Source organism: Leptodactylus fuscus, chromosome 11 (assembly GCF_031893055.1).
Source record: "Leptodactylus fuscus isolate aLepFus1 chromosome 11, aLepFus1.hap2, whole genome shotgun sequence".
NCBI lineage: Eukaryota > Metazoa > Chordata > Amphibia > Anura > Leptodactylidae > Leptodactylus > Leptodactylus fuscus.
The window spans coordinates 41,106,044-41,232,790 of NC_134275.1; the positions used below are offsets into that span (position 1 = coordinate 41,106,044).

A 126,747-nucleotide genomic window follows, 5' to 3' on the forward strand; every position below is an offset into this window, starting at 1 on the left:
TTTGTGATTATTAATTTAGTGTCAGTATCTCCATATGCCTCACATTAATAGCAGTTAACCCCATCATGTCCCTTATTAACCCCTGTGTGCCCCATATAAGGGTTACTAATATGTCAGACATGGGGGTACTAATAAAGGACCTTAATTATGAAGATACCTAATCATTACCTCCCTATGTCCCACATATCAGTAACTCTTATGTGAGGCATACAGGGGGTTAATGTGAGGGACATGATGGGGTTAAATGCTATTACTATGAGGCACATGGAGTTACTAAGCTGTAATGCACGACCAGACTTTTTATCTGCAATGGTAGATAAAATTCTGGACTATTACAGTTCAATGGGCCCCGTACACATAGATGCCGTCGCTTTTGCGGCCGTGTGTCCGAGCCAAATTGAACAGCTGCAACTTATGACTAGGCTTATACTCAAGTCAATAAGTTTTCCCTGTTTTTTTGTGGTAAAATTAGGGGCCTCGGCTTATATTCGGGTCGGCTTATACTCGAGTATATACGGTATATGGACGGAGCCAAAGGAAGAAGGCTCCATCCACTGTATACTGGCCAGGCTTGTATATTACAACTCTGCTCCTATTCACATGAGCTACAGTACTTCATGTGAAACTAAATGGTTAATACTCAAAAATTATACTGTACATTCCAGCCAGACTTTATCATTGTACTGCCCCCTGGACAGTCAACACTCACAGAGGGGTCCCTGTATACAGAATATACCGTATATACTCGAGCCTATTTGTACAGTCTTTCATCTGCTTTAGCACTGTCTATGGTCATTCATGAGCTTAGTTACTATTCTTTCTAATGGCCATTGTTGTCCTGGACTTATCAAGTCTATGTGAATATTCCTGACATTTCCCCATTGTGTTTGGTAGCAGGCCATCCTTATTGCACACATTTGTGAGGCACTGTCCTTTGTATACATAAAGTACGCTGACACCTTCCTCCAGACATGCTATGCACACCTTTGTGTCTATGCATTGTTCTCCTCTCTGTCTCTATGTGAAAGCTATTTTCTAAATGATGATTGTGTCAACAAGACTCAACATATCAGCCCAACCCCGCAGAATAATAGGTTAGGGTCACCTGACTCAAAAAGTGTTTTCCCTTCGTGCCTCGATTGCAGAGATCTCACTATTTTTGTCAATAAGCAAATGACCTCTTTGGAGCAACAAGGGAGTTGCTTACCTATTTGAAGCAATGGCTGCCTCCTCCTTGTGCCAAAGATCTTTTGCATATTTACAAAACCAGTCATATATCATCGGAACAGAGGGGAATTGTTTTTTTTTTTTTTTTTATGGAAGACACCCAAAACTGTGCTAACTTTACACCCAGTGCACTTTAAAAAGTTGGAGAGTTACTAAAAAAACGTTTAAGGGACGCAACTAATTGCAAAACCATCTCAAAAGAGAATGGACTCCCAACTTTGCCAAGTCTCTGGACCCAGAGGCACCAAGAGACAACTGCCTCCTGCTGGAGCAAGACTGCTTGCTCTGGTTTCCTCATGGGCTCTAACCCCAACAATTACTCCCAGAGCCTCCCACAGAAGCAGAGGTGGATCGGGGGACAGGAAAGGAGGGAGCCTAAGGGCCATGCAACCCTAAACGTTGGGAGGGAAACAAAATGGTTCCCACACCCTTTCATCTATAACACACAAAATGGTGACTCACAAACAGCAATATACATAAAAAAAGATGTGACAAAAAGTGTCAGGGCCCAGTCTACCTGCCGAAACTATAAAAATTCCCCTGCCAGTAGGGATGAGGCATAAGGGTGAGTGCTCTGAAAGGTATAAAAAGTGCCATGCAACGTGCCGTACTCAGTGGGATCCCATCCTTAGTGAGTCATAGCACCTCGGAGTCACCGTATCCCCAGTGCAATTGCACTTTGAGGTCTTCAGAACGCCTTCGGCCTTCATGGCATTGATACCAGGGGCTCAGATCCAACCCCTGGTGTGGTTCTCTGCCTACATTCCTGGCATTCTGTTACCTCCCGCCATGAGGTGACCAAGCCCACCTGCAGAGGTAGCCAGTACTGATAAGAACAGATACTACACTTGATCTTAGCCAAAAGACAGTACAGTGCTGCGGAATATGTTGGCGCTATATAAATACAATTTATTATTATTATTATTATTATTATAAGACTGAGAAGTGAAACTGATTTTTTCACATCCCCCCACCAGAAAAAAAAAAAAAGATTACAAGTTAAACAAAACATTATACGTACCCGAAATGGAGCCATCTACAAATATGTACTTTTATGTGACAATGTTGGACTTCTGATGGAAACGTGGAAAAAGTCATCAGATCTTTGATGCCTTATCTAGGCTGGGTCCTTAAAGGAATTCTCCAGGCTAATCCATAGGATAAGTCATCAATTGAAGATAAGGTGGGGTTCTGAACCCCAGCCCCCAACCAATCAACTGTTTGAAGAGACCGCAGTGTTCCGGTGAGTGCCGTACATTGTAGTGGTATTACTTGGTATTGCAGCTTAGTCCATTCACTTGAATGGGACTGAGCAGCGAATGGCCATGTGACCAATGAACGTGACCTTACATGGCCTGTGAAGCGGAATTGATGCTATGAACTGTCTGTCATGAGAAATGGCACCATTGGCGGAAACACAAGTCACACAGCCAAAGATTGCAGTGAAGCGTTGCCTTCATTGCACGAGTACCACACAACAGCCACAAGAAAGGCGAGGGCTACCACAACCATCACCACTTTCATCACTTATGATGATGGCGACACTACACTGCAGTCTTTGCCCACGTAATGTGTTTCGTTGCCAAAGTTGCTATGTGACATTTTTGTGTGATGGCTGCAGCCAGTGCTAGTCTGTATGTTGCAATAGTGCAGGGTCAGGCAGCCTTCGGCACGCCAGATGTTGTAAAACTACAACTCCCAGCATGCATACTTACTCTGCAGTTCTTGGAACTCCCATAGAAGTCAATACAACATATTGGGAGTTGAAGGTTGCTGATCCCTGCATTAGTGCATGAGAGACCCTTGGGATGCCACAGTATGTGTCAGTTACTACTCCTTTAGGGGCACTGCCTGCTGGGACTTGTAGTTCCACAGCATTGACAGTCAGCTGGCCTCAGTTGGGCTTGTTTGAGGACACAGTGACATAAACACACGTATAATGCTGGGCACAGCAGAGTCATGAGAAGGACACAGTAACAACACACTCCTGCGTTGGACAGATTATTGGGCCCGCCCACACCCTCTGCTCCCCCCGCCTCTTGGGATGGTACAGCTGGCAATGACGTCACGGGGATCGCGCTTGGCTCGGGAGTGCGCTGCGCTGTGCATTGTGGGTACGCGGTGACGTGTTCCCCCGGCCGGACCCAGGATGGCTGACGATAGACAGCACAAGCTGGCAGCGGCCCGGAGGAAGGTAACGACCGTCACCTAGGCCCGGCTACTGCAGGTGGAGCTAGGGGTGGCCGGGGCATTGTTGTCATGGGTGGTCAGAGGCTGGGAGGGGGTCTGGAGGTCGGGGACGGGGGGCAGTGGGAGGTGTCATCAGCAGAGTATGGGGGGGGGGGGGGGGGTCAGGAGGTAATAGTCAACATGACAGGGCAGCAGGGTGAGTATTGTGTGCCAAGGTAGAGGGGGGGGATGAGCACCATGACTGTGTAAGGGTTGGCGATAAATTTGGGGTACGTGCTGGCCGCCATGTTGCACCGGTTGTGTCATGTGATGCAACTTAAATTTTTTTCATAATGTAAATATCATGTGACTGCGCCAGTTCCTGTAGACTCCTACAGACGCTGCTGAAGGTGATGTTGCCCCAAACTTTGCGTTGCGATTCTCAGATTATGTCTATAGGCCCCCCAAACCTGCTGGATTTCTAATGGCTGTAGTATAGACAGGTAGTGTAGTCATGGCGTGGTGCCTTTCATTTTTATTGTACAGTGAAAGTGTAATCTGTGGTCATGTGACTGGTGCTACAGCTAAAATCGCTACCTTAAAGGGATGTTCTAGGCAGGGTGAGATTGGCTTCAGTGATAACAGGACTCTTACCACGTCCAGACCGTCAGTAGAGGAAACTGGGGGTGACTTGCTGGAAAAGATGTGTGGCTTTAGTTAGAAAACCAGGTTAGGCTGAGGCCCCACGTTGCGGAAATGCAGATTTTTTTTGTTGTAGTTTTTTGAGCCAAAGCCAAGAATGTCTACGAAAGAAATGTGAAATATGTAGAAAGTTCTTATACTTCTCCCTTCTGCTCAATCCACTCCTGGCTTTGGCTAAAAAAAAAAAAGTTACAAAATCTGCTACAAAAAAAGCTGTGTTTCCGCAATGTGTAGCTTTAGCCTGAAGGTTAAAAGAAACAGCTGATTCTGCCAGAAGCTCTTGTCAGACAGTTAAATGGTCATTTCTTTATAGGGAACCCATCGGGCGATCTGGGACACTAATTGTGGGCCAGGGGTTTAGTGTCCCAGGAAAGCCTCTATTAATGCAATTTCTGCCTATATTAAAAATAAAGACCTTTATACTTACCCTGCATTTGTACCCCTGGTGCAGTTCAGCCAGAGGAGTGCCCCCCAGCCTCGGTACTCAAGCACCAAATCTTAGGTGCATACACGGTGAAGCCGGGGTGTACGTCCTTGGCTTCAAAAAAATAACTGCACATGCATTGGGAGCGCCAGAGATGAGTCCGAGGAGACTCATCTCTTAGAAAGGTTTTGTTTTTTTCTACTATGGACATGGATGGCATTATTAAAGTTCTATTTGGGACTCTAAAACTTCTATCCATAAGGACCTGCGGACGGTTTTAGTGCCCCACATCGACCTGACGGGTTCTCTTTAAAGCTGAGAGGCCCCACATTGCAGAAAAGTTGTGTTTTGTTGTTGCAGATTTTGCTGCGTTTTTTCAGCCACAGCCAGCAGTGGATTTTGCAGAAGAGATTAGTATAAGAGCTTTCTTCATATTTCCTATTGCTTTTGAAGTCACTCTTGGCTCAACCAAACGCAACAAAATCTGCAAGAAAAAAAACCTTCATTAGGCCGGGGCCCCACGGGCCGTAAACGCCGCGATGTGCTCGCAGCCAAGATGCTGCGGGAAAAATCGCGGAATTTTACAGTGCAAGCAAAGGGGATGGGATTCATGCAAATCCCATGCCAATTTTGCAGAAGAAATCGCAGCACGGACACGCTGCGATTTGCAAAGCTGTTGCAGTTTTGCAAATCGCAGCATGTCAATTATATCTACGGATATAATTGTAACAGAAAGTCCGCAGAGGAAAACTCCATGAACTTTCTGTTGAAAGCACTGCGGAAAGAACTGCAGTGTGTTCACGCCGTGGTTCTTTCTGCAGCGCTTTAGCGCTGCATTTACGGCCCGTGGGGCCTTAGCCTTAGACAAACTTTTCCTAGGCTGAGGCCCTACGTTGCGGCATTTTTTGTTTTACGTTTTTGCTTAAATATTTTTGATCCAAAAAGTGGATTGAGCAGAAGAGAGAAGTAGAAGACCCTTCCTATATATTTCTCATTCCTTCTGTACCTATTCTTGGCTTTGGCTCAAAAATATGCTGCAAAATCTTCAACATAAAAAGCCACATTTTTTGCAACATGGGGCCTCAATCTAATACTATATTACAATTTTGTTGTTAAACCGACCTCGTCCAATGTGCTCAGTGTTTGTAAAGTTCCCTATATTGAGGGCGATCTGTCAGACAGACCCTGTCATTTTTATGTATATGTCCATACTTTGTGAATCTCTGGTTGCAGATTATTAGGGCACTATGTTCAGACATGGGAGATTTCAGCTCTGAAGCCCACGGAATAGCGGATGCAGAGGGGTGACTGAGGATTAGTACGAGATGAGTAATGTTACTTGTAAAGGTCTGACGCTCTGGGGGTGGTAGCGGTAGGATGCAGACACCTGAACAGTACTTTGTGTTTGAGAGCTGCAGTTCGCTCAGATTATCGGCCTGCTTTTGCGAGTCTACTTCTTCACAATCGGCCTATTGTCCTGCAGAGAATACAACGTGTCTTTTCTGCAGAGTAAGATAGCCCGAGACTGTAGAAAATGTGCAGCTTAGTTACTAGGGTTGGCGGTGACAGCCATGTCCCTCCTACATCTACCTATTGTATCTGTGTCCAGCTAGGAACCTGTAGGCTGCTGCTCCAGACTTCTCCTCTCATGAAGGGGGGTTGCTGTCCGTTCCTTTGGACATTTAGCCATGACAGGGCTGTCACTCTATTAGTAGTGCATGAGCTCCCTATAAGATATGACCGATCTGTATTCTGCAGCTGTTGCAGTACTACAGCTCCCAGCCAGGATTATTTTACTAAAAGCACAAAATGATAAAATAAGATAACTCCTTCACCGATTTGTGACGCCACTCCTGTCCAGATACTGCCTGGATGCGGCACCCAGGAAGTGACTACCCAGCCAATCACTGGCTGAGATGGTTCAAGGGGTACCAGGGAGCAGAGACAGACCAGTGGGGTATCTAGGTGGCACCGGTACATTCTGATAATTCAACAAGAGGTGGCACTTTCATAGAGACAGACTGGGCACTTGGGCTCACACCTGTGTCATGGTGCCCTTTGTTCTGCTCCTCTGACATGGAGCCTGATGGACCCCGTTCATTATAATGGGTGTCCGTTGTTTTTTAACTGAAAGAGCTGAACAAAAGGCTTGCAGGACTTTTTCATCAGTGACGGATACTCCAATGCAGATGTGAGTGTAGACTTACTTGAGCTGTGACTGTAGGGAGGAGATTTTATCTGGGTACCCATGATGGTGCTGCACCTGAGATATCTGGGGATCGGGGCAGAGAGCAGGCCAGGACAGGTATGCATACAACTCACTATTCCCCTTTGGAGCTATGTTTTTCCAATCTATCACCACCCCATATGCTGCAGCAGGGCATCTGATATCGGTCACGCATCTGCCTGGAGGTTCTCAGAACCGGAGATGAATGAGATGTTGTAGTATTGAGGGTTGCAGATAATGTTCTCAAGTTCCTGTCAGCTACAGTCAGAATGTCCACATCCTGTGTTGGCTGATAACAGTGAACAATATCTGTAAACGTACAATATATAGCCTAGATTTCTAACGTTTGGATTGTCTTTTCTAGTTAAAAGAATTTCAGCAGAAGACGACTCCACCTGCTCCTGTGGGCGGCAAGAAGAAGAAGAAGGGAAAAGAGTCAAACAGCCATCCTGACACCCCCAATCGCCTCTCCCCAGACCCGGTAAGTCACCGGATCACATGACTTCATGCATTATATACAGCTTTTCACCTAATACCCTTGCAGGATAATCTTCTGTGAGTCGGGTAAAGCAGAATTTTGATTACTGCTCTGCAGTTATTGCCTCATTGCCTTTCCTGTCCATACAGGCTCGGGGTTTCAGTATACAGCTACTTAGCTGTTTCTTAGTCATCTTCCTGGGTGACTAGTAGTATAGCTTCGTTGCTTTTCCCATAAAGGTTGTCACCCAGCTTTTTCAGAATAGTAAATCTGCTTTCTTATACCGTATTATAGGAACAGGGTTATACCAACTCTTTAAGAAAAGCTGTTGGCAATCTCTATCTGCACTGTTATCAATGGGGGTCATTACCCAGGGTTCCTAGACATTGAGATAATTGCCAGACAGTTTAGAATAATACTTATGGCTTCATAATCTATTTCCCTCTGCTGGTCAGTGGTGAGGGCTATACCCCCTCCCTTAGCTCCTCAATGGCCCTATGGACTAGCATACATACAATTGGCCATGCTTGTATAGGAGTCCTATGCATGTTGATATCTACATTCTAACCAACTCTATTTGTAAATTCTTATCTAAAATCTGGACAAACTTGAAAATCCACATTGTCCTGCAGTGAAAAGGTTTCCCAGGCAGAGCTTTGGACTGCTTTACTGTGGGGTCTTTACACAAATGATCTGCCCCAGGGAAACCTCAGGATAATAGACACCATCATTCTGATGACCGATCCATTTCTGCTGGAATTTCCTAAAGCCATAGCCATAAAGACTCCCGAACACCCTGTACTATATATGTTGTGCAACAAGGTGTATTCAAGCAGGTTTCCTTTGAAGACTCCTAAGGGACTCCTGAACTTGACACTTAGTAGCCATGTGTGTTGCCTAAGGCTACAGCCACACTATGCAAACATGCTGCAGGATTTCCACAGCAATAATTGTCATGTTGACTTTGCAGTGCGTCCTTTATTGCAGCATGTGGAAGAGATGAAAATAAGCGCTGTTACTGTATAGTGATCCTTCGCTATATAGCCCTGGCCCTTTAAAGGGGTTGTCTAATGAGCTGCCCACAGGATAGGTCATCAGTATCCTATTGGTGTGGATCCAACACACAGGACCCCACACTCATTAACCGATCTTGCCACACCCCGTTGCCAGAAGCTAGTGCGCAGGAGGGTCTGGTAAGCCGCTCCTGTTCAAGTAATAGAGCTGCAGTACCCTTGTATCACCAGGTTTGGTGAAACCGAGAACTATGCATTAACCTTCAATACTCCCAAGTTGAACAGCCTTTTGTCAACCACTGTATGCCTCCTCACCTGCCAACACTGGAAGAGGCGCCAGGTCAGGGGATTTGAAGGGGAGACTGGTGGTGATTTTCGTGGGGGAACTGCCACCAGATGTCATATGTGAGCAAGGGTGGGAGCAAAACATGACTTTCCTTTAAATGTGTACCCTTTGATAAATGGTTGCTAGCAGTCCCTTGGTTTCAACCAGCCCCATATCCTCTATGTAATAGTCCTTCCCCCTGTTTCTCATTGGAGTCTCTGTGATCTGCCAAATACTGCCACCTATAGTAGGAAATGCCGAGCTGCTTTCCTGTGCCGCTGTACTGGTATTACATGCTGCCCAGTCTCTGGATTATACATGACAAGTGGGCATCCTGAGTGTTTCTGCACAGGCTCCTGCCTCACATACCCTATTAGGGGAGGTGGGTCTGACCGCTGAGAACCCTATTGATCATGAGAACATCCTGAGGTCCTAATTCCCTCCCCAAATGTGCGTTAAGCCTGAACGCAGCCTGGCTGAATGTAGGCGTTACTGGTGGTGGACAACACTCCATTCACTTCAGTGGCCAAAGTACATTCCTCTATCTCTGGCGCTTCCATAGACATGAGACAACGCGCCATCCACCACCAGTCAGACCTATGGTCAGGCTGAATGCGCAGTGTGGCACTCACTGCATTAGAAGCAATTCCCTAACACAATCTATCAAGGCCAGTGTCCATGCTTCTGTCTGTCACAATGGTCTAAGAAGCTGAGATATGAGGAGCTGTTTGTTGGCTTCATTAAGGACAGAGCCAAGAAAAGAAAATTACTGACGCCCATTTCTTCTCCCAAAGTACATGGGCATCGAAAGGAGCTGTGCAACAACAAACAGCTCCCTATATCCCAACTTCCTTAAAGGGGTTGACGCTTCTAAAGCTTGCTGTTAGTAACCTTATAGCAAACTGCAGTAAAAATAGGTAGAAATCCTGCCTTAGAGGAAAGCACCAAAGTGAATCCATGAAGCCAAGTGTCATTGAACTTGAAGGGGTTGTCCCATGAAGAACATATGAGGGTCCGACTGTCAGGTCCTCCATTGTTCAAGAGAACGGGGGACCAAAATCTCCCGTGCTTTCTCCTTGTGAATGGAGCACCAGTGTGCATACGTGACTGGTATGGGGCTGCGTGGACTGTGAGCACCGGTAACCCCACAGCAGTGAATGGAGTTACCAAGCGCTTTAGCTAAATATAATGTGAGTGCCAGTGAGGCTAGGTAGCGGCGGCTGTAGTCTCCAGGATGCTGTTCACATTCCCCCCCTGCCTGCTTATCTGCTTTCTCCCCTTCTTTCTCTGTTTCTCTCACTATCTTCAGATTGAGGCCATTTTGAAGGGGCTGGTATCAGATCTTCATAGATCCAATGGGGTGTCCATCCCTGGTTTAGTGGACATGAAGGTGAGCGATATGGGGAGGGGCTGCTGTTTTCCTCTGGTTGGCTTTGCCTGTGTTTCTGTGCCCCTGATGCTTGCTGCTTATTTATACATGGCCCCTTTTCATTTTGTCATCACCCACCTGGTCATAGTTCATTATTACCCATAAATTGGAGGCAGGGCGCACTAAAATTTTACCTTCATCACATAATGTGGATCCCTCTAATTGTTTTCCTTTATTAGGACTCCTGAACGTGACAGTCCTAAGCCGTGTGCTTACACAAGTACTAGTGGCTGCTGCTAGTGCTCTATGTCGGCTGGACTCGCTGCCATGTTTTGAGCCCACCTGCATTTTGCTGTAAACTGTGTTCTGGCACCGTATCATCACCATGACGGACTAGTACACAGTTTATACTAGTGTAAATTCCCTGGCTGGTGCCATGTGCCAGAATTTAGAGGACCCAGACTCCTGGCGCAACAAATACTGGCGCAACACAGGAGACCCACGTGCAGACAGGACCTGCTGTACATTTCAGCAACTTTATGACAGTTTTCTGACCTTTATGTCATAATAAATGTCCCCCCAATATATGTTTACTTAAATGGGTATTCCTATCTCATAAACTGATGGCGCAGTGCTAGGATAGGACATCAATTATATTAGTGAGGCCCCTATGGATCCTGAGAAGGAAGAGGGGACACAGGTGCTGAAATAGCCGCAGGAACAATGCTGTGCAGGGTTAATGTAGGAGGGGTACAGCGCTAAATCCACACTGTAGCCCCTCCCTTTATTCTCATGACCTGCGGATGTCCCAGAGGTCGTACCACTAATAATAAAGGGGGGTTGTTGTTGCTATGTATAATGCTGTTGTATATTGTATGTATTTTATCTATTTTTGTTACTATTCTAGCCATCACTTTATGCAATGTTATTAACCCTTTAAGTGTTATTCTGTATATAGCGTTACTCTGCATCGCTCCTGTATATATAGTAATAGCTGACATGACCACTTGAGGCATTTTAAGAATTGCTGGTGTGTGTTTTTTTTTTGGGGGGGGGGGGGGTTTGTGTGTTTTGTTTTTTTGTTTTAAGGAATTTCCTTTAGAAGTTGACATATTTCTGTGTGTATTGTACAGTACTTCAGTGCACCTTGCTGTATTGTAGCTCAGTAACCTTTGGCATCATGCTGAGCTGCTTGTATTAGTTCAATAGACGGGCACCTTTACTACATTCCAGTGCAGATTTATAGCCCTCCATTTATTAGACGCGATGTCACATGTTCATCCAGAACTGACAACCTCATGCACGTCTATTCCAGTGTGATGGTAAATGTCTATGAGCCGCAGAGGCCGCAGGCGGTCCCCTGTAAGATGATTTGTCACCAGCCCTGTCCTGTGTCCATTTGGTTGGCTCCTCTGCAGGCCACATATTATTATCCGGCCATTTGCTGCTTCTTGGCCTTGAGCTAATCCTGGCAGGATATGAAGTTTGCATGAAATGAAGCATATCGCTGTCTTGAGGCATTTGTCACAGCAGCTGGCTGGCATCCCTGGGCACACAGGATGTGTGGAGTGCCATGGAATCCGTCCCTCTTTATTAGGTGTCAGTGAATGGCTTGCACGCCGAGCAGCTGACTTCTGGCTCTCTTATCTTTTTTTGTATAGGATTACTGTACACCTACTTTTATACAGACAGCTGAGATGTCTAGGGCGATGTTTCTGTCAACAATAATACTTGGACGGGCCGAGTCTGCCAGGGCTGCTGCCACTCAGCAGTTGTCCCTCTGACTCTGGGACTCTCCTATATAACGTCCCTATACTCGTTATAGCACGGATAGGTTGCGTTTGTGAGGAGGAATCGCTATAACAAATAGACACCCACCCCCCCTCCCCCGGCCCACTTCAATCTGACGTGGGGATCTTTTAGTTAGTATGTCTTTTAGAGAGGACCCACCCACTCTGCGGCCATGTCTGTTTTAGAACCTGATTGTATTCTTCACGGAAAAACTATTTTGGAACATCTTTTCTTAGATCTCATTATACTAGTCCTCTGTGATTGCTCCTGACTATTTATGACTATATTGACTCCAGGGTATTACCAGTTGGTGGTCTGACCTTGCACACACACTTTGTGCTGCCAATATTAGATTAGGTAGCGACACCCTCCTCTAACAAGGGAAAATGGTACCACCCAGTTGTCAGTTCATTTATATTTTTCCAGGAGCCATAATAGAGGGACGTCCTGATGAATAGTTGGGAGAAAAGATGCTGTAGAATTGTTATATCATGGAGAATATGTATGTTTCTCAATACTAACAGACATGTCAAGGATGGCGGCGGCCCCTCTATAAAAAGCAATACCCTAAAATATTCTTCTGGACCTTAAAGTTATGGCCTTTTATTCTTTTTGCTATTTTCCAAAACCCTGGATTAAAAATCTCTGTGGGTAGAATTCCGTCTTTATGGTTATAGATCAGAAACCAGTCTTGGGTAGGCCGAGACGAACGAACATTTGCTTACTTTTCACCGTGTAAATATGCCTGGCAGTCATGGCGGATCATGTCCTTGCCCGAGTTACAATAATAATAATATTACAGGTTATTTATATGGTGCCAACATATATTGCAGAACTTTACAATTCCTAGGGTTCGTATACAGACAGTGAGACATGACTGTAATAAAGCAATTCACACAAGAGCTTACAATCTATGTGGCACAAGCTGTGTAGGCCGCTGCCATTATCAGCCATTCCTCTGCAGGACATGGAGTCAGGAAGGGGGAAGGAAGTGACAAGTCAGAGGTGTCTACTCCACAGGCGTTGCTTCCCTCCACCCCTGTGATCTTACATCCCAGCACCTCACTAACTAGCCAAACTGGAAGTGCTGGCAGGTAGGACCGTGAGTCACCCGGACATGTCACTGCCTCTATCTCCACTGTGTCAATGTCAGAGATGGCGCCTAAACAACTACAACCCCCAGTCTGCAGAATACATGGGATAATGAGAGTAGTCTTTATGTCCTTCCCATTGTAAGATCAAATTTTGTCAGGACGCAGCCAGTTGAGGAAAACCAAAGTGGTCATTCACACGTGTATAAAATGGCACAATCGCTGCTGAATAGACGCACCGCCTAGCGCAGGGGTCAGCAACCTTCAGCACTCTGGCTCTTGTGTAACTACAACTCCCAGCATGCTTACCTTATTCTGATTTTCTTGGAACTCCTATAGAAGTGAAGGGCACATGCTGGGAGGTGTAGTTTCACAACAGCTGGAGTGCTGAAGGTTGCTGACCCCCTGACCTCATGACTATGATCCAGACAAGAACACCTGATAATCCTGCATTGCTCAATTGATCTTCTGGTCCTGTTAAAGGGATATTTCAATTACCAATAGGAAATGTCGCCCTTCATGATCTGTGGCGGGTTGACTCCTGGGACCCCCACGATCCTGTGAATCAGGGGTACAGGGATGATGTAGCACAGCATCCCCCATGTTGATTTTGCTTGCACAGTAGCGCCCTGCCCTAGGCCGTGTAAGGAACTGCAGGCAGCAGGAGCATTGCTGTACATGGAGAACATAGCAGACTCCGAGCTATACCAGTGATGCGACCCCTTCATTCTCAGCACCAATGGCTGTTCCTCCGGTCTGCCACAATTTATCATAAATTGAAGGTATATCTGAGAAATTTATAAGATGTAAATAACCTTATAGGACTGAATGACTCCATAAAGGAACACTTCATACACAACTGATAACCCTCTGTATGCCTAGTGCAGGGTCTGAGGGGGCGGAGTCTGACACAAGAATTTAAAGAATGCCAATGAGAGAATTTTGTTATGCTCCGCCCCCTCAGGTACTGCATTACAACATGCATGGAGTGTACCTTTAACACCAGTATCAGAGGTATGTGTAGTGGTTAGTGACCAGATGCCGGTGTTATAGGATTCACTGAGCTGTAGCTTTGGGGTCTCCGGCAGTGCACCTGTGCCCATACATGATCCTGGAACTCACTGGAACTGCCCATGACATGAATAAACATGTGACGTTGTACATGATATTTTATCCATTTTGATCATCTTTAATTGTCTAATGTGTTGTCTGAAATTTTCATTGTTTGCGGGTTGTTGTTTTTTTTTGTTTTTTTTTAATGTTGTGTGTTTTTTTTTTTGTTTTTTTTTACTTTGAATATTCCAACATGGTATATCATGATCATTGGGTTCCCCCTCCGTACCTGGGACTGGAATATCACGACTGACGTGCTATACCAGCGCTGTGGCTTCTTCATTCTCATTGATCCCCCCACAAGTGATGGTGACATGCCACCCATTTATAAGATGAGAATATCCCTTTAATTTTAGGACAGTGGTTGCTACCCATAGCACTCCATTAGTTTTAAAAACCACAGTCCCCAGCATGAGTGCTTAAAGAGGACCTCTCGCCTTTCCTGGCATGTCTGTTTTAGTAAATCCATGCATTTTGCTATAATTCTGCCTTGTGCCATTCCTCTGTTATTTCTCCTAGAAAATGGAAGAAATAGGCAGCAGGGTGTTACCATTACACTAGTCAGAGGGGTGTGTCCATTGTGTCAGTGTGGGGTTACAGCCCCTAAATGGTAATACCCAGATGTTCGTTTATCCATAAATTTCTAGGAGGAATTACAGAGGAACAGGCCAACACAGAACTATATGAAAAGATGCTCCAGAATTGTTGTTATGTGGGGAATACAAATATTTGCTAAAAAAAAAAAATTAAATAAAGAGGATTCATCCGGTCCCCTGCCATGTCTGCTTTAGCTAATATTTGTCGGGGGGATGTGATGCTTTAAAGGGAATGCCCCCAGGGTGAAGCTTATTAAACCAGCAGCACACATGGATCAGGTGAACCTGACCTAACTTCATTTATTTCTCCAATGACGAGATATTAATTTATTTCACAATATGCAAATAAGCAGTGTGGAGCACTAAGAGCGGCTCTGTTGCACCAAACTACTACTCCTGCACTGTTCTATGGGGAGAACAAGGGGCTCAGTGAGATTTCAGCATGGCTCCTTTGTCCTTGTATTAGAGCAATAGATCCGCCCTTGGTGTTTCAGACTTGCCATTTGCATATTGTGAACTATATGAATAACTTTGCACGGATTTTCATGGAGTAAAAAGTAACATTTAGTAGGTCCTGACCTATCTGACTGTTGCTGGTGACGCCTGTATAGATGTAATACATGTAGGAAGGTGACTTGCTTCTTGTCTTATTACATGGTCGGCCTGGTGACAGACTATTCATGCTGATTTATAATGGGTCACTCCAACTGCTGTGAAACTACAACTCCCAGCATGCATACTTGCTCTGGTGTTCTTGGAACTCCTATAGAAGTGAGTGGAGCATGCTGGGAGTTGTAGTTTTACAACAGCTGGAGGGCCAGAGGTTGCCTACCCATGATCTCTACCTTTGTGTCCCTGTGTTGTGCTAACCCCCTATTGTGTGCCCTGACAGGTGCTTTTGGAGAGAGACGATCCTGACGCTGAAATCCTAACCGAGGATGTCTTGGATAACTCTATAACCCCAACAGAGACCCAGTTTAATAACCCCCTGTCGGAGGTGTGTGACTGCCATACCCTGCACTCTCCGCAGGCCTTTATATGGCTGCTCACTTCCGGTCTATCACTCCTCTTGGGGCAAATTCAATCTTTCCTTTTAATGCAAAGTACAGTTCATTGGCTGTATGATCAGAAAATGTAAAATTTGTGGTGTTTTTGTAATCTAGCAAAACTTTCTAAATGGAAGCCATCAACTCACTGATGTTGACTTATCTGATGTCCTAAAAAGTCTATATTTAGTGTTTTGAGGGTACAATGGTGTCCTGTCAATGAGCTCTAGGACTGACCAGGAGTCCTGTCCATTGGATTGCTCAGCAGCAGCTTGCTGGTGGTTTCCAGGGTAAAAAAATGTGTAACAATGCTGATTTTATGTTTTCTGACTATGGCTGGTTTCCAGTAACTAGGTGACGCTTCACTCTATAAGAGGTTCTAGTTTTCCACTTGCACACTCAGTAGACTAAGCTAGAAATATCATGTATTTCTTAGGCCCGTGTAAAATATCTAGATATTAAAGGGGTTGTCTCACCAGGATGACCCGCACATCAGCAGATCACTATGGGTCCAACTGCAGAAACCTCCTCACACTAATGACTGACCATCTATTACAAGGATGGACCTGGTCCGCCATATTGATTCTTAGGTATTCAGTGTGCGGTTTGCACACGACAGCTATTCCCAGTACGGTCTGTCTGTCGGGATGGTTTATATGAAATACATGATGTTTAACTGGTGCCCCCGCATCTCCCATCTTGGTGTTGGCCTTCCTGCTGTAGCTTGCATGCTGCTGTGTCTGAACTCTGCGTAGATCCTGATCTCTTCCCGTTTTTACCGCTCTGTCATTCTCTTCTCACTCCTTGTTTTGTTTTGTTCTGCAGCAAAATGACTTTGACAGTACGAAGACAGCTGCAGATGGCAAAAGGTGAGTGTGATCTATGTGCCACAGCATTGGCACCATTCTTGGCCAAGCTGAAGCTGAGGAGGACATGGAGAGATCTCAGCTGGGTCCTTCCTGTAGGACTTGTCTTACAACTGTTCCTATATCTTTAAAGAGCACATATGAGTAGGACAGGTTACCTTAAAGGAATTCTCTCCCATCCAAAAGGGGATAAGTGATCACTGGTGCCCCCAACAATCCAGAGAATAGGGAACAGTGAATGAAGTGTTAGCTGAGCATGCACTCCCACCGCTCCATTCACACGACCCTTTCTAGCAAGCCCCTATTCTTGTGATTTTTGGTTGTCCCAGCAATCTTGACACCTGGAGAGGTAAGTCTCACCTACACCCAGTCCACGCTGTGACATTGGGTCCCCTGTTCCATTCTGCGCAAGTACTGACCAGGCTTTGTGAATAGGTTCAGGTGACGGCTGTGATCAGTCTGTGGCATCAGCAGTGACTTCTTACATACCGGTGATGTCGCTGCTAATATGTCACCGGTGCCCAACCTGTTAATGCTGTGATTCACTTCTGTCCCTGACAATGCACAGGATGGACCTGGGGACGCAATGCTATATATATATATATATATATATATGTGTAGTGTATGTGCTGGAGGTATATAGACAATACCAGTGTGCTTTATGTGTGTGACCCTGTCTTACAGGTTTGTCTCCTCAACGGACAGTCTCCGGCAGCTGTCTGAACAACTGAACGGCCTGGTGTCGCAGGTAGGTGTCTCTGCCCAGACGTCTGGTGCAGCCTGGTTTCATGTAGTGATGTGTATAGTGACAACATTTATCTGCTGCTCTTCACTCTGTCCTAACAGAGCCTTAAGAGATGGGTCCTCTAAACCAGGCGCACCTTTAAGAGAGAAATTTGGAAGGAATTAAATCTGCTAAACAGTCTTCTTTAAGATTATATTCCCATTGCTGAATTTGAGGCGGATTACACAGTGTCAACATACGCTTAGTATTTTCTATATACTAAGTGATAGGAGTGTTACATGTGATGCTTTAATTCTAAGTAACTTTGGGTTTGTCATTTTGTAGGGGAACTCCTATGTAAATGGAGAAAATATCATCTCGTCCACAAGCCCAGAAGTGGAGGTGAGTGACAGTACCTGGAAAATGTAATCCATACGTGGATAGCTCTGGTACACTGTATACAAATTGGTATATAGTTACATATCCATGTGCCTCTAAGCCTTCAAGGAGAAAGGTATGGGGGAAGGGGCCACACGGTGGCTCAGTGGTTAGCACTGCAGCCTTGCAGCGCTGGAGTCCTGGTGTTCAAATCCCGCCAAGGGCATAAAACCATCTGCAAGGAGTTTGTATGTTCTCCCCGTGTTTGCATGGATTTCCATCCCATATTCCAAAGACAGACTGATAGGGAAAAAATGTACATTGTGAGCTCTATGTGGGGCTCACAATCTACATTTAAAAAAAAAAAAAAAAAAAAAGGTATGGGGGAAAGTGGAGCTTGGTCAACTCCTAACTAGGAATAGATGTAAAGTCAGTGACCTGCTTTAAAGGGGATCATCCTGCCTGCCAATTCTCTTGTCATAGAGTGGGGAGTACCTTCCCCAGGTTGCTGATAGCATTTAGCGCAAGGACTGTATTTGTGCCAAACATGTGGCCCAACCCCCATTCCGTTCCTCACTCACCACATTGTGCGAATGTGGCTGGGCTGTTCCAGAGCATGTAAACCTTAGCCCAACAAATCGGACGAGTGAGTATAGTAACGCGGTATTTCTTTTTCTTTTTTTTTGTTTGGGAAGGGGGGCACTTGAATTTTCTTTGCTTCTCTTAGCCACTGTCTTTTAAGTCCCTTAAAATAGATTTTATGGGAAATTGCTGCTCCGAAGCGCTGTTACGTTATCATATATCTCACATAGTAGGCAGTTGTCATTTTTCTAACCTCCGAATGTCTCTTCTTTTTTGCATGACTCTTTTCCGGCCTCTTCTCTCTTCCTTACACTGAATGCATGCTCCGCAGTCACGGTACCAGGATTTGGCGGCTGCCCTGGACTCCAGTAACTTAACAAACAAACAGCTCAGTGCAAAGATAGAGGAACTGGTAAGAGGCAGAATATGTCGCCATCTATAAAAGGGGAAAGGCACCCATAGACTTTTCTGTAACTGTCCTATTCACCTCAGTAGGTCTTGCACTGCAGGAACAATCCCATTCAGCTGAATGGAACTGAATTTTCAACTGCAGAAAGTTCTGCCACATGTGAATGTACCTTAATAACATGTATTGTATACTATACTGGGTATCCAGAAAGTAAGTACACAAAATGAAAGGGTGGACTTTAGCTGGTATTTGAAGCTTTTTTTTATTAATGAACATGTGACCGGAAATGCACCCTTGTGGCGCTGCAGGTAGACTGAGATGTCTGTTTCCTATCCCTCGCTGCGCCATGTGAAAGGAGAAACAAAGAATCTAAGAATCACTGTTACTTATTTACAAGAATTGCTGGAAGTGCTGGCCGCCTGCCTCGATGCAAGCAGTGCAACGCCGGGAGATTAATTGATGCACCTAATCACAAACTCCAGGCATGGCCCTCACCGCGACAAACGCAGCCTGAATGTGGTTCACAAGCTCTTCGCGGGTTGGCACAGGCATTGCATACACAATGGACTTGACATGTCATCACAAGAATTACTGTTACATTCACAATTGCATTTACATTCACGATTACAAGCTTACATTCACTGTGTCGGACTACCTGCATCTCCACCACGGTGCATTTCCGGTCACATGTTTATTAATAAAAAAAATGCTCCATATACCGGCTAAAGTCCACCCTTTCATTTTGTGTACTTACTTTCCGGACACCCTGTATGTCAGGGGCAGGCTGTATACGCTGTTTGGCTGTTGCTATTCTTCCTGCATGGAGCCCCTCTACTCCACTCTCTTGTATGACCTATTATTTAACCCTTTGCTATGTGGCACTAAGTCCAGTTCTAGACACACAATTCCTCTGAAATAAATTCTGTGGGAACACTGACCACACACATTAGGTAAACCCAAAGGGGCGATGGGTCCAAGGGCTTCATTTCTCCAATAGGTGGGACCAGTTGTTATTATGGTTGATTCTCTGGATATAAGTTTCTAAGATTGGAACCCTTTAAATGCCATAACTTTTGTGAGGCTTGGTATATCTGTCATTTCTATCAAGATCTAAAAACGGTGGCCCAGTACTCATTGAATTCTTGGATCTTGATCAGAAGAATCTGTTCTGGTTTTATTTAGTGATCTGTGTGTATTTCTCCCAATAGAAACAGCAGAATCAGGATGTCCTGGATCAGCTTGATAAGGTAAAGCTCTTCATCTAGTAGACGGGGTGCAAATGACCAATATGAGCTCCCCCTAGATACTTAACGGTATCTGTGGATTTTCCTCTTTCCCCAGGAGAGGAAAGACTTTGAACAGAAGTTTTCCAAGGAGCAGGGGTCTCTTCGAGAACAATTGCAGGTGAGACACTACAAGCCAAGGAGTCTTGCCTTGCTTGTCTGTTACATTCAGTCAGGTAGAGGGGAATCCACTGTTCAGCACCCCAGATCTTACATTGTTTATTAAGAGCTGTGAGGAACATTGCAAACTCCCTCCCCCAACAGTGCAAAGCTATGGCAGAGTACAGCGATGATGTCGCTGAGCTGTAAGGTCGGTCCCTCTGACAGTGTTCGGATATCGGTTCCAAAACTAAAAGGATCCCTGCAACTGGGGCACATAATGACAAAGCTGACAATGCACTGAATTCAGCTGTCTAGTAATACCACAAATGTCAGAGGATATGAAAGGTCCTCTATAAAGGGAATCTGTCCGGTCCATTTGGGACACTAAACCATCCAAAAGTCTTTATAGACCAGGAGTTTAGTGTCCAAAATTGTCCTGTTTTAAATCCACCCGTGCCTGCATGAGAAAAAAAAATCTTTTCTACTTACAGATGAATCTGAATTTATGAACAGACAAATGTTTTTGGTTTTTTTTTATTGTGGACACAGAAGGCCTTAATCCCTAGTCCATAAGGCTCTTTGGGTGGTTTAGTGTGTCCCAAATCTCCCTGACAGATTTCCTTTAACTTGGTCTGTGGTGGCGCTTTTATTCCAGGACCTAAAGGACCCAACAGCAAACACATCATATGACCATTACATGTACACCATTTGTCATATGATGAACTAGTCACGGTGTAATCTCCTGCACTACTAAATATAGTACTTCTCCTTTATATGTAGTTATATTTACTCAGATTATTGAATGTGTTTTATCACCCCAGGTTCACATCCAGACCATTGGGATTTTGGTATCGGAAAAATCAGAACTACAGACCGCCTTGTCCTTCACGCAGCAGGCAGCAAGACAGAAAGGAGGTATATACCATATCAGGTCATCTTATTGTATATGATATGGCCTAAAGTTTCACAAACCTATTGCACAGTCACTGTAGCTATCTATATGGGGCGAAGTGAGAAGTTGAAGGAAGCGATACCTAGATTTTGCTACTAAGAAAATTCACACAAAAAATGGGTCAATGAGTCTTACCTCAGACTAAGGCCATTTAAGCAGACATCTTGCAGTGAACCCACCCGCTCCAGAAGCCAGTCGAAAAAAAGCTGTGTCCTTTGGTCTTGAAGAGGTTTGCTGTGACAGTTGCACCCCCATAGAAAGCAAGAATGTGGTGTCCCTTTCTGAATTTAGTGGCAGTGGCCAGGCGCACTGCTTGTTCATTCCTTCAGAGGTATCTATCAGTGGTCCGACCCTCACCGGACTGCAGTTCATCCCATTGATCTCTTATTTTCTTTAATCCTGGCTCTCTCTCTGTCTCAGGGGTTCAACCATGTCCTCCCTCCTCTTCCTCACATTCCTGGTGTAAGACACTTGGCTGCAGCAGGAGCCTCCCCCTTGTTCCTGTATATTTTGTAGAACCCAAAGACTATTAAATCCAACCCTCTGGATGCCACCATTTTTATCACTAATTTTTAGGTTTAGTGTACTTTTATATACACACTAATACTATTTTTGGTGTGGATAGCGCTGATTTAGTTGACTTCGTTTTTCTGGATTCGATTGTACACTAGAGTCTCAATAAAAGGCTTTAAAACTTTGCCAATTCCTGTAGTCTGTAGTGTGCTGACATCTTGTTATGGATTTTCCTGCAGCGGAAGTAGAGGATCTTGTCATGCGATTACAGTCAACCCGGCAGAGAGTAACAGAGCTGGAGCGGACCCTTTCTTCTATTTCCACGCAGCAGAAGCAGCTAGAAAAGGTAAAGTCCATTCATCATGGCCAATATACTCTTATTCATCTTTACTGTCCCATAAATTGTGACTGTCATGGGTTAATTGGTTACAGTTCGGTAATTTTAGGCATTACTGTAATTTTGTTTTGTTTTTTTTTCACCATTTGTGACCACAATTGGGCACTGTGTTTTGTTTTGTTTTTGTTTTTAACTAGGTAGGTACAAAATTGTGGCCTGTTGCCACCACTAGGTGGAGCTTTCAGCCTTAAAGGGTTATTAGTAGACATGAGCAAGTATTATTCGATCGAGTAGGTATTCGATCGAATACTGTGGTATTCAAAATATTCATACTCGATCGATTACTACTAGCTATTCACAGTAAATATTTGATTCAGAACCAGCGTTGATTGGCCGAATGCTATACAGTGTATAGCATTCGGCAAATCAACGCTGGTTCTGCAGCAGACTCGTCCTTGCTAGTCGGGAGAGCTGGCAGCTTGCTGTGATGAAGGAGCGGACTTTTTCTCATAGGAATGAATTGACCAGTGTTGATTGGCCAGTGTACAGCATTTGGCCAATCAACGTTGGTTCTGCCGGAGGCTCGTCTGTGAGGAGGCGGAGTCTAAGATCGGACCACAGCAGTCTCCATTGTGGTCTGATTGCTGTGTCTGATACACTGGCCAATCAGCGCTGGTCAATGCATTCCTATGACAAAAAAGTAAGCTCCCTCGTAAAAGTAAGCTGCCAGCTCTCCTGATTAGCAAGGATGAGCCTGCTGTAGAACCAGCGTTGATTTGCCGCAGGCTCATCTTTGCTAGTCGGAAGAGCTGGCAGCTTGCGGTCATGAGGGAGCTTACTTTGTATCAGCGCTGAACAGTTAATAGACTATAATGGGGTCCGTGCGCTTTAACTGCAGAGCTCTCCTCCTAAACACTCTCCTACTGCTACTCGTGGACTTGGTGACTCTCCTTTAGTCGAATAGTGGTTTCCCCTGAAACGAGCATTTTTTCCCATAGACTACAATGGGATTCGATATTCGATCGAGTAGTCGAATATTGAGGCTCTACTCAAAACGAATATCGAATCTCGAATATTTCACTGTTCGCTCATCTCTAGTTATTAGGTTTCTACAATTGATTACCTATTATTTAGATAGTCCAACAATATTTGATCTGCAGAGGACTGATTCCCACAGCTCATCTGTACCAAGACCCATTATTGTTTACATCCCAGAATCCGGGCAGTGATCTGCGTGGGGGTTTGGGGGCTCTGTATTAGTGAGCTTCAACCTCTTTAAATGGATCTAAAAAAATTATTAGAACAGACAGATGACCCTAAAAAAATTGCTAAAGGAGTTACACATATGTATTCTTCTTAGGACAAGCCATCGGTATCCGATTGTTCCTTTTCTCTTAGTACTGGTGCCAGCTAATCAGTGGGGTATGGGATGTAGGAGCCCAATTACTTATTGGATCATGGGTGGAAAACTTACCAAACTGGTGCAAGATATGTTTGGGTTTTTTTTAGCTTTTGCCGCAGTCTCATAATGTTCATGAACACTTTACTTTCTTTTCCAGCTTAATAAAGAACTGGAGAAGGAGAGGGACAATCTACGTCTTGAAAGCTTGAAGAACAGGTGAGTCTCCACCTTCCGTTTACAGGTTTCTGGATCTTTCAGACCTCCAATAGGTCTCACTTCTTGTCTTCTGTTTGCAGTAAGAGCAGCGATGAGTTGAAGCAGCAGAACTCGGAAATGTCAGAGAAATTAAATGTGCTTCTGTCTGAGAACGCCGCCATGAGGTTGGAGCTTGGGGACCTCCATAAGAAATTGGAAATGGCTGAACTAATGATACAGCAGGTAGGACAGAGAGATCTCATATAAAATGGGGGTTCACATGCCATAGAGTTCATTAGGATTTGGTAGGATATGGCCCACAGTTTGTGAACTCCTGTTCCCTTTGTTCTTACCACATCAGTGGCCAACTATTATTTTGTATAGATTTAATCTTTGACTCCATTTTTATTTCCTTCTCTAGTTTTCCAATCAGACAGGAGCGCCTGATGTAAACCAGCAGTTGCGTATGGTCATTGAAGAGCGAGACCAACTCGGCACTCAACTAACACAGGTAATTTCTGTCCATTCACCTCTTTGCAGATGTCTTAGAGAAGCCAAACTTGATCCTTGGCAGTTCCATAGCCTACTGTTTCATTTATAAGGGAGCACATGGGACCCCTGTTTTCATGATTGTTTGGGTCCCACTGGTCAGATTCCCACTAAACAGTTTTCCCATGTTATGAATAGGGAATGGCTTATTTTACTTTATGCTTAAACGGGTTTTATTAAAGATTTTTCAATAAAATACAAAACGATTAACAAAAATGAAGTCGAGCGACAATGAAGAAGCATATAAGTCCGCGGGCTGGGAGGCCAAAAAGACCCCCCTCCGCACAAACCAAATATAGCCCAACAAGGGAAGGAAAAAGGGAAAAGGAATAGACAAGAAACAAACAAACACAAGACGAAGACTAAAAAAACCACAACGAAAGCAAAAGAAGGAAAGAAGAAAAGGAGAAGAAAACAGACGGCCATGTCACACTCAGGCGAAGGCAGCAGAGAAGGCAGACGATTCCTGGAACATAACCCAGGGACGCCAACGAAGTTCAAACTTGGAATAGTCAGGGGAATCTTCCGCCACCAAGGTCTCCATCCGCTGAATAAGAAGGAACTCCTGGAGGAACTCAATCAAGGAGGGAGGGGTAGGGTTGCGCCAGTGTCTTGGGATGACGGTCCTGACGGCCACAAGAAAGTGCCCCAGGAGGTCCTTCTTAATCTCCGACAGCTTACCAGGGATAACTGACAGAAGTGCCAGCTGAGGAGAGACAGCCACCGAGCGCCCACTGACCCTGGAATACAAAGAAAACACCGCGTCCCAAAAGGGGCGCAGAACGTCACAGTCCCACCATATGTGCAACATAGTACCCCTAGCGGAGCCACAGCGCCAACATAAGTCCGGAACAGCGGGAAAAATCCTATGGAGAAGCACTGGACACCTATACCACCGGGACAGAATCTTATAATTCCTCTCCTGAGCGCTACACGGGAGGGCCAGCTTGTGAGAAAGCAAAAAGGACCGGTCCCAATCCGCAGATGACAAACCCACAGGAAGGTCGGCGTTCCAAGCGGCGACGTAGGGAGGGAGTTCCGCAGTGACATCCGAAAGGAGAACATCATACAGTAGCGAAAGGGCGCGAGGGGGGGGTCTGACGCCCAATATAGGATTCTAGGGCTAATGGAGGAGAAGAGAGGCGAGGAGTGAGCGAAAACTGCTTCAGAAAGGACTGGAGTTGGGCGTACTCCAACCACGAGAGGCGCAGGTCAGGATGAGAACTACACAGCTGGGCGAAAGGAAGGAGCGGAGAATCACCCGACACCTCCTGGAGACAAGTACAATCCACTCGGTCCCAGCAGAGGAACCGGTCAACCGAGCAACCAGGAGGGAACATAGGGTTGTCGAAGAGGGGAGTTAAGGGGCCCGGAACACGGGCCAAGCGGCCAGAAGAACATACCAGATCCCATACTTTCAGAAAATGCGAAGGGAGAACGTAGAGGCCGGGGGATTTAGGACGAAAGTGCGGAGGGATCCATGGCCAAGAGGATAGCAAAGACGAAATCAGATCGTATTCGATGGAAACCCACTGCTTATCATGGCGACGGAACTGCCAATCGAACAGACGAAGCAAAACCGAGGCACGATAGTAAAGGCGCACATCCGGGAGACCAACGCCACCCCTATATTTACGCCGAACAAGAGTACTGAACCCAAGTCTGCTCCGAGAGGAACCCCACACAAACTTCCCAAACAATGACTGCACCCTGGCTAAGAAAACGCGTGGGAGAGGGATGCTTATTTTACTTTAATATTTTTTTTTTAATTTTTTTGTTATGCTGTCCTGGATCAGGACCAACACCCAGCTTGCAGGTCACTCAACCTCCTCTCCAGTTTTCACATGTGCTCCAGGGGTTGGCAGACTATATTATAAGCCCCCACAGCAAAGGTGTCTACATGTGAAAATGGAAAGGAGGTGAAGTATCAGGGGGCTGTGTCCTGCTCCCGATCATGTGATCCAGGGTAGAAAACCTGCCTGAAATCCTCAGGTATGCCATCAAATACAGAATCCCAGAGGAAGTAAGGTTTGAATCACTGGAAAATGTGTATTTGTATACTATATATTATACATTGACACTCTAGAGGTGACACTTGGATCTTTCCAATGTCCAAGCCTATCCATGGTGATGTGGATTCATTTTCTATGTTTCAGATGTCTGATTCCCTCCAGCAACTGAGAGCAGAACGGGACCAGTATGTAGAGAAATTGAAGGATGAAGGTGCAGTTTGGCAAGAAAGAGTCCGTCAGCTGTCTGAGCAAGTGAGTTTCCTCTTTAACGGATTACAGACCAGAATGCAAATAGATTCCTGTATTAGACCTTCAAGATTGTGGATGAGATTACAACAAACTATATTCTGCAAATAGACCTCTTACAGGAGATAGTACTATACTCTTTGGCACTTGACTAAGTAGATAAGTTTTTGTGTATAATCTTAGTCTTTTGCTTTATTTCTACACTATTTACAAGCTAATATGTATTACTATTATTTGTAGATTCAGACACTCGGCCAGGAAAAAGAGAGCGCTCGGGTACAGGTTGAGCAGTTGGAGACCAGAGTGACAGAGTTACTTCTGGCATCAGGTATATATATTTAATCTACATAAAACTTTGAGCACATTAATACATTACATCTCTTTTAAAGAGATGAGCGAGTAGTATTAGATCGAATACCTCACTCCCATAGGAATGCGTATAAGCGGCCGAACACCAAGGAGTTAAGCGCAGTGAATATTCGATGCACTTAACCCCTTGGTGTTCGGCCGCTTACACGCATTCCTATGGGAGTGAGGTATTCAATCGAATACTACTCTCTCATCGCTAGTCTTTTACTGATCCTGAGTTACATCCTGTATTGTACTCCAGAGCTGCACTCACTATTCTGCTGGTACAGTCACTGTGTACATACATTACATTACTTATCCTGTATTGTACTCCAGAGCTGCACTCGCTATTCTGCTTGTACAGTCACTGTGAACATACATTACATTACTTATCCTGTACTGATCCTGAGTTACATCCTGTATTATACTCCAGAGCTGCACTCACTATTCTGCTGGTGCAGTCACTGTGTACATACATTACATTACTTATCCTGTACTGATCCTGAGTTACATCCTGTATTATTCTCCAGAGGAATGCAGAGATTTCACCTCTGAAGCCCAGATCATTTTGACTGCAGCTTATGCTGATAATGTAGACAGGTTATTCTGTAAGTAAATTGTGTTCATAGTTTTAAGATCTCTGTAACCATTCTTTTATACAGCAGCAGAACCAGCTGACTCCGAGCCTTCTGCACCCCAGGGTCCTTCTGAAGTAGAGTTGGCACTTCAGCAAGAAGTTGAAAAACTACATCAGGAGTTCCTTGAGATACAATCCAGGTATCAGGCTCAAGTACAGGACAACAGCCAGTTGAGCCGCCTCAACCAGGAGCAGGAGGAGCGGATCCTTGAGTTAGAGAAGACTTTGCAGAGGCAGAGCGAGGAAAATGTAGATAAACAGCAGATCCTGGAAAACATGCAGAGCGACAAAGCCACAATCAGCCGGGCACTGACCCAGAACAGACAGCTGAAGGAACACCTAGCCGAGCTGCAGAACGGATTTGTTAAACTGGTATGTCACATATTGTGTCAGATTTTCACTAAGTATATCCAGACCTGTGGACCTGCAGCCTAAAGAGCGCTGAGGTTAAAGTTGTTTTCTAGGCTCTAGTATAAGCAGACCCAAATACAAGCAGAGACCCCTGATTTTACCCCCAAAAAACTTGGAAAACCTATTGACTCAAGTATAAGCCTAGTGAGGGAAATGCAGCAGCTACTGGAAGATTTCAAAAATTAAGAGAGATCCATAAAATTACATTAACTGATCACCGATCTTTACATTAAAAATGAATTGATAGGGCTGCAAATGCAGACACATATAGGACAGGTATAGGACACACATAGGACCTGCTCCATAAATTGCAGCTCTTCAATTTGGCCCAGACACATGGCTGCAAAAGCAACGGCATCTGTGTACGGGCCCATTGAAATATAATAGTCCAGAATTTTATCCACCATTGCAGATAAAAAGTCTGGTCATGTGCATTACAGTTTAGTAACTCCATGTGCCTCAGGTTAATAGCAGTTAACCCCATCATGTCCCTTACATTAACCCCCTGCGTTCCTCACATAAAGGATACTGATATGTGAGAGACATAGAGGTAATAATTATTATATTAAACATTATTAAGGCACTTAATTATTACCTCCATATGTCTCACATATCAGTAACCCTTATATGGGGCACACGGGTAATGTGAGGGACATGATGGGATTAACTGCTATTAATGTGAGGCACATGGAGTTGCTAAAATTAAATTAATAACCCCAAATGCCTGACATGAATAGGAATTGTAACCCCAGTATGCACCTGTGTGTTTTTTTTTCTTTCACTTCACTCTCCTCTTCCTCTCCTTGATGCAAACACTGGACAGGGACCTGCCACCTCCCGGGCTTTCATCTCTCTTGTTAGTGAATGGGGGAGTGTCCTATATCATTACTGTAGCAATCACTGAAGGACACTCCCCCTTCACTTAATTTATGCAGGTCCTTGCAGTCCTGTGCTCCATGACTCGAGTATAAGCCGAGGGGGGCTTTTTCAGCATAAAAACAGTGCTGAAAAAGTTGGCTTATACTAGAGTATATATGGTAATCTATTATCAAGATAGGTCATCAACTAAAGATGGGCAGGGGTTTGACACCCAGACACCGGCTGATCATATGTTTGAAGAGTGGCTTTGTATTGTAGCTTGGTATTGTACCTTAACCCTTTCACTTAAATAGGACTGAGCTTTAAATATGTCACATGGCCTGTGAAGCAAGAGCAATTCTCAGGGGCCACTGCTGCCTGTTTGAACAGCTAATCCTTGGGGGGCTCCAGGTGTGAGAATCCGTTCCCCCCCGTTCCCAACAAATCTTTAATTGGTGACCTATCCTTAAAATAAGGTGTCGATCAAAAAGTCCTGGGGAACCTGTTTTAATATTTGTTTACTTTTTTTCCTGTAGACAAACGAAAATTTGGAGCTCACAAATGGACTACAGAGTGAGCAGCATGTGAAAAAAGAACTGGCCAAGAAGTTGGGTCAACTACAGGAGAACATAGGGGATTTTAAGGAGCAGGTGAGCCTATGGTCAGGGGGGTTACTGGCAGGTCTCCCTTCCTCCCAGTATTGCATCACTGACCGTCAGTATATGGTTTTTGTCTTACAGCTTGCAGCAAAGGAACAGGATGTGCAGCTGCTGCAAACTCAGCGGGATGAGCTGTCTGCTCACCTCCAGCAGTACGTCGCAGCGTACCAACAAGTCTCCATCGAGCGGGAGGAATTCCAGAGGCAATACCTGCTACAGGCCCAGCTCATGGACAGACTGCAGCATGATGAGGTGCAGGGCAAAGTCAGCGCAGAAATGCACCTAAAGGAGCTGCAGCAAAGCAGGGTGAGCTGTGCAGCACAGAAGACTGTACCTAAACTCTTTCCATATACATGTTACACCAGATTAACCCATTATAGCTCAGTGCTCATCACTAATAAAAGATTGCGGTCATAGTTGACTTATATACCACACAAAATGTCACGTTGATGTGATATACACAGTATGACCCTCTGTTGTTCCTACTGGAAATGAATGTATAAATTGACCACATGGCATTACCACTCTTTGTCATTAGATTCTGCCCCAGGCTGTATATTTGTTTTCAGGAGTAATAATAAAAGGGCAATACCATTAGGTATTCCAAAATTGTTGAAAAAACTGTAAATAAGGCTATGTTCACATCTATATCAGATACTCTTGTCAGGAACCTCCATTACAGAGTCCATGTAAAATCTTGGATGAAAAGACGGAGAATATAAGTTACTTGACACGTGCCATTAGGGCTAGTTCACACGGGGTTTTGCATGTACACATTCCATCGCGGCTGCTGCGACGTGATGCCAATGAAGTGCACCAGCATTCTGCGATGGATTAGGCCAAAATGAATGGGCTAGAGCCTCACACCTTGGCTGATTCATCCCTGTAATCCGCGGCAAGATAGGGCTACTAGCAAGCGGAAAAAAGAAGCGAGCAGTTCCCATTGAAGTTAATGGTAGCAGCGGATTTTGAGGCGGATTCCGTGTCAAAATCCGCTGCCAACTTGCCCCATGTGAACTAGCCCTCATAGTTAACGGGGTCCCTCAGGATCGGTCTTTCCTGTTCAGTCTTATGGAACAAAGAACAGTTTAAACAATGCAGATGTGAACGTAGCCTGAAATAAGCCGTACCCTCTGATCTCCCACCGTGCCCCTTCTGATGTTTACCATGTCCTTTTAAGGTCCTATCTCGACACACAGGGAATGTCTGCTTAGCCAGTGACCCAGTGACTAGATGGAGCGATGACCCCTTAACCAGGGATCGGCTAAGTGGGCATGTCCTTATAGAGACTCAGTAAGCATCTGAATGGTTAAAGCAGGGGTCAGTGAGACAAGTACACAGTCTGGGCCAGATTTATTTGTCACTCATTCCTTTTGGAACTTTCCATGACCTACATCTCTACTTTTAAAGGAAAACCTGGAACTTCTTACCAAAGAGAACCAAGAGCTGAAAGCACAGATGATGCAGATTCGCAACGAGCCAGAAAGCAGAGCCCTGAGCCGCATGGAAGGTAATAAGAGTCAGGTGTTCTTATTTCATTTCTTGGTGGTGAGGGTCAAGATTTAACCATATATCTGTGATCCTCAGGGGACGGCGTGGAGAGTAAAGTCTATGAAGACGAAACCCCTAAAACATCACTGGTTATTCCTGAAGATTTTGAAAGCAAAGAAGAAATGGTTAGTCTTCCATTCAGATGGGTCTTGGTCTGTCTACCAAGGTGTCTCAGGCAGAGGCTGTTCTTCCATTAGTGATGTGAAGGTCCGACACTCATAGACTTCTCATCTTCAGTCTGCCATGCTTTGCTTTTTCTTCTGCAGATGACATTCCTGTCTTCCGCCCTCTCCAAGTTACATGGAGAGCGGGATGAGATGGAGCGGCAGCTCATGGACCAGAAGAGGAATTGTCAACAGCTCCTGCAGCAGATCTCTGAGCTCAGACAGCAGCAGATGTCCAGTGCTCCACATCACTCCGCAGGTAGAGGATGATCACATGGCCTTGTTACTCCCGATACACCAGACTGTCCTCCAGAAAGAAGAAAACTGTCATACTAATGTCCATCTTTCCAGGCTCTTTATTGGGTTGGAGGTTGACATAGAGAGTAATTACCTGTAGGTGACACTAGAGAGACAGTTTTACGTCCTTTGGGTAGGTTCACACAGTAATTAAGAGACGATATTTGAGGGGTTTCCTCTTAAAAATCAATGGCAGAATCTGACTTCCATTGGAAGGCAGTGGTGCAAGTGCCTTTTTTCCAACCCTCTGAGAAAGTATGTGCTGCTCAATCTTGCTGTGGTTTCCAAGGCTCACACTTGATTTTGCCCCGTGGTATATGACTAATCGGCATACAAAATGCTCTGGAAAGCCAAGGCTCAGCTTCAGCTTTCTGCTGCAGTTTCCTGGGGCCATGAGAGGAATTTGAAGCTGAAGATTGCCTCAAATTCTCCAAATTCCTCTGTGTGAACTTGTCCTTATTTAAGAGAACTTATTTACATGTTTCTATACCAGCTGCGGCTTCTGCAAGAAGACCTCAAGAGCAGACTTAGAAAATGGCTTGTTGGCCACGGCCACCATGTTTGTCATTGTCCCGCACCTTTTTGAGGGGAGAAAAACCTTGACTTCAGTTTCTGATGGGCACTGGGCTGTCTGGTAGGTAGAGAGAAATCTTGCTCCTGGCAGCTGAGTGTCAGTAAGGGCAGTCCATGAATGCCTAAAATATGCTAGCTCCAAGGTTTGTGAGGGCCCTTTACCTTCCAGAGAAAGCTTATGTATGATAGACTACGTCCTACATTTGATGTCATAGTAGTACTCAACCTAATATACAATGCTACTAGCTCCATTCTCATTGAGCTTCCCTATGTGTCTTCCTGACAGTTCCAGGTATGGAGAGTGTTCCTAGAGAGGTCTATGATGCTTTACAGAGTGCCATGGAGAAATTGCAGGTAGGTGTTATCCCAGTGTACAGAGATCTTGCTCTTGGTAACAATGTCATCATCATATTCACTTTTCTTATTTCTTCCAATTTTTGCTCTTAGTTCCGCTTCACTGACCTGATGCAGGAGAGAGTAGAACTGAAGGAGAGAGTGGAAGAGTTGGAACATCGGTGTATCCAGCTTTCCGGGGAGACTGATACTATAGGTCAGTGTTTTTCTATGTACACCTACATAATATGTTTGTCATCCAGCTGAAAGGGACCTTTGTGAAGCCTAGTGAGCTGTTGTCTGTAGTCCCCTGCTCTTGTCTCAGGGGAAGGACACATCTACTAAAATGATGCCATATTGCAAGGTTAGGCCACCACTTTCTGAGTAAAGGAAGGCTGTTGGGTCTATTTGAGACACTAAACCAACCACAGATCCTTATAGACCGGTGACATAGTGTCTCAAATACAGCTATTATAACTCTGCCCAAGGCTGCAGTTTATGAAAAAAAACTTTATACTTACTAAGGGATGAGTCTCATTGGTATTTTGTCAGGCAGCCCCAGCACCTGCACGGTTTTTTACTGGAAATATGCCTCGTCTTCACATCACATTAGTCTGAGGTCCGGCACACTGGAGCTGAGGTGTACCATTCCAGTTTAAAGGGTTTTTTGTGCAAAAAAATTATTTTATTTTTTTTAAGTCTGTTAGTGCTATTAATGGGTTAATAAATGCAGCCATATACCTTATAGCATGTTTTGAGTGATTTCTGGGTGTCACTGGGGACCCCTGGTGTCTTCTGCTTTTATTTACCTAATTCTGCTTCCTGCTATGCAACTTCCTAACCCCTCCTTCCTCACTCCCCCTCCGTCACAAACACCCCCTCCCAGGCTCTCTAGCTATCCCATCCTTCCCTACCTACTCAGCCCAACCCATAGTATATACTTACCCTTCACATGTCTTCCTGTGAGACAGCCCCGTCTCCTCCTGTACTGATTCAGTCTTCTTCAGCGATGATCAACATTTACTGAGCATGCGTGTGCAGTAGAGGTGAAGTACCCACAGCGGTGCGCGCCCACTGCTTGGAGAAGAGCGCACACCCTGTCGAATCAGTACAGAGGGAAGAGCTGTGTCACCGGAAGAAGCATGTGGAGGGTAAGTATAATGGAGTGCATAGGGGGAAAGTAGTAGTGACTAGAGATGAGTGAATACTATTTGAAACTCCCATTTCGAATAACACGCTCCCATAGGAATTAATGGATGCAGACGGCACACAAGGGATAAGCGGCCAGACGCCGGCAAAGTCTGCGTGCCGGATGCTTCCATTCATTCCTATGAGAGCGTGCTATTCGAAACGGGAGTTTTGAAGAGTACTCGCTCATCTCTAGTAGTGACTATATGTTTCTGGAAATGGATTTTCACTGAATAATCAGATAATGTCCCTGGGGTGGGATCACATGACTGCCCCAGGGATATGGGTAAATATGCATTTTTTATTACTAAAGTTTTTTAGAAAGTAGGAGGGGGGAGGGTGTTTAGACTCTGTAGAGATTTCAGATTATCCCGGACTACCCCTTTTAATGAAAAGAGCAAGTGCTTGGGAATACCAGGAGTCTCGTGCGTCCGTGGATGGAGTTAGGATAGGGCTATTTGGAGTGACTTATAACTCCTAACAAGGTTCCTTTAATGGGATCTAACCTCTCAGACCCTGCGAATGATTGGGATTCAGCACTGCACTTTCTGCATAGCATTGCTCACAGTCGCCAGGTAACTGCACTATGGCCTTACTTAAAGTGATTGTCCAAGGCCCAGATATTGATATTGATTAAGTCAGCCTTGTGTAGTAGCCATGCTGACTGGGTGTTAAGCTGCAGTAGTGCAGCCCACTAATACTCAGGGCATGTTCTGTTCGTAAAATGTGTAGATGTAGTTACTACTTGTGTTGACCTCACAGTCTTCTGACTTCTGTCTCTAGGGGAATACATTGCACTTTACCAGAGTCAGAGAGCAATCTTGAAACAACGACATAAAGAAAAGGAAGAGTACATCAGTCGACTGGCCCAAGACAAAGAAGAGATGAAGGTTGGTAAACCCAAATGTTGAGTGTTGAATGAGAAACCATGGTTGTCAGCAGACCCGTTCACTGTCTGTCCTCTTTCTGCCCAGGCCAAGTTGTTGGAACTGCAGGTCTTGGTCATGAGACTGGTGACAGAGAGGAATGAATGGTACAAAAAGTATGTGGAAATTACAAAAGGATCCAAGGAGTTGGGACACATTGCTCAGGGTGTAGATAGGCCAATGGAAGTGGATACGACTACTGCGGAAGGTAAGTGACACGGGTGGGTTAAACTGATTGTCAAGCTCTACAGTTTGTGTGCTGTGTTTACTCGGATGTACTAAGCTCCACTAGATCATTGTGGGCACCAGGCATGCTCAGGCTATAACAGATAAGGGTATAATCTGCCAGGTTAACCCCAAATCTTGCTCTAATGGAGTTTTTGGTGTTGTCACTCTTGATGATGATTAAGGGCTTTGATACCATCCTAGTAGGACTTCTTAGGAACAAGTTTTGGATGTTCAGCTGGTGGGGTCCATCCTCAGGAACCCTTACTGTTTGTCACAACATGAAGACTGTGGCAGCGCCAGCTCCTCCATGTTTACAGCAGCCCGTTCCTGCTGTCATAGTATACATTTGCTTATGTGTAGCCATCGTAGAGTCATCATTGCACTGGATGGCGGTGGTCATTAGACTCCCACTCAAGGTTGGACCATCAAGTCTTACTGAGGAGAGCAGAATTGATCACAGCCAGTTTCTGCCTCTGTATCTGCACCTGCATTCAACACTTTCAGCACCTGTGAAATAGGGAATGTGACTTCCATCTTGGGAAGCTCTGGACAACACAGCTTGCTGGCAGCAGGAGAGTGTCTCCATGTTGGCTAAGTTTAGCCCTGAGTAAACTATCTGTATCTTATGCCATTATTTGTTAATGTATGGCATTTCTAAAGTTTATGCAGAATTCTGGTAATCCCTTTAATTCCCTTTAATTAATATAGAGTATTGGTCCATTGGGCTTATAATTCTCATGCATGGGTATACTGCAGCTTCTAATGTCCATTCTCTCCTCACAGCACTTGAGGAAGTCAGCTTATTAGACGATGCAGAAGAGGTGAAAGCTCAGCGGGTTCCCATATTGTCTTCTGCTCAAGAAGGATCAAACACCGGCCCAAGTTCTGAAGACCCCACAGCCAAGCAGATCATGCAACTTCTACATGAGATCCAAAACCCCCAGGAACGTCCTGGCTCCTTATTACAGAATCCCTGCATCCCATTCTTCTACCGTGTGGATGAGAATGATGAGGTCCGGATTATGGTAGTCTGAGGTGGATCGTCCCTCTTATCCAAGCCACCACTTCCATTCTATCTCCTCTACGGACTGTGACATAGGGTCTCCACATGCACAGGAGACGCGGTCACTTGGGGATGGGATGGTTGGTTCTTCAGCTGCTGGGGATGGTAATAGGCTCGGACAATGTCTTCCCTCATCTGAGCTGTGGCTTTAAGGTGGGACAGGCTTGTATCTGCAGTGATGATGGAGGAGGGGAGGATGTCCTCTGCTCCAAATGGCATTGCCTCCAGGATATCAACCCAGAGGGCATTTATCCTGTATAGATGGGCTAGTAGATTACTACACACTGCTTTGTTTTCTTAAGCTCATTGGGGTTAGGTTACTTAATCTTTGCCAATGATATTCCGCTGCCTCCTGTTTTTTGTTTAAAAAAACCCCACCCTAACACTAATGTTTTATGTGAAGTAGACATGACATGATCACGTATGAAGGAGGGATCCTGACATTGTGGTGATATTACCGGCTCCCCTTGCGTGCAGATTGGTTCCCAAAAGGCATTGAAGGGAAGAGGGACCAATCGGAAGGTGAAAGATGACGGGTAGATATACAGTGTTGACTAAACTTTTCCAGCATTGCCTGGAAAGTCTCCAAGACTCACAACAAAGTGAGCTAAACCTTAGTGTTTTCCCTGCAGTGTGCGAAGTTCACTTTGTTTGGTGGCCATGCTGCAGATCAGGTATCTGGAGAAGGTTTTACATGAGAATTTTAACAGCAACCCCAGTTATTTAACCAAATTACAGTATAGCAAACACAGGACATGTTGTAGGTTTCCCTCTTGGGGTTTAATTTTAGATCTGATTTAATTGATCTCTTTTGGAGTTATTATACGGTTCAGTGTAGGCTCACACCAGTCACTTTTATTGCAATGTGTGTGTGCATACAACTTTTTATTGCATCTTCCACCAAAATTTAATAAAAAATCTGATTAATATGGCCAGATCTCTTTGCCTGTCCTGAGCCAGTTTGGCTTTGGGTTGAAGACTTGAGTTATCTGAGCCAGGTTGGTGTAATGATTCACTTTCTCCCACCACCGTGTAAGGTCACAGTAGTTGGTGTATTCCTGTCTTATTCTCCATTGTTAATCAGATTTTTCTGATCCTAGCAACAAGCCTGCCCCCATGACAAAGCTGAATGGCAAGTTGCTGACAGCAGATGAGGAGCAGTAGCCATTACCCACGAGTTAATTCCCATCTCAACCTGAACTCCTGTCCATCAGCTTGTCTCCCATGACAAAGGCGGATTCCCCCTAAGCTGACAAAAACAAGAGCAGCAGTAGCTTCACAGCATTATCCTCGTATTATTTCCCATCTCAGGCTGCATTATTAATCAGATTTTTTTCATCCTAGAAACCAGTCTGTCTCTGACATGGTTAAACAACCTTTCTTCATCTCCAACAAGTCCAGTTCTCCACATCATTAAAAGCTGCTGCTTCACAGATTCCCACACAGTTGGATTTTTTTCTCTAGTCTGCACCTTTCCTGACAAGAGTGCTGTTAGTTTTGATCCCTGATATGTTATTTAGTCACTGTACTGTCAGGAGGGCGGTGTCAGGCAGGAGAAGGCAAGGCGGGGGAGTGATTCTCAGCTCTGACACTGGCTGCCATTGTTTTATAGCTCTGAATCACGCCCCTTGTCTGACATCGCCCTTCTGACATTACAGAGCTTAAATATGACAGCAGGCACCAAAACTACCTGCACTTGTTGCCTGGGAACAGTGGGGGCTAGAGAGAAAATTCCAACTGTGCTGGAATTGGCAGAGCAGAGACTATTAACAGTGCAAAGAACTAGAATTGGTAAAGATGACGAAAGGTCCACTTTAAATAGGTATTGAGATGATAGCAGGCGAGGGGGAGCAGATTGACAGCACTCGCTCCTGCCATTCCTTTACCTGCAATTTTAATCAAATTTTTCTCACCATAGAAACCAGTCTGTCCCAATGGCACTGTGCTGATAGCAGAGGAGGACAGCGTTTATCCCCCATATTGTTCCCCATCTCTGGCTCTGATTTTTTTCATCCCAGCAACCAGGCTGTCTCTGCATGACAAATCTAGGCTGACAGCAGAGAAGGGGCAATACCTCCTGCCATGTTTAATCACATCCAGATTTTTCTAAATCAATTTTAAGAGTCTCTTAAAGGAGGCCCCCCTTATTACCAGTACATGCAGCCATGTTGTGGCAGGATCAAGTATACAGTTTATTGGCTTGTGGCAGATGAGCATCGCCCTCATGATGAGTAAACGGGTACTCTGTTACTGGTCCGCCGACATTTGGTTCCCCTGGATATAATGGCTTCTGTTTTCTTTAACATCTTATATCCTTCTATATAGACCATTCCCTTTGAGTACTTTTCGAGGCCGTGCTGTGAACACAATGATTAATCCCATTATTCTCTATAAGAGTGTGAATATGGTGGACTTTGGCCATGAAGTTTGAAGTATTTCTTCCTTACTATGTGCTGTAAGAGGCAGCCATGTCCTGTTAATACAGGAGAAGGAGCATTGGTGTGTCAATCTTCTCGCCCTGGTGGGTGTTTTGCACAAGTACCCTGGCTTGAGGGTGGGTGGGAGAGCGGACATGGTAGAAATTCCTACATCTCTTCCTGACTTGAATATGGAAGCGGTTCCTGTACATAATGTATGAGTGTAACATTTTGTATATTCCTGGATCAGACGCTGGACCTCCGCAGCCTTTTCGCTGCAGGTATCTTGTACTATAATATGATGGAGCTTCTATAGAAGCTGGTCTGTCCTCTTGATTGGAGATTTATTAATATGGGGGGTTATTATAATTTATTGGGTGATGCATCACAGGTCAGGGGGCTACACTTTCCATTCTGTTGCTGAAATGATTTCATCTTGTTGGAAATAAATTGTTTCTTTCTGAATAAATGTATTCAGCAGATTAAATGGTGTTGTGTCTCTTTAAGAACAGATCTGTAAGGCTATCAGAGAGCCAACGTGTCTCCGGCTACCATATAATAATGGGGGGACATATACAAAACTTGCTTCAGCTTTTTCTCTATACAAGGCCCAGATAGTACGCGACCTCTGCACTGCGACTACTGCCATTACACTGTCACTGTTACATTGTCACCTATTATTAATTAGGGTGCTGGGATTGACTTGCACGCACTTGAAGCTCGCATCTACTAAGACACAAAGTATGCTCAAGTAAACACTGTGGCAGATACCGACCACTATCCCAAAAGCTCAGTGGCAAAGGGATCAACCAGAGAACCACAGGACACCGGCTCAAATCCCCAGGCAAACCCCACCAAAAATCACGCAACCGTTTTATAAATAACTCAGATCCTGACAGTTGCAAACATTTCTGCTTCAGCAGAGCCCAAAATTTTTGGGATACCACCCATGAACTATTATTATGCTCTGGGAACTTTTCACACCCCAGAATATAATGATCAGAGGCCCAGGAGAGGTGACAAACATAAAAAAAAACCTAATCTTATATTTTTTTTAACTATATTTCGGCCCTCCAGTGGTTTGAGGGACGGTGAACTGGCCCCCTATTTGAAAAGTTTGAGGATCTGACAGTTCAGATATTCCCTGCAGCTGAAGAGTAGTAATAGTAGGGCTAGTTCACACGGGGGCAAAGAGGCTGATTTTGACAGTGGATTTTGCTTTAAAATCAGCCCCATTACAATGGAGCCCTATGTGAACAGCTAGCTGCTAGCAGAAAAAGAAGTGACATGACCTTTCTTCAGGCGTTTTGAGGGTCGTGGTGGCGATTTGGGGTGAGTGACCCACAATTAGAGTAGCCTATTACCCCTTCCTGGGCAATATGTGTGTGTGTTTGTGTGTGTGTGTGTGTGTGAAATTTCAACAAAATCCATTCAGCCGTTTGTGTATTTGGATGTTTGTTCCTCAATCACAGCCAAACATCCAAACTCACAAACTTTCTTTTATAATATTAATAGGATGTGTAAGTATATAAAGCATCTATCTATCTATCTATCTATCTATCTATCTATCTATCTATCTATCTATCTATCTATCTATCTATCTATCTATCTATGTTTCTGTACATGTGCAGCATTATACATACTAGAATTGTATTTTATAGTGTGATGCTCCGTATATTGAGATGGTCAAGGAGATGTCCAGGAATTACAGTTTTCTGCAAGGAGGTCGGGAAGGTGAAAAATAAGAAAAACGAAAACCCATACTCTCCTGTTCCCGATGTTCCTGTGTTTTCCACAGCTGTCCAATCCAGCGTACCTGGGGTTTGTTCTGATGGATGCAGTGGCGTAACTACTGGGGTAGCAGGGGTAGTGGCTGCCACAGGGCCCGGCGACAGCCGCTACCGCTGCGTTTTTAAAAAAAAAATTTTTTAATAGGGCGTTACCAGCTGGAGTTAATACTATGTGCAAGGGACACTATGGGGTACTATAGTGTGTGCAGAAATGCAGGCAGGGGGGGGGGGTTAGTGGTCAGTTGGTCAAGATCTTCAACATCGATCAGGGGGTGGTCCTGGTATAGCAGTCAGTGGGTGATGTGACAGTATTTAGTCCTGGTATAGCGGTCAGTGGCTGACGTGACAGTATTTAGTCCTGGTATAGCGGTCAGTGGCTGACGTGACAGTATTTAGTCCTGGTATAGCAGTCAGTGGGTGACGTGACAGTATTTAGTCCTGGTATAGCAGTCAGTGGATGACATGACAGTATTTAGTCCTGGTATAGTGGTCAGTGGGTGACATGACAGTATTTAGTCCTGGTATAGCAGTCAGTGGGTGACATGACAGTATTTAGTCCTGGTATAGCAGTCAGTGGGTGACGTGACAGTATTTAGTCCTGGTATAGCAGTCAGTGGATGACATGACAGTATTTAGTCCTGGTATAGCAGTCAATGGGTGACATAACAGTATTTAGTCCTGGTATAGCAGTCAGTGGGTGACATGACAGTATTTAGTCCTTATATAGCGATCATCGGGTGACGTGGCAGTATTTAGTCCTGATATAGCAGTCAGCGGGTGACATAGCAGTATTTAGTCCTGGTATAGTGGTCAGTGGGTGACATGGCAGTATTTAGCTCTGGTATAGCGGTCAGTGGGTGACGTAACAGTATTTAGTCCTAGTATTGCAGTCAGCAGGTGACATTACAGTATTTAGTCCTGGTATAGTAGTCAGCGGGTGATGTGACATTATTTGGTCCTGGTATAGCGGTCAGTGGGTGACATGACAGTATTTAGTCCTGGTATAGCAGTCAGCGGGTGATGTGGCATTATTTTGTCCTGGTATAGCGGTCAGTGGCTGACGTGACAGTATTTAGTCCTGGTATAGCGGTCAGTGGCTGACGTGACAGTATTTAGTCCTGGTATAGCGGTCAGTGGGTGACATGACAGTATTTAGTCCTGGTATAGCAGTCAGCGGGTGATGTGACATTATTTTGTCCTGGTATAGCGGTCAGTGGCTGACGTGACAGTATTTAGTCCTGGTATAGCGGTCAGTGGCTGACGTGACAGTATTTAGTCCTGGTATAGCGGTCAGTGGCTGACGTGACAGTATTTAGTCCTGGTATAGCAGTCAGTGGGTGACGTGACAGTATTTAGTCCTGGTATAGCGGTCAGTGGCTGACGTGACAGTATTTAACCATGGTATGGCAGTCAGTGGGTGACATGACAGTATTTAGTCCTGGTATAGCAGTCAGCGGCTGACTTGACAGTATTTTGTCCTGGTATAGCGGTCAGTGGCTGTCGTGACAGTATTGGTATAGCAGTCAGCGGGTGACGTGACAGTATTAAGTCCTAGTATAGCGGTCAGTGGGTGACATGACAGTATTTAGTCCTGGTATAGCAGTCAGCGGGTGATGTGACATTATTTTGTCCTGGTATAGCGGTCAGTGGCTGACGTGACAGTATTTTGTCCTGGTATAGCGGTCAGTGGCTGACGTGACAGTATTTAGTCCTGGTATAGCGGTCAGTGGCTGACGTGACAGTATTTAGTCCTGGTATAGCGGTCAGTGGCTGACGTGACAGTATTTAGTCCTGGTATAGCAGTCAGTGGGTGACGTGACAGTATTTAGTCCTGGTATAGCAGTCAGCGGCTGACTTGACAGTATTTTGTCCTGGTATAGCGGTCAGTGGCTGTCGTGACAGTATTGGTATAGCAGTCAGCGGGTGACGTGACAGTATTAAGTCCTGGTATAGCGGTCAGTGGGTGATATGACAGTATTTAGTCCTGGTATAGCGGTCAGTGAGTGACATGACAGTATTTAGTCCTGGTATAGCAGTCAGCGGGTGATGTGACATTATTTTGTCCTGGTATAGCGGTCAGTGGCTGACGTGACAGTATTTTGTCCTGGTATAGCGGTCAGTGGCTGACTTGACAGTATTTTGTCCTGGTATAGCGGTCAGTGGCTGACGTGACAGTATTTAGTCCTGGTATAGCGGTCAGTGGCTGACGTGACAGTATTTAGTCCTGGTATAGCGGTCAGTGGCTGACGTGACCGTATTTAGTCCTGGTATAGCGGTCAGTGGCTGACGTGACAGTATTTAGTCCTGGTATAGCAGTCAGTGGGTGACGTGACAGTATTTAGTCCTGGTATAGCAGTCAGCGGCTGACTTGACAGTATTTTGTCCTGGTATAGCGGTCAGTGGCTGTCGTGACAGTATTGGTATAGCAGTCAGCGGGTGACGTGACAGTATTAAGTCCTGGTATAGCGGTCAGTGGGTGATATGACAGTATTTAGTCCTGGTATAGTAGTCAGTGAGTGACATGACAGTATTTAGTCTTTATATAGCGGTCAGTGGGTGACGTTGTAAAATATTCTGTATTACGGTGAAACTTGTGACCACGTGTTGTGAGGCCTTATCATGATAGGTGGAGCCAGCTTGTTATGGAAACATGCAGAGTTTAATTAAGGTCTTGAAGGGAAACACAGGAACAGGGAAAATGTCCAAAATAACAGAAATATCAGTCAATGTCTCAATACCTTACAGCTTCAGAGAAGTTAGATTTCTTCATCTGTATATCTTGTAGTTACAGCTTGGTTCATGCGTGTCATCTGGTTGATGGACTTTGGCTGGTCACAACGTCCTCCATGAATGACCACCTGCCAGGACCACCCACCCTGGTCTTTCCAAAGAGACCCAGACGTGTGTATTTCTTACTCATTTATATTCATGAGAGAAGGTGTTACCTTCCATCTTGTTGCTATGTAAGGATATTTATAAAATGGTGAACTCTAACCGCACCCATGTTCCCAAAATATAGAAGTGTGATGTCAGTAGAGTTTAACCTTTTGTATGCTAAAGAATATTGTAATTATCATAATATTTAACAGACGTAACAGTATTTAGTCCTGGTATAGCAGTCAGCGGGTGACATGGCAGTAGTTAGTCCTGGGATAGCAGTCAGCAGGTGACGTGACAGTATTTAGTCCTGGTATAGCGGCATAGCTCCCAAACATCCCGCATTTAGCGGGAAAGTCATGCTTTTATTCTCCTGTCCCGCACAGCTCCCTGCATGTCCTGCTATGTCCCTTTAGTGTTTTACTTAACAAACTTTCCTCTGATCATCCCCCGCTCTTATAACAGCGATAAAAGCAGTGGGTGATCAGGGGAAAGCTTGTACTATTGTAAGCTGAAGGACCTGTGTGACGTCAGACGTCACGTGACTAGGGAGGTGTGTCTTAGTGTACTGGCCGGAAGATGGAGAGATGTGCCGTCTAAAGGTACTGAGAGGGGAGGGGAATGTGAGATGCAGGGTGGAGAGTGTGTGTCTGTGTGTGCGTGTGTCTGTCTGTGTTTCTGTGTGTGTGTGTGTGTGTCTCTCAGTAACCTAGGGGCAGAGATAGAAGGGGAACGTTATACTGGGGGCAGAGATGGAGGGGGGGGACATGAAACTAGGGCCACAGATAGAAGGGGAACATGAAACTGAGGGCAGAGATGTGGGGGGGGGGCATGGAAATGGGGGCAGAGATGTGGAGGGCATGAAAATGGGGGCAGATGGAGGGGGACCATGAAACTGGGTGCAGATGGAGGGGGACATAAAATGGGGCAAATAAGGGGGATATGAAACTGGGGGGTAGATGAAGGGGGGCAATTAAACTGGGACAACTGGAGGGGGCATTAAACCGTGGGAGTAGCTGGAGGGGGACCTGTCTGCCTCTAGTTGCCCCCAGTTTAATTTCCCATTTCAGCTGTCATTAATTTATTGCCCCCCTCCAACTACCCCCACTGTTAATGTCCCCCTCCAGCTGCTCCAGTTTCATGTCCCCTCTAGTATCCCCCAGTTTAAACTGGGGCACCAGGAGAGGGACTTAATACTGTGGGGCAGTTGGAAGGGAACATTATAATGTGGGGACATATAATGTATGGGCGACTGTAGGAGGATTATACTGTGTGGGAGCACATGAAAAATGAATGAGAATGGGTGGGGTCAACATAAAAGTGGGTGGAGCTAAATTTGCTGTTCTTCAAAAGTTGGGAGGTATGTTTCAAGGTGCCATCCTTTTAACATGTACCAGCAGACTTACCTAGTGTACAAAGGGCCCTGACCCCTATAGAGCAACAGAAGGCTAAAGGCAACTCTCCCACACCTAAGCAGGACCCTGCAGAGCCGCTCTTCATGGGACTGCAGGTAAGTATAATACTGTGTGGGGGGCACTGTGGAGTGTATTGTACTGTCTGGGGGCCACTGTGGAGCACATTGTACTGTGTGGGAAGCCACTGTGGATCATATAATACTGTGTGGGGGGCACTGAGAAGCACATTGTACAGCATGGGGACCACTGTGGAGCAGACTGTACAGCGTGGGGGGCACTATGGGGAAGAGTATACTTCATGTGGGCCCCTTCACTATTTGTTTCACACAGTATCCGTTTTAGAGCAGATGTGATATTAGTACAGACTGCAATGACATTGCACAGTCATTATAAAACAGATCCTGTGCGATGTAAATAGTGAACATTATTTGTTCAAAAGCATAAAAGTCTACCATATACAAGCTACTACCTTTCAGTACAAAGTTGTTTGTATTATTGAAAGCTCTGTAAAGCCTCATTTACATGACCATATTTTGCAGGTTTGTAACTGTCCGCAATTGTGGATCCGCCCAGTATTAAGGTTAAATTGCTGCGTACTGTACCATACTCTACTGTATGATAAATTGCTGGCACTGTACGATAATGTAGTTGGTTTTGGGTTGCAGTTTGGGCACTCACCCTCTAAAAAGTTTGCCATCAATTCTCTAGGGTGTACAGCGTTTTTTTTTTATTTTTAAATTAGCCTGCAAAACAAGCAATTGTGTGTTAAAGGGGTTGACCAACGTTAGAAAAACATGGATGCTATCTTTCAGAAAGTTCTATTGGGAGGCTTTTTTTGGAGGCTGATTTTGAGGCGGATTCAGCGTCAAAATCAGCGCCAAAAAACTCAGTGTGTATTGACCCTTAGGCTAAGGCCCTACTTTGCGGAAACACAGCTTTTTTTAGTTGTAGATTTTGAGCCAAAGTCAGGAGTGGATTGGGCAGAAGGGAGGCGTATAAGAACGTCCTATATATCTCCCATTTCTTGTATAGCCATTCTTGACTCAAAAACTGCACCAAAAACAGCTGCAAAATGCGGCCTCAGCCTTAACATAACATTCTCTCGTAATAATTTTCAGATTATTTTTCCCTGTCAAACAGCTCATTTAGCCAAGCCTGGCCTCTGCGGGTAGATATACTATAAGATGACTGCCTCATGGCAGGGTCCCCACCGCTAAGATGTCCAAGTGTCCTATATAGGGTTTCTGGGCAACCCTTTGATACATATTGGATATCATGTAAATGTCATGGTATATTTGAAGACCATGATACTTGATGAAACATTGATTTGACTCAAGTACAAGACCAGAAACTTAATTTTTTTTTTACAGAAACATATTTTATTCATTGCTCTGACGGTTATCACAGCTACACACCAGCACCGAGAACTTCTTCCCCAAATGGATGATCCTTTTGCATGCAGAGCAACAGATCCAGCTGCCAGGTGACTGACGTCCAATCATTTCCCCAGGATTTATGTCCTACTAAAGACCGAAATTCACATGGAAGCACACTGGCTTACATATCTTGTAGATCTCAGATATATATATATGTATATATATTTAGAATTATTTATAACATATTTATATCAGGATATGCCACTACCACAGACATGATAAGTTCAGTAATAGAACAGAAGATGAGCTCAGTATAGTAAGAATCACGTTTGATATGCGTGTAGCACAACCATTGTACAACAGGACAGACAGTGTGGTAAGTGTCACACACTTCAAGACAGAACAGCTAGGAAGCAGGCAACAGTCTAAGCCCGGAAAGGCTTACAGGTCATAGTGTGGCTTAGGACTCTCTGGCCTGGATGGGCTAACTCGGGTGGCTCTGATCACAGGAAGAAAGAAAAGAGGAGAAAAGGTGGGAAAGAAAAAGGTCAGTCACAAAACAAAGAGGGCAAGTGAAGTGTTGAATGTATTTATATACAGCAGCCAGGAGGTGGCGCTCTCTATAAGCCCTAGGATCAGGAGTTAGGTGGCAGCGCTCTCTATAAGCCCTAGGATCAGCTGCTCAGACAGGTCAGGAGGTGACACTGCAAGCGCTATGATCAGCAGTTGGGTTGTGACAGCCTCTATAGATCTCTAAAACCTTAACTAGAAGAGGGCATTCTCTACAAGTCTTAAGATCTGTCACAAGGTGGTACTCTCTGCAGGCCATAGGATCAGCAGTTAGGAGGTGATGCTCTCTACAGATCCCTAAAAGCATGACTAGGAAAAGGCACTCTCTCCCTAAGATTCAGCACAAGGTGGCATTCTCTGCAAGCTCTAGGAGGTGGCTCTCTCTAAAGTATGACTAGGAAAGGGCACCCTCTATAAGCCCTAATATTCTGTCAGGAGGTGGCGCTCTGTACAGGTGTCTCTCTCTATAAACCCTATGATCCACACAAGGTAGCACTTTCTACAAGCCCTAGATTCAGCAGCCAGATAGTGGCATTGTCTTTACACTCTATAATGTACAGTCAGGACATGGGGTTTTCTACAAGCTCTAAGATCAGCAGCCATGAGGTGACGCTCACTACAGGTAAGATCTGCAGCCATGAGGTGACGCTCTCTACAGGTAAGATCTGCAGTCAGGAGGTGGTGGGTAATATATATCCTAGGCCCAGCAGCAGGGAGGTCCCTATGCAGGTCCCCCATGCAGGTCCCTGCATGCTTTACAGTCCCTAGAACTAGCAGCCAGTTGTCTGCAGACATTGTAACCACCTGCCAAGAAGTACAGCCTTCTACCCACCCCAGAGGTGGCCCGCTCTAGTGCCATTTAATAATGGGCTGTTCCTTAGGGCATTCTGTGATAAGATACTTTTAATCGGCCCAGGTTAAGTAGCCCTTTACATACAACATAATTACAATTGTCCTGAAAACTTCTGCATGTCAATAATTAGAGGGGCACTGGCTGTAACTCTGTAAAGGGTACCCTGGGCAGTGCAGCCCATCATCATCTTGACTGGTACTCTACACCAAGCCACATTTTATCCCAAATGAGTTACCCATATATAATTGCACTGTCCCGTGTCTATGACTATCGTCTTCAAGTGCATCTCATTTATTTCCAGTTACTTTTGCAAAGATTAAAGCAATGACTGTCATGGCACTTCCTGTGTGATGCATATGAGTGGTGCATAGAGTCCCCTATTAAAGGAATAGTTCACCATTGACCCATTCCACCCGCACAGCTAACAGGACCTTTATAGTATGCACCTTAGAAAACCAAATACTATGCCCATTGGTACAGAATAGGCCCTTGGTAAACTACCCCTCTGACATTGCGTTTTGCATTTTCACCAAAAATCATTGTTTTAAAATCATACGCTGCAAAATAAAAAAAAACCCTGAATTAACATGAAAAAAATCCATACCCTGTAATGCATCATCTAATTGCATAATCTTTTAATTAACATAATCAGCAATGAAACCCCCCCCCCCATCCCCTACTCTTCTTGATATAATGGGCATGGAAATTTCACATTTGTGTTCTTTCAGATGGATCAAGCCGAGAAAGAGGATGCGAAACACAAGTGGACCACAAGAGGGCAGCAGAAACACACAGATCATGAACAAAAGGCTTCAATATGACAGGTGGGGAGCCAGAATAGGGGGTAGGGGAAGACTGCGGAGTGTTGTCTTTTACCAGCAATGGCTACTCATTATATCTCTCTAATTTCATTGACATCCTCTTAATACAAAAGAAACAAAAATCGTACATCGGTATAGTGTGAGAAACAATGAGATCATTTCTATAAGCTGGTGAAAAGATGTGCAGTGGCATTAGTAGCAGGGAGGGGGGGGGGAGGCAAGAAAAAATAAAATATATATATATCTATTTATCAACCAGACATTGCACAATATGGAGCTGCAAAGGGACGATACTACACATCTGTACAATACAATACATAGAGCACTGAGCCAGTGTTTACAACACAGTGGTAGAGGGGGAGAAACGTTTTCACCATGCCCGGAATAGGTGTGATGAGGGGTTGGGAGAAGGGATGGGGAGAAAGCTGTGTTTCGGCAGCCAGGCCTCCATTTTTTAATCTAAGAGGGACGGGTCGGCAGGTCGGATAATGGTGGGTCGTGTAGGTGATGCGGGAGCCTTCCTGCTGAATGGAAATAAAAAACAAGAACAGACAAGAGAACACAGAGCGTGAGTAGCATCATCCATGATATGAGACAGTCAGCCCAGAATCCCCTGCCAGCTGGAGTAAATCCTCATCCCTACACTAGCCAAGGTGAAACAGTAAGAGGTTACTTCAAGGAACACGCATACAGATGTGTTAGCTGGAATCAAAATGGCTGCCAGGGTGTATAGAGTCTTACGCAAATATATGTCCCTGTTGCCCATAGCAACTAATTTGTTTTAAGCTCTCTTTGTCAGCAAAATACAGCAAAATTAGCGCTATATGTAGTGTTATATTTCCTGTAAAATGAACGCCTCGGAATCGGAAAGATCCAACAGGCTTCCATTGTAAAGTGAAGTCACAACCGCACTTGCCAACTCTTCCGAAATATCTGGGAGGTGCTGAAAAAAAAAAAAGAGGCGACCTCCCAAAGTCCTGGGAATAAAATTATGTTCTTGCTCATTAGACTAGGTTCACACTGTACTTCCCATTTCATTCAATGGGAGGCAGATGCTTCATAATGAGCGTCCTGCTCCATCTTATCTTTAGTGATTCCATCTGAACCTCCCATTGTAGTGAATGGGGGTAAGAAATGTATTTGCCACTGGCGGCGAGTCAAACCTGGCCTCATATGCCAGTCATGTCACTATAATGGGCAGAAGATGTGTGGCATCACAAAAAGGGGCATGCCACATATTCCATAAGGGGAGTGGCCTGGTTGAAAGGGGCCTATACACCCTTAAAATTTTTCACAACGTACAATCACACCGTCCTCCCCAATTCACACCTAGAAATGTTGGCAAATATGGTCTATACTGCACCAGAGGACACAATTTGATGTCCGGCTTCTAAGGCCACCACATTTTTTGCTGATACGAGGCAAGTACAATGAAATGTTGCCTCGGCAGCCTCCACTTCTACCACAAGTGAACTTGGTTGTCCGTAGCAAGCTTTCATTTCTTAAACTGCTGCCCTTTGATTGGTTGCTATGAGCAACAAAGCCAATTTTACTATTCGACTGTGTTGAAGCTTACTTGTCTGTAGCAATATGGCTCCCCAACTCAGACCTTGGGGGGTCTCAGATATTGGCGTCACTATGAATAATACATAGATAGCTATGTTTCATGTCTATGACTGTATGTAAGAAAATAACACAGTCCTGGCACCCAAAAATCAGAACGGAGGGTCCATATTGCCAAACATGGATTACAAGAATAGGCCTAATTTATTAAGAAACGCCTAATAATAAGACTGTTGATGTTGACCATAGCAGCCAATCAGAGCTCTGCTTTCATTTTTCAAATCACTCTGGAACACCGAAAGCTGAGCTCTGATTGGTTGCTGTAGACAACAAAGCTAGTCTTATAATTAGACAGTTTAATCAACAAGGGCCAAAGTGTGTTCAGTAAACTTTATTGATACAATCTTGGAGAACACCATCCGAAACTAATATTTTGGGGTCTAATCTTCATTTTGTTACTTTCTATGGAAACCAAGTTGTAATTTAAGACCCATTTTAATTATATTTGACGTCATACACTCATTTCTGAAAGACAGCCATCTTGGCAAATCAGAGGCCTGTGTTGTGTGATGTACATGAGGCTCTCCAATGTCCTCCATGCTCTGTCCATGTCAGGTTTAGGAGGGCTGACTGTGCGTGTGAAACAAAGAGCAAACACAGCAAGATCACAATATTACAACTATGACTCTTATGGCAAGGACATGCGGTATGATCCGGGACAGATGAAGCTCAATGAATTGGGGTCATGAGTGAAAAATAGCGCGCAATATAGGAATACTGAAGTTATACACAGCAACCAATCAGATTGCAGGTGTCATTTTGAATGGGAATGCTACAAAATGTAAGCTAGCATCTGATTGGTTGTCAAAGACACGGCCTCTGCGCTAGTTTTCACACACGACCCTCTAAGGTGTAATGAAATGGTTAAAGTGATTAGCGTTTTCGGCAGTGGGATGTTGTTGGTTTGTAGGAATAATCACACTGCAGTGAGTATGTGAAGAATCGGGTTTGATGGGTGTGTGAGACAACATGAAGAGAGTGAGCGATTTCACAACGTGTGACAGGAAGGAGAGTGGAGTGACAAGCGGTCCGAGTTGCCAGGCACGGTTTAATTTTTGGACAACAAGCAGAGCACGGCAATACCAGAAAGCAATGGAAAAGAAAGATGGCGTGAGATACAGAGATGGAAATGAAGAGTGGACACTTGAAGGAGAGGAAGCAGAAGAGTCGTCAGGTGAAAGAGGAAGAGACATAAACAGGGGTGACCAGAGGACACATTCGTGGAGTAAGACGCTTATCTCACCGGTAGCTGGTGGAGAGGGTCTATTTACACAAAGCAGGACTCCAATCATCACTAGTGGTAGCCATGTAAATGTGTGAGAAGATCATGGAAATCCATTGCTCCAAGCCAGAGAACTTAATGGATGGACTCGCTGCTTGGTGTAATCGGGGGCATCAGAAAGAGCAGACATGGGATATTTTAGATCAGTGGAGTCCAAGTGGTGGCTGTGTACATGCACTAATGTGCCACATGCTGGAGACCACTGCATTCGACAGAAGGAGGACAGGTCACCAAGGGGAAGGACACTTGAAGCGTCTCTACTGGGGTCGTCTATGCAGCTCTGTCCAACTTCTCGGGAATCTGAACCAAAATCTAATAGGATGACTAGCAGTTACCATGACCAGTGGCCCAATCCTATGAAGTTCTTAAAAATTTTTGTCTACAGGTATTGGAATTGTCTGTGCCCACGGCAATATCCAACTATAATTAATGAGGTTTTCTAGTTCTATAACTTTCAATTATACCAACATTTTCTAGATATGTCTTTGCTGTCTGTGAATAGGGGCAGTACCTCTGTACATATAGTAGCTAATCCTGCTCTAACCTAAGAAACAGATACAATCATATCAGTCTAGTCAATGCTCTATGAGCTTAACAGCCTGGAGCCCAGACCAAAGCCTCATACACATGGACAAAGAGGGGAGTCATCCAAGAGCTCTCTGTCCTCCACTGATTTTAATGGGGGTTCTACAGAGCTAGGTAAGACATGTTGCACAGAACGTAGCATCATGTGCATGACGTCTTATACAATGTAATAAACCAGAAGTCAAATTTGTGCAGCTGCTGTACAAATTTGCAGTGTACATTTGGCATAGCCTCCTGCAAAAGCTACAGTCATATGCATCAAATGTATTCCCCATTTACCTGGCAGAGGCCAGCAGAGCATCTTTTTGGTCTCTGTACTATAAGGCAGAGACCAAAATCCATTCTGGAAATTGTGATGAAAATGAGGTATCTGCCTTCCCCTGAAATGAATGGGAGGTGGTTTCTGCCAAAAAAGATTCTGCAGTATGAAGTTACCTTTAGCTCACAGAGCATTGTTTAGATTAGATGTAATTTTATCAGCTAAGCAGGAGTAGCTGTGTACAGGTCTGCAGCATGTGAATGTGAACAAGTGTCCCCCTACTACAACTGGAAGATCCCTTTAATCCTTTAAGACTTACTGTAGACAATGGTCATAGCACCTTAATGGGGATGTACACGAAGGACCATGAAGATCCAAGTTAACTTGCATGGTAACCCATGTTTCAAGACTGACTCTCAGATTTGGTAGCGCATTATATCTGTTTTGGAAGTCCGTTCAATTTCCTTGTTTGACATTTGACTATTCCTTTAAGCCCGTTCCTTCCCTGTTCTAACCTGGAACATTGAACTCAGAGGTAACAAGAGTCATGATAACAGAAAAAACTGCCTGGCAACAGGGCAAGAGACAGCAGATGGGTGGAAACATGTGCGTAATGCACACACATGAAGATCACATGACTAGGAAAAGGAGGCACACAGGTCACATGACTTGAAATGCGTGACATACCGTGACGAGTGTTCCTCATGGGTCACTGATAGTTATTCTGAAAAATAACATGAAGTCAGAGGCTGAGAACAGCCACAGCCAGAAGCATGTAAGGGCCACGTATGCATACACAGAACCATGGCTGACCATGATACATATACATACAAGCATACATTAATATACAGCCACAGCTGGACTATTCTTGGCACCTAAACAAAATGGAGACCAATGTAGTCATATACATACATGCCAACATCTCATTCAGACACCATCTTAGGCCTAGTGTAAATATATTAGCACATAAACGATCTGTTTGGAGATGGGAGAGTTCGGTCATTGGAAAACTGAGGCTTGCTCCATATACATATAGGCACATCGTCATGAATAGTGTAAGTCCTGTGAATTCTGGTTCTTGATGGATGAAAAGTCGATATCACTTGGTTTCGCTTGCATTGATTATTTGATGAAGCTTACACATGCTAACTAGAGTCTGAAACGTATTTCAGACCTGAGTTACCTATGAGAAGAGACATTTGGTGTCCAAGCTGTTACTACACGACAGAGGATGTATCTGGTGAGATTTAGCGGAGGACCAGTGCTGCTACTTGGTAGTGGTGGTAGAATTGCGTATACGCCACTGCCACTGCCATTTCTATCAGACGGAAGGGGAAAGATAACTTTTTACCTTTTAACCGGTTTAAGGAGTAGGCCATAGCACATGGGTTGGTTGGTGAAGACTATTACCAAAAGGCATTTGTAGACCTGTGGACTTAGGACAAGAATCTGCTGGCTTTTTTTGGAAATCTCACTTGCTGATGGATCCTCCTGACAGGAGTAACTGCTGACATCAGGACCAAAGAAGGGCATAGAATTCATTGAGTCTCCCATAAAATTAGGGAATAAACACCCTACAGAAATGGTCTCCAGCTGTTGGGAAGCTACAACTCTCAATAATGCCACAGGCTGTCAGGGCTGGTTGGAGACTACTGCGGCCTATATGCCATGGATGCAAACGGCTATACTGTAGTAGGACCCAGTTGTCATGTGTATAAAGCTTTCATCAGCACAATTCACAGACACAGAATCCCGGTGGGACTTGTGCCCAGTGATCTCACCATGATGTCAGGGATGAATCTAGCTGTGGAAAATGAACCCTCATTCTATATACAAGAGCAGTGGGGAGAGGAAGGGGGTGTCAAAAAACAAACACATACATGAGAAAATTTCATATTAGTTACATATATGCACAAACCTAAAGCAGACTTGTCGCCAACATCTACTAGAGTCAGCCATTTTTACGGTACAAACTGGGGGTATCGAAACTAATGCCAAGGATAGGTGGAAGAATCGCCCATAGCAACCAATTGGGTCTTTGCTTTCATGCTATAAAGGGCCTAAAAAACTAGCGCTGGATTCTGACTGATATGTATAACCCTTCCACTTATCCTTCTACACTATTGGGTTTTTTATATTCTTAACTTGGAACTAGAAGGTCCATTTTGTGTTGACGTCACACACCCCAATGTCAGGAGGCTAAAAAAATGAGACATCCAAACTCAGCCTTGACTTTCTTAGGAGTCATGGCGAATAAGATGGTAGTCAAGGGACACTCTACTCTGCTAGGACAACTCGTGAATGGAACCCACTATTTTTAGGCCTGATGGGAAGTTTGGATATGTATTTGGGGGATGCAAATCTGCCGTCTATACTAGTGTAAGATGCCATAATGTATAGAGGCATTTTGTTCCTTTAAAGCAGTAAATCATCCCTTTATCCTGGACAGTATACTGGACAAGATGGAGGGGTCATGTGATCAGCTACATTCAGAAACAAATCTTGCTCAGGTATCCTATCCAGTTTCTTGTTGGTAGAAATAGGGAAGCATCATAATGATCTATAATGCTAGGAGTCTCTGCCTCTCTAAGGCTTTACTACCTCATATCATAGAACGCCATGTTTCTGTCTAGGTCTCTAAACTGAGTTAGGGGCTGGAAATCCAGATTTTTCCAATTTTAAGAGGCATGTCATGCTATATTCCTATAGAGAGTGCTCTAAAGGTGGCCATTCATCTTCAATAGTGTCCATGTGTTCTCAATTGGGAAAGGGGCATAAGCCAAATGCCAGGCACCTCTGGAAGCGGCTTATATCCCCTTGAGTTCATAGAGTCAGGCATGTAAAAGTTAAACATGCCTGATCATTCTTTCCCCCATTAGATAGTCAATTGGCTCTGCTCAAATTAGTGGGTTTAGCCAGTGTCTGAACAGGAATATGGAGGTAATACCTGAGCTCAGGCAGAAAGGCTTATCCAAACAAAGCTCAGTCCCACCAAAGTTAGGGGGCATTCACGCTTATGCCCCTGTGCGCCCTTTGTCAGTCTGCTGGGTTTCCGTCCTATTCCTCAGATAAACTGCATAGGGAACGACTTCCCGGCGGTCAGTTTTAAAACCCATTTATTTGAATGGGTTTTAAAAGCAAACTGCTGGTGTCCATATGGAGCCTCTCCGCAGGGAAATCGTTTTGTTTTGTTTTTTAACACAAAGTCCTGCATGTCCGACTTTGTGTCCAGTTAAAAAACCCAGTTTCCCCGCAGAGAGGCTGCATACGGACACCAGCGGTTTGCTTTAAAACCCATTCAAATGAATGGGTTTTAAAACTGACTGCCAGGAAGCCGTCCCCTATGGAGTTTCTCTGGAGAATAGGACTGAAATCCGTCGGACTGACACAGGGCGCACAGGAGCGCAAATGTACCCACTGCCAATTGCATGTATGTGTACCTATAGCAACCCAGAACTGCTCTTGGCAGTATTACAGTTGTAAGCAGTACTTGCGCAGTCCAAGCAGAGAAAGCTCTATAGGTTAATGCAGAACTATGCTTTATCGAAGACCTTTCACAATCTCCATCACATCCCACTCTTTGCATCCTTCAGTAGGCGCCATTCCTCTGATTCCAGTGCATTTGGAATTTTTTCTCTAGCCCCCCACTCTTCCCGAGCTAACATGTCTATTAGTTTCAGTACAATTTTGCTTTCTACTGTCAGGTGGGTGGCCCTAGGCGGTAGCAGAAAGAAAAGGACTGCCCACCTGAACATGTAGAGTATAATTGTGCTGAAACTAACAGACATGATTGCTCAGGAACAGTAAGGCCTAAAGAAAAAATTCCAACTGAATCAGAATCAGTGGAGCAGCGCCTATTGAAGGATATAAAGAGTTGGTGGAGGTGGTGAAAGGTCCTCTTCAGGTAGGTTAATACAGCCAAATAGATTAAAACATGTAGCCACTACTTGGTCTTGGGGAGCAGGAAGCAAGGGGGGAGGTATATAGAATAGAGAATTGCAGTATGAAATGGGTAGAAGGGAAAAGCTGTGTAAAATAAGGGAAGAGCATGGATGACATGGTAGTGGCAGTGTGATATGGTGCATTATGCAGCAGAATGTTGTTCACCATGAAGATGACTGGTGAATGTAGAGATCTAGGACTGTGCCAAGTGATCTATACAAAATACTCCCAGATTAGGCCCAGGCTATGCAGAGACATCAGCAGTCGCATCAAAATGCTCTCACATAGCCTTACATTGAGTCAGACCTACAAAAAAACAAGTCTGGTGCATCAATGGACCAAGATGTATCGTCTGGGGCAAGGCACTATAGCTTTACAGTCTAACCCGCTCCATTGCTGTCACTAGCAGATATTCTATAGCAGATGCACTACCGGCCATGTCTCTTGGGTCATCTCTACATGTCGTCAAGAGCTGACATTGGAGAAGCACTTTCCCTGGCACAATGGTGGGCTTCAGGCATGAAAGATCTACGTGTTTTCACAGGTGACATGTATAATAAGAATTGTGTGAAATTCAGGCCAGTATTCAAAGGTTACCAGTCACCCCAACTTTTTAGTATACCTCAAACAAACGTTGGCTCCACTGCTGATACTGGTTACCAGAGGCCATACTTCCCAACTCTTCCAGAATGTCCCCAATTAAGGGGAGTATTCCCAGACTGGAGGAGCTGACAAATCTCTCGGGCCTGGGTGGCTCTCTATTATTTTTCATGTGCCCTGGGCACAGTATGTGTCATTTACATTGGAAAAATGAGTTTGGCTTGCATCACAACAAGTGGGAATGGAAGCCCCCCCAAAATGGGTGTGATTTTGCCAGACCACCTTGACAGGCTGTCCCTCCCAATTGCCAGCAAATGTTGGCAAGTGCCACTTGAAGCTCCTGGTCACTAGTGTAAAATCTGAAATGGGTCCCCTACCTTCTTTGTGTCATTTAAAATAGTAGTATGTTTTATGTGGCAAAGGGAACTTTGAACGGTCCAGCGTCTGGTAGAAACTGCTACCTTTGTATCCCCTACAGCTACGCCCTTGCTAGTTACCTAAACATTTTCTATAGTCCATCCATTCATGGCTACTCTGTATCAAAGCTCAAGAATGACCCATCCAGTTGGCTGACATGAATGTGCCCATATATTATGGCATCCCTCCTGCCCTGTTATACATAAATAACCTTAATACTATAGATGATTTTATGATACTGTGTCCTTAAGTAACTCAATCCTTCTGCAACAGTTGTACCTGAGCCTACCCCTAAGCTATGATGACATCACATCGAGGACAAGTTATTAACGCTTGCTATATAGTATTCGAATAGGTCACTACGTCTCCATACAGTTCACTTCCTACATAATATTGCCCTAGTGCAAAGGGTTATTACTACATTAAATTCCAAACTAGATACTTAAATCCAGGGTAACTAGTGCACCATTGAATACTGGAATGAAGCCCGAATATTAAGATGTTATTAACTGTCATAGTCTCTACCTGAATATAAAGTGTTCTGTTTTTAAGAATAATATTCTTGGATTATACAAACTTACCTAGGGACACCAGGAGGGGCGCGGTTAGGCCTAGAGGGAATCTGGGGAGGTGGACCAAAAGGATCTGGGGATGCCCCAGGTCTGGATGGAACTGGTGGTGCATTCCCAAGTGTGCTGCCAGGTGGAGGTGGACCTGGTGCTGGTCCTCGTGAGCCGGGTCTGGCTGGAGGTACAGCAGGTGCTCTCCTTTGTGGAGTGGGGCTTGATGTAGGAGACCTGGATTACAATAAGCAGTTAATGATGACATCCTGACACAATGTAATGAAGTCTATTATATTACATTATCCCTATAGTACAGAGATAGCTTTCGTAAGGTTATCCCAAGCACTCCTTTCTACATACCTGCGCCCTGTGGGTATGTTTTGCACCTGTAGCCAAGAGTCATCTACGGGTGGAGGCATGGGGGTGCTTATAGTGGTCGTATTGATGTCACCGATAATATTTAAGGCTTCTTTCAGGGCATGATACATGCGCAACATCTCATCCCTGTGTTGTGCCTGTTCTGCTGACTCTTCCATCAGGGTATTCTGATCTCCACAGGAATACAAGTTGGCAAGGAGCTCCGAGTGGATGAATTCTTTAGTCTAAGCACAGAATACAAGCAGTATAAGCGCAATACTTGAATAATGTTATTTATGGGGCTCATTGTTTCTTTATGACCCTACTATGAAATGTAAATTAAGTTTAGCTACAATGCACAGTGTGTCCTATCGTAGTCACAAAACCACCTCCTGTCCCATTTGTGTCAAGGGCTCAGTATCTTGCCTCCTTGCTGTCTCCACCTATACACCAAAGCTCTGTTTATTCATATTGGCTCCTGTATAAAAGCCCACCGCCATTTCATGGTAGCCTAACTTTTAACCATGTTTGTGTCCCAGCAGCCTGACAGGTTTCCCTTAAGATCGTAATTTATTGAAGACGTTTTCTGGTAACGTAAAAGGATTGTCAAGGATTTGGAGCAATCTGTCCACTGTGCTCCGTTGTCCTGAGTAGCTCAAACGAAAAAATCAGAACAGCACCGAGCTGTATATAGTGTAATATTGTTGTGCACGATTAGAATGCAAAATGAACAGGTAGACTCTCACCTTGGTTGTTTGCGAACAGGTAACAACCACCTTACACACATTGGAGCTGACTGCAGAGGGTTCCTCTCTGGGTGTAATCAGCCACAGGATCCGTGGTCACCTTAGGGTGTCTGGAAATAAGCCAAAAGGACCAGGAGTAGACCCACAAATGGGTCAAACTGGAGGAACCGCGCTTTACTCAAGACAATTCAATCCAAATCTCCTTTATTAGTCAACAACAAACTATGCATTTCAGGGTATGTACCCCTTTATCAAGTGTACAAGTTGTGATATTTTAGTTCATGTACACTTGATAAAGGGGTACATACCCCGAAATGCGTAGTGTGTTGCTGACTAATAAAGAAGATTTGGATTGAATTTTCTTGGGTGAAGCACCATTCCTCCATTTTGACCCATTTGTGGGTCTACTTCTGGTCCTTTTGGCTTATATCCAGTCATCTTGAGTGTCATATGACCACTGAGAACAATCAGTGACCTCAGGAGGTCCATCAGCCCTGACAGAAGACGGAAAGGACCAGAGGCAGACAACAGAGAACCAAGGACTGGTGAGTTTGCTTCTTTTTTCATTACCCCCCATTGGTCTCATGGGTTTCTCTAAATCCCAAACATCCCCTTTAAGTCACCAGAAAATGTCATAAACTTGTCAGGCTGCTGGGTCCACTAAACCATCAGTATCCCATAAAACAAATGAGGCTTAGGGTGAGTTCACATGGAGTAAAGTGCCGCGTGATGTGGCACGTAGACGCCGCGTGACCTTTTGTGGGCCGTTCACGCTCCCATTGATTTCAATGGGAGCCGGGATCGTATACGCGGCGCTATTTTGCGGCCTTGATTTTGCGGCACTTTACTCCGTGTGAACTCACCCTTACAGTCCCAAACTTCTGTATCATACGGCTACTCACCACTGGTAACCTTAGGAAGATGCCCAGTATCTGCTAACATGTCTTTGGCCAATGCATGCACATTATGCGCAGTGAAACCAAGGGTCCATTCTCCTCGCTTCACTGTGCTTCAGTGAACTTATCTGATCCAACACCAGGCATCTCCAAGACTTGATGCCTATGGCTAGCGTCAGTTTGGGACCCTAAACCCCATCTGCTGGTGGTTTAGTGGTCTCAAAAGCCTGACAGGTTGATTTTAAACTTCCATATGTATACTGAGCCAGCAAGGAAGCCATTTAGATCCCTTTTTGATGTTGAGTAGTCACCAGAGACACTTACATTATTTATCATGAGATGCATAATAGTTTTGGGCATGAGGTCCCGAATGGTCTTGTTGACAATGCCCATGTAGGAATCCACCAGGTTACGTATGGTCTCCACCTGCCGTTCAAGTTGAGGATCCATAGAATGCATGAAGCTGTCGGAGCCATTCTCCTCGGATTCACTAGACTGCAGGACAACAGAAGCAAAAGAGTAGAAAGAAGATATGTGATGAAGGTGACGGACTCCTTCACAACTGCATCTTTGGCATAGTTTGTTACCAACACTGAACCGAAAGAGCCTGGAAACTAGTGGCAATTGTTGGATCTTCCACCAAAACTGTGCATTAAAAATGATTTAATGCTCTGGATCCCTACAATTTTCCATATAGAAACTTTTTGAAACTTCAAAATCTAAAATGGGGCGATATTTTGGTGGGTAATACAGAAGAACAACCCTCAAGGGCCACCTAGGCTGAACCGGTTCAATGTCTCATGTCAGGCATGCAAAATAAAAAGAATGTTAATGAAGAGATCAGGAAAATGTCAGAACCAGGAGAGAAAAAGAGGGAAAGACCCCAAATTAAATGTTCTGACCAGACGTGGAAACAGACGGAACTGAGGATAAAAAATGATGAGGACGGCCAGGGAAGAACTGTAGCCCCCCTGAAAACTCCGTCTTGAGCCGCGGGGGCCTTTCATGGGAGGAAAAGAAAGGAAAGTGAGGTTGTTAAAGAAGCAGGAGAGAAAGTATCATGACTCCCCGGAGCGGATAGCACAACTTACTTTATCCTTGTCCTTTGTAGTCAGATTGAGCCACAAGATAATAAAATAAAACACACAACAGGGGACAAAATAGAAAAACACCAGAGTTAGTGGTTAAGGAGGGATCCTGGGGCCTTAGATTTATAAAACAGGAAATGAGCAAATCGGGAGGGGACCGGCAAGAAAGAATAAAAAGCCCGTAAAATCGCCAGGACTGAGTGAACCATGAGGAAACCAGGGACAAATCCCTTGGCACCATGTGAAGAATGATGAAAAATGGGGTGCAACACAATGTTGTCAAACCAAGTAAAAAAAAGTAGAGCGGTACATTGATCAAAAAGGACATTTCATCGACTCCACCAACTCAAGTTCTTTTCATCCTTTAATTTTTTCTCTAGCCTCCACTGTTTCTGAGCAATTACTGCAGTTAATTCTGGTGTCTGACATACTAACTAGACTCCCTAATGTCAAGTGGGTGGTTTCCAGCAGGAACAGGCACTATCAGCCTCTGATTGGAGTTCTGCTCTTGCCCGACACCACCCACTTGACAGAGTGTCTAGTTAGCATATCAGACACCTAAACTAGCTGCACTCATTGCTCAGGAACGGTATGGATTAGAGAAAAAAATTCCAACTGCTCTGAATTTGGTGGAGGGAAACCTATCAAAGGATAACCAGATGGTAGAGATGGACAAGTGTCCTCTTTAATGATTTTAAGGCTGTCATACATATTAGATTAAAAATTGGTCAACCATCGATTGTATTAGATTTTCAGCCAAAGTAGGGTTATATAGGGTTATAAAAAGGATTGAGCATGCTGAAGTTAATCATGTCTCACACTTTGTTCTCAAGAGAGATAAGCCAAAACCAGAAGTGTCTGGCGGTGATTGTTTTCCTCTCCCCAAACACGTGTATAGGGAAACTGGAAGGAATACTTGCTGAGCTATTGAAGGTGTATGATCACCTGTAGAGAGGATATTTGGCCAGTGGTATAGGACCTGAATTTTATTATAGAGGACACATTCCATACGCCGTTTTGGATGATATATCTAGAGCCTTCACATACAACATCGTAGGTTCTGTGATCATACTTATGAACATACCCCAACTCTCTCTGGGTAAACACCCGCACGTAGGAATGAGGCCTTCCAGCTGTCAACCTCCTCTTGAGTCTCGCAGGCCAACTCCAGTTGACGGTAATCCTTGTAAACGTTCCTTGAAGGGTCAGAAGGAGGCATCAATTATAATAAAGGACTTTCCATATTTCCTAGGGTGCCTTTCAGGGCGGTAGAAACCAAAGGGCTAAATAAAACTACCCTGTATTATTCAGTGATATTATTATGTGGGAACTATATTGCAGTATTATATGGGCTCACAAACAAAGCATCATTAAATTCTGCATATTAGTAGTACACTATATTGTGCCGAAATATATATTGTGGTATTATTTTTGGTACATTAAGACAGTAAATGTATATTGTGGTATTATTTTGGCACATTCCAACAGTATCGTCTGCAATGGCATTATATGGCGGTATGAAGGCAATAAATGGGTTAAACTACTGACGATTATCAAACACCCATATGTTGCTGACAAAATCCCCCATACAGGAGATGGCTTTCCTAGTGGCATGAAGTAGTGTGTTTCCAATGTTAATTTTGGATTTTCTTTCTTTTTTTTTTAAGATACAGACCACAAAATGGCACCTACCTTTGCTCGGTGTTGAACAGGGCGAAGATATGTTTGCTGGACATGAATCCTTTTTCGATATCCCTCAGTTTCAGGTTATCCAGAGGGAGCATGTACTTCTTCTCTTTCTCCTGTAGTCAGGAAAAAAATGTTATTGTCAAGGACTACACAATAATACAATAATATGTAATGTGGTATATATATATATATATATATATATATAATTCTTGTTATATAATGTATAATATAGCACCATAGTTTGTATAGCTAGGCAACTACTTTTATCGCTCATAGGCATCTAAAATAAGAAAAAAGTAAAACATCTGTGCCAATAACCTTGATTAAAACAAATCAAATAAGAATACGAGGGGTGATCCAAAAGTAATGATAATCAATAATAAACACAATGAATATAGTAAAAATAATTTATTTTTCTACATAGTCTCCTAACAAGTCTATACATTTAGTCCATCTCTTTTCTAAACTTAGAATTCCCTTAGAAAAAATTTCTTGATCTTGACCCTCAAAAAAATTCCTAACAGCGGTTATCACGTCGCTATCGTCATCAAATTTCTTGCCCCGGAGGTGTTCCTTGAGCCGAGGAAAGAGAAGTCACTGGGGGCTAGATTTGGCGAATAGGGGGGGTGTTCCACCAGTTCAAAGCCCGCTTCTTGGACGGCAACTGCAGCTTTGTGAGCTGGCGCGTTGTCTTGGTGAAACAGCACTCCAGCCCGCAGTTTGCCGCGCCTTTTCTCCTTGATAGCCTCCCGCAATCTTCTTATTTGTCCTGCGTAGTATAAGCCCGTAATAGTGGCTCCCTTCTCCAAATAGTTCACCATAATAATTCCTTCAGCGTCCCAAAAAACGGATGCTGTAACCTTCCCTGCTGAGCTTGACACTTTGAATTTCTTCGGTGTCGGTTCGTTGGCTCCTTTCCATGTCTTCGATTGTTGTTTAGTTTTGGGATCAAAGTGGTGGATCCAAGTCTCGTCCATGGTCACAAAACGTGACAAAAAATTCTCCTGGTCTGCTTGGAACTTTTCGAGATTTGCTCTTGAAATGTCGACTCATTTCTTCTTTTGCTCGTCGGTTAACATTCTCGGCACCCAACGCGTGGAGACCTTTCTCATATGCAATTCGTTCGCAAGGATTCTTTGAATACTGCCATATGAGATCCCTGTGACCTCAGCTACATTCCTGATAGTCACTCTTCTATCTGCCAATACAACTTCAACTTTTTTCACGTTATCTTCAGTGAGGGGCGTGGATGGGCGTCCTTCACGATGTTCATCTTCCGTCGATGTTCTTCCCAGCTTAAACTCCTTGGCCCAGCGTGCAACTGTGGAAGAGTCCCCCAATGTTTCCACCAAGTCCCTGTGTATGTCTTTGGTAGACATTTTTTTTCAAGCAGAGGTATTTGATGACAGCTCTGATTTCATTTTTTTCCATTTTGATGTTCACTCTTCGGCAGTTCGTATTCAAATGAATGTAGCTCCCGAGAATCGTGCCCTTTTCAAGAGATTTTTTTTCCTGAACTAGTGGGTACCTAAGCGAGTAGAGGACATTTTATTCTTATGTGCACTAGAAATAACCGATTATCATTACTTTTGGATCACCCCTCATATATGTCACCATGGTAACAGACTACAACTAAACCCTGGGCTGTCTGATTATGCAGCTCTGTTACTTTGTTCTTATCAACCAACAGAAAATAGTAGGGGGTCTGAGGGAATGGAGTAAACTATTATGTATCCATAGTTATCTTTTTTCCTTAGTAGGATCAGTAAGCATTTAGGGAAAATGTTTTCTCCGTATTAGAATAATCCTGGCTATTCCGAGACGTGTGGGCTAAAAGTTCATTCTTAGGAACCGAGAAAGGGTTACTACACGAAAATGAAATATGACCCAAGTGCAGGAGACACATGGAAAACTCACTAGGCAAGCCTAGCCCTGCGCATGTTTCCAATTACTGTATATGGCTGACCTCCAGCAGATGTGGAACCACCCCTTTAAGTAGTGACTTGGTCGGGATATATTGCCCCTTGGCCTAATGTTAATTTACAATTGCTTTACTGTGGCAGCTCCTCACTACATACAGAAGGAGTAACCAATATTCATTGACTGATGACATCATCAATTCTTCGTATGAAACTACTAGATTTAAAGGAGCAGTAAATATAAAGTTAATCTTATTTCTATAATATTTGATTCATGTTATCATACAGATTACAATGTGCAGAGGCTGTATCTATGTACATAGATACATTTTCTGCCATGTTGTAACTTGGGTCTTTTAATGATAAGTAGTAATATTTAGGAGAGAGCCCCCACAGGTTAGAAAATGTAACTGCAGTCAAAATGACTTTTACTATCATAAGTACACTCCAAACAAAATGACTAGATAGTGTGATACTAGAGCAAGACCCGAAGGGGGGAAGCTGGACCATGACACAAGAATTCAGGGAATACCAAAGGTTGTCAGGTTCCACCCCCTGAGGCCCTTCACTAGGCATAACATAGTGTATTTGGCAATTCTACTTAGGTATTAGTCACTCTACCAAAAAATAATTAGTTGGAAAATATCCCTCCAAGAAGTAAGAAAGCCGCAGTGTCAGACACTTTTCTTGGATTGACTCCAATGTTTCCTCAGTTCTTGGCTCTGCTTCCACTAGCAGACACATCACTTACTTTGTCAAAAGTTTGCAAAATCGATAACAGAAATAAAATCAAATAAAAAGGGTTATTCTAGGTGACATACAGTATCTCCAACGAATAGGAATATGCTGGTCGTGAAATAAAAAAAGCTATTTATCCCGTCAAGGACTTAAGGAGGAAATTCCACAAAGGGGAAAAAAAGAACGGATACATCTGTAAGTAATTCTGGGCAAGGCAAAGACGAAGTAGTAGAAGTGTGGGGTCAGCGTTTTTTAGGCCCCTTCCCTGAGCTGGAATTGGTTATATAAAAATACTATATCACAAGAATAATAAATGCAGGAAAGTTACTATAAATAATAATACAGCTGTAATACTACAAGAGGGAAAGTAAAACACAGCAAAGCAGTGCTGCAAGCTCTTATACGGCATGTCCACAGTACCGTAGTTATATTACATTACATTACTTATCCTGTACTGATCCTGAGATACATCCTGTATTATACTCCAGAGCTGCACTCACTATTCTGCTGGTGCAGTCACTGTGTACATACATTACATTACTTATCCTGTACTGATCCTGGGTTACATCCTGTATTATACTCCAGAGCTGCACTCACTATTCTGCTGGTACAGTCACTGTGTACATACATTACTTATCCTGTACTGATCCTGGGTTATATCCTGTATTATACTCCAGAGCTGCACTCACTATTCTGCTGGTACAGTCACTGTGTACATACATTACATTACTAATCCTGTACTGAACCTGAGTTACATCCTGTATTATACTCCAGAGCTGCACTCACTATTCGGCTGGTGCAGTCACTGTGTGCATACATTACATTACTTATCCTGTACTGATCCTGAGTTACATCCTGTATTATACTCCAGAGCTGCACTCACTATTCTGCTGCTGCAGTCACTGTGCACATACATTACATTACTTATCCTGTACTGATCCTGGGTTACATCCTGTATTATACTCCAGAGCTGCACTCACTATTCGGCTGGTGCAGTCACTGTGTACATACATTACATTACTTATCCTGTACTGACCCTGAGTTACATCCTGTATTATACTCCAGAGCTGCGCTCACTATTCTGCTGGTATAGTCACTGTTTACATACATTACATTACTTATCCTGTACTGATCCTGGGTTATATCCTGTATTATACTCCAGAGCTGCACTCACTATTCTGCTGGTACAGTCACTGTGTACATACATTACATTACTTATCCTGTACTGATCCTGAGTTACATCCTGTATTATACTCCAGAGCTGCACTCACTATTCTGCTGGTACAGTCACTGTGTACATACATTACATTACTTATCCTGTACTGATCCTGTGTTACATCCTGTATTATGTTCCAGAGCTGCACTCATTATTCCTTGGTCTTCAAAGATGAAATGTGTTCAGGAAGCAGATGCTACAACTTTGTTACCTTGGTTTTTTGGGTCTATTTTGAGAAGACTTTTAGGAGAATTGAATGCTGTATGAAAAGCTAGGTTTTAGAGATTTTGGAAAGGCAAATGTTCACCCCTTCCTGATTTAATTAAGTGGCAGTTGTATATTTGGGATGACTTAGGAGAACATGTAAGATGGACTCTGGGCATGAAGAAACATTAGTCACCACCAGTGGACAACTACTTGTCTACCCTCCCTCTATGACTACAACTCATTGAATATACATCCTTTTTATTCTGTAGGTGTCAAAGTATGGCAGTAATGGAGAATCTACCATTTACATCAACATCTATGACTTGTCCAAAGTAGAAGCAATGGCCATCAATGACATCCAACAGAAGTTACAATTATTATTTGGATGTGGTCAAGGTCCTCTTGTGGATGAAACTCACCAAGCCATTGGTCCTTCTAGCTTTCATCCTTCTAGTCTACTTGCAGAATTTTTGTTGAGTGTTCCATTGGAGGTATATGTCACAAACACTTCATAATATACACCACTAATGAACGGCTCCAATGTCCTGCCATGGTATAGACATATGGTAGCTTAGGTTGACTATTGACTCCAATTTTTGAACATTTGTGGTGACCCACTATATAGGAGAGCTCAGTTTTGCTGTGCTTTCCAATACTGTAAAGATGTTGACATATCCCACCCTGATAGGGGCCACTAGGTGAATGGAGCCCTGTAGATAATCTGACATTTATGTTGGTAGATCAGAAGATCACAACCTGGTAGAAGAACCTTGAATTTGCTAATTTTGTCCTTCCTACCCTATGAAGTCAGCGGATACGTACCTCATCATCCTTGTACCAGGACAGGTTCTCTGCAGTTAGCACAAACCAATACTCCTTGGAACCTCCCTTCATTATTCCAATGTTATTGATGGTCAACCATCCCTTCCGTATGACCTGTTGGAGAAAACATGATGTCACTTCTAGTAAGGGGTAGGGTCAAATGGGGGTTTCCATTGACAAAGACCCTGTCAACTCCTTCATATTTGGCATTACCATGGTTTGTGGTTTCCAAGAGTCACTTTCAAGCTTACAAATCACTCTGCATGCAGTAAGTAAAGCAACACAGCAGAATATAGAAAACCACAAGGAAGAAAACAATTTACTTCTTTAACATGTTTTTTTTTTTACAGTGACTTTACATATTAGATATATTATGTGAGTGCTTGGGTATCTTGGCACTTGCCGTATCTGTAAAGATCAGAGGGCTATGAGAAACTAGTAAGTTCCAGTGAATTTTCTTATGAATATGGCCACCAAGATGGACTTCAAAGGAGTTGTGCAGATTTAGAAAAGTGATGCTGCTTTCTTTCTAAAACATCACCACACTGTGGCTCTACAGGCTGTGTTTGCGACAGCAACTCTACTCAATTTACTTTAAAGGGGTTTTCTGGACGTACATATTGATGACGTCTTCGTAGGAGGGATCATCAATAAGTGATCAGTCGGGGTCTGACATCTAGATCCTCACAGATCAGCTGGTTGAACAGACCACAGCATTTGAGTGAGTACTATGATTTATTCATTGAATACCAAGAACAGCGCCATACATATTTTAGGGGCTATACTAGGTATTGCAGCTCAGTCCAATTTACTTGTATGAGCTGAGCTGCTGCTGTACCATTTGTCCCATGAATGTCTTCGATGTCATTGGCATAGGGAAGAGGCCACAGTATTTTTAATCACAGCTGATCGGTAGGGGTTCTGGGTGTCAGACACTCCATGATCCTATATCCTAAGGATAGGTCATAAAGATGTAAGTCCTTTAAATGGAGCTATAACACAAGGACGGATATGACACCATGTTTTTCTAATCCAGAACAACCCCATTAAGAGTCACTAGCTATGGTAGACATGTAGAAATGACATAGCCATTGAATATCTTCAAGACATTTATCTCGTAACTGTATATTTACATTCAACCGTATGTTAGTAACATGGAGTGAAATTGGCCACTGGCAAGGGCGTAGGTGCCATAGAGGAAGCCCATTAGGCTGCATCTGGACCATTGAAGAGGAGTGGCCCACCTCAGGATGGTCCATCCCCTTCATCTTTGGACAGAGAGAACTAGTTTTAGGTTCGGATCTTTTAAAGTCTCTCCTAAAAGGGTAGGTGGACTAGAACCCAAGCTGCAGAAGCCCCTCCTCTCTATGTACGCCCCTGGCCACTGGAGTCATGGATGTCACATCACATTGATATGAGGCCACATTAGGAGAAGCTGAGCATGAGTGATGATGGGGGTTATCTTTATGTCATCGGAGCAGGAATGTCACGAGGCATGATAAGGAAAGGCATGCACATCCATCAAGCCAAAAAAAATGCAAATCCATATACCAGCAAAGGCACAAAACTGTGGCCATGTTGTTGAGCGCCAGGCCAAGCCAAGCAATGGAATACAAGCAAGCGCTCTTCTAGCAGAGGCTGCGAATGTTTGCTGCTGTACAGTACAGGTCTACTAGACCCCAGAGATCTCACATCTGTAAACTGAACACTGCTCAATTCCAGTAGATAGCATGGATGGAATTGCAGTATGTGAGATATTCAACCCCAGGCCTGTCCTCGGTTTCCAATGCCATCTAGATTTTCATGCCATAGCAGCAACTGTTAACCGTAAAGATACCTATTCAGTTGTTTGGCTGATAGCTATTCCTCTGTCACCCCCTAAGCATGCACACTTGGCTTGTCTGAATGTGCAAATGTTCTCAATATGGAAATAAACTGCTACCAGGCACTGCTGCATGGGCTTTTGTTCCTTCAGAACCAAGGGTTGGGCATAATGAAAATCCAACATGGCCAATCCTTCTTAACCACAAAATCTGCCATCAAGGGAAAGTCTACCCCCTATAACCCATTTGATGCCCAGCTTATCCTGTCAAAATCATAGCTCAACTGTATTCTTCAAAATACCTGCTAAATAAATGACATACTTGCCAACTCTCCTGGAGTGTAAGGGAAACTCTCAAAGACACGGGTAAGCTTGCGAAATAGCGAGAACATCTCCTGAACCTGAGAAAATGCTCCGGCATCCCCCAGGCTCATTGTCACTTTATATGCTATGTGGGCATGTTATTTGCCAGTCACTTCACAAAAAAAGGGGCATATTAACACGCCAAAAAGGGAAGTGATGTGCTCAAAAGGAGGCATTTGATGTCCCCAAATAGAATGTGGCGTTACCAATGCAGACTATGGATTGTGGCCATTATTCAGGACATCCACCCTGAAATGTTGGCAAATATGCTGAATGCAATCTCTGGGTACATCATATGGGATCGTAAGCAAAGACCGCAATAAATAACGACAAGTACATCTCAATAAAATCATCTGCTACTATAATGCCATACATTGTCACCTTGCATGAAGTCTATAGGGTAGTAAGCTATAGGCCATGTTCCTTGACCATACAGTGGGTGCTGACCCGCTTTCCCAAGATTAGGAGTCTGGTGACAGATCTTCATGGAATCATAGTTGTCACGAAGAGGACAACTCATTGGGCCTGATCTAGACCAAAGTTTCATGGTCCACTGGCTTGAGATGCCCCAGAATTATTAGACGGCCCAATCCCCTTAATAATTGCGGTCCATTTCGGAAGGTCTAATGCACCAAAGCTAACATCTATGTTAGGAACTGTCATACATTTTAGCTAGTTCCCTGCCCCTGGCCTGCCTTGATCTCCACCCAGTGTTTCAAAATATGGCAAAAAGTCACAAATTTTTGTGCAACAGTGGGGTGTGACAAAAAAAACCCATGTCTCGGCAGGCCTTGTAGGTTAGCCCAAATTTCAAGAGTAAAAAAGATCCAGCAAAAGCCAAGGTAGATGGTTCAATATAGAAAAATTTCTTCTTTATTATAAATCGCACATGCTCAATAAAAACCGCAACGGTACAAACATTACAAGCAAAAAATAGCGTCAGACTGACGCGTTTCGGATCCTATGTCCTTCCTCAAAGTCTGAACAGTTCAGACTTTGAGGAAGGACATAGGATCCGAAACGCGTCAGTCTGACGCTATTTTTTGCTTGTAATGTTTGTACCGTTGCGGTTTTTATTGAGCATGTGCGATTTATAATAAAGAAGAAATTTTTCTATATTGAACCATCTACCTTGGCTTTTGCTGGATCTTTTTTACTCTTGAAATTTGTGCCTACTGCTCCGAGTCGAGGGAGTCTAGTTTTCCGGGCATAGCCTTACCGAGGATATATCGGTGAAAAGGAGTTTTACACATGGAAACCGAGATTCGACGACGTTTGGGCTGAGTATCAAATCTTTTTCTTGCTCAATTTTTTCACTGACTGTATTGTAGGTTAGCCATCTGGCGTACAAGGCATATATAGATAGATATACAGTATCAGTCCCGCTGACTTACTGCTCAATATTAGGATTACTTGCTCTTTATTTCCATTCTAATATAATCCATATTCATTATATTCTGATTTATTACAATGTGGCAGCCATACAGCCCATCATTACGTGGGGGGAATCTAGAGCTGGATTTGCAACGTCTGGATGTTATGCTAATAGTAAGATGGCCCCCAGGTTAATAATGGAGCATCATGTCCTGGATCATGGTGCATGTGCTTAGATTTCTGATCTTACACCCAGTGTTTATAGAGGGAAAGCGACAGGAGGAAAGGAGATGAGGACACACAGGGGGTGGGGGACTGAGCACGAGGAGGCGGTGCATCTGGGCCTGCGCAGGGATGTCACCTCCTCAACAGGGTCCTGACAATATTGTATGCCTATAACAATCAATCACAACGCAGCTTTCATTTCGTATTCTGCCCTTGAAACATGTAAGCTGCGCTGTGATTGGTTGTAGTGGATCCTTCTAGATAGTTCTCCTAAATCTGCCCCTATATCCCGCACTTGCAATGCTATGAATATGTTTTACTCACACATATACATTGCCGTAAGAGTGCAGTCAGCAGCCATGTTACTGGTTTATATCTCCTTAACTTTTCCTGGGAAAGCTGGGTGACAACCCATATGACCACCGTTACAGCCACTGCAACAAGGGATGTCATCAAGTTTTTTAGAAAGCAATACATAAGGAGGATATATCAGTGAATTACTAGAAAGGTTCCCTTTAAGAAAGCTGTCATGGCAACCCTATTTGCAGAAGCTGATTTAATAGCTCGAGAACTTGGGCGCTGCATATAAATGAATACGGCAGTGATGGCGTGGTGGGTATACGGCTGCCCTGATGCACTTCCTCCATTTTGTGCCTTCAGCCGCTGCCTGACTACTCACCAGGATTTCATCCTGCACAGGGTAACCATAGCAACAGCAGCGGAGTGGACAGGAGAGATGGGAGCAGAAGAAGAGGGATATACATTACTAGCAGCGCGGGTGCAGAACCAAGAATTATGAGTCGCTGCAGATTCCACAGCCCGTGCATGACATGCCGCTCCCACTCACTCTCACCTCCCATGCACACACACAGACACGCTCGCCAAGCCTGCCGTCCAACATTTTGCTGCCCTGTAGATGGCCGCAGCTTAATGACATGGACAGCCTGACACTGCCAAGGGTGATATTACCCAAAATACCACAGATCTTTGCTTCATTTCAGAGATTTTATCTCGATTAGAAGAGGGCGCTGTTGCATTGGTGTCTATGGGAAATGTTTTACCATGTCAATGGTGAAAAGTGGTACTGCATACTACAACGGTAACAGGATTTACGCTAGGGCTACACCGCACCACATGTTGCCCAACTATGTGGCATGTCTGTGACTTACTGGAGTGAGACTTTTGGCTGTAATAATACAGTCATGTCACAGGCATGTTATACATGTGCCAGGGTCACGTGCAACTTTATTGAAGTCTGTGGTTAAAAAAAATGTTGCTTGTGACCTGTGACCAAAATCACATGATGTGACACCATATAGATAAATTGAATTGTTATATATTGAAACGTGAGTTCAGTGTTTATATATTGTGACACATGTCACCATGTAGCCGTAGCCTTAAACAAAGCATTTCCAGGTATAGTAGACAACACTTTTTTATCAATTACTATATACTACCCAATAATTCAGGATGCCTGGAGTTTGGATGATGCCCTTGCGCTTATTATGGCACCCATGTAGAAGGATGAACCCATATATATACCCCTATACCTCATCTTTGACCAAGGGTCAAGTAATACTTCTTCCCTAAAAGTAATGGAGCAAAATCATCTTCTAAAGGGGCTAGCGTGATGGTGCCGGGTGTTGCCGCTTACCTCTTTGAAGCAATGGCGGCCCCCTAGTTGCTAAAAGAGCTCATTTTCATATTGACAAAAACAACAATATTTGCGCAAAGGAGGGGAAAGCACCCTATCCTATCTATCTGCAGGGGCAGGTTAATATGTGGGTCCTGGTGATAGACTTCCCTTAATATGGGTAATTCTTTATGCTTACATGGATTTGTAAGGGGAGCAGTATTGTGTGGCCGGTTTACACAGTGCACACTTTGTAGGGTCTGCCAGGCTGTGCATCTGAAGTAAGAGTCAGGCATCCATACATAAAGATCTAGCTTGTTCTCACCTGGTTTCCAGACGCTTTTTTCTTATTCATTTGGCTGCTTCTCTGCTGTGCACTACAATGAAAAGCACATGATCCGGTTACCTGTCTCTACAGATCCTCCATGGACAGAGGGGCCGTCAACCAAATGGGAAGATTGTGGGATATGTATGACCGCTTGTTCTTACTGAAAACTTTAAGGAGCTGTCTATTGGCAAAATGTGATCATACGATTTAATTAGTTGTGGCTTAATAGACAACAGAAAAGCCTAATTCTCATCCTTATTACAGCTGGTAGGAAGGAAGGAAGGAAGGAAGGAAGGAAGGAAGGAAGGAAGGAAGGAAGACGCAGGAAAGCAAGAAATAAAGGTGATAGGAGGAAAGCAAGAAAGAAAGATGGAAGGAGGAAAGCAATAAAGAAAAATGGAAGGAGGAAAGCAATAAAGAAAAATGGAAGGAGGGAAACAAAGAAAGAAAGACAGAAGGAAGAAAGCAAGAAAGACTAAGGAGGGAAGAAAGAAAAGAAGGAACAAAGGAAGGAAAAAAGAAGGAGGAACAGAAGGAGGTATGGGAAGGAGAAAGGGGGGATGGAAGGAAGAAAAGTAGGGAAGGAGGAAGGATAGGAAACCCCCACTGATTAGGAGAACAGGAGACTTTTGTTCCCATTGTAAATGCACTGGTGGTTGGCCAGTGTTCATACTGCTGCGTTCACGTCAATGGGAGTGCTATACCCCCTTTTTCCTGATCAGTGGGAGAAAAGGGTTACAAAAAATTTTCAATGCACAAAAATTTGAGGGTGAAATATTGGCAAAAAGTAAGTCAACCGAGAGGTGGCAAAAGGAAGTATCTAAGAAGATGCACCAAACCTATCATACAGGGGGAGCCACTGTGATAAAAGTGGTGCAATGTCTGATTGCCGTATCTAAGTTTACGCTGTCTAATGTCTACAGAGCCTTAGTAATTCTGCCCTTTGTGTTCACGTGTTTAGTAATTTAGCACAGCTGCAGTCTTACTTGGCAAAGCCAATGAAATCTTCATGGTTTGTGTTCATGTAGGCGAGTTCAATATCAATCAGCAACATGACCTGTGTGGACAAAGAAGATCAGACTGAGATGGCTCCACCACAAGTCAAGCTAATCTATGACTATCCTTTCAGTGTTACAAGGACAAGGCTCCCTAGATTCTCACCTGGTCTTTTGTGCGCCCCTCTCTCTCCCGGATGTGCGTGGTGACAATTCTCTCCATCTCCTCCCGTAGATGGGGGTACTGACTTAGCTATGGAAAGAAACACAGATCTGTGTGGGAGAAAATTCTGATATGCTGAAAAGTCAATAAAGTATCAATGGAAACTAAAGACGCTTGTAGGAAATCCTACCTACATACATACATACTAAACAGATGTTTTTGGCTCCACTCTAGGGCAGCTTGAAGCTACAAAAGACTCTTTCCTATCTTTAGGTCCAGTAAAATAATGGAAAACTTCTTTGTTTCAGGTCTAAAGGCATGTAGCAAAAAGCGTTGGCCTGTCTATACTCAATGGTTGCATATGTTGCTCCAGCATCCCTAGAGGGGAACCAGTGTGATTTTTGCTCAGGCCGTCTTCTCTATGAATGCGCCTGGCTTATGCTTATGGTCCTACTTGACCTCAAGGAAATGTGTTCGATCTTGGTCGTTCCCTTCTTTCTTTTACCAATAGTTTATTCCTGCTTCAATCCAAAAAGTAACCTTTCATTTATTAAGGAACTTTCATTACCTTCACCAGCTCGATCTCCTTTCATTCTTTAATAGGCATCGCTCAACTGATTCTGGCACAGTTGGACTTTTTTCTCTAGCCTGCACCATTCCTGACCAATCAGTGCAGTTAGTTTTGGTGCTTGATATGCTAACTAGACTCTCTAATGTCTAGAATTAGAACTAGACTCTCTAATGTCAAGTAGGTGGTGTCAGGCAGCAGCAGATTACCTACACTCTTTAATGTGAAGTGAGTAGTGTCAGGCAGGAGCAGGCAGGGATGTGTGACTCAGAGTGGACAGTGTCAGACCTTAGAATCATGCCCTGCCTGACACCACCCATGTGACATTAGGGAGTCTAGATAGCATATCAGGCACCAAAACTAAAAGCACTGATTCCTCAGGAATCGTGGAGGCTAGAGAAAAAATTTCCAACTGCACCAGAATCAGTGGAGGTACAGCTATTAAAGGATTTGAAGAGCTCAAGTAGGTGGAGGTTGTGAAAGGTCCTCTTTAAAGCCCAGTGGGCCACAGTAACTATGCCTGGAAACAACATGTCTACTCATAGATTGTTTTATCCTATCTTTGGAATATCTTAAATATTTTAAGTTGTGGAAAGATTTCCTGCAGAAATTCCCATGTTCACATGGAAACATGGCTTCCTGTTTCCTAGAGGGGAAGCCAGGACACACAAAACTGGAATTTAGATTTTTAAGGAAATCCCGCAGATCTTCCCTTAAGGGACAGTGCATGTTTACAACATGCTTATAATTCCAGTGGCAATCCTCTGTTCCCAATTATCAAGTCTGATCTGTCAGCAACAATCAGACTGCAGTTCATCTCACTTATATAATGGAAACAAATTCTACACAAGTCCACAGCTCTGAAATATCAGGATTTGGAACAGAAAAATATTACCATCATATTGCAAATAATATAACATTACCACTTACCTTCCAAAGAAAGGAAATGCCATGTGACCCAGTCTAGATTTTTCGGAGAGGGTCCCATAACTGGACAAAATTAGGTGACAATTGGAAACATACAATGGAGGCCATCTAAGATCCATTTGGCCAGATACCCCTCACCAATAGATGATGGGAATTTCTACCTTTATAGGCTTTGAGAAGATCTGGTCCAATGGTCATTTCATCCTTCTCTCCTACAAGAGTAGGAGATGGGATAGCACTGGTGACATTTTTTCAGTAGGAACCATAATGAAGAATGGACCAAATCTAAAAGCCCCCATACACAATCAGCCAAATCCGCCAATTTCAGCAGAACCAGGTTAAAAGGAAGAAGGATCACACTTGTTGAATTTCAGTGCTTGATCCTTTAGGGGATATAAGCTGCCGTCAGAGTTGCCTCGCATTGACAACTGACGACTATCGAAAACGTACGGCCATCTATAGTAAAGGAGATCATGGTGTTTGTCCATTCTCCATATGGTTTCTATGAGGCCTTCATCAGAAGAATGGGACCTTCCATGAAATCTTCAGAACTTCATTCTCAAATGGCATTTCTTTTGAAAGTTAAGGGAGCAAAAGAGACAACACTGCATGCAAAAAGATCATAAAGACCAAGACCACAAACACAGAAAAAGAACAACCACCATGAACAGCATGCTAGACAGTAATACATACAATAGTTCCATTTCCAGTGGAATATGGAGATTCCTCAGGGGCAGGCGCAATCTCATCTATCATCTGTAGTTGTGATTGATGGGCTGTAATTTTTAGAACTGATCTACGTGGACTACTCATAGAGTCAATGACGGTAGATCTCTCAAGGCTCTATTCACATTAAGTTCTATCATACAATGTACAGCTGCCTTAAGGGACTCCACTGATTTATAATGGGGCTAGTTGGGTTTGCACTGTATGCACCATTACCTACCCCTATCTGTAATAAAGGTTCCTTATAAAGCCCTTAAAGAAATGTGAACAGAGTTTTAAACAGGCCAACAAGACCATCCGTGGTATGGGAAGGTCCTAATGGCAGATGTTGAGGGATTGGAGGATAAAACTGTTGGATATCAGCACATTCAATCCTTTATTGTCCTTGGGGAAATGAGCCACTAGAGGTTCTGGCAGCGGCTTACTCCTTTCCTTTTTCAGAACACATGCACTTAAGCCAAAGGATAGATGTCGACCCAATGCTTGTTTGTATGGCCAGCATAAGTTGACAAGAGGAAGCCCTCCAACATACTGTATGTTGTAGGTTACAAAATGATAGAGTTGTCTGAGCCTACCCCTACGAATCAGAATGAAGTGGTGCCACCTTGACCAGGAATCAGATCATCAGCATGCTTCAATCACCACGTGCACACAGTCTTTGTTCCCCCTACTATTTCCCTAAGACTTAGCAAGATGGTGACCTATCAAACAACCATAGCCCCAACCCACCACAAATCCTGGTTGGAGCCAGAGAGGTCTACAGCATACTGTGATAGTATCTATATGTATAATGGAACAGCCTGTGGCCCTATGAGTATACAGGGAGGGACTATGGGTGACCACTGTATAAAATGTCTGCAAATTCTGGCAAATAATTCCAAATTGTCCCATGTCTAACCGCTACCTATGCAAATAAGCTCCAATTTCTATATAAATAACTTATTAATTTGTAGTTATTCTGCTTCTCTGATACAGAGCTGCAAATACCTTGTACTGTCACAAAGTTAAAGGGATATTCTGAGACTAAGAAAATCTTCTTGTACTAACTTCCTACTTAGCCTGTGATAGATATGTGTTTATACACAAGGAAGGTGGTGGTGGTGGGGGGCTACAGGAGAAGGAGAAAGCAGCAGCATGAACCAGTAATAAGACTACATCAGACTACATCAGACTCCCTTTAGGCACTGTAGCTACAAGGTACTCAAAGCTAAAATACACCTATGGAGCAAGATCTGATAAAAATAAGTAGCAGCTAGGCAATACCAAAAGATTATTCTGGAGGCCATAAGTGGACGGTCAGTTTAAATGATAGCATTCTTTCTGCCAGCAGAAATCCTTAAAGGGAGCTTAAGAGCTCATGCCACGCTGTTTCCACATTAAAAGGGACTATCATTTACTTCCTGCTCTCAAGCTGAGACATTACGTCCATCAGTCCATGACCACACTGCAGATTTGTTAAATGATTGAGGCTGAGCTGCTGTACCAAGTACTGCCACTATATAATGTAAGGCGCTGTGCTTGCTAAGAAGTGAAGAGGCCGCAGCAATCAATATCACCGTCTTGAACAACTCCTTTAAACACAACAGTATACATTCAGCTCCCCCTAGTGTTAGCTAAGTGCAGACAGAATTGTGGGTCTGTTCAGGGTAAATGAAGTTTTGTTCAGACCTTCCTTCAGGGGAAATGAAGGTCTGCTCAGGAGCAAAACTAAGCTCTGTACCATATAAAGGTACTGTATATTAAGATGTTAATGAGAATATAATGTTGGACATAAAATTAGGTCTATTCAAATCACTTGGACATAACATTAGGTGGACATTCAATTCACTGTACTGCTATTCACGTTGCCACAAGGAGTTGGGAAAGGGCCACTAGGTTATGCCCCCTGTAGACAAAATATAGAACTGCTGCACATACAGTATGTAAATATTGCCCTATAAGTATGCCCCCTGTGGTTAAACTATAGGACTGCACATACAGTATGTATATATAGGTCATTGTCCTATAGCTATGTCCCCTGTGGCCAAAGTAAAGAACTGCACATGCAGTATGCACATATAGGTCATTGTGCTATACATATGCCCCCAGTAGACAAAGTATAGAACTGCACATACAGTATGTAAGTATTGGTCAGTGCCCTATAAATATGCCCTGTGGCCAAAGTACAGAACTGCACATGCAGTATGTATATATAGGTCATTGTCCTATATGTATGCCCCCAATGGACAAAGTATAGAAATGCACATGCAGTATTCTATAAAAGGGATCCTCTAAGATGGGAACATTCTCCATTAGTAAATGAATTCTGTGTCTAGGGATTATGAGACTCCATGCTTAAGCTTTTTTGTTATTATAGGCTTTCAGCCGGCTCTCATCCAGACTGTAGTCTTACCCTTCAGGAAGCCATTTTCCGCTATATTTTATATGACATGGATTTTTAGAACTGACAATATTGCCTTTCTACTTTTTATAAGAAATAAAGTTCATGTCGAGGCATTAATGGAAAATGCGTTCCCATTAATACAGTCGGCAGTGAGTGCAATCTTATTCTGTGTTTAGTACAAGGATCAATAATCTCGTCTTCATGGTCCATTAGCGATCAGATCACCGCAGGGTGTAGAGAACTGAGTCTATAGCTCTGCATTCCATAGCAGGCAACCTGAAAGCTAAAGTAAGGCTCACAAAAATATAACTTACTATAAATGGAACTTTTATCCAGCTGCATCTGAATTGGGATCAGCTATAATACCAGTCACGACCTACGGTATATATATAAATGGCACTGTTTCTAGTAAAAGAGGAGACAGACCCTTTTCCTAATCTGAGACAATCCATTTAAAGAGAATGCTTGGCCATTTTTTTTATTTTTTTTAATTAAAACCATAAAGTGACTTTTTTCTAATCTCTTTTAATTTTCTAACTGTAGATTTTTTTATCCTACGTTCTGTATATGATTTTGGAGGGTGGTCATTTTGCGTGAGTTTCTCCTCTGCCCAGTTAACAGCATTTAGTCATATACTTTACAGCATAGTCATGTCCATAAGCAGCAACAGACTCATTGAGGCCTATAGGAGAGTTTTCTAGACATGTTCTCTGCAAGGAGGAGGAGCAGAGAAAACGTGACATCATCTATTGTCAGTAATGAATGTAATAATGGGTCAGTGGTGTTATCTACAGAGGTTTTAATATCTGTTGTAATTCTGTCTCTGATGTAAATTAGATAACTGCTGCAAAGAAAACCCTTACAGAATTGGGGTCAGGCTATTATTAGGCTTTGTGGCCAGAGTGAAAATTGCATGGTTTGGTACTTTTAAAAAAATTTAAATGGTGACATGGAGAATTCTTTAAAATAATATCAAAGATTTTTAAAGAGGCTAATTCATGTCCTCATACGGTTTTATATAATGCTAGCAAGCCAACTGTTTACTGAATTTCCCATCATGTGCCCCCCGGCTGGAGATATCGGTGTCTTTATTTTCGGCACCGATATCTCCCCACTGTCAGAACGGCATCCTCACATCACAGTACTTGCCCATAGACTTGTACTGGGGAGGGGGCGCTCCTCACAGTTCAGCGTCATCATTGGGCTGTGAGGAATGCTTCCCCCCTGACAGTACTCGTCCATAGCCCTGTACTGTCAGAGTGGGCGTTCCTTACTGCTCAACATGTTAGGAGTGTATGTGTCAAGAATCCAAATATTCCCTCTCCTGCTTCTCCACTCAGCACTCGTTCTCTTCTGTGCTGGGGAAAGACATCTGCCACATGGCTGTTGCTTTAAGGTTGCTATGCCTATCAGTCAAGCTTTGGCTAGGTCTGTTCAGCCAATCAGAGGTTTGACATGCAGTGCCAATCAGGGCTCTAGTTAATCATCCAATGGAGGGCTGAGGCAGGTATCATAACCTGACAAATTCCTTGCTCCAATGCCTGTGATTATATAAGCTTTCTGGCTCTGTGTTCTCACAACTCACTCCCAGTACCTTACCCTGTTTACTGCAGATTCCCAGGTTTACGGATGTTACCTTCCTTTTCAGATTATTCCTTCCTTTGCTTATTTGACTTTATCTGTGACCTTATGGACTTGACCAACGTCTTGACTTCTAAAATTCCTCTGCTTTTGTTTTGGCTACTACTGTATTCTCCTGGTTTTTGACCGAGGCTTATAAATTACTCTCTTTGCCCACCATAAGATTTCTGGATTGGTCCTTACCCTATACGCGCACCTATTTTATGACTTCTTGTTAAGGGGATGCAAGATGGGTCCCAAGCAGCCAAGTCCATCGTGCCTTGCGGTGAGCTTGGATGAATTACTTGGGGTGACCTTAGACTTAGTGAACCAGAGCGGTGTAGGATCATAGGTAGCTTATTTGCTTCCTGTCTTTTTGGTCCGATCAGCTTGTTCAAGCGGCAATTCCATAACAGTATGGTTGTTAGATGGCTATAGGCTGGCAATAGATGGTTTCTCTTGCTGACCTCTCTGGTCAAATCAGGATTTCTGAAAGCCGCTGACCACATACTTTAGAACACATGTACATGGCGTATCTGACTGAACGACCCCTTTCCCAAGCTGATTTAGTTTTTTTTTACCTTTTCGCTACACTTTCGGATGGTGGAGGTCAGCTCACTTACTACCATATCCACACACTTCAGACTCGGCTCCTTCAACTTCTGCACCTGCTTTTTCACAATGGCTTCAAAAGCGAGGTCAGGCGTGAAGAGTCCAGTCCTGTGCAATCAAAGGTGAAGCCCAAAGGGGGCAGGACATACATCAAGACAAGAGGGAAGACGGGGAGAGAGGAGGCGAAGAGAGGCAAGAACAGTGCAATGAGGCGAGAGGTAGGCAGAGAAGAGACAGGAGGTAAACAGAGACACGGGAAGGTGAGAAAACACAGAGAAATACATGAGGCAAAATGAAAGGCGCTGCTTGGGAATGGCATAGGGAGCTGGAAGATCGATAGACCGGTGACCAACATCAGGGAAAACTTGGGGTGTGGATTTAAAGGGGTTTTCCTAATAGACTGCAATTGAGGTCAATGAGACATGTCACTATAGACAGAGTGGGAGGATTCTTGAAGCTGAGACCCTCTTTGGTCACCTCTACATTTCAGTTAGTTGGTGCTTCAGTGGTCAGCCATTAAAAGGTACTTATCATGGAGGCATGCTTCTGACCCTTTGTTTTAGTGATTGGTGGGGGTCTCTGCACTCAGACTCACCAGTTAGTAAAATAAAGGGGCAGAAGTCCTTAGCCAAGATCTATATCACTTCATTTCTGATCAGCTCCACTCGTAGTGCGATGTTGAGAAAGTCTACGAGCCTGGACACAGCTCGCTACACTCTACATTCACCAAGCAGAGGCAACCAGCAATGAAGGGGCACAGGGTTCAGCTGAGTACTTCTGCCCCTTCGTCTCAATGATCTGAGGGGGTTTCAACACCAGACACCCACTTTTGACACGCCACCACATCAAAAATGATAGGTGCCCCAACGTCTGTGAGGGCCTTAGCTACTAAAAACCCAACAGCATGACCATGATAACACTTCTCATTGACAGGTCATCAGAGTCTACCATGGTAAACCTGTAGCCTAACCCTTCATAGGGTCATACGCTGATGGAGGGGTAATAAGGCAGACGTGTTCCTCTTCTGTTGTACAGGACATAGAGACCATGGAAGAATGTCAGCTGTCAATGTCTTGTGTAGGTCATTACAAAAGTAAAAAAAAAAAATTCCGGCAGTGTGATCAACTCTCACATATGTCCATGTGGCCGAACCGCAGACAGTATGGGTGGTCCTACCCTGTGGACATTTATGGGCCATCGGATTAGTATTGGCATGTAAATTTTACTGTGAGTAACATCGGGAGAGGACAAAGAGAGAGAAAAGTGTAAAAGATAAGATAGAAAGGGATAGAGGAATGTATAAATTGCTTAGAAAGTAATGACGAGTAATGGAAGGAATAGGCAGGGACTATTGCCTTGGAAGACACTACTGGAAAAGGTAAGGAAGACTCTACCTTGGCTACATGTATCTTGTACCTACAGAGCTGTACCTCACTAACACTTGCATTTAAAGGGGGTGTCCATGATTAGAAAAAAGGGTCTGATTCTCTTCCAGAAATAGCGCACTTTTATCCACAGGTGGTATCTGTTATTGCAACAGGAGGAATGCCTCGGTTATTTGGTTATGTGCTCCAAATAATGCTAAGGCTTAACAGCGACACATGCACGACAAAAAAGTCCCCCTGAAGTTACATGACTAAAACAGTTGTCTAACTTACTGTTTTAGTTGTGATTTGGCCAAAAACAGTAATTTGTAGAAAATTTGCATGCGACAATGGTACAAAAAAAAAAAAAAAAAAGTCTCATTCACGCGACTTGTGACCAAAATCCAACAGGCTTGGATTTTCTGCAACTATCCCGCCGCAACTCGCGTGATGCAGAGCCACATACTTTGCAATTTTCATTTTGTGACGTCTGTGCAAAAGTCGCGACTTGTCTTGACTTACTGTCGATATGTCTTATTGCACTTATCTTATGCCCTACAACCATAATCTAACAAGTTTGCATTTTCTGTGACTACTGTGTTGCAATCACATATTGTGTTGCCTGATGCAACGCAACAACATAGAGATACATGGAAATTTTTGTCGATGTGACACATTGCCATGTAGCCCCAGCATTATGATTGGGCATTGCCTTCGATTCTTCTTGCATGTTGGTTGTTGCAATTTAGCCTCATGCACAAGTATGGGGATGAGCTGCAATACCAGCTACAGCCCACAGAAAAGAGTGGCACTACTTCTGGGGAAAAAAAAAAAGATTTTTTTTTTCTCAGTTATGGACAACCCATTTATAACTGGATAAAGCCTAAACCAGAATATACCAAGGCGTTTAACATACCCTGACTATAGAGAGCACCTCTCAATGCACACATATTCACACACACACTCACAATACTGGTGGCTTTAGGCCCTTTTTATGATACTTATTCCATGCACAAGGCCAATAAGAAGACTATCTGTAAGGAGCATGCTCACGTAGAAGTGACTCAGCCATTCAGAACGCTACGCTCTGCTTTCTGATTGGCTGTGTGCTCAGATCATGCTGAGATTGGGATATCACACATGATGGAACCGGAGAAAAGCCCGGCTCAGATCCAGAAGGGTTACCTTCTTGGTGCACTGTCTAACGGTACTGATAAGCTCGGATATGACCATGTCCACACATTTCAAGCACGGCTCTTTGATCTTCTTCACTTGCTTCTTGACGATGGTTTCAAAGGCCATGTCAGGTGTGAAGAGCCCAGTTCTAAACACCCGACAAAGTGAGGCAGGTAATAAGGAGAATATACAGCGTTACCTACCAGTGACTGCAATGTGATGAGCTTGAAGGGATAACAGTCTAGCTAATAAGGCTATGCCACTGGTAGCCACAAGGCAGCTTGACTACATGTAGGATCCTGACAGTAAAAATCCTGATTGTTGTAAATAAGGGTCCTGACACAAGATGTGAGCAAATCATACTTCCCTAAGCTGCTGCAGTACCTCATGTTGGAAAGTAAGATTCACATCCAACATTCAGTGATAGATTTGAAACTCTCTAACATTTTCTACAAAGAAGGTCTGCAGCAGCTGAGGTATTATGATGTTCTGCAGCAGCTGAGATGTGTATTATGATGTTCTGCAGCAGCGAGGGTTTGTTATTATGATGTTCTGCAGCATCTGATTTGTAAATTATGATGTTCTGTAGCCGATGAAGTGTATCTTGTGATGTTCTGCAGCAGCTGAAATGTGTATTATGATGTTCTGCAGCAGCGAGGGTTTGTTATTATGATGCTCTGCAGCATCTGATTTGTAAATTATGATGTTCTGTAGCAGATGAAGTGTATATTGTGATGTTCTGCAGCAGTTGAGCTGTGTATTATGATGTTTTGCAGCATCCAATGTGTGTATTATGATGTTCTGCAGAACCTACGATGTGCCTTATGATCTTATACAGCAGCTCTGCTGTGTAATACAATGTTCTGCAGAACCTGAGATGTGTATTATGATGTTCAGCAGCAGCTGTGTTGTGTAATATGATGTTCTGCAGCATCTGAGGTGTGTATATGATGATGTTTTGCAGCTGCTGATGTGTGTATTATTATGTTTGGCAGTTACTGAGTTGTGTATTATGAAGTTCTGCATCAGATGAGAGTGAGTACTACATATCACTCACTTAGTGGCTGGCACAGGAGAGAATCACGGTATCAGCAGTGCCAGTCACCTCTGTATAACTGTGTAGCCGTGACATAAGAATAAGATGTTTATACAGATATTAATCCATTTATATGTATAATGTGGGATGGCTAAGCTTTATGCATCTGCCTTATTCTCCCAGTGGCTGCGCCTACGATTCTAAGAAGGGTGAGGCATCACAAGCTAGAGGGATATTTACAGGTATCAGAAGGGTTGGTGGGTATGAGGTCCTATATGGGGAGTGGGCTACAGAGAGGGAAGCGAGGTAGTGCTAATACACATGCTACTTCAAGCCATTCAGCATGCTATACGTGCCTTATGCCGTGAATGTTCTTGATGGCGTAGCTGATCTCTCTTCTCAGATCCTTCTCATCAAACTCCATCTGCGTACAAGACAGGGTACTTTTAGCTTAGCATAAAGGCAGAATACCGAGGGGGGTGACACTAAACAACTACAGGCAGTACCTACCTTCACCAGCTCAAAGGGGAAGCGTTCATGGAAGATTCGATTGATCCTTGCACCTCCAGAAAGCTCATAAGTATCAATCTGGTCCCCGGAGCCTTCAATACGTTTCTCAAAGTCAACTGCAAACTGTTGCACCATCCTAAAGGGACAAAAATAGCGTTGAAGGACCTGAGCTGACCTTAAGGGCTCGGGATCCCTGGTATCAGACCCCCACTGATCTGATATTGATGACCTATCCTAAGGACAAGTTATCAGTATGTAACTCCCAGAAATCCCTGTTAAGGTTCATTTCTGCCCTGACTCTCCTTTCCTATCTTACTGTTCCTGTTTGACCAACCTTGACTTCAGCCTTGTTCCTGACTATTGCCTCTGCTCACCCCTTAAATACTTTACCTGGTTCTTGTTGTTCTATTCCTGACCCTGACCTTTGGCATATCTTGAGTCTTCTGACTATGCTCCAGTCTTGTCCAATGGCCAGCTGAATCCTAACCCCTTGCCCGGTGACAACCCTATACAACATTACTGACAACACTACTAATGCATCAGCACTACTGATGCCAATTTGTGACTCTTTTCGGAACCTTAGCATCTTCCTGCAGTTGAGGGCGCACCTCCTTAAAGGATTTAAGGTTGAAAAGCAGGAAATCTATTAGGCCGGTTTCACATGGCTGAGCTCAGGCCCTCAACCTTGGTTCATGCATTGGTTGTATGTAGTGATCCGAACGCAGCTCAGCTGAACCAAACTCAGTTTAGTTTAACTGAGCCTAGTTCAAATCAGTAAATCTGGCCGATACACAGATCAGGTTTCTTGATATGAACTTAGCCATGTGAAAATGCTACAGAATATCTACAGGAACACTGCACTCCAAAATCGTCGCAAAAAAAAATTTCTGTCTATATAGGCAACAGGTACCCAGTAGGAGATATTAGTGATAAACAGAACTCACTGGAGAAGAGCCTTGGTTTTACGGGCTGGGTCATCAGGACGAAAGTTCTTGTACTCATCCACTTCCTTCTCAATGGACAAAAGTTGGCTCTGCAGCTTATTTCGCAGCCCCGGTAGAGTGTCCCGAATGTGATTGGTCAGTTGCTAATGGGAAAGGAAAGTTAATTATTCATGCCTAGATAATGCCCTCTACCCCACCATCTGTTACAATGGCATTTCTGGCATTTCAATCTGTATTATAATTATAGGGAGCGCAGTTGTGACTGGGCCCAGAAGCCTACAGGTCACCCATTACACACTAAGGGCCCCTTCACACTACTGATATGCTGCCTGATTCTGAACGTTAAAACACGGTCAGAATCAGTGCATATAAAGCAGATCCCATTCATTTCAATGGGGAGCCGGCATACGAGCGCTCCCCATTGAAATAAATGGGCTGCTTTTTACTCTACGAGCACTCCCATTGAAGTGAATGGGAAGCGCTCATGTGTACGGCTCGGACTGAGCCGAGCGCCGGGCCCCTTCACACGGCGAGCCGTACACGTGAGCGCTTCCCATTCACTTCAATGGGAGCGCTCGTAGAGTAAAAAGCAGCCCATTCATTTCAATGGGGAGTGCTCATATGCCGGCTCCCCATTGAAATGAATGGGATCTGCTTTATACACGCTGATTCTGACCGTGTTTTAATGTTCAGAATCAGGCAGCGTATCAGTAGTGTGAAGGGGCCCTAAGGCTCAATAAACTTCTTTGATCTTCTTTCTGATCTCCTTTGATGATTTCAGTAGGACCGATGTACCATCTAATGTACATGCTAGTGTTCACAATGTCCCCCAATAATAGATGCTAGGGTAAAAAAGGTATAGAATTGGATTGAATGCCAACATGCCTGATCATTTGTTCTCCGGGGAGATAAGCATCCACTAGAGCAGCTCCCCATAAAGAACACATATATGCTTGAAGTCCAATCTTTGCAAAGCTCATTCCCTAGCTTGATATGGATTCCAGCTTCATAGATTTTTTTCCCCAGATCATATCCAAAAATGCATACATAAGAGATATTTCTTTGCATTCACCTGATTGAGAACCTTCTGTAAGTACGGGGTCCCCATGCGTTCAGCAAGATGGCGATAAGATGGGTGTGTAAGGAAGAATTTCCTTTCGGCAGCTAGAGCAGCTTGGATATCCTTCTTGCCATCGATGTCCTTCTGGCTTCTGTTTACCACGCCGATGTAACCTGTCATAGGCAATAGCAATGAATTGTGGCGGAAACCACATAAAGATTGACCAAATTAAGGGTTACTGTGACCATCACGTCTAGGAAAGGTTGTAGGCAACTTGCACCAATTGCAAGAGTTTTTACCATTGAGGTTGACCATTGACTGTACAACCACTGATGGCCTCAGTATCCTCCATTTTTCCTGTGACCAAAGTAAGTGATGGTTTCTCACCTCTTCGCAGGGGTAATAATTTATTTTCCAGAACATCTCTAGCATCAGTCCCTTCATCCATCAGATCCAGTTTGGTTATGACACCAATTGTACGTTGTCCTGCAAAGTAGATGAAACAAGTCTAATAATCTGAATCGACCAACGGCCAAGCGAATACAACACAAGTTTTTCTGGACTCACCTTGGGGATCCACTTCTTTGGCGATTTTCAAGGCATCAGAGTTTGCCAGATCAGAGTTAGCTGGAGATACGGCAAGAATGAGGCAGTTCTCCTTGGTAACAAACTGCATGAGCATGTCGCGGATCTGGGCCTCGATATCCACTGGCTGGTCACCTACTGGGACTTTGGTCATACCCGGGAGGTCAACTAGGGTCAGATTAAGCACTAAAGGGATAATATAAAAGAACAAGGGATATAAAATACTGTATATAGGACCAGTGACCAGAGGAGAGCTATGATAAGGAGGGAATCAAAAACAGAGAATTTGGAAGCATAGTCGTTGGCCAACCATGTCCGACTGACAACTACTATGCCCCCGTACCCCATTATCAACCTTGGGATGTCTATAGAAGGGTGACACTAGTTAGAAGGAAGGTTAATGGGACTGAGCTGTAATACCAAGCACAGCCACTACACAATGAACGGTGCTATGCTTTGTATTCAGTGAAGAGGCCATAATGCTAACAATGCTGGGGCCTCTTCAAACAGAAGATCAGTCGTGGCCCAGGGTGTCAAACTCCCAAGGATCATATATTGATGACCTGTCCTTAGTATAGATCATCAATATTACAATTCCAGATACCCCTTTAAGTCCCATCTCTGGACTGCCTATAAACTGGGGTGTGGATTGAGGGGACCACTAGTAGACTCACCATTTGGAGAATATACCCGAAGGTTTATTGGCACAGGAGAGATGCCCTTGTTAGTCCCGGTGACTCTGTCAGTTTCAGCCTCAATTTCCAACCGAATCTCTTCAAAGTCCGTAAATTTTTTTCCCTTACAATGCAAAAACTCTCCAAATTCTGCAATACAGAAACATGACATAGTATAAAAACCTTGAACAAACATCAAAAAGTAAGGTTGGTCCAAAATCTACTATCTACTACAGAATCAAAAAAAATCAGTGCCCAACCTGCGTCTGCTTAATTCTCAGGATCTATGAGGGTGGCAGAGGTCAGACAACGACCGATTTAAAAAGCTGGACCCCTTGAGGCCTAAGCAGAGACCGCTGGGGACAGGATGGCGGATATGAAAGTGAAATCCAGTTGATAGTGGCCTAAAGTACCTCCATGAGGGCCTGTATGGGGGGCACTTACTGTATAAGGGCCTGCAACTGGGGCACTTACTGTATGGGGGCCTGTAATGTTTATAGTATACTGTATGGGGACCTGTGACAGAGACAGTATACTGACTGGGGGCCAATGAAGGGGCAATATACTGTGTGGGGAAGCATTAAAGGGAGCATTATACTACATGGGGGGCCAGTAATGGGGCGTTATACTGTGTGGAGACCCCAGTCAAAAGCTAGCCATGGGGCCCTATATTTCCTAGTTACCTCCCTTGTATGATGTAAAGCCTTGGCTATGCCAGATTGTCTGTAGGACTAAATTTGAAGAATCAGACTGTTTTTGAGCACAGGAAGCTGTACTATCTAGGAAGACACTACAGATCACCGGCCACACCGCTGACGTTAGCATACCTTATCTGAAATGTACTAAAATAATATATCCTTTACATCGAGTTCCAGGTCAGGGGGCCATATTAACAAAGGAAGACTCTCCATATTGAGCAGGAGACAGGCAGAGATAAGACAAGGTGGTGAACCTTGTTTAACAAATTGTGCCCAAGTATGTGCGAAAATCTCTGAAAGCCATGGAGCCAATAATCATAAATGTACAAGGAGGATCCATATAATAGTACCAGCTGTAGGACCAGAGGTATAATATGAAGCCTCTGGGCCTCAATGCAAAATCTCTACCTGGACCCCCAACTATAATGCATTGTGTATAGTACAGACACCTTATGAGTCCTCACATCCTTTGCACTCCCTCAAGTTACGCCCCTTCACAGGACCCACATAACAGTGCCATGTGTGGGATACCCCTAACATTGCAAATGAAAGTGTGCTATACCAGAGACAGCCACAGTACCCCCATAACAGTGACAGTCAGTCACAGGAGCCCACAAAAGTGACAGCCACAGAAATCCATAATTGAGCCAGCCACAGAACCCCAATGACAGCGCCATGAGGTAAGTGCCCATGTGAGGTAAGTGCCCGTGTGAGGTAAATGCCCGTGTGAGGTAAGTGCACGTGTATGGTAAATGCCCTTGTGAGGTAAATGCCCGTGTGAAGTAAATGCCGTGTGAGGTAAGTGCACGTGTAAGGTAAATGCCCATGTGAAGTAAATGCCTGTGTGAGGTAAGTGCATGTGTGAGATAAATGCCCATGTACGGTAAATGCCTGTGTGAGGTAAATGCCTGTGTGAGGTAAGTGCCCGTGTGAGGTAAGTGCACGTGTGAGGTAAGTGCACGTGTGAGGTAAGTGCACGTGTGAGGTAAATGCCCGTGTGAAGTAAATGCCTGTGTGAGGTAAGTGCACATGTAAGGTAAATGCCCGTGTGAGGTAAATGCCCATGTGAGGTAAATGCCCTTGTGAAGTAAATGCCTGTGTGAGGTAAGTGCACATGTAAGGTAAATGCCTGTGTCAGGTAAGTGCCCGTGTGAGGTAAATGCCCATGTGAGGTAAGTGCACATTGTCTGCACAAAGTAGAGAATATCTGCCAAGTGCACAAACACTCTGTTATAATGAACTTCTGATATTACTGAACGGCCATGAAATATGTATAATCCGGTGAGCAGGATATTACTTAGGTTCCCATAACACTGAACAGTCAGTCGGTCTTTAGAGTGGAGCTTACCGTGGCCTTTAGCATCTCCTTATTCAAAAGGGTGGGGTTGTCATTTTGGGATCACCAAGCAAATTATTACTAGATCCTCTCTTGCTGCAAAATATATGGGCACTATACAAATAAAATGTATTTTTATTATTCACCCCTCCCCTGTTTGCAGGTCACTCTCTTCTCTTTTAGCCCACTCACAATATATTGTCTCCTTGTTTGGCCCATACATTTTACTGTCTTCTTATTTGTCCCCCACACAATACAAAGTCTCCTTATTTGGCCCCCACACAATACAAAGTCTCCTTATTTGGCCCCCACACAATATACTGTCCCCTTTTTTTATACTCCACACAATATATTGTCTCTTTATTTGACCCCCCTCACAATATACTGTCTATTTGGCCCCCACATAATATACTGTCTTCTTATTTGTCTCCCACACAGTACACAGTCTCCTTATTTGGCCCCCACACAATACACTGTCCCCTTATTTGGCCCCCACACAATACACTGTCCCCTTATTTGGCCCCCACATAATACACTATCCCCTTATTTGGCCCCCACACAATATACTTTCTCAATTTTTAGCCCCACACAATACAATGTCCCCTTATTTGGCCCCCACGTAATACACTTTCTCCTTTTTTTGGCCCCCACATAATATACTGTATCTCCTTTTTGGTCGCCAGATAGTATACCGCTCTCCACAGAATAGGTCATCAGTATAAAAAAAAAGCATTGGGTCTGGAAAACCCCTTTAATAAGTGTATGGGACTTCATCTCTTTGTAATCCATCATGTGGGTCACCTATAAAGTAAACCTATGATGGATTACCAGAAGATGTTCACATATTCACCTTCATACATAGAACCCTGTTGGCAGTCTCTAGCCTGGATTCAAAAAGAGAGACGCCAGGACATGGAGGTATACAGGTTCAGTATGGTATTCTGCAGCACATTTACCTACAGATGTTACAGCAAGGCCTATAGATCCTGCACACTCGTAGGTTGCTGAAGTTGCATTTGAGCTGATCCCATTAATGCTCAATTGGCGATAAATCTGGTGACCAGGCAGGGCGAGGATGTGTTGTAATCTGGTGGAGACATTGCTGGGGAACCCTTGTGTGTGGGGGTGAGCATTATTCTACTGAAAAATGCTACCTGGATGCCCGGCTATGAGAGGCAGGATGTCCTGTACATATCAATGAGCTGCTAGTGTCCCTCATAGCGGTGACTGATTGTCGTATGCGATGTTTCCCCAGGTCATCACACCAGCAGGGGGCAGTGTGTCGCTCCACAACAAAGGCAGGAGTGAATCCTTCACTACGAGCCCTCCATACTTGAACCAAAACACTATTAGATCCCAAACGGACCCTGGAATCATTATTAATGGCTACATGGTTCTAGTTCATAGCAGTCCAGGTTTCTCAAGGTTCACGACACCACTGCAGAACAAGGTAACCGTGGCTGTTTGTCAATAGGAGGACACCCTAACTGTGCCATGACTAGTGTATTTCATTCCTTCTGCACCAAGTCACATTATAATTGATGCCAGCACTGGGGGTTCGGGGCCCTTCTTATTCACAGTCAGGGTGCCCTCCAGACCTGTCTATTATGTAAGAAAATCCCCCAAGGGGCTAGAGCGTCTCCTGAGCAGTTTGTGAGTAATGATGGCTCCCAGTTCCAAAAGCTACTGAACATTGTCGTATAACCTCATACTGGCCACAACCCAATGGGGAAATTGTGGGGAAGTGGATGAGGAAAGGGAGATCAGTATACAAACTGCCAGCGCCATGGTCAGAATAGTGTCCTTACACAAGGAGATAGGGTGATGGACACCCCCAAAAAAAACATCACACTATTTTTTCTTTTCTTTGCTCATCTTGGTCATGCAAGTCTTACTAAAGCTGGATGATATAAACATGGCTGCTCTCTTCCAAAAAGTAGCACCACTCCTGTCTACAGGTTGTGTCTGAAATTGCAGCACAGCTCCACTAAAGTGTTCCGGGTTAAGCTGCAATACCCCACACAACCTGTGGACAGGTGTGGCGCTATGGAAGCAACCATGTTTCCTAGACAAACAACATTTGCAGTGCTGACCTTGGGGACCACAGCCACTGATCCGACTTAACCCTTTGTTCAATACCATTGACATGTTTTTCTTTTTCTCACCTGTAGTGCTGTTTACCAGCTGCAGAACCAGTGGCCTACGGGTGACAATTCCAGATCCACGAGGCAGAAAATCCCTGAAAGACCGAATAAGATAAAGTATGTTAAAGGGCTATGGCTGATCATACACACAAGATAGCTGCCACTGAGCATGCATGTGTTTTTGGGTTGGGATAGGGGAGTGACAGCGGATCTCCTCCTAGAACAAAAGGATCACACGTGTTTCTCTTTTTTTTTACTTTCATGTCCCTTTAAAGGTCCCTGAAAAGAAGACCATTATCTAATGGGAGGAGGAGAGTATCAGAAGTGTAAAGAACGGTGAGTACGCTGCAAAACTGACATATAGGAAACCTACAACTAAAATTATATATAGTACAGGTTCCTACAGAAATGGGGTTAGGGCCCCTTTAAGCAGAGGCTGCACTATTCACCCCCTGCATTCTGCAAGACCCTGTAATGTAACCTTATACAAAGTAGTGATATCCAGATAATGTGACGGTATAGATGTTATCTCACAATCGCCGCCGCTTACACCAGTCACAGAGATAAAATACATCACAAATTGATAGAAATGACTCAAGCCCATCCCAAATCACTCGATCTTCATCGCTCCCTCCACCATACTTTACACTTCACTACCTGTTCAGATTAATTCATGTAAGAGGATATTATAGACTGGGCTGGGGACGCTACACACTGACTTGTATGAGTATTGTACAGTATATAGTGTAGTGCTGGGACCCATTCACTTCTTTTGACTGCCCATTGGGGTTGTTTGCAGTTTCCCAGGGGTGCTGCAGTACACCACTAACTACACCAGCACTGCAGCCCCTTCATTCTCAGGATTGGTTGGGGGCTAAAATATTGAAAGCTTATCCTTAGGTTCAATGGGGGTCCAAAACCAGGACCCCTGCTGTTTGAAGCGACTGTGGCACTTGTGAATGCTTCACCCTTTTTCCTATGCTGATGACATCATCAGTCACATGATAGAGCCATGGCTCAGTCCCATTCAAGTGATCGGAGCGAAGCTATAATACCAGGCATAGAAACAATACAATGCTTGGCATTCAGTGAATGCTACGGTCTCTGATGAGTGGTGGGCCTCTATAGAGGATATATTGATCACATATTCTAAGGATAGGTCATCAGCATGTAAACCCTGGGAACGATGAAGTGATGGCATGCCCAAGCTATATACTCCTTTAATGCAGAGGAGCGATCCCATAAGTGTCTACGTCTATAGTATCTGCAACCTAATCAATACCCCCGGATCATGTGTGTTCCTGGCATTGTAGCGGAGCCCTGACTACTCACACACCCGCTCAATAATTCATGGCTTGCAGGTCAGCATTCAGGAGCTGAGCGATGCCTGTCATTTGCTTGTAGACAGAAAAACATCACTGGATAACACAGAACCGCAATCCTATTATTGCATTAATCCATGTCGTATAAGATGCAAACCTGCAATAGTGTTGATGGGAAGTAACCTACCGTATTGCGTACACAGCTCCTATGTTGTCCATGATTACCCTCTGTGTAGTTTGATCCTGCGGTCACTTCCTTCTATCTACCCCTTTTCCATTTTGCATAGACATCCCTTCTTGGTGTAAGGACCTGCCACCACTTGTACCCACTTTTTATTAATGTGGGTGCTATCTCCAGAGTCTTGGTAGAGGCTTGCACCTAATCTGGCAGTAGGTGCAAGTCATGAATGGGGCATCCAACTATGTAAAAGATTAGGGGTCCTGCTGTAAAAGCTAAAGTTTTACCCAAACCATCAGCCAAGTTCCATCTGTACATTTTAGCATCATTTACATATCCCTTTTGTTCTCTGTCTGGGCCCACATCGCCATGATGACTTGTTCACAACATGTCTGTACACACAAGCTCACCATTATTCCCATCCCCGGTCAGTGCCCCCATAGCTTCCAACACAGAATCCATCCTTGACTATATGCTGCTGACCAACTGCTATTTTTGCCATTGAAGGATTAATCTTCTCCTCTCTGACAGTGGAAGGCAAGTGTATCATAAATCTTCTCACTTCAGTGCACCAGAGGGCAGGGGGAATACATTTACAATGCACAGACTGCAAGCCATCAACCAAAAAGGAAATGAAAGAGGTTTATCCACTCCTAGTGTGGTGAGGGTGACCTGAGGTGTCCCAGGCTTATGAGCTTGGCTGCAGCTGCAAACACTGTGACCCCTATAGTTATACTAGTGTGTACCCCTCCCTTTATTAAAGGAGTTTAAAATGTGTTGCAGCTCTGGTCACCCTCACTGGTGTCTCTTTCCTTGACTTTCGTCTCATGTCGTAGTCCTTCCGAGGCCTGTGATTGGCTGTGACGGTTATGAGGGTAAACAACTATAACGCCACCGCAGCCAAGTACACGGAGATCAGCTTCTTTTATAATTTTATCACATTTTGCCCCCTGTTGGGCTCTTTTGTGTGCATCCTTAATCACTTTAACCATGAACTCCCATATAGTATATTATATTATTATGTTATGGCAGGAATTATTACATTACAGGTCTAATACAGAAACCGTAGTGAGCCGATGTCCCCTTTAACCTCTGAACTTCTAAAGATGAGCGGGGGCTGTGACTGTATAATCTGGTGAAGTAATCTTATTGTGCACAACATCAATCTCCACCTAAGGTAAAGCCGGATTAGAGTGCAGAAAAAGAGAGCGCAAGACTGGGGTAAGAGACTGTCAGAGACAGAATGAAATGCTCTGGATACTTTATTCGATATATATTTTATGTGACGGTAACCTTTGAGGCTCCCTTTAGGGTTCAGGGCTTTGTGGCAAGTACAACCCCTGCACCCCAGATAGGTACACTGCTATTACAGGAGTTTGGGTAGTCACCCCTTGATGCCAGAGACTCACAGATGTTCTGGGCAGGTTGGCATGTATCCATCACACTTACCAAGGTTCTTGGAGCTCTGTCCGAGAGGTCGGGATTGTGACGCAGCCTTGCCCCCCTTTTCTGCAGAATGCACCTCTTTTGGGGCTACATCCACTTTACTGCCTCCCAAAATGTAAGTTTGGGTGCTGAGACTGTATTAAATGTCATAACTTCCTGGTGCCACAAGTACAAAAGACAGTTGATACGCCAATTTCTTAAGATTTTACACCTGTTTCAGGAGTCTGGGAGGGACGCCCCTTTTTTCCAGGAGTCTCGCGGATATTCCAGGGGGGTTGGCAAGTATATGTATTATGTACATGAACATGTAGTGCACGTACTACAGACGCCTGGTCTTACTACGGGGCCTATGATACCTATACAGCATGGCCAGCTCTAGACAGCCATGGATGTGTCGAGGGAGCCTTCTCAGACCCTCTTTGTCCCTGGCCCCCTATAGTATGTATACACCTGCCTATGGCCAGGCTGTATATTATTATTACACACAGATGTCAGTATATTAGGTTATTACTCATTCTGTGGTTACCGCTCCGAGGATCAGCTGACTATGAAGTAACCAGGACGGAGAATTAACTCCATATGTCACTGATGGAAATAATAACATGGACGAATCTTGGCCTAGGCTCTGAGGCTTGTGACCACCAGAGGTAATATGGGGGGGCTTTTGTTCTAGGTAACAGAGACCAAAGTCTTTTATTTTATTACATTTTGCCCTCTCTAGGACACTTTTGTGCACAACTTTAACCATTTTAACTCTGAACTCCCTTAGATAGACAGATATGAGAAAGGTAGATAGATAGATAGATAGATAGATAGATAGATAGATAGATAGATAGATAGATATGGGATTGATAAATAATAGATAGATAGATACAGTGGCGTAACTACCGCCGTAGCAGCAGAGGCAGCTGCCACAGGGCCCGGGACATTAGGGGCCTGGTGACAGCCGCTACTGCTGCTATCATTATACTCGGGGGTCTTTTCGGCGGACCGGGAGAGGAAAGAAACATAAAAAACACTGTTACTTACCTCTCCACGATCCGGGCAGGCTTCAGCCTAGTCGTCTGACGTCTCATGACCCCGGCCTGCGTCCCGGGTCATGTGACTCTGATGTAATTGAAGATGGAGTACTAGATGGAGGCCGACAGCGTAGGGGCCAGGAGATAGGTGAGCAACAGAGTTTTATTTATGTTTTTCTCCCCCTGGGTCTCTGATTATTATACTCTGGGGTCTGAAAAGTTACGCCACTAGATAGATAGATAGATAGATAGATAGATAGATAGATAGATAGATAGATAGATATGGGATAGATAGATAGATAGATAGATAGATAGATAGATATGAGATTTGATAGATAATAGATAGATAGAATACATAGATAAATATTAGATATTAGATAGATAGGCAGATGGAGATAATAGACAGACAGACAGACAGATAGATAGATAGACAGACAGACAGACAGACAGACAGACAGACAGACAGACAGACAGACAGATAGATAGATAGATAGATAGATAGATAGATAGATAGATAGATAGATATCACACTATGTTTTGCATTATTGTATATGCCTTATCTGTAGCACTATTATATAGGCACTGTGTTTGATAATATTATGTATAGCAATATAATACATACACTATCTTTGGCACAATTATATGCACTATGTTTGGTACTATTATATGTACACTGTTTGGTACTTTATTTTACACTATAAATTACACAGTTCATCCGGTAAGATAATTTATGCACTAGTACATCCCCCTCTCCCCCCCTCCAGACTGTCAATGAAGGGCTCATCAGTAGAGATCTAAGTGGTGATCTGACGTGACACAATAAGTGGTATTATTGTAACCTCTGACATACACCCGCCTGCAGTAAATTGTCCTTCCATGTGACAAGGGCAGGTGGCTCTGTGGCGCAATGGATAGCGCATTGGACTTCTAGTGTGATGCAGACATTCAAAGGTTGTGGGTTTGAGTCCCACCAGAGTCGTGTTTTATATGTAGAAAAACTAAAATACCTAAAATCCTCTATAATAGGCAGATGAATCCCAATTTGTAATACAGTCAATCTGTATATTATAAAACAATTCTACAGATTGAATATAGTAATCATTTAATATGCTTCCCGAAAATTCCTAAAAGTTATATAAAGAATCTGCTTCTATTACAGATGAAATGTTTTACGTATAAAAAGGCAGCAACATGTAATTGAGGTCGCAAAAATATCATCTTTTACAAAACTTCATTCTGTGGGCCAAAATATTTGTGTTACAAAATTTACATTTTTTAACACAAAATAACTTTTTGTGACAAATACAATTTATTTTCATAATTTGTATCTTGACTTCAATTCATGTAACAAATAGGTCACAAATAACAAACAAATCTGTCTTACATAATTCCATTTTGTGACCTGCGATGTTATTTTACACAGAATATATGTTTTAACACAAAATGACGTTTCATGTCACAAAATATGCCCAGTAATATAAATTTCTGATGGGTTTGGTACTTGTGTGCATTACTTTTGTCAAACAGCCCCTCACAGTAATACTATCAGTGGCTCTGTGGCGCAATGGATAGCGCATTGGACTTCTAGTGTGATGTAGACATTCAAAGGTTGTGGGTTCGAGTCCCACCAGAGTCGCATTTTGCACCACATGAAATATCAATTTCTAAAATCCTGCAAAACACATAAATTTATCCCAATAGGTAATATAAGAAATCTTAATAAATAAATGTCACGGAAATATGGTGAAATATTGATTTAAAAAAAAAAAGCATTTAAAAGCATCCAAATTCAACCCATTAGGCTATGTAAAGCTGCGGGTATTTAAAAGAAAGAAAAAAAAATCACAAAAATTTGGCCAAACTAGGAGATTATATTTTCGGTTTGAATCCCACCAGTGTCGTATGTTGGATGTGGTGAAATATCTATTTCTAAAAATCTTTTAAAAACTAAAAAAAACTAAAATAATAGGCGTAACGCAAATGATATAAATTTTGTTAGAAAATTCCATTTTGTGACCCCCGACGCCCTTATATTACACAGAATGCACTTGTGTAACCCAAAACATTTCAGCAAAATAAGTCCTGGTGGGTTTAGTGCTTGTGTACATATGTGTGCGTGTGTAATGGCATAGAATTCTGTTACAAAATTTATTATGTTACATAGAATAGATATTTGTAACACAAAATCATGTTTTGCAGCACAAAACCCTATTTTTTGTTACGATGCTGCTTTGCGACTTATGCACATCACTTCTGACAAAATGTCTCCCACCTGATTCTCTCAGGTGGCTCTGTGGCGCAATGGATAGCGCATTGGACTTCTAGTGTGTAGCAGACATTCAAAGGTTGTGGGTTCGAGTCCCACCAGAGTCGCATTTTAAACTAAAATTTCTAAAAAAATTTAAAAATCAGCAAATTAATCCCAATGAGCCGTACAAACAATCTATTTGATAGTGCATTCCAAAAATAATGTAAAATCTGAATTATTTTCCCTTTTTTATATTTTGCCTGATAGATGACTACTTTGCGACACAGAATACCATTTTGTCATAAATTATATCAATTGCCGTTTTTCACTAAAAAAAAGTACACAGTACAGTACATTTTAAATCAATAAAATGAATTTTGTGCACACATAAATATATCCAACGTATAAAATATATTTATTATTGAATCAAATAATGACATAAAATATTACCCCATGTCCATCACAGTGTAGTCCATTACGGGACACAAAGTAGATCCGGGGGTGCTGGTTCTCATTGACGAGGCATATGAAATATTACAGGCAATGCAATATGGGAAACATATTCAAATTAGTTCTCCTCCACTCTCTCTCTCTACTGCCACCTACAGGTAGCTTTAATGTAATTCAAATATCGGAATTACAGATTTAAATTTTGTGACACAAAATACTAATAAATTACATGGAATTTAATTCAGTAAGACAAACCATCCCGGCTATCCTAAAGCTATCCATGGTGACAATTTTTATTCTACAGCCTATCAGTACTGGGCGTACTGTTACTTTAAGAAGGGTGAATTCACCTACACGTGATCGGGTGACTAAATGAAAAAAAAAAAAAAAAATTAAAACATCCACCTTTCCCCATTTAACAACTATAATTAATATAATAGAAAGATATTATAAAATAAAATAAAACATGTTAGGTTGCGTATAACCAAATTTCCTGATTTTTCTGATTTTACATTCTGAGCACCCAATACAATTATTAAGAGGCATATGCCAGCACAATCGATTATTAAGACTGGCGAACTACACATCAGTCTTACTAAATCAGCCCCAATATTATGGTTACTTAGAGTACAAGGCAATCTGTCCCATTAATTAGTCCAAATAGGTGGCTCTGTGGCGCAATGGATAGCGCATTGGACTTCTAGAAGGTTGCAGTCATTCAAAGGTTGTGGGTTCGAGTCCCACCAGAGTCGTGTTTTGCACCATGTGAAATATCAATTTCTAAAATCCTACAAAACACACAAATTAATCCCAATAGGTGACATGAGGGATATTAATAAATATATGTCACCAAAAATATTAAAAATAAAGATTTGTCACAGAAATACTGGTTTACTAGAAACTTGTGTCCCAGAATGAAAACTTTGGCAAAAGGGACATGGTGTGAATAACATACAAATCCCTGTTACAAAATTCCATTCTGTGACAGAATATATTTTTGTGACACAAAATCATATTTCATATTGCAAAATTAGCTTTATGACTTACTGGTGGGTTTATTGCTTGTGTATACCCCTTTAACTACGTATATTAGGTGGCTCTGTGGCGCAATGGATAGGGCATTGGACTTCTAGAAGGTTGTAGTCATTCAAAGGTTGTGGGTTCGAGTCCCACCAGAGTCATGTTTTGCACCATGTGAAATATCAATTTCTAAAATCAAACAAAACACACAAATTAATCCTAATAGGTAACATGAGGGATATTAACCACTTCAGTACTGAGCCAATTTGTGGTTTCAGGACCAGACACATTTTCGGGTTTTTTTGTATGGCAGGTTTTGAGGGCTGTAACATTTTTCCTGTATGTCTCAGTCAACTAATTTTTGCGTCTTTTTTTCGGGGACACATAGGGCTTTATTTTTATGTTGTTTTTATTTTCGAATGTGTTTTAATTTTTTTTATATCCGGGAAAATATAAACATAATAAGAGGGAAATTGTGTCTGGTTTTCAATTTATTAGTTTTTTTTTTATTTAATAAACGAAAAGTGTCACTGAAAAACTTTATAAAACAGTTTTTCCTCTCCGTTACGGTAATTTTTATTTTGTATGGTGTCGTCGGGGGTGGGGCTATAACCTTTAATATCGGCGTTTTATTAGCGTATTTTTTTATTATTATTATTATTATTATTATTTTATTTACTTTTTTTTTTAAACTTTTTTATTATAATATATATATATATATATATATATATATATATATATATATATATATATATATATATATATATACAGTCCTATGAAAAAGTTTGGGCACCCCTATTAATCTTAATCATTTTTAGTTCTAAATATTTTGGTGTTTGCAACAGCCATTTCAGTTTGATATATCTAATAACTAATGGACACAGTAATATTTCAGGATTGAAATGAGGTTTATTGTACTAACAGAAAATGTGCAATATGCATTAAACCAAAATTTGACCGGTGCAAAAGTATGGGCACCTCAACAGAAAAGTGACATTACTATTTAGTAGATCCTCCTTTTGCAAAGATAACAGCCTCTAGTCGCTTCCTGTAGCTTTTAATCAGTTCCTGGATCCTGGATGAAGGTATTTTGGACCATTCCTCTTTACAAAACAATTCAAGTTCAGTTAAGTTTGATGGTCGCCGAGAATGGACAGCAGGCTTCAAATCATCCCACAGATGTTCAATGATATTCAGGTCTGGGGACTTGGATGGCCATTCCAGAACATTGTAATTGTTCCTCTGCATGAATGCCTGAGTCGATTTGGAGCGGTGTTTTGAATCATTGTCTTGCTGAAATATCCATCCCCGGTGTAACTTCAACTTCGTCACTGATTCTTGAACATTATTCTCAAGAATCTGCTGATACTGAGTGGAATCCATGCGACCCTCAACTTTAACAAGATTCCCGGTGCCGGCATTGGCCACACAGCCCCAAAGCATGATGGAACCTCCACCAAATTTTACAGTGGGTAGCAAGTGTTTTTCTTGGAATGCTGTTTTTTTTTGGATGCCATGCATAACGCCTTTTTGTATGACCAAACAACTCAATCTTTGTTTCATCAGTCCATAGGACCTTCTTCCAAAATGAAGCTGGCTTGTCCAAATGTGCTTTTGCATACCTCAGGTGACTCTGTTTGTTGCGTACTTGCAGAAACGGCTTCTTTCTCATCACTCTTCCATACAGCTTCTCCTTGTGCAAAGTGCGCTGCATTGTTGACCGATGCACAGTGACACTATCTGCAGCAAGATGATGCTGCAGCTCTTTGGAGGTGGTCTGTGGATTGTCCTTGACTGTTCTCACCATTCTTCTTCTCTGCCTTTCTGATATTTTTCTTGGCCTGCCACTTCTGGGCTTAACAAGAACTGTCCCTGTGGTCTTCCATTTCCTTACTATGTTCCTCACAGTGGAAACTGACAGGTTAAATCTCTGAGACAACTTTTTGTATCCTTTCCCTGAACAACTATGTTGAACAATCTCTGTTTTCAGATCATTTGAGAGTGCGCTTTCCATGCTCGGCGACCATCAAACTTAACTGAACTTGTATTGTTTTGTAAAGAGGAATGGTCCAAAATCCCTTCATCCAGGATCCAGGAACTGATTAAAAGCTACAGGAAGCGACTAGAGGCTGTTATCTTTGCAAAAGGAGGATCTACTAAATATTAATGTCACTTTTCTGTTGAGGTGTCCATACTTTTGCACCGGTCAAATTTTGGTTTAATGCATATTGCGCATTTTCTGTTAGTACAATAAACCTCATTTCAATCCTGAAATATTACTGTGTCCATCAGTTATTAGATATATCAAACTGAAATGGCTGTTGCAAACACCAAAATATTTAGAACTAAAAATGATTAAGATTAATAGGGGTGCCCAAACTTTTTCATAGGACTGTATATATATATATATATATATATATATTTATTTATTTATTTTTTTAATTTTTTTTCAGATTGTGTCCCCATAAGGTCATAAGAGACCTTTGGGGACATCTGATCACTTTTTTTTTTTTTTGTTACAGAGGCTGATTTCCCCTGCAACTGAGACTGGTACATTTAGCCTCAGTTGCAAGAGGAATCCAGCCTTCTGCACGCTGTATACACAGTATACAGAGCTGATCTGGGTCCTGTAGGACCCAGCAGCTCTTGCAAGACGCTGCTCCCGGCGGATCATGTGACCGCCAGGTCAGAGGGCGGCCGCATCATGGCGGCGCCCATAGCCATGTATACAGCGCTCATTGAGCACTGTATACACAGCGATTGAGATGGCAGGGAAGGGAATAAACCTTCCCTGCCATCTCTCTGGGAGCTCCAGCTGAAGTTACAGCCGGCTCCCAGCTTCAGTAGCTGCACGATCTCCGTGCAGCTACTGTGTTCTGACTGGACGTACCGGTACGTCCTGTCAGAACTAGGCAACCACTCTCCAGACTTATAAAGTCTATGGGCGGTCCGGAAGTGGTTAATAACTATATGTCACCAAAAATATTAAAAATAGAGATTTGTCACAGAAATACCGGTTTACTAGAAACTTGTGTCCCAGAATGAAACCTTTGGCAAAAGGTACATGGTGTGAATAACATACAAATCCCTGTTACAAAAATTCCATTCTGTGACAGAATATATTTTTGTGACACAAAATCATATTTCATATTGCAAAATTAACTTCATGACCTACTATCACTGGTGGGTTTATTGCTTGTGTACACCCCTTTAACTAAGTATGTTAGGTGGCTCTGTGGCGCAATGGATAGCGCATTGGACTTCTAGAAGGTTGCTGTCATTCAAAGGTTGTGGGTTCGAGTCCCACCAGAGTCGTGTTTTGCACCATGTGAAATATCAATTTCTAAAATGCTACAATACACACAAATTAATCCCAATAGGTGACATGAGGGATATTAATAAATATATGTCACCAAAAATATTAAAAATAGAGATTTGTCACAGAAATACCGGTTTACTAGAAACGTGTGTCCCAGAATGAAACCTTTGGCAAAAGGTACATGGTGTGAATAATATACAAATCCCTGTTACAAAATTCCATTCTGTGACAGAACATATTTTTGTGACACAAAATCATATTTCATATTGCAAAATTAACTTATGGACCTACTATCACTGGTGGGTTTATTGCTTGTGTATACCCCTTTAACTACGTATGTTAGATGGCTCTGTGGCGCAATGGATAGCGCATTGGACTTCTAGAAGGTTGTAGTCATTCAAAGGTTGTGGGTTCGAGTCCCACCAGAGTCGTGTTTTGCACATGATCTTATTTATATGTCGTCTCATAGATTACTATCATGTGACCATTTTGTCGTAGATACTACTAATATGACTCAAATCACTATCTATACGATTTTTTCCTAAGCTATTATGCATTACATTTCAGGGTATCTTCACACATGGCAGATTTCAATACATGTAACTCTGTTCTGTACAAACAGATGAGGTTGTTATTGTGACATGTGCATGGATTTCTGCAAACCCCATAAAGAGGTATGGAACAGTCCATTTCTGCATCAAGGAGACAACTGTCAATCACTGATAAGGACCGCCCACTGGACTCCTAAGTAGACCAAACAGATTTAATTGAATGAATGAATGAATGACATTTCCACAAAACCATAAGTTCAGCTCCTCCGCCTGTATAACATGAACCAACAGACTGGACAGCATATCAATATAGCAGGGATTGCATAAAGTGGATACATTTAAAGGGACATTCCAGCCGTATTAATTGATGTCTAGTGAAGGTCATTGTGGTTCCATACCCCTGACATTCAGCTGGTTGAACAGATGACTTCTTCAAACTAGTCACAGCCCCATACATTGTATAGTGGTTGTGTTTGGTACTGCAGCTCTGCCCCATTTACTTGAAGGCTCGGGCCACACAGTGGCCCAAAGATAGCCATATCATCTGACTTCTTCACTTATGTTAGTGAATGGAGTCGCATTACAACCCCGAAGGTGCCATAAACATGACTTCTAGCAACAATAAGGTCGACATTGCTTGACTTTTTGTGGTAAAAGCAGCACCCCTGCTTCACAGTGCAACTCAATTCATTAACATGAGCAAAGGAGTCACAGAGCGACACGGAGATCTTTGGAGTTGTGGCCAAAAGCGCCATGTGGCCCTAGCCGAACAGACTGAGCTGCGCACAGGCCATGTAACATCACGATTATCAGTAGAAGCGGGGCTGAAGAAGTACCACTACCACTTCAACCAGGTGATAAGAACAAGCTGGTGTAGATTTGCACCTAGGCACAAAGCCGCCATCATGATGACACAAGAAACATCAAGATTGGCATACAATACACTGGTATTGATGAAAAAATCTATATATACATATAGATGAACAATTGACCAATTCTGGCCAACTTGAGACAGGGGTGAACCTACCCCTTTCGCCGCCCGAGGCGAACTACAGAAATCCGCCTGGAGGGGGCGTGTCCGAGAGGAGGGGGCGTATCCGAGCGGAAGGGCGGGGCTTAGCGCCGTTCGCAGGCAGAGAGCAGGCACGGAGAGGACCTGCTCTCTGCCTGAGCGTGAGGGGAGGCTGCTGGAGCAGCGCTGCTTCAGTGGCCTCCCCAAACCACCGCTCGGTGCTAAGCCAGTCCAGGACAGCTTGTCCTGGACTGGTTTAGGGAAGCAAAAATGCCGCCCTCCCTGGGGTCCTGGCATAGTGCCGCCTGAAGCGGTCGCTTCAGGTCGCCTCATGGGAGGTGCGGCGCTGACTTGAGACATGGTCAGTGACACTAATTCACAGGTCATGTTATATAGCCACTCTTCATCCCCTGCTTCCCTGGCCGCCCACCTGTTATCACCCTGACCTGCTGAATTCAGTAGCTTTATTAGTCTGTCAACGATAAGTCATTAGTTCAAGCCTATATAACCGGAACATACATGGAAACTGTAACTCATTGTTTGTAAAGCAGAAGGACGAGGAGTAAACGCCCTCTCAGGTGCACAAACTTTGCATGTGGGGGCTTATACATCCTGCGATGACACGTATGTTCCAGGTCATTATTGCTATAGGTTTCTGTAAAGAACAGCACAGCTGAGTGAAGGGCCAAAATATGGATCTGCAAACATCTTATCATTGCAACGTCTGCCCCCTGACTATGCAATGCATATGGAGGCCTCTGGCTCTCTCCTGCCAGAATAGTCCCTCTCTCGATTACATGCACACTCGGCCTGTGGAAAAGGAAGGAAAAACTGTCAAGCAAACAGGAATTTGTTGGACAGGATCGGACATTGATATTCCCATTTTTCTCCCAGTATCGTCAGGGAAGATTCAGAAGGTCCAATCCACCTTACATCTGGTCACTTTGGATAGCCTAAAATTGGAGATAATGGGAAAATCTACTCTATATGTCTTCCCCCATACATGCTGACGTGTGTTGCTTCCAAAATTCAAGGAATTGGAATTGTTCACATTGTATTTATCAATAAAGTTTAAAACATACAGTTTTGCCAAAGTCAACCAGGCTGTAGGCCCAATTTTTTTTGCCAGATATTTTTTTTACCAAAATCTGAGCAGCCATCCATCCCCTTCCCATGAATCAGAAATGAGCGGCCTCCCTGCCAATAACATGGCTGAACTGGGTCGCACGGAAAGATGCTCGTTTCCTTCCCAGAAGGATGGGGGAGTAAAAACCGTCAGTCTCCATGGAAACAAGTCAGCAAAGTAGAAAGAGGGCTGTGATAGTGTCATTACAGATAACTGTCACAGCGAGGGTGCTGAATGTGAAAGTGTGAGCAGCCGCCGCCATCAATGCGAGAGGAAGATGAGGGGAGTGTAAAGGAGGCAAGAAGAAAGGAGACGGGGAAGCAAAGGGATTAGGATGAAGCCTCCATTTTACAGTTCACTATGACATGAGCAGAAATAGTGCACATTGCATGCTTGTGTCAGAAATAAACTAGGATCTGAAAATCTCCCTATTGTTAGGGGTCCAGGCAGCTGAGATGTGTCTCCTTGTTTAGTGCCTATGACATAAAAAACATGGTGGTCATTTTCACGTACAGCTTGTGGATCAATGTTGACTCCCAGACCCTGCAGGTCTGAAGATGGGAGTTGTGATACTGACTGATGGTGAAAGAGGAATCCAGTTTGAGGCTAAGGCTAAGTTCACACTATATATTGGCAGCTGATTGGGAGGTAGATTCCAATCCAGAATCTGCCCTCCATTGTTTAAAAAATAAATAAATAAAAGCATCCAGCTTGATCCTTCATATTCACAGACTGATTAACCCCATTATCCCAGGGGCTAAGTCAGTGAGGAAAGCCATGGCCAAAAGGCAAAACCACAGTGTTCTGGCTAAATATCAAGCACAGCGCCATAAATTTTATAGTGGCTGCACTTGGTATTGCAGATCAGCCCAACTCACACAAATGGGGCTGCAATCAGGCCATGTGATGCATGTGATATCACTAGCCTGTGGAGTGGAAGAAGTGCTCCTCAGGTCCTGCTGCCATTTTGAGCAGTCTCTGGTGTCAGAAACTTCCCCTCTAGATCTAATACCATACCTCCCAACCGTCCCGGATTTTATGGGAAAGTCCCGGATTGTGGGTCCTGTCTCGGTTGGCGGGGGGTATGTCGCAGTTGAATACCAGTGTGCTCCCTGTGTGCTCCGGGCGCTGTAGGCGCAATGTGATGACATCACTCACATCGCGCCTGCAACTTCCAGAACATTCCATGACTGAGTCTGCAGTCAGAGAGGCAGGGGAGTGAGGAGAGGTAACTGTCAGTGTTTATTGTGTTAAAGTTTGAGGGCAATTTGAGGGGGGAACATGATGAAGAGGCAAATAAAACTAGGGGCAAATAGAGGAGGACATGAAATTAGGGACAGATGAAGGGGGGAAAATGAAAGAGGATATTAAACTGTTGGCAGATGATGGGGGGACACAAAACTGGGGAGAGAGATGGACAGGGGACATGAAACTGGGGGCAGAGATGAAGGGTGGACATGAAACCAGGGGCAGACAAAAGCGGGACATTAAACTGGAAGCAGACAAAGGAGGGACATTAAACTAGAGGAAGATGAAGGAGGGACATTAAACTGGGGGCATATGAAGGATGGCAATTAAACTGGTGGTAGATTAAGAGGGACATTAAACTGGGGACAACTAGAGGAGGAGATTAAATAATGGGGGTCACTAGATGTGGACATTAAACCATGGGAGTAGCTGGAGCTACAGTTTAATGTTTCCTTCCAGCTGCCCGAGTTCAATATCCCCCTCTAGTTACCCCCAGTTTAATGTCCTGCTCCAGCTGCTATTAATTTATTGCCCTCCCCTCCAACTACCCTCACTGTTTAATGTCCCCCTCCAGCTGTAAAAGTTTTGAGTCCCCCTCTAGTTTCTCCCAGTTTAAGCTGGTGCACCAGGAGTGGGACTTAATACTGCGGAGCAGTTGGAAGGGAACATTAATGTTCGGGTCACTGTAGGCGCATTATACTGTGTGTGGGCACATGGAAAAATGGATAAGAATGGGTGGAGTCAGCGTATAAGAGGGTGGGGCTAAATTTGCCACAGCTACTGATAACCTATCCCAACTCTCAGAAAACCCCTTTAATGAAGCAGCATCTCATCCACTCCATACTCTACCCGCTGGGGACATCATCCTGCCTGGAAATACGAGATGACATTTCGACACCAGTTCACACAACATGCCCAATAGCACCTACGATGTCAGGTTTTATTATCCATGTAGTCATTCATGTATAAACGGCTGCAACCCCTTTATGGCCTTGTTCACATAAGTAAGTTTCATGGTTTTAGCACAAACCATAATTGGATACACAAAAGAAGAGAATGACAAGGCTGACTGTACACATGAAAAAATGATGGCAGATCCTGGTGACAATCTAATGCCTCATCCTTTGTTCTTTAGGAGATAAGCATAGTCAGGCATCTGATAGCTGCTTATCTCTGGCCCCTATGCAGGCTCAGATGATACATGGATACATGTCCATAGGGCGAGATCGGTAGCAGATACTTTGGATAAAACAAAGAAAAGGGCATACAAAATCTGCACTAAACTGCACTGTACGAACAAGGCCTAAGAATGAGGACAAATGCAGCCTAGATAAACCCCAGAATCACACAAATATCTCCCATACTGACTATGCTTTTGTAATATGGGGTGGTGGGGACATCCACATCTGGTGACCCACCCCGACAAGTATTATGGGCAGGCATACATAGCAGCTTATAGACGTCAATGAAAAGCAGATGCAGACATTGCTAGACCCAGCTGCATATACAGTATATACAATGCTACACCCTGCTGAATAGGTTATATACACTGCTAGACCCTGCTGCGTATGTTATATACACTGCTAGACCCTGCTGTATAGGCTATATGTAATGCTAGACTATGATGTATAGGCTATATACACTACTAGACCCTGCTGCATAGGTTATATACATCGCTAGGTCTGATGTATAAGCTATATACACCACTAGACCATGCAGAATAGATTATATACGCTGCAAGACCCTGCTGTATCTGTTATCTACATGGCTATGCTTTGATGTATAAGCTATATACACCACTAGACCCTGCTGTATAGGCTATATACACTGCTAGACCCTGTTGTATAGGCTATCTATATTGCTAGACTATGATGTATAGGCTATATACAGTACCAGACCCTGTTGCATGGATTATATACAACACTAGACCCTGCAGCATGGACTATACATACTACTAGACTCTGTTGCATAGGTGATCTACTGTACATTGCTAGAACCTGCAGCATGGACTATATATACTACTAGACAATGCTGCATAGGCTATATACATGGCTAGACTCCGATGTATAGGTTATATACACTACTAGATCCTGTTGTATAGGCTACATACATCACTAGACCCTGGAGCATGTACTACATACACTGCTAGAACCTGCTGTATAGAATACATACATGGCTAGGCTCTGATGTACCTGTATATGCTATATACACTACTAGATCCTGCAGTACTAGACACTGCATCATGGACTATATACACTATTAGACACTGCTGCATAGGTTATATACATGGGTAGGCTCTGACGTGTAGGACCTAGTGATGCATAGTGATATATAAAGCCTATACAACAGTATCTAGTAGTGTATATAACCTATACTGTAGGTTATATACACTACTATATCCTGTTGTATAGGCTTTATACATCACTAGCATGGACTGTATATGCTGTGTAGGTTACATACATGGCTAGATTCGGATGCGGAGGCTATATACACTGCTATTCCTGTGACCTATCCGTTATTTACATGGCTAGGCTCTGATGTATAGACTATATATACTGCCAGACCTTGTGGTATAAGTTACATACATGGCTAGGCTCTAATGTGTAGGTTACACGCACTGCTAGATCCTGTTGTATAGCCTATATACATCACTACACCCTGCATCATGGACTACATACACTATTAGACACTGCTGCATACCGGTAGGTTACATACATGGCTAGGCTCTGATGTGTAGGTTATATACACTGCTATTACCCTGCTGTAACTGTTATCTACATGGCTAGGCTCTGATGTATAGACTATATATACTGCCAGACCTTGTGGTATAAGTTACATACATGGCTAGGCTCTGATGTGTAGGTTATATGCACTGCTAGATCCTATTGTATAGCCTATATACATCACTACACCCTGCATCATGGACTACATACACTATTAGACACTGCTGCATAGGTTACATACATGGCTAGGCTCTGATGTGTAGGTTATATACACTGCTATTACCCTGCTGTAACTGTTATCTACATGGCTAGGCTCTGATGTATAGGCTATATACAGTAACAGGAAGCAGGCAGAGGTCTGATAGATATGTTTCTTTGACACTTCCCATTATTAACCCCCCCCCAAAAAAAACAAACAAAAAAAAACACAAAGGGCGATCTGGGGCACATAGTACTGAAGTACAATACAGTATGGGGCATGTGCAGATCAATAGATCTCCTCACAATGCAAGTGCTCCACTAGAGAGTGTGTCTGTTCTGGATAGCTCTCCATATAGCAGGTCCTCTTGACAGAGCGTCATCCAACTATTAACCCCTGATAATTTCCACCAAAATAATACTGCCATATAATGACAATATATTAAATCTATTTACAGCCCTCATAATACCACCATATAGTGCCTAACAGTATCCAAATACTACTTATGATACTGCCACAGTTCTTTTATAATATTGCAGTTAAATAATACTGCCATATATTGCTAAATAATATTGAGTGGTTTAGCTTTCTTTTGGTTTCCATGTCAACAGTCTTAATTATTTGGGGTACCGTTGTGGCCCCTTTGAAGCCCTTGTTCTGGAGCCCTCCTGAGCTCTAGCTATGGACGCACACATGTATAGTAGTCATCCATCGTAGTCATCCTTCTGCTCAACTCAGATGTGAGTGGTGTAGAAAAATCAATAGGAAATAATGAGGCAACCCCAACACCGCAAGGTACTAGTGTGCCGCTGTGTCACACACAGATGTTGTACCTAGCACAGTCTGGTATACATAGAGTTAAACCAGTGCAGAACAACGTATGGGTTGTATATACTGGTTGCTATGGTTCCAGTATGGACTATGGGAAAATCGCAATCTGGCACAAAATACCTACGTCCTTTCAATCAACTACAAGCCATGCACTAGGCAAAGTGTCAGCTTTATCTGGAATGTCCCTTTAAGACAGCAGAGCCCAAGGAGAAGACCTGCATTACCAAAATGTACACCGATTTATAGTCCAGTTAGAGATTCAGCCCCTCAGCCAAGTCCATTGACCCCTGGGCAGTGCATCAGAGACATCAGCAAACAAACACGCGCTTCACACTGCACCGACGCAAAGTCATGACTGATGCAGCTGTATACATGGGTACCAATGACATCCCTGTATAAACACCCTACGGGTGGATCTGCTCTTTACACCCACAGCCTGTCTGTATGTATCATGGATGACTACACATGCCAGGGTGTATCTAAAGGCTCACCAGCCCTGATGCAAAAGCTCAGCTCGGGCCCCTCTGTGCAACCTCTTGCACCCATCAGCCATGACCCAGCAGTCCATTTAGGATTCATTAACATTTCTCTATCCTTCTCTGTCTGGGCCCAGACCGCCATGATGGCTTGTTCACACTATGTCTGTACACACACGCTCCTGATTATTACCATCCTCTGTCTGTGCCCCCCCCCCCCCCCCTCAGTCACCTCTGTTGTGTCACTACCTCCTCCACAGAATCCCTTATTGAATATCTCCGCCTGACCACCTGACATGAAGGGTTCATTTTCTCCTTTCTGACAGTGGAAGGCTGTATACCATAAATCTTCTCACTCCAGTGCACCAGAGGGCAGGGGCAATAGATGTACAATACACAGACTGTCCGCTAGGAAAGGGGAACAGAAGGGAGATCAAAGAAATGTATCCAGTCCTAGTGTGGTGAGCGTGACCTGTGGACCCCTTGGCTTATGGGCCTCAATACAACTCAGATAGATAGATAGATAGATAGATAGATAGATAGATAGATAGATAGATATGAGATAGATAGAGATAGATATGATATAGATAGATATGAGATAGATAGATAGAGATAGATATGAGATAGATAGATGATAGATAGATGATAGATAGATATGTAGATAGATAAATAAATATATAGATGATAGATAGATTAGATAGATATGAGATAGATATGAGATAGATATGTAGATAGATAGATAGATAGATAGATGTACATACATGTGAGCAGACTACACACACCTTGCACATATTCACACACACAGACTTGGTGACACAGGCGTGTACGCTGCCGGCACCATCTGTTATGAGCACCAGGCTGTCATCCCCAGAGTCTGCACCTTCCCACAGTATAATCCCACTTAACCCATCACTGCTCTGTTCAGGCCCTGACAGCCATGTTGGTGACCTGGGAGCAGTGACACACACACACATACACACACACACACAGGTGTACCCCAGACGTGTCCCTGCCTAGATGTGTGCACAGTGCTGTTTATTCTGTATGCCGTGCTTACTGCCTGTCTACAGATCCTATACAACATCCTGCTTCATGATGACAAAATGGTGGAATATATTGTCACCTCTACCGTCCTGACATCACCACACAGCTGCGTGTCACCTTGACAGCAGGGAACTTCCCTTGGTCCTTCGGACAATGTAAAGGACGCTATACTGACCGTTCATATCCACTGTAATGTCCTTTGTGGACATCTCGTCATATATAGAGGACATTATATGGTATATATATATATATTTATATATATATAAAATCATACACAGAGCAGAGTATCTGGAATATATGTATGATCATTATATATATATGGCATATACATGAAGGACATTATATGGTGTATATGTATGATCATCATACACAGAGTACACTATATGTTATATATGTAGGATCATCATATACAGACTATACTATATGACCATCATACATAAAAGATGTTATTCAGTATATACACAAAGGCGATTATATGGAGAACAATATATGATATATATGTATGATCATACACAAAGGAAATAATATGGTATATATGTATGACCAACAAATATGGCGACAGTATGATTCTCATACATGGTATAAATTATATGTAAAATATGTATGATTATTATACACAGGGGAGGTTATAAGGTATATATGTATGATTATCATACATGGAGGACATTATATAGTATCGATATATCATCATTGTCATAAACAGTGGACAGTATATAGTATATATGTATTATTATCATACACAGAGGAGGCTATGTAGTATATATGTATGATCATTATACACAGGACAATATATGGTATCATTGTCTTATTCGGAGAACTGTATATGTATATGATGATGGAGGACATTATATGATCCATATGTATCCTCGTCATACTTGGAGGATATTATACGGTATATATAAGTATGATCATCATACATCATATATGTATTGGAAGCAATGACTGTAAACAGATGACATTGGTTTTGTCAGCCCCCTCCCTTTTCCTCCATTGCGGTGACATACTGTACTGTATTCCTCAGCACCTCCTCCATTTTTCCTCTATCCCCCGCTGCACATTAACCCTTTACACCAATCCTCTTCCATCATGTCTCCAATCCCTGCTAGATGACTATACATATCCCACAGGAGGATGCCCCAGTAATAAAGCATGTATAGCATGCCACTATCTCTGGCTGTATAGGTGACCATGTCTATGGCTCAAGGTGACTGCACCCAGGGGTGGCACATTCTGCTGCTCTATGGAGCCATGATACATGGAGATCTGCTAATCCAGCCTGCAATGAATGGAGTAAACACATCTCTGCCCCCCCCCCCATACCTGCCCACGAAATTCTCCAGGACCGAGCTCTTCCCGGCGCTCTGACCCCCGACTACAGCGATCTGCGGAAGGTCCAGGTTCGCATTCTGCCCGATGGCTGAGAAGGCATCTTGTAGTCGGTTGACCAGCGGAATCAGCTCTTCCATCCCTCGGTTGCCCATCTTGGAGGCTTCTAGCCACTGGCTGGCTGTGTCACTGTGTATGCAGGTCGCTGTACAAGCCTCTCACACCTTGTCCCCTGTGACTATGGGAGGGGGGATGTGCAGGACCCCTCTGATCTACGCGGTCCTGCTTCTCCTCCTCTGCTCCTCCGCTTCTCCAGACTGCCAACTCAGGCGCATCTAGCAAGCAGATCCTGTGGGATTTAAACTGAGCTGACAGTCTTCCGCCGCTAGAGGGAGTGCGCCGCTAATGACAAGCTCTGCCAGCTCCGACGCATCCAGGAGACTTAAACTGCAATAACATCTTCAGCCACTAGAGGGTGCAGATGACTCATGGCAAGGCTTTGTACTGGCACATTGTATATTTTTTTATTTAATTAATTTTTTGTATATTATTTATATTTTATGTATTATATATTATTTATATATTATAATATCTTTTTTTTTAGATTGTATGTATTATACATTATTTAGGTTTTATATATTATTCATTTAGATGTTATATATATATTATTTATTTAGATTCTTATATTTAGACTTTATGTATTATATATCATTTATATTATATGTATTATATAGTTTTTTTTTATACTTTATGTATTATATATTATTAGATTTTATATATTATTTATTTAGATTCTTATATTTAGATTTTTTATATTTATTTTTTGCAGCATCATTTTATTTTACTTATGTGAACAATTTCAGCACATACTGCAGATATATACAATAATATAGGCTATATCTATTCATATGTATGTATAGCTCCTAAAGATACTATGTGGTCCTCAGATCGGCCGCTATCTCATGGGCCATGCAAACCTGTCCCTCTACTTTGGTATTACAATGCTCGAAGACAATGGCTGTCCCTGCCCTAATGCTAAGGTGGGGGTGGGATGCCATACACATGCACAAGCAGGATGGCCATGTTTAGATGGTCTGAATATTGTATAACTGGTACTAAATGTGGCCTTAATATCATGTATGACTACAGCACATTGGGAGATAAGCAGCACCACATACGTGTGCTACTGCCACGATATGCCCCCTAAGCAGCTGTTGGACCTCCAACCGATCTTCGTAACTGCCCAGTCACACAACTAGTGCCCCCTATATGATCAGACCTTGTACAATACATGACATCACAAAGAACAGAGAGGGTTGGCTGGGTGTTCACCTATCGCATATTAAGTCCTGATCCTGCTCCTATATCTGATCTTATTCATAAAGCCCTTTAAACACATAAGATAAAAGTCAGCCATCTAATAAAAGTTATAGGTGAAGGATATTAAGCAATAGCCATCGACAGATTACCATCTGCCATACTTGCCAAATGTCCTGAATTTCCCAGAAGGCCCACCATGGACTGCCAGGAGAGTTTGCCAATTTGTTGGGTGCCCAACCATCCTAGTGGCATGTCTCCATTTCAACATTGTGTGCTTTGGATAGTCTAACATGGAGATAAATTCTTAAGTACTGCTCTTGTCCATGGGCTGTGTCTGGTATCACATCCCCTTTAATTACAACCGCAATGAGCTGCAATAGCAGAGACAGTCTATGAACAAGAGTAGCGCTGTTTTCAGTGTAAAAGCAGAAGAATTACTGTGAAACTACTGAACTACTACTGTTTCCACCATCTAATAGATCTGTCCCTGATATATCCATTGTAGTCTCAGGCCTTACTATAAATCCTAGGCAGCAGGTCCGCTGCCTCGGGGTCATGTTTGACGCAGACCTTTCCTTCACCCCTCATGTTGAATCACTCGCACGTTCTTGTCACCTCCACCTCAAAAACATCTCCAGAATACGTCCTTTCCTCACCAGAGATACACTAAAGACACTTATTGTCTCTCTGATTCATTCTCGCCTTGACTACTGTAACTCCTTACTAATCGGTCTTCCCCTCACTAAACTCTCCCCTCTACAATCTATTCTGAATGCAGCGGCCAGGCTCATCTATCAGGCTAGATGCTACAGCGATGCCTCTGGTCTGTGCCAGTCGCTACATTGGCTGCCTATTCATTACAGAATAAAATATAAAGTTATCACTCTCATCCACAAGGCTCTCCATAATGCCGCACCTCCATACATTTCCTCCCTCATCTCTGTCTACCACCCAACCCGTGCTCTCCGCTCACTCAATGACCTAACACTTACATCCTCTATTATCAGAACCTCCCACGCTCGTATACAAGACTTCTCCCGAGCTGCACCACTTCTCTAGAATACTCTACCCCGGACAATCAGATTAACTCCCAATTTCTACAGTTTCAAACGCAAACTAAAGGCGCATCTTTTCAGACAGGCCTATCACAATTTCTAACGTAAACCCTTAACCCTCCTCTGTCCCTGCTCCCACATTTCCCCACATGATATGATGTCATCTCATGCTAACTTTATAGGTCCAAGCTCCATCCACATGTTGAAGGACACGACTGTTGACAGCTCATAAAGTCTTATGTTTATGTAATGACAGTCACCTCTATTACAAAAGTGTCTAACCTCTGCATAAGCAATACCGCCCCTGCTACCTCTTGTGTCACCCCCTCTACCTCATAGATTGTAAGCTCTTGCGAGCAGGGCCCTCAGTCCCATTGTGTGAAATTACTTTCTTTGTAATGTATCTTTCTGTCTGTATTTGAACCCTACAAATTGTACAGCGCTGCGGAATATGTTGGCGCTATATAAATAAAATTTATTATTATTAAACTACACAGATTGAGAAGACTGAATCCAGCCATGTGGTCTCTGCTCATCTGCCCAGTATCTAATTATCATCTGTAAATGATATATTACCAGTGTATTCTCAGCGCTGCACAGGGAATAGATCTCATCACATCAATCCCTGTTGTATAGAAGTTTACAATCTAGTAGTTATTTCTCACCCACCTGAACAAATCTTATTGGTCCAACTAGATCTGCACTTACTATCTTACATGCTGAATTGCTGAATGTAAAGTGGCAATGTCTTATTGAGGAGATGTGTGCCCCCCACACAGTAATCCTGCCCTCCTTTTGTGTCACAATCTCCCCTAAAGAATCCCTCCTTGACCATATACTGCTGACCAACTGCTATTTTTCTTTTTTTTTCTTTTTTTTCTTTTTTTATTATTAAATTGTTAATGTTCTCTTTTTGGCAGTGGAAGGCCATGTATCATAAATCTTCTCAGTCCAGTTTGCCAGAGTATAGGGGGAATACATTTACGATGCACAGACTGTTGGCCATCAAAGGAGATCAGGAAGGAGATTAAAGAATTTTAATGAACCTTAGTGTGATGGGGGTGACCTGTGGCCCCCCTGGCAGAAGCATAACCTGGAGCTCCTGAGCCCAAATTCAAAATCTGTGTAGGGGCCCTAGGCTCCAGGGCTTCCTCATTTGGATACGCTCTTGGTCACTGTGATTCCTATAGTTACCCCAGTGGGCCATTTATAATACTGGTATTTTTCAATGTGATAAGGGAGCTTTTAGGCCTATTAGAATAGGACTTACTTGGCAACATTTGGTTAAGTGACTGTGATTGGTAGATGGAGGAAGACAACATTCCCTTTTTGTGCATGTCATAACCCATATGTCAATATGCAGGCCATGATTCATTAATGACATGTGACCAGTACATAGCATGCCCAGGTCACATATAATGGGTCCAGGAGATTTGCCCACTGGACTCACTTTTTGTCGTCTATGCTGTGAGAGCTGGCAAATATTCTTTAGGGTGTTATAAATAAGGCTACGAGGCTTCGCCTGTGCATGTACTGCTACATTTTTCATTTGATAAGATCTCCTTTAAGACTGGGTTCACAAATGAATCTGCCATTAAAATAGAAGTATCATCGCACATCTCCTTTCTATATGTCCTATAGATGCCATAGAAGGAGGGTCTCGTACTCAGTACTGCCCTTTGCCTATGTGCCAGCAATTCTATATCTAGTGGACCCGGCTTATCCATGTACGTTGCATACATAGCAACTTCTGCAGGATTAGGTGCCAGAGGACAACAATGTCTCTGATCAGCCGATCACTACCACGACGATCACTTACTGCTGAAAAATGAGTTACAAAGACAATATCAAAAAACTTATGTCTCCAGGGTATAGCCCCCCAACTGTCCAGGATTCTGGGTGCTGTGCCACTGCCCTTGGCAATGGTAGGTATGTCCTGGCTTCAAATTATCTTGTCCATTAGTTGCACTTGTTGCTCCTGAGGTGCTAGCAACAGCAATTGGAGTGGACTGTAGGGGACCTGGGTGAGGTGAGTAGTATTATTATGATGTACATTGTTATGTGATGGCACCAACAGGGTACATTGTATAAAATGTGGGGGCCATATTAGGAGGAACACTATACTGTGGAGCTGCATTAAGGGTCAGTCATACTGTGGGCGCTATTTTATTGGTGGCAATATACTATTTGTGTCATAATAAGGGGGGCATTATTCTGTAAAGGCCAAATTAAAGGGTACATCATACTGTGGGTACCATATTATAAGATAAGATAATCCTTTAATAGTCCCACAGTGGGTAAATTTCAGTATGTTACAGCAGCATAGTAATACAGATACAGGATAATACACAGTAATATATTACGGACGTAGACACACATAAGCTGAGAAGAGGAGATATACTGGAGTCCATAGCAGCTAAGGAACAGAGGAAGAAAGAAGGAAGACTTCATAATCATATCCATTTAGTTTTCTGTGCGAGTGATCTTCGCTTGGTCTGATGTAGATTATACAGCCTGGTCGCGGTTGGAAGGACTTGCGATAGCGCTCTTTCTCCGATTTGGGATGAAGCAGACGGTCACTTACAGTGCTGCCAAGTGCCATCAAGGTCTCATACATGGGGTGGGAGTTCAGGGCCGCCGATAGGCCAGTACTACTGCTACTGGCGTCAGGGGCCCGGCCAAATTTAAAAATGGGGGGGGCCCGGTTTTGGACCGCCACCGTGTGCCGGCCCCCTGGCGCCGGCAGCAGTCACTGTATGTCCTGTTTGAACTCAGATCTGCGTCCAGAGGATGCAGATCTGAGTTGAACACATACGCGGCTGAAGCGAGGAGCTGACCTGTGTCAGCCCCTCGCTTCGCCGCTGTCGCCTCTCTCGCTGACACATATGTGGCTGAAGCGAGGAGCTGACCTGTGTCAGCTCCTCGCTTCGCCGCTGCCACCTCTCTCGCTGACACATATGCGGCTGAGCCGGAACCCGGCTCAGCCGCATATGTGTCAGCGAGAGAGGCGGCAGCGGCAAAGCGAGGAGCTGACACAGGTCAGCTCCTCGCTTCAGCCGCATATGTGTCAGCGGCAGCGAGAGAGGCGGCAGCGGCGAAGCGAGGAGCTGATACAGGTCAGCTCCTCGCTTCAGCCGCATATGTGTCAGCTCCTCGCTTCACCGCTGCCGCCGGCTACCCGGCAGTGTAGACGCGATGCGATGACGTCACATCGCGTCTACAACTGTGCACCAGTAAGAGAGAGAGGCGCGCAGAGAGCAGCGGGGGAATGAAGGAGAAGGTAAGTGTAATGTGGAACGTGAAACTGGGGGCAGATGAAGGAGAGTACGGCATGACACTGGGGGCAGAGATGGAGGGACATGAATCTGGGGGCAGAGATGGAGGGGACATGAATCTGGGGGCAGAGATGGAGGGGACATGAATCTGGGGGCAGAGATGGAGGGGACATGAATCTGGGGGCAGAGATGGAGGGGACATGAATATGGGGGCAGAGATGGAGGGACATGAATCTGGGGGCAGAGATGTGGGGACATGAATCTGTGGGCAGAAATGGAGGGGACATTGATCTGGGGGCAGAGATGGAGGGGACATGAATCTGGGGGCAGAGATGGAAAGGACATGAATCTGGGGGCAGAGATGGAGGGACATGAATCTGGGGCAGAGATGTGGGGACATGAATCTGTGGGCAGAAATGGAGGGGACATGGATCTGGGGGCAGAGATGGAGGGGACATGAATCTGGAGGCAGAGATGGGGGGACATGAATCTGGGGCCAGAGATGGAGAGGAAATGAATCTGGGGGCACAGATGGAGGGGACATGAATCTGGGGGCAGAGATGGGGGGACATGAATCTGGGGGCAGAGATGGAGAGGACATTAATCTGGGGGCAGAGATGGAGAGGACATTAATCTGGGGGCAGAGATGGAGGGGACATGAATCTGGGGGCAGAGATGGGGGGACATGAATCTGGGGGCAGAGATGGAGAGGACATTAATCTGGGGGCAGAGATGGAGGGGACATGAATCTGGGGGCAGAGATGGGGGGACATGAATCTGGGGGCAGAGATGGAGAGGACATTAATCTGGGGGCAGAGATGGGGGGACATGAATCTGGGGGCAGAGATGGAGAGGACATTAATCTGGGGGCAGAGATGGGGGGACATGAATCTGGGGGCAGAGATGGAGGAACATGAATCTGGGGGCAGAGATGTGGGGACATGAATCTGTGGGCAGAAATGGAGGGGACATGAATCTGGGGGCAGAGATGGAGGGGACATGAATCTGGGGGCAGATGAAGGGTGTATATGAAACTGGGGGAGAGACGGAGGGGGGACATATAATTTACGGGTGACTGTAGGAGGATTATACAGTGTGCGGGCAAATGGAAAATTAATGAGTGGGCGGAGTCAACATAACAGTGGGTGGGGCTAAATTTCCTGCGGCGTGCAAAGCTGGGAGGTATGGGTACAGGGGGCAATGGAAAGATGTTAGAGGGTGGACGGGGGGGGGGATTGTTGGGACATCGGGTGTGCGGCACTGCGGAGAGGGAACTGGGGCAATAATATATAATATATAAGTTTTTAGCTGGAGAATAATAATGATGTAGGGGCTGCTACTAGCATAGCAGCCTGTTTGGGGGTGGGACTTTCACTTTAAAGGAGTGTTCACATTGTGTTTTTGCCCTCCCTTGCCGGGATACGTTGGTAACCAGTCACAATCAGCTCCCCACTTATCCCTGCACGGAGAACTGCAGGCCCCCTTTTTTTTTAATGGCCAGTTCTTCGTGCAGGGATAAGTTTACAGCTGATTCTGACTGGTTACCAACGTATCCCGGCAAGGGAGGCCAAAAACGCAATGTGAATAAGCCCTGAGGATTTATTAGGAGGGCTCTTATAAATGGTGTTGGCTCTCTATAGGCGCTGTCACACGTAGCAGATTTTACCTGCAAATAGAATCTGATTAAGCCTTGTAATGCTGCTAAATAAAGGGAAATGTAATACAGAATTGGTATGACGCAAAATAAGGTAGTTTTAAAATGGCGGGGGAGGGGGGGCCCAGACACTTAGGCTGTATGGGGCCCCAAAATTCCTGATGGCGGCCCTGTGGGAGTTATTCTCCCACATGGAGCTCACCACGGACAGTGTCCTTCTGTCACCCACCACCTGTACTGGGTCCAAGGGGCTCCCCAGGACAGAGCTGGCCCTTCTGATCAGCCTGTCAAGTCTATTTCTGTCCCTGGTTGATATACTGCTCCCCCAGCAGGCCACACCGAAATATATGGCTGAAGCAACCACAGAGTTGAAAAAGGCCCTAAGAAGAGGCCCCTGGACTCCAAAGGCCCTCAGCCTCCTGAGCAGGTAGAGTTTGCTGTGGCCCTTTCTGTGCAGAGTCTCCAGGTGATCAGCCCAATCTAGTTTATTATTGAGGAGCACACCCAGATACTTATAGGTCCTGACTATCCATTGCATGTCCCTTGGATCTCCAGCAGGGTCGGAGCACTCCTCCGTTTATGGGAGCTTTGTACTATTGGAGTCCTATTATGGGGGACTTTATACCATAAGGCCCACATTATAGTGGGCATTATACTGTGGGGACCATATTAAGGGAACATAAGACCTCATTCACACAACCGAGTGTGCAGGCTAAGTTCCTCCCAATGGGTGGTCCAATGCCCCGAACTGACCCGAGTGTTCTCTATGTGCTTTCCACTATAAAATTAGTCCTCCCTGGGGGGAACATTATACCATGTGCAGACCACAAACATGATATCATAAAGGGTCATTATGCTGTGTATGGGCACAAAGGGGTGTGGCTGGAATAAGTTGGGGCCAAAGTGGGCATGGTTGGGGTTCAGGGCAGGGATTATAAAACGTAAACCTGTGCTGCATGCTGCACACGTCACTGATTTTGTCCCTTTTTCAGTCCTTTATAATCTGGGAGGTGCGCTGTAGAGGGTGCTCTCACTGTCCTCAATATCCTCGGGGTACTCTGATGGATTATGAGTAGGGGTACACAGCGCTGATAGACAATGCTCTATAGTGTTAGGGAATGTTGGCTTTGTGAGTGTTGAGTAAAAGCTTTATATGTCCATCTGGTCATCCAGAAAGCAGCAGATGGCGGCAGTGGATCTTAGGCCGATGAGCTTTGTAGTGATCTCATAGCAGTACTGACCACATTCCCGCAGTCACTCAGCTCTAGTGATCACACAGCGGCCCCGGCCTGGACACACAGCACACATTACTATTATCACAATGGCAGGACACACGACTTACTGGAACGCCTCAGTGTATGTTATTGTAACATTATATTATTTTTATGTTCTATTGTAAGTTCACTAAAACCAAATTCTAGCTGGGCCGACAAGAGGGACACCAGCAGTGCCCAATGGAGTCCCAAGACTGTAATGGTGTCCAACAAGGGCCAAACGTATATATGTAAACACAGTCTAACCCCTCATTAACCCCTTCCTGCCACAAGTATTTTTTGTTTTTTTCTCCCTGCCTTCCAAAACCTCATAAATTTCTAATTTTTCCTTTCGCAGAGCCATATGAGGGCTTAATGTTTATGGGACAAATTGTTCTTCATAATGGTACCATTTAATATTCCATACTATGTACTGGGAACGCTAGGTTCACACCTGCGTTCAGCTGTCCGTTCTGTGGTTTCCGTCTTCTGCATGCCAGAAGACGGAAACCACAGACCGGGTCTGGTTGTGAGCGGCGGTGAGCGTTTTATGCACTTCGCCACAAAACCGTTTTTTTAAATCCGGACACAGGGTACTGCATGTCCGACTCTGTGTCCGGATTATAAAACCCGGTTTCACGGCGGAGAGCATAAAACGCTCACCGCCGCTCACGGCCGGACAGCTTTCTCACCCATTCAAATGAATGGGTGAGAAAGACTCCTGCAGGTTTCCGTCTCCTGCTCTGTTTTATGCAGGAAACGGAAACCTGCAGAATGGACACCTGAGCGCAGATGTGAACGAGCCCGAAGCTGGAAAATTCAGAATGGGGTGGTATTGGAGAAAAACTGCATTTCTGCATCTTTCTAACGGGCTTTGTTTTTAAAGCATTCACCATGCAGCCAAAATGACATGTCCCCTATATCGTATGGGTCGATATGATTCCAGGGATACCAAATTTGTATAGTTTATTTCATGTTTGTACCCCTTTACAAAAAAAAAAAATACAAAACTTAGCAAAAATAAAATTTTATTTGAGTCGCCATATTCTGACACTTTTTTATAATTCCATGTACGGGGATGTATAGGGCGTATTTTTTTGCGGGGCCCGGTGTACTTTTTAATTACCGTATTTTCCAGTGTATAAGACAACTAGGCGTAAAAGACAACCTCCAACTTTTCCAGTTAAAATATAGAGTTTGGGATATAGTCGCTGTATAAGACTATCCCTCTTCTGTGGGGTACCTCTCCTTAATGCACACTTACCCCTTAGCATACTCTTTAATGCTTTTTTATTTGCTTTCCATTCCCGAACCATCTTTTCTGTAAAGGAGGGTTCACACTACCGACGCTGTCCGCCCTGGGGTTTCTGTTCTAAACCCTGGAGAAACTGGACAGGCAACGGCTTGCCGGCAGTCTGCTTTACAATCCATTCATCTGACTGGGTTGTAAAGCAAACCGCCGGTGTCCGTATGCAGCCATTATACCATTTTAGGAAATGTCTATTGCTTAGATTATCTTTTATTTACGGTAAATCAGAGGCGAAACAGTGAAAAAAAACGGCGGTTTAGCACTTTTGATTTTGACATTCACTGTACAGGAAAAATATTTTATAAGTAGACTGGGCATTTTCGGACACAGGGATACCTAATGTGTATGTGTATCACAGTAATTTTTTAATTAAATATGTATTCCAGGGGAAGGACGTGATTTAGAACTTTTTTTTTTATGTATATATTTTTTAAAACTTTTTCAGTACATTACTATTGCTATGACATGCCTGGGAGCCTTCAGTAGGGTCCTGGCTGTCACAAGAACAGGTCAGCTTCGGTGACCTCGCCGGCCCTGGAGCGCTATTTTTACACTTGTACTCTGATCGCGGGCATTAGCTTTGGACCTCCACTGATACAGCAGAGACCCAGTTGCTATGGCGGATGCCGGGGCCGCAGCATTGCTCCACTCCTGTTGCTGCAGGAAACCAGCGGCGGCAGGAGTATGGCAATGTTGCGATCCCACTCCTCCGCTCCCCTTCCCCACCGTATACCTGGTATATAAGACGACCCCCGACTTTTCATAACATTTTTAGGGATTCAAAAGTTGTCTTTTACATCGGAAAATACGGTATACCATTTTGAGGAAAGTTTATAGCTTTGATCGCTTTTTATTCAAATTTTATGGGAGGCGAAATAGTGAAAAAAAATGGCAGTTCGGCGCATATGGGAAAAATATTTTTATAAGTTTGTAGACCAGGCGTCTTCTGAAACAAGGATACCAAATATGTATGCATTTTACTTATTTTTTTGCACTTTTATATTTTCTTTTTTTATATTTTTCTTTTCTTTTTTTTTTTTTTACTGTAATTATTAGACCTTCTTATGATAGATCACCAATATTAAAAATCGGCAGGGATCTGACACCCAGGCCCCTGACCTGTTTGAAGATACTGGAGCATTCAATTGAGCTATGTGGCCTCTTCCATACTTACTAAGTACAGCACCGTTCATTGTGTAGTGTCTGTCTTTGGTATTACAGCTCATTCCATTCACTTAGAACTGAGCTCCTAAGGGTGAGTTCACACAGGGTTCTTTGGACCGGAAGCTGAGGCGGAGGTCGCCTCAGGTTCCGATCCACAAACCGGGTAGCCGCAACTGAAAGCCAGTGCACTGCACCGGCATCCAGCTGCGCACTCTGCTCCGGATTTGGCCCAATGAATGGGCCTTGTCCGGAGGAAGGTGTGTCTTCAGGCCGAAACGCGAGGCGACTCGGCCTGAAGAATTGAACACCTCGCTTCTTTTTTTCCAAGAGCTGGAAGAAATGGCTCTCGGAAAAAAAGACCTGAGCGGCTCCCATTGATTTCAATGGGAGTCATCTTTTTGGTCAGGGTTTTGAGGCGAATACGGCCTCAAAACCCTGACCAAAAAACTCCCTGTGAACCCTTACCCTAACAGGCCATGAGACCATGTTTCATTTATTTCTTCAAACAGTCACATTACACAATAATGTCACAGCACAGATAATACACACAGTGTTGTTACAGTACAGGGATAATATATATGGTGATGTCACAGTACAGTGAAATATACACAGTGATGTCACAGTACAGGGATAATATACATGGTGATGTCACAGTACAATGAAATATACACAGTGATGTCACAGTACAGGGATAATATACACACACAGTGATGTCACAGTACAGGGATAATACACACAGTGATGTCACAGTGCAGGGATAATACACAGTGATGTCACAGTACAGGGATAATACACACAGTGATGTCACAGTACAGGTATAATACACACAGTGATGTCACAGTACAGGGATAATACACACAGTGATGTCACAGTACAGGGATAATACACACAGTGATGTCACAGTACAGGGATAATACACACAATGATGTCACAGTACAGAGATAATACACACAGTGATGTCACAGTACAGGGATAATACACACAATGATGTCACAGTACAGGGATAATATACACAGTGATGTCACAGTACAGGGATAATACACACAGTGATGTCACAGTACAGGGATAATACACAGTGATGTCACAGTACAGGGATAATACACACAGTGATGTCACAGTACAAGGATAATACACACAGTGATGTCACAGTACAGGGATAATACATAATGATGTCACAGTACAGGGATAATACACACAGTGATGTCACAGTACAGGGATAATACACACAGTGATGTCACAGTACAGGGATAATATACATGGTGATGTCACAGTACAGTGAAATATACACAGTGATGTCAAAGTACAGGGATAATATACATGGTGATGTCACAGTACAATGAAATATACACAGTGATGTCACAGTACAGGGATAATATACACAGTGATGTCACAGTACAGGGATAATATACATGGTGATGTCACAGTACAGTGAAATATACACAGTGATGTCACAGTACAGGGATAATATACATGGTGATGTCACAGTACAATGAAATATACACAGTGATGTCACAGTACAGGGATAATATACACACAGTGATGTCACAGTACAGGGATAATATACACAGTGATGTCACATTACAGGGATAATACACACAGTGATGTCACAGTACAGGGATAATACACACAATGATGTCACAGTACAGAGATAATACACACAGTGATGTCACAGTACAGGGATAATATACATGGTGATGTCACAGTACAATGAAATATACACAGTGATGTCACAGTACAGGGATAATATACACACAGTGATGTCACAGTACAGGGATAATATACACAGTGATGTCACATTACAGGGATAATACACACAGTGATGTCACAGTACAGGGATAATACACACAATGATGTCACAGTACAGAGATAATACACACAGTGATGTCACAGTACAGGGATAATACACACAATGATGTCACAGTACAGGGATAATATACACAGTGATGTCACAGTACAGGGATAATACACACAGTGATGTCACAGTACAGGGATAATACACAGTGATGTCACAGTACAGGGATAATACACACAGTGATGTCACAGTATTGGGATAATACACACAGTGATGTCACAGTACAGGGATAATACACACAGTGATGTCACAGTACAGGGATAATACATACAATGATGTCACAGTACAGGGATAATACACACAGTGATGTCACAGTACAGGGATAATACATACAATGATGTCACAGTACAGGGATAATACATACAATGATGTCACAGTACAGGATAATACACACAGTGATGTCACAGTACAGGGATATTGCCCACTATCACATCATAGCACAAGAATAAGGCACACAGAGATCAGTGTGTATATGGTGACATCTCCGTGTATGAAATAAAGTGATTATAATGATGCCACATGCGGTATAACATCCCAGTAAAGTAATGGGGTCACATTCAGTTTTCCCCATCTCCTTCCATGGTTATCAGTGCTCGCTCCCTAGCTCTCAGTGCAGAAGGGCCCTCTTATTTGTTG

General features: G+C 43.7%; 2 protein-coding genes, 7 non-coding genes and 1 pseudogene across 27 annotated transcripts; 8 read left to right on the forward strand and 2 right to left on the reverse strand.

Annotated features, from left to right (window-relative positions):
* The first annotated feature begins 3,316 nt into the window (after positions 1-3,316).
* GOLGA2 (golgin A2) lies at positions 3,317-38,261 on the forward strand. 4 transcript variants are annotated; one of them, XM_075259538.1, is made up of 27 exons: positions 3,317-3,421; positions 7,114-7,230; positions 9,875-9,955; positions 16,397-16,440; positions 17,122-17,185; positions 17,507-17,563; positions 18,453-18,533; positions 19,739-19,777; positions 19,872-19,934; positions 20,737-20,830; positions 21,620-21,726; positions 23,277-23,335; positions 23,416-23,557; positions 23,736-23,825; positions 26,020-26,127; positions 26,362-26,449; positions 27,132-27,478; positions 28,912-29,025; positions 29,116-29,340; positions 30,445-30,544; positions 30,622-30,710; positions 30,852-31,008; positions 31,906-31,973; positions 32,067-32,169; positions 33,924-34,030; positions 34,115-34,274; positions 35,078-38,261. In XM_075259538.1, the coding sequence occupies exons 1-27, from the start codon at positions 3,377-3,379 to the stop codon at positions 35,326-35,328; spliced, it is 3,000 nt and encodes a 999-aa protein (XP_075115639.1). In that variant the 5' UTR covers positions 3,317-3,376; the 3' UTR covers positions 35,329-38,261. The 4 variants fall into 4 exon arrangements, with proteins under 4 accessions (XP_075115639.1, XP_075115637.1, XP_075115638.1 ...); XM_075259536.1 differs by lacking the exon at positions 9,875-9,955 and adding an exon at positions 15,418-15,522; XM_075259537.1 differs by lacking the exon at positions 9,875-9,955 and adding an exon at positions 15,418-15,522 and having other exon boundaries at positions 27,135-27,478.
* Positions 38,262-45,210: 6,949 nt separating this feature from the next.
* On the reverse strand, positions 45,211-113,597 carry DNM1 (dynamin 1). Of its 16 annotated transcripts, none has more exons than XM_075260597.1 (22): positions 113,224-113,597; positions 91,713-91,786; positions 87,514-87,663; positions 86,822-87,025; positions 86,642-86,740; positions 86,267-86,427; positions 85,195-85,337; positions 84,251-84,386; positions 84,097-84,164; positions 80,134-80,272; positions 73,332-73,418; positions 73,157-73,227; positions 72,168-72,219; positions 70,889-70,900; positions 66,426-66,539; positions 61,527-61,636; positions 60,919-61,030; positions 59,071-59,241; positions 57,108-57,349; positions 56,766-56,981; positions 51,913-51,949; positions 45,211-45,731 (listed from the first exon to the last, which is right to left on the reverse strand). In XM_075260597.1, the coding sequence occupies exons 1-21, from the start codon at positions 113,382-113,384 to the stop codon at positions 51,928-51,930; spliced, it is 2,544 nt and encodes an 847-aa protein (XP_075116698.1). In that variant the 5' UTR covers positions 113,385-113,597; the 3' UTR covers positions 45,211-45,731; positions 51,913-51,927. The 16 variants fall into 16 exon arrangements, with proteins under 16 accessions (XP_075116698.1, XP_075116694.1, XP_075116691.1 ...); XM_075260593.1 differs by lacking the exon at positions 80,134-80,272 and adding an exon at positions 82,714-82,852 and having other exon boundaries at positions 45,211-45,379; XM_075260590.1 differs by lacking the exon at positions 80,134-80,272 and adding an exon at positions 82,714-82,852.
* Positions 96,550-96,635, forward strand: TRNAR-UCU (transfer RNA arginine (anticodon UCU)). Its single transcript is given in 2 exon segments — positions 96,550-96,586; positions 96,600-96,635. It is a non-coding gene; the product is annotated as a tRNA-Arg (tRNA).
* On the forward strand, positions 97,207-97,292 carry TRNAR-UCU (transfer RNA arginine (anticodon UCU)). Its single transcript is given in 2 exon segments — positions 97,207-97,243; positions 97,257-97,292. It is a non-coding gene; the product is annotated as a tRNA-Arg (tRNA).
* TRNAR-UCU (transfer RNA arginine (anticodon UCU)) lies at positions 97,944-98,029 on the forward strand. Its single transcript is given in 2 exon segments — positions 97,944-97,980; positions 97,994-98,029. It is a non-coding gene; the product is annotated as a tRNA-Arg (tRNA).
* TRNAR-UCU (transfer RNA arginine (anticodon UCU)) lies at positions 99,021-99,106 on the forward strand. Its single transcript is given in 2 exon segments — positions 99,021-99,057; positions 99,071-99,106. It is a non-coding gene; the product is annotated as a tRNA-Arg (tRNA).
* On the forward strand, positions 99,450-99,535 carry TRNAR-UCU (transfer RNA arginine (anticodon UCU)). Its single transcript is given in 2 exon segments — positions 99,450-99,486; positions 99,500-99,535. It is a non-coding gene; the product is annotated as a tRNA-Arg (tRNA).
* Positions 102,604-102,689, forward strand: TRNAR-UCU (transfer RNA arginine (anticodon UCU)). Its single transcript is given in 2 exon segments — positions 102,604-102,640; positions 102,654-102,689. It is a non-coding gene; the product is annotated as a tRNA-Arg (tRNA).
* On the forward strand, positions 103,039-103,124 carry TRNAR-UCU (transfer RNA arginine (anticodon UCU)). The gene is given in 2 exon segments: positions 103,039-103,075; positions 103,089-103,124. It is a non-coding gene; the product is annotated as a tRNA-Arg (tRNA).
* Positions 113,598-118,486: 4,889 nt separating the features above from the next.
* LOC142185800 (small nucleolar RNA SNORA17) lies at positions 118,487-118,604 on the reverse strand (annotated as a pseudogene).
* Between the last annotated feature and the right edge of the window lie 8,143 nt (positions 118,605-126,747).

Bases quoted from the DNA above. Each gene is read 5' to 3' on its own strand.
- DNM1 (XM_075260584.1), bottom strand. From the start codon at position 113,384: ATGGGCAACCGAGGGATGGAAGAGCTGATTCCGCTGGTCAACCGACTA. The intron at 87,026-87,513 runs GTGAGTCTACTA...TTATCCCTTTAG, and splicing joins TCGGGTATATTCTCCAAATG to TGCTTAATCTGACCCTAGTT. The intron at 84,387-85,194 runs GTGAGTTCTGTT...TTGTCCCTTTAG, and splicing joins AAAACCAAGGCTCTTCTCCA to GATGGTGCAACAGTTTGCAG.
- GOLGA2 (XM_075259536.1), top strand. From the start codon at position 3,377: ATGGCTGACGATAGACAGCACAAGCTGGCAGCGGCCCGGAGGAAG. The intron at 17,186-17,506 runs GTAGGTGTCTCT...GTCATTTTGTAG, and splicing joins TGAACGGCCTGGTGTCGCAG to GGGAACTCCTATGTAAATGG. The intron at 21,727-23,276 runs GTAAAGTCCATT...TTTCTTTTCCAG, and splicing joins AGCAGAAGCAGCTAGAAAAG to CTTAATAAAGAACTGGAGAA.